Source organism: Ictidomys tridecemlineatus, chromosome 2, assembly GCF_052094955.1.
Source record: "Ictidomys tridecemlineatus isolate mIctTri1 chromosome 2, mIctTri1.hap1, whole genome shotgun sequence".
NCBI lineage: Eukaryota > Metazoa > Chordata > Mammalia > Rodentia > Sciuridae > Ictidomys > Ictidomys tridecemlineatus.
This window is the reverse complement of record NC_135478.1, coordinates 90994970-91134151: the sequence shown is the minus strand read 5'-3', so window position 1 is coordinate 91134151 and position 139182 is coordinate 90994970. Positions and strand designations below refer to the sequence as shown.

At 38.9% G+C, this 139182-nt stretch overlaps 6 protein-coding genes and 2 non-coding genes across 16 annotated transcripts; 4 read left to right on the top strand and 4 right to left on the bottom strand.

Annotated features, from left to right (window-relative positions):
* Window positions 1-9374: 9374 nt before the first annotated feature.
* Arpc3 (actin related protein 2/3 complex subunit 3) lies at window positions 9375-23035 on the bottom strand. Of its 3 annotated transcripts, XM_078039179.1 has the most exons (8): window positions 22877-23035; window positions 19955-20054; window positions 19059-19100; window positions 15392-15468; window positions 13230-13298; window positions 11939-12065; window positions 10405-10499; window positions 9375-9682 (listed from the first exon to the last, which is right to left on the bottom strand). In XM_078039179.1, the coding sequence occupies exons 1-8, from the start codon at window positions 22880-22882 to the stop codon at window positions 9620-9622; spliced, it is 579 nt and encodes a 192-aa protein (XP_077895305.1). In that variant the 5' UTR covers window positions 22883-23035; the 3' UTR covers window positions 9375-9619. The 3 variants fall into 3 exon arrangements, with proteins under 3 accessions (XP_077895305.1, XP_077895306.1, XP_077895307.1); XM_078039180.1 differs by lacking the exon at window positions 10405-10499; XM_078039181.1 differs by lacking the exon at window positions 19059-19100.
* Window positions 23036-25935: 2900 nt separating this feature from the next.
* Gpn3 (GPN-loop GTPase 3) lies at window positions 25936-37144 on the bottom strand. Of its 2 annotated transcripts, XM_005329611.5 has the most exons (8): window positions 36957-37144; window positions 34793-34901; window positions 31954-32121; window positions 30383-30507; window positions 28919-29034; window positions 28677-28773; window positions 28027-28155; window positions 25936-27315 (listed from the first exon to the last, which is right to left on the bottom strand). In XM_005329611.5, exons 1-8 carry the CDS (start codon window positions 37002-37004, stop codon window positions 27253-27255), a joined length of 855 nt encoding a protein of 284 aa, XP_005329668.1. In that variant the 5' UTR covers window positions 37005-37144; the 3' UTR covers window positions 25936-27252. The 2 variants fall into 2 exon arrangements, with proteins under 2 accessions (XP_005329668.1, XP_021584996.1); XM_021729321.3 differs by lacking the exon at window positions 31954-32121.
* LOC120892108 (U2 spliceosomal RNA) lies at window positions 29891-30083 on the top strand. Its single transcript, XR_005736768.1, has one exon. It is a non-coding gene; the product is annotated as a U2 spliceosomal RNA (small nuclear RNA).
* Window positions 37145-37194: 50 nt separating the features above from the next.
* On the top strand, window positions 37195-50113 carry Fam216a (family with sequence similarity 216 member A). 2 transcript variants are annotated; one of them, XM_021729322.3, is made up of 7 exons: window positions 37195-37809; window positions 39178-39215; window positions 44960-45081; window positions 47067-47196; window positions 47274-47451; window positions 48001-48083; window positions 49691-50113. In XM_021729322.3, the coding sequence occupies exons 1-7, from the start codon at window positions 37718-37720 to the stop codon at window positions 49807-49809; spliced, it is 762 nt and encodes a 253-aa protein (XP_021584997.1). In that variant the 5' UTR covers window positions 37195-37717; the 3' UTR covers window positions 49810-50113. The 2 variants fall into 2 exon arrangements, with proteins under 2 accessions (XP_021584997.1, XP_021584998.1); XM_021729323.3 differs by having other exon boundaries at window positions 37197-37809; window positions 39178-39209.
* On the top strand, window positions 40380-40486 carry LOC120892062 (U6 spliceosomal RNA). Its single transcript, XR_005736733.1, has one exon. It is a non-coding gene; the product is annotated as a U6 spliceosomal RNA (small nuclear RNA).
* Window positions 50114-51389: 1276 nt separating the features above from the next.
* On the bottom strand, window positions 51390-60574 carry Vps29 (VPS29 retromer complex component). Of its 4 annotated transcripts, none has more exons than XM_078039176.1 (6): window positions 60431-60509; window positions 58893-58989; window positions 58081-58158; window positions 54596-54787; window positions 52277-52512; window positions 51390-51879 (listed from the first exon to the last, which is right to left on the bottom strand). In XM_078039176.1, the coding sequence occupies exons 2-6, from the start codon at window positions 58914-58916 to the stop codon at window positions 51762-51764; spliced, it is 648 nt and encodes a 215-aa protein (XP_077895302.1). In that variant the 5' UTR covers window positions 58917-58989; window positions 60431-60509; the 3' UTR covers window positions 51390-51761. The 4 variants fall into 4 exon arrangements, with proteins under 4 accessions (XP_077895302.1, XP_077895303.1, XP_077895304.1 ...); XM_078039177.1 differs by having other exon boundaries at window positions 58081-58092; window positions 60431-60507; XM_078039178.1 differs by lacking the exon at window positions 60431-60509 and adding an exon at window positions 59861-59928.
* Window positions 60575-60640: 66 nt separating this feature from the next.
* On the top strand, window positions 60641-94482 carry Rad9b (RAD9 checkpoint clamp component B). The gene is made up of 11 exons (XM_040289482.2): window positions 60641-60773; window positions 63703-63773; window positions 65441-65590; window positions 65802-65916; window positions 72003-72102; window positions 75622-75728; window positions 82590-82696; window positions 82790-82854; window positions 83475-83597; window positions 85338-85581; window positions 90824-94482. Exons 1-11 carry the CDS (start codon window positions 60737-60739, stop codon window positions 90959-90961), a joined length of 1257 nt encoding a protein of 418 aa, XP_040145416.1. The 5' UTR covers window positions 60641-60736; the 3' UTR covers window positions 90962-94482.
* Pptc7 (protein phosphatase targeting COQ7) lies at window positions 92746-133433 on the bottom strand. 2 transcript variants are annotated; one of them, XM_013360465.4, is made up of 7 exons: window positions 132903-133042; window positions 119744-120012; window positions 109715-109894; window positions 103264-103462; window positions 99446-99569; window positions 97795-97924; window positions 92746-96541 (listed from the first exon to the last, which is right to left on the bottom strand). In XM_013360465.4, exons 2-7 carry the CDS (start codon window positions 119808-119810, stop codon window positions 96483-96485), a joined length of 759 nt encoding a protein of 252 aa, XP_013215919.1. In that variant the 5' UTR covers window positions 119811-120012; window positions 132903-133042; the 3' UTR covers window positions 92746-96482. The 2 variants fall into 2 exon arrangements, with proteins under 2 accessions (XP_013215919.1, XP_005329674.1); XM_005329617.5 differs by lacking the exon at window positions 119744-120012 and having other exon boundaries at window positions 132903-133433.
* Window positions 133434-139182: the final 5749 nt, after the last annotated feature.

The window sequence follows — 139182 nt, the reverse complement described above, 5'->3', positions numbered from 1 at the left end:
AGTGGTTCAGCACTTGCCTAAGCATGTACCAGGCCCTGGGTTCAATCCCCAGTACTAGATTTAACAGCTGGGACTCCAAGCCCAAGCACTTATTTCTAGAAATTTCTTGAACAATCTCAAGGTATTCCTGCTGTCCCAACAGAACTAATGCATAATTAATCATAGAACACTCACATTCAAGAGTTTGGGTGAATGGGAAAGACCCTGAGTTTGATCCCCAGCACCTCCCCCGCAAAAAAAGAGTTTGTATGCCAGATTACATGATCACTCCACCTATTCCCAGGCACTGTCATTTCCCAAGTTAGCTTGACTCAGAACCTCAACCCAGCCTTCCCCTGTTAAATCCAATGCAGTAGAATCTTTTAGATTGTCTCTCAAATCTCCCCCTTATTTTTACATTTTTAAATAACATCAACTAGATCCTTACACCTGGATCACTAATGAAGCTCATTTCTCCCTGATACCTCTGACTCCTACCTCTCTTACCTCCAACCTGTCAGGTACACTTCATGCACCTCCATTATATGAAAATCTTGATTTTTAGCCTGTTGCCCCCTGCTTGAAAATATAAATGTAATAACTCAGTGAACATTTGCTAGATACTGTAGTTACTATGTAAGAAGTACTCTTTCCTAGATCTTGAAAAACTCCATCCATTCAATATCTATGAGTGCCTACTGTATACACCTCACTGTCCAACCACTGGGGCTACCATGATCAAAACACACTACCATGTAAGCACTTTACCATGAGAGCTGCATCACCAGATCTCTATGTACAAATCTTAACCAGCAACACAAAACACCCAGGTAATTGCTCAGGGTACATTTCAAGGGTACATGTAATGAAATAACAATAGGTGTTTTTTTGGGTGGTGGAGGGATGTGAGATTAAACCCCCCAGGGCACTTTACCACTGCATTATATCTCCAACCCCCTTTTTTAAATTTAAAAAACAATTTATGTGGAGAAAAGATCTCACAAAGTTGCTGAAGCTGGCCTCAAATTTGCAATCTTCCTGCTTCTGCCTTCTAAATTGCTGGGATTATAGGCTGTGCTATCACACCCAACAAAGGGAATGGTTTTTCAAAAGCACCATGAAGGCAGAAATTGGAACAGTTACTTGTATGGCCACGTTCATTGCAGCACTGTTCAGAATGGCCTTAAAAGGTAGGAACAACCCAAGTGACCATCAACAGAAGAATGGACAGAACACCCAGGTAAAACACCCAGAAGAATGGACAAAACACCCAGGTAATGTGGTCTATTCAAATGATGGGATATTATTCAGCAATAAAACTGAATGATGTTCCACTGCATGTTTCAACATGGGTGAACCTCAAAAACATGTAAAGTGAAAGAAGCCAGACACAAAGGGCAAATATTATATGATAATACTTACATAAAACATCTAGAACAGGCAAATCCATAGAAAGAATGTAGACTAGAATTTACAGAGACCAGAGGGTTTAGAGGGGCTGGGGAGTCATTTTTGTATCAATACAGTTTCTGTTTGGGGTAAAGAAAACTTCTGAAAATAATGATGGTTGCATAATATATATATATATATATATATATATATATATTAATACCTTTATTTTATTTATTTTTATGTGGTGCTGAGGATCAAACCCAGTGCCTCACACGTGCAAGGCAAGCACTCTACCCCTCAGCCCCAGCCCCAGCCCGCATAATATTATCAATATAACTAATTCCAACTTAATTATATGAAAAAAAATTTAAACTAGGGAGTGAACTCAGGGATACTTTACCACTGAGCTACATCTCTAGTCCATTTTTGTTATTAACTTTTCATTTTGAGATAGTGTCTGACTAAGTTGCTTCGTGCCTCACTAAGTTGCCAAGGTTAGCCTCAAATTTGTGATGCTTCTGCTTCAGCTTCCCTGAGTTATTGGGAATACAGCCCTGTGCCACCATGACTGGCCTTGAGCTTGAGGTTTTTTTTTGGAGTAGGGTGGGGTGGGGTGGTGGGGTGGGTGCTGTCTCTGCCACACGAGGTTAAATAGGATTTTAAAATGTAGTGTTAGGATTGAAGGTAGAACTCAGTGGTAGACTGCTTGTTTAGCATGCATGAGGCCCTGGGTTCAATCCCAGCACTGCAGAATGAGAAGTCACGTGTTTTGCACAGATCACCTGTAAACTGAGCTGTAGAGTTAAAGCAAAGTGGAAGTCATGAAGGATGGTTCCTCTCAACATTAACACAGAGCAGATGCAGTCCTAAAATTATACTCTCCTAATGGAATGGTCTTCCAAACATCTATAAACAAAAAGGAAGGGAGAAATAAACCAAATGGCTTTTGGTTTAATGGTGTTACATCCCTTTTTGGACATAGTTTCCATTTTTTTTTTTTTATTAAAGTCTTTAACACTGGCCTCAACTTTTTTATTAAGGTCTTTAGCACTAATAATTTTAGGAACAAGTAAAATTCAGAGTAAGACTGCTCACATAAATCTTGTTCAAATATTTCATATACTGTAATCTTTCTACCCATGTGATGACAGTAATTAATGGTATATTAAAATGATGAATGCAGGATGCTTGAGAAAAGAGAATAAGGTGACTGACTTTACTGGACTGTTTGGCTAATTTTATTTTTTTTATAAAATTCTTTTCTACCGATCTAATTTTATTTAATTTATTTATTTATTTATGGGAACCAGGGATTCCATTCAGGGGCACTCAAGCACTGAGCCACATCCCCAGCCCTATTTTGTGTTTTATTTTGATACAGGGTTTTACTGAGTTGCTTAGTGCCTTGCTTTTGCTGAGGCTGGCTTTGAACTCTCTATCCTCCTGCCTCAGCCTCTCAAGCCGCTGAGATTACAGGCATGTGCCACCGTGCCCGGCTCAATCTCATTTAAAAAAGTAGTTCTTTGTTTTGTTTTGGATGGAGAGAATTGAACCCAGGGCCTCTAGCGAGCTAAGCAAGTGCTCTTACTACTAAGCTATACCCCCAATCCACCCTGCCAAAAGCAGCCTCTTCCCCTACTATCAAGAAAATTATTGAATCTTATTGAATTAGAGACATGTACACCTCAGAATATACAAATCTTGTTAATCTCTCCTCCTCCAAGATAATCATTGTTGAAAGTTTGGGGTATGTGCTCCCAGTATTTCCTGGAGTACAATTAAATAAACAAGAATGAGATCATACTTTAACATTGGCCTCAATTTTCTTTCTTTTTTTATACATTCATATATATTTTAGTTGTAGGTGGACACAACACCTTTATTTTATTTTTATGTGGTGCTGAGTATCCAACCCAGTGCCTCACACGTGCTAGGCGAGCGCTCTACCACTGAGCCACAACCCCAGCCCCTCAACTTTCTTTTACTCAGTGTTTCCTAAGACAATTTTCCATGACAAGACAGAAAAAGGCCATTATTATTTTTAGTGGCTGCATTATATTAAAATTTATGGAGGTACCAAAATTTATTCAATTTCCTATTGAGAGATGAGTGTGGATTATTTCCAGGTGTGCGTATGTTTTCTCAGCACTGAATAGAGATTAAATTGAGTTGCTGCATCGAAGAGAGTGAATATTTAAAAATCTGATAGAGACTAGAGTGTAGTTCAGTGGTAGACCTGGGTTAAATCCTAGCATATATAAAATTTTAAAAACTTTGATAGCTATTTCTAAATTGCTTTCCCTAAAAAAACTACACCTTGGGCTGGGGTTGTAGCTCAGTGGTAGAGCGCTTGCTTCTCACATGTGAGGCCCTGGGTTCGATCCTCAGCACCATATAAAAATAAATAAATAAAAAAATTGTGTCCATCTACAATTAAATAAAAAACTACACCTTGTAATAATCTTCTTTTAATGTCAGCATTACATTTTGATTAAAGCTGTATTTCTAAACCCATAATATTACACTTCATGTAAAATCTATTCCTAATCCTTTGCAAACTCATATTAAAAAAACAACACTCAATTCAGCCCCAGAGGGGTTGCAAGGATCCAGCTTCTGTTGCCTGTACGCCCCCTGCTGGCACTCACAGAACAGGATTGCAATAAGTGGTTTTTCTATCACACTCCAAAAAAAAAAAATTTGTAAAAACCAAATTTTATTTTTTTTATGTCAATTGCTTTTATAAAAAAAGTCTTAGATGTTGATGTACCTTTATTTTATTCATTTATTTATATGTGGTGCTGAGAATCGAACCCAGCGCCTCACACATGCTACAAAAGCACTTTACTACTAAGCCAAAACCCTGGCCTCCAAACTTTTATTCTTAAAATGAATCACTGAGCCTTTCTTTCCTTCTTTCTTTTTAACATGTTTCTGAGTCTGTAGCAGAAGTTTTGACGCAAACATCAAGAATCTGAATTTTGGGGGCAGGGGTTGTGGCTCAGAGGTAGAGCGCTCGCCTAGCACATGCAGGGCCCTGGGCTCCATCCTCAGCACCACATAAAAATAAATAAATAAAGATATTGTATCCAACTACAACTAAAAAATAAACATTTTTAAAAAAAGAATCTGAGTTTTAGTAAGAATTTTATTTGGGAGGAAACAAAACAAAAAACAACCAATAACAACCCAAGAACAACACTCTTTGGATTTAAGACTGACCTTTCATGGATCTGCCCAGTAAGAGTTCTGTTGCTCCTTCTTTTTTGGTACTGGGGATTCATGCATGCTGGGGGCTTAAGTTTCACCACCCCCAACCCCTGGTGTAAATTTTATGTATCTGTACTTTCAAGGTATGTGGAATGAGGTACTTAACTAAGTCTATAATTTAGGTCTTCAGTGAACAGATTCAAGAGCATTGAACTTGCATAATAAAATTACATATTTATCCATAAAACCAAAATGGAAATAGTCTAGTTTCTCAAGTAACAACACAAAGCTTCGTTTTGTTCTTGTTCTGCGTACTGGATTGAACCCTGGGGCACTACCTCTGATCCACATCCTCAGCCCCTTTTACAGGGTCTAAGTTGTTGCAGCTGGACTCAAACTTGTGCTCCTTCTGCCTCAGGCTCCTGAGTAGCTGGGGACACAGATGTGTGCCAGCTCGGTTAAAGTTCTGGTTTTAACAAAATTTAAACTTAGTTTTGTACATATATAGTTTGTTCCTAACAGCACAACACAAATAATTAAAGCAGCAAGTCGCCTAGTTTTCTTTTCCCCTTCCCATACTCCCTTGCTGTTAGAAGCCAAGGAGACACACGTCCAAGTCTCCAGGCAGGCTTTCTGGGAAGGGGGGAAAGGCAATCCTCTGCTGGGGTGCCCCTCTGGCTCTGTTCCCTGCATCCTGCAAAGACTGGAGTTACAAGAGCCACCTGGAAACTAAGGATAAGAGCCACATGTAAAGCAAAGTGGAGCAGGAAAATATGAGGAGCTGGGGTCCACTGACATCTTCAAGTGGCTCCATTCTGGGACTAAAGGAAACGGAGATTTGTAAAATCCTCAAAGAATAAGGGAGCTCAGGAATCTGACCTATTACAATCTAACTTATCTGTCAAAATCTCCCTGCCCTGGAAAGTAAGCCCACCAAAAGTAACTGACCAACTCCTCCCATGACCTGGACCTGCTAAACTCTGTAAACTCAGACCCTTATTGTGCCCCTCCGATGCTTGCATCACTGACACATTGAGATCTCCCTTTCTTATTCTTTTTGTATTCTCTTTCATTTGCTTTCAGGGACTACTTCCAGATTCAAAAGAGAGAAAAAAACCCCAAGGCATGGCCACCTGGATTTTCTGTACTTGTGGGCAAATATAATTCCAACATAGATACTAAAACAACTGCCACTTGAGCTAAATACTCAAAGGTATAACGTGGGTGGCAGTGCAATAACTTTATGCCCAAAAGACTCAACACACTTCCTGAACTATCTAATTTAAAACCTTGGGCTAGGGATGTGGTAGAGTGCTTGTCTTCCATGCATAAGGCCCTGGGTTAGATCCTCGGCACACATGCACACACACATGCACACACACAAAACACCTTCATATACCAGGAAATATTGGTCCCATGAATTTTTGGAAAAACTCAAATTTAACTACTCCTGTGAAAAATGAAAATCTTTTAAATGAATAAAACTGGCCAAATATAGAAGTGAATGTCACTAAAGAATAGACAATCTAGACTCCAGAATAAACCCATGTATTTATGATAACTGATTATTATTATTTGAGTAGTGGGGATTGAACCCATGAGTTCTGTACCGCTGAGCTATACATCCCCAGCCCTTTTTAATTTTTTTTTCATGGGGTCTTGCTAAATTGTTCAGATTGGTCTCCTGCACTCCAGCCTCAGCCTCTCAAGTAGCTGGGATTATGGGCACGCACCATTGTGCCTGTTTTAGTAATTTCTTCTTTTTTTTTTTTTGGCACTGGGGATTAAACTCAGGGTGCTTAATGACTGAACCATATTCCCAGCCCACATTTTGAAGAGAAGGTCTTGCTAAGTTGTTTAGGACCTCATTAGTTGCTGAGGCTGGCTTTGAACTTGAGATCCTCTTGCCTCAGGCTCCCAAGTTGGGCATGCACCATCATGCCCACCTTGGTAACTGATTTTTGACGTGGAAGCCAAGATAATTCAATAGGGAAATAATAGTCTTTTTGACAAATGGTGCTGGGTCAATTGGATAACCTCATGCAAAAAGATGAATATAGATCCTATCTTACTTCGTATACAAAAATTAACTCAAAATGGATAAAAGACCTAACTGTAAGAGTTGAAAGTATAAAATGCTTAGGAGAAAACATAAGGCTAAAAAAACATAATTTGACACGATCAGCTAAAGAAAAAAATAGACAAATTGGACTTTACCAAAATTATTATTTTTTTTTTGTACCAGGGATTGAACTCAGGGGCACTTGACCATTGAGTCACATCCCAAGTCCATTTTATTTAGAGACAGGGTCTCACCAAGTTGCTTAATGCCTCGCCTTGCTGAGGCTGGCTTTGAACTAGTGATCCTCCTGTCTCAGCCTCCCGAGCTGCTGGGATTACAGTGGCTCTACTGTGCCCAACCAAAATTTATGTGCTTTAAAGACACATCAAGGAAAAAAAAAAAAAAAGACCTCAGTGTTGAGGCAGGAGGATTTCAAGTTTGAGGCCAGCCTCAGCACCTCGAGGAGATGCTGTCTCAAAAAAAAAAAAGCCAGGAGCGGTGGCCTGGGAGGCTGAGGCAGGAGGATCTCGAGTTCAAAGCCAGCCTCAGCAAAAGCAAGCCATTAAGCAACTCAGTGAGACTCTGTCTCTAAATAAAATACAAAATAGGGCTGGGGATGTGGCACAGTAGTTGAGTGCCCCTGAGTTCAATCACTGGTATCCCCTCTACCCTCCAAAAAGGTAAAAAACATCCACACAAATTCTGAAAAAATTTTTTTTTTTAAAGAGAGAGTGAGAGAGGAGAGAGAGATAGAGAGAGATAATTTTTTAATATTTATTTTTTAGTTCTCAGCGGACACAACATCTTTGTTGGTATGTGGTGCTGAGGATCGAACCCGGGCCGCACGCATGCCAGGCGAGCGCGCTACCGCTTGAGCCACATCCCCGGCCCCATGAAAAATTTTTTACAAATTATATATCTGGGGCTGGGGATGTGGCTCAAGCGGTAGCGCGCTCACCTGGCATGCGTGCGGCCCGGGTTCGATCCTCAGCACCACATACCAACAAAAGATGTTGTGTCCGCCGAGAACTAAAAAATAAATATTAAAAATTCTCTCTCCTCTCACTCTCTCTTTAAAAAAAAAATTATATATCTGATAAAGGTCTACTGTTTTGAATATATAAAGAACTCCTAAATTATACAACAAAAATGCAAGTCAAGTGAAATGGATAAAGGATTTGAATAAAAATTTTTTCAGAGAAGATGCAAGTGACCAGTATTCACATGAAAAAATTTTCATTATTAATCATTAAATACAAATCAAACCACAATGAAGGGATTGGGGTTGTGGCTCAGCGGTAGAGTGCTTGCCTACCATGCGTGAGGCCCTGGGTTCAATCCCCAGCACCACATAAAAATAAGTAAAATAAAGGCATTGAGTCCAACTACAACTAAAAAATAAATAAATAAATAAAAACCACAATGAGGGACTGGGGTTGTAACTCAGTGGTAGAGCACTTGCCTAGCATGTGTGAGGCATTGGGTTCGATTCTCAGCACCACTTATAAATAAATGAATAAAATAAAGGTTTAACAATATCTAAAGACATATTAAAAAAAAACCAATGCGATTTTATTTCACATCCACTGGGGTAGGAAGGAACAAGTGTCAGTGAGGATGTGGGAAATGCAAAATAGCGCAGCTGCTATGGAAAAACGGTCTGGCAGTTCTTAAGAAAGTCAAACATAGTTATGACTCAGCAATTCCACTCCTAGGGCCATAATCAAAGAGAAATTAACATGTCCATATAAAAATTTGTACATGAATGTTTTGGCAGAAGTTATAAATAGCCAAAAAATGGATACAAAGCAACTGTTCAGGCACTGATGGATAAACACAATGTGTTCTATCCTCACAATGGAATATTACTGAGCCATAGAAAGGAATGGAATCCTATTATATTCTCAACATGGGTAAACTTTTAAGACATTATGCTAAGTTAAGGCAGGCAGATACAAAAGGGTAAATGTTTGATTCCTCTTACATGAGTGTTACCCTCAACAGGTAAATTCAGAGACCAAAAGTAAATCAGAGGTCATGAGAGGCCTAATGGTTATAGTTTCCATTTTATGCAATGAAAGTTTTGAAAATATCCTGTGCTAGTTGTACAACACTGTAGATGTAAGTAGTGACTCTATACATACTGTGTTATGTACATCTCTCTCATACACACACACAGAAAGGAAAAAAAAATGAAGCAAAAAGAAGTATTGATACATGATATAGCACAGGTTAACTTTGAAAACATGCTGTGAAAGAAACCAGACACAAAAGGTCATATATTGGGGCTGGGACTGGGGCTGAGTGGTAAAGCACTCACCTAGCATGTGTGAGGCACTGGGTTTAATCCTTAGCACCACATAAAAATAAATAAAATAAAGGCATTGTGTCCAACTATAACTAAAAAAAATTTAAAAGGCCACATATTGTATGACTCCATTTATATGAAACATTCAGAATAAGCAAATCTAGAGACTAAGTAGATTACTTCTGGTGGAGGGTAGGAAGAGTGGTTGGGCAGAAATGAGGGTGATGGATAAAAAGTACAGGTACATCTTTTTGGGGTGATGAAATGATCTGGAGTTAGTGGCAATGGGTGCAAAACTTTAGGTATATACTAAAAGCCTCTATATTGTATATACTTTAAAAGGGTGAAGAGTATGGAACATGAATTTTATCTCAAAAAATTTTTAATTGAATGTCAAAGATAAGCAATAAAGTTTTTCTGACGTGAAACGTTAGAAAGTTCTTTATTATTCATTCTTATTAAGCACCAGCTTAATACTGCATAAAATTTCAAGTTATCCTTCAACAACTCACCCCCAACCCCCAAATTCTTGATCAAGAGCTTTTCAAGTAGAGTCATGCTCTCTTCTTGCTTCTGTATAAAACTTTAAGAGATAAAGGCAAAGGGTCGAATACATCTTGCTGTGAAATGCTGCCCAAGGTGCTGGAGACTGGCTGCCCAGGTGCCCTTCATTGCCCAGGTCCTGAAAGACTCTTGTTCATGAACTGTCTCTTCACAAAGCAAGTCCACCACTAACAAGGGAAGACAAGACAGAATGGACACATGACAGTGCAATTTCAAGGTAAGTCAGAATTCAAATTAATTAAATAATAAAATTTAATATTGGTCCAGTATCTCTTACATTATAAATTCCTTAAAGGCACATGTAAACTTTTCTGGTCACTCAAAATATGATGAAGTATATCAATTTAATATCGTGGATTCTGCATCCAAGGATTCAACCAACCATGGATAGAAAATATTAGGGGAAAAAAACTATACCTATACTGAACACATTAGACTTTTTCCTTTGTCACTTTCCCTAAGCAACAGAGTATATCGGCTACTTATATAACATTTATATTTTATTAGGGATTATAAATAACCCAGAGATGATTTAAAGCATACAGGAGGAGTGCATAGATAATATGCAAATATTATGCTATTGTATACATAAGGGACCTGAACAGGCACAGATTGTGGTCCCTGAAGGTACTGAGAGGTGACTATATATCCAAGATATCAGACAAATCAAACCTGTTCTGTGGGTTTACAATGCCCCAATGTAAGAACACACAACTAGAATTTCCTTATTAGACGCAATTCATTGTTGTGATTTAGTCAACTATTATGTACCAAGTACATACTTCAGCAACACAAAAATTAAGTGTTCTTGCAATGGAAGTCTTTAGTGTGTTCAGCAGAGGTAAAAGGTGATTTACCAATGAAACAGGCAAAAAAAATAGGGTCCTACCTTGCTGGGTTTATCATTCTGAGGGTCAAAAACTTTCTCACAAAGTCTCAGTCCAGTCTCTTGCCTTAGCTGCTGTAGGTAGGCTCGCATGACTTCTAAAAAAGAATTTAAAACTGGACTGTAATTTTTGTGTGAGTGTGTGGTGCTGGGGATTGAACCAACAGCCATGTACATGCTAGGCAAATGCTCCACCACTAAGCTTCAGTCCCAGCCCTCAGAATTTAAAAAAGTATTTGAAAATATGCCCAAATGTATTGGCCACTGGTCTAGATATCAACTCTGGTAATATATTCTTTTCCTTCCCTTTTTTCTCCTTTCTCCCTCCCCCTTCCTTTCTTTCTATTACCAGGGACTGAACCCAGAGATGGTTTACCACTGAGCCACATCCCCAGCCCTTTTTTATATCTTATTTAGAGACAGGGTCTCACTGAGTTGCTTAGGGCCTCACCAAGTTACTGAGGCTGGCTTTGAACTCACAATCCTCCTGCCTCAGACTCCCAAGATGCTGGGACTACAGGTGTGCGCCACTGCACCCAGCAGCAATATATTTCTATATATTCAATATGAGATAAGAAAAATAAATGACAGTTCAAATGGCTTTGTAACTATATTAATTTTGGCTCAAAAGATTCTCTGTATGTCATATTTGTTGGCAAGAATTTTTTTGTGAAAGTTACTTATAAGATAATGTACTTATGCTGAGTTCAGTGGCACATGCCTGTAACCCCACTACTTAGGAAGCTGAGCCAGAAGGATTGCAAGTCTGAGGACAGCCTAGGCAACTTAGCAAGACCCTGTGTCAAAATAAAAAAGAGAAAAGGCTGGGGGTGTAGCTCAGTGATAAAGCACTGCTGGGTTCACTTTTAGTACTGTAAAAAATTAAATGAAAAAATAAATAAAAGATGGGCTAGGAGCCAGGCTTGGTGGCATACGCTTGTAATCCCAGTGGCTTGGGAGGCTGAGGCAGGAGGATCTCGAGTTCAAAGCCAGCCTTAGTAAAAGTGAGGTTGTTAAGTAACTCAGTGAGACCCTGTCTCTAAATAAAACACAAAATAGGGCCAGGGATGTGGCTCAGTGGTTGAGTGACCCCTGAGTTCAATTGCCAGTATCTTATTTTTTTTTTTATATTTATTTTTTTTAGTTTTAGGTGGACACAATATCTTTATTTTATTTTATGGGTGTTGAGGATCGAACCCAGTGCCTCACGCATACCAGGTAGGCATGCTACCACTTGAGCCACATCCCCAGCCGATTTTGCCAGTATCTTAAAAAAAAAAAAAAAAAAAAAAAAAAAAAAAAATGGCCTGGGGTTGTAGTTTAGTGGTACAGCACTTGCCTAGCACATGTGAGGCACTGGGTTCGATCCTCGACACCACATAAAAATAAATAAAATAAAGGTAGTATGTCCATCTGCAACTAAAATAAAAGATAATGTAAGTCCCAATGAGTTCACTCTTAATCTGTATACTGATAAAGGCAAGAGAAGGAGGAAGAAAAAATCTTCACATAGATAGGACAGAGATCCTGTTCTTACCGTCTTCCTGTTTATTCGCAGGTTTGGCATAAATTGCATTAAGTGGAAAACCAGGCTCTCCAGGAATGGGAAAATTAGTGATTCCCAGGGTATACATTTCTTTCTCACCTTGGCTTTTGGAATTGCACTAAAAACAATAACAAAATCACACACACATTTAAGAAGGAATAGGATAATAATGTCCAAACTATAATTTTTTTAGTTTAAGCAGCTAAGGGAGGGGCATAATGTTTTTTGTGTCTTTTGTAGTCTGGTAAATCCTGTGGGCCCCTTCTCAGAGAAATGTTTCAAATGAACAAAACAAAGTAACATAATTAACATAAGAGAAACCAATTATTATTATTATTATTATTATTATTATTAATTTGGTACCAAAGATGGAACCCAGAGGCATTTAACCACTGAATCACATCTCCAGCCCTTTTTATTTTTTATTTTGAGACAGAGTCTAAGTTGCTTAGTGCCTCACTAAACTGCTGAGGCTGGCCTTGAACTTGTGATCCTCCTGCCTCAGCCTCTTCAGCTGCTAGAATTAAAGGCTTGTGCCACTATGCCCAGCTTCAAGAGAAAACAATTATAATGAAACACAATAAAATACCTAAAAATCACTTTTTTTTTTTTTTTAAATTTTTGGTACCAGAGACTGAACTCAGGGGTACTCAACCACTGAGCCACATCCCCATCCCTATTTAGTGTTTCATTTAGAGACAGGTTCTTACTGGGTTGCTTAGCGCCTTGCCATTGCTGAGGCTGGCTTTGAACTCGAAATTCTCCCGTCTTAGCCTCTCCAGACGCTGGGATTATAAATGTGCACCACTGTGCCTGGCTAAAATCACACATTTTTAAAAAGTGCACAAAACAGTAAGAACTAATAGCTAAGATGAGTGAGATAAACTTTGAAATATCAATACCAATATAATATGAAAATATGAATTCTATAGAAGAAAAAGTCATAGGCATTGCTAATACTACTGTAGACAGCCTATGTTAATAACTAAAATAAATGCTAAATTTTAGTTATAGGAAAGAAAAATTAAAATTTTGCCACTTAACCCCTCAGACCTTTGGATTCTATCCTTGGACTCCAGGGTCAAGAACTCCTGAGCCAAGCGAAATTCTTTGTCAAGATTTTTGTCTTTCACATGCAAAGCCTTTTGAAATCACCACTATCTTTTTTTTTGGGGGGGGTATGATAGTCAACCACATTATGAATTCGAAGAACTACATTCAGATTTTCCTCTTAAATAAATGCTCTAAGTCAGAGGAAATATGATTATCCAAGTTTAATTACCTTTTGGAGTTTCTTTAGACACTCAGAAATGTAGAGGGTGATATATATCAAGGTCCTATCAGCTTCATTCTATGGGGGGAAAACAAAATCTTCATTAAAACAACAAAAAAACCATAACAACCATGTATATACAGCCTTTGCCTTTTGATTACCTACTGAAAATCCTGACAATATAGTTACCATAGCATCAAAAAGTGTCATTTTCCAAATACATGCATGGTCTTTCAAGCTCCCTTGGGCAGGAGCCACTGGCTTCCATCCTGAGCTGTGGGGCTACCCTTGTTTTTCTCAGCTGCTACAGCTGACGGCCTAGGTTCCTGAGGAGCTGTGCCAACAGCCCCTCACTCTGCGTAGGAAGGAGGATTAACAAAGCTGCCTGGAAAACCTGAGGCACACCATATGGCTGGCTAATTGTTTAAAAGCCTTTCACTTGAGGATTTCTGCTGAGGACAGAAACACTCATTACTCAGAAGAAGGAAGCAATTATTTCACATCTGACATGTTCTTGAAGAACTCCAGAAGCCTAACATCTTGTCCTAAATGAGAAGAAAATGTGAAGACAACAGCTATTGATCAAATGTGGCATGTACCGTAGGCCAAACTTCACAAAGATTTATTAAAACAACAACAAAACTAAAGCTATATATTTCCCTTTTTTTTAAGACCATATATTTGATGATGAAATATGCGAAATGTGGCAGAATTACAATATTTATTCACACCTCGTAAAAATACAATACTTAGACGTGCATTAGATATTGAAAATACATTGTCAATATCACAGGATGTTCAGACAATTTGTATGTAGATCAAGACCCCATAAAAGATTCCATATCCTGTTTGATTCCAAAAGTAAAAGTTTGGCAAGAGGTTAAAGTTACATATTTTAGGACACTACCAGGAAAATTCCTCACCATTTTTTGTAACTTGCTCAAGAACTGTCCCTGCCTCCGACTCTCGTTAATTGGGGATTAAACCCAGGGCCCCCTACCACTGAGCTACATCCTAGCCTTTTCTATTTCATTTTTGAGACAGGGTCTCTCTAACTTCCCCAGGCTGGCCTCAAATCTGTAATCCTCCTGCCTCAGTCACCTGAGTGTCTGGGATTACCATGTACCATCAAGCCCAGCTATATAATTTTTTAAAATTTCCCCTCTCCTTTTCTTCTACTCCTCTCTACTTTTTCCTTGACCATCCTCTTCATGGGAACTGAGAGCAGAAAAGGAGAGAAGAGGGGTCAGGAAAGCAGGCGAGGGTTATTCAAGTTTCTTTACTTCTCAATATCAAGTCTATGACACAAAAACCCAAGTTAAGCGTCCTTTATCAAAAATGTTTGGGCCCAGAAAAACGTTTCATATTCTGGAGTGTTTGGAATTTTGTAGTATTTGCAGACTTTACCAGTTGAGCATTCCTAATCTAAAAACCCCAAATCTGAAATGCTCAACCTGTATATAAAAAAATAATAGGCTGTGTCTAGTGGCACACGCTTGTAATCTCAAGTGACTAGGGAGGCCAGAAACTTAGTGAGGCCCTAAGCAACTTAATAAGACCCTGTCTCAAAAAAAAAAAAAAAAAAAAAAAAAAATTTAAAAATGGAGCTGGGGATGTAGCTCAATGGCAAAGCATCCCTGTGTTCAATCCCCAGTACCAAAAAAAAAAGCATTTAAGGCCTTTAGATTGTGGATGGGTCCTACACAAATATAGGGCTGGCACATAACAGATTCTTAATTAATGATGAATAAAAAAGATAAGTCCAGACCAGGGGTTGGGAAGTCTTTTCTGAAAAGGTCTGATAGTAAACATTTTTTGCATTTTGGCCTATGCAGATTTTGTCATAACTACTCAACTGCTATTGTGGTAGGAAAATAACCACAGACTGTATGCATACAAATGTACGCTGCTGTGTCCAATTAAATTTTATTTACCAAAAGAAGTTGTGTGTCACATTTGGTCCTAAGGTTATGGTTTGCCAACACCTGATACACACTTTGGGGAAAAAAAAGGAAACTAATATTTATACAGAGTCTACCATTAGGTACTATTCTGTAATTTTTAAATCACAATCTCATTTTATTTTATTTAGTCCTCACAGCAACCCTAACTGCAAGGTAGATATTATCCACATCAAAAAAGTGAGTTAAACTACAAGCACTGTAATTTACCTTAATTTCATAGTTCTTGAAGAAGACATTGGCCTTGAAGTAATAGATGGCTTCATCCACAATATCTGTATCTTTTGCTAATCAGGAAGGGAGGAAGGTAGAGAATATCAGCAGCCAAGTGCAAACCATAACACCTATAAAAAGCTATAAAGAAACCCTCACCACACTTAAGTCCCAAGTGTCCTGAAGTTGAACAAAATAAAATGAGGTTACTGAAATTGTCTTAAAAAACTTGTTCTAGAAAAACAAGTACAAAACTTTTTTGGGGGTCATTTTTGTAAAACTTATGTACACTCATTAGAAAAAGAATTCAATTAAGGGGCTGGGACTGTAACTCAGCGGTAGACCACTTGCCTAACAAATGTGGGGCCCTGGGTTCAATCCTCAGTACCACATATAAATAATGATGTCCAATTACAATTAAACAAGTATTTAAAAAATAATTCAATTAATACAAAAATATATTTTTAATTATCACCCCAAATCCCCGATACATAGAAACAACTACTATTAACATTTAGTGAACATCATTCAAAGCCTCTCTCAATGCATTTATAGAAAAAGACTGAGATATAGGTTAACTTTAACAAAGTGTTTTTTTTTTTTAAATAAAAGGTATTCAATATAATTTTTACATAGTGTAGTTTCAGAGGAAAAAACACTCAATTATTTCAAATTTGTTGGGATTCAGACATATATCTTTCTTTTTATAAAAACTATGACTTGGGGCTGGGGATGTGGCTCAAGCGGTAGCGAGCTCGCCTGGCATGCGAGCAGCCCGGGTTCAATCCTCAGCACCACATATAAACAAAGATGTTGTGTCTACCGAAAACTAAAAAAAATTAAAAAAATTCTCTCTCTCTTAAAAAAATAATAAAAAAAATAAAAAAATAAAAATAAAAACTATGACTTAGCTGGGCATGGTAGTGCATGCCTGTAATCCCAACTTCTCAGGAAGCTAAGGCAGAAGGATCACAATTGTGTTCAAGGCCCACCCTCAGCAATTTAGGAGTACCCAGTCCCAAATTAAGAAATAAAATTTAAAAAGGTCTGGGGATGTAGCTCAAGCCCCTGGGTTTAGTCCCCAGGAAGGCAAAACAAAACAAAACAAAACAAAACAAAAACCCAAAACCCCAAAATGATGACTTAAATGTACTTGGGGGCTAGGAGTTTTCAGTGGTAGAGCTCTTGCCTGGCATGCACAAGGCTCTGGGTTCAATCACTAGCCCTGGGCGGAGAAAAAGCTGTTGGACAAGGCTACAGACTGAAAAAAGACAGAAATACTGCTGTGACAGAGACAGATGTCATTACACAATTTCTCTGGCAGTTTTGGTTCTCCATTTTTTTTTTTTTTTAATTTTAAAAAGGTCAAAATACCAGGGTCTTGATATCCGGCAGCTGGTTTCAGTAATGCCAAGACACTTATTTATACTTCTTGTCCATGATTGTTATCCCTCACAAACAGAAATGCAAAGTAACCTCAAAGCTTTAATTCTCTGCAGTTCAGCTGTCTTTATCCCCGTTTATTCCTCTGTTGAAGAATTTCAATGGAATTCCAACTCTAGACTTATATTCCCTGCAATCTATTTTCTTAGGAAAAGGAATTTTCCTCAGAGAATGCAATCAGCTAGTTCTTCTAAACACAATGATAGGAGGTGGTGGAAGTGAAAATGATTCAGAATCTAGAAGAGTGCTTGGCATATAAAAGGCACTCCAAAGCTATCTGCTGAATATAAAGAAATCTGTGTATATGTGGGATGCTAGGGATTGAATACAGGGCCTTGCTAAATACATGCTCTAACACTGGGATAGGACCCCAGCCTCACAATTAATTAATGTTAAATTACTTAGCTCACAACACAGGCTTTCACTCTAATTTAGTATTAATCTAGTCCTTTTAGGAAGAGAAACAAGGTCACCCCTCAATTTATCTGGTTTCTTAGGGTCTCAATCTCCCTTGAGGGCCCAAGAATTGCAAAGGTGGTAGATTTATTCCATCCTTGTTCTACTGTACCTTCTGATATACTATATGGTATTTGTAACCATGTAGAAAGTGTTCTCAAGACATCTGGGCCAACATTGATTCTTATGCTTTCTTTGCAGTGTAATTTTTTTTATATTATTAGTCGTCTTCTTGTGTCTTTTTCCATCTGTTCTTTTTTTTCTCAGAATCAAATAAAAACCATGGTGACTCACCAAATTTATTAAGTTTACTTAGCTTTCAACTGGTGTTGAAAACAGAATTAAATTAAGAGGCGGTCAAGTCAAATAGTCTGGCAGAAGAATGAAGATGGGATCAGTACAAAACTTGTAGTTATAACTATGGTCTTGGAAACCATGAGTGGAACTCAATCCAGACCCTTGCTGGGTGTAGGGAAACCATGTCTAACATAATTCAAATTATATTGTTGGCAGAACATCTCAGAATGTGTCAGAAGAATCTGTGTCTGAAAACAGAATAAGGCTTTTTTTTTTTTAAATTTTTTTTTTAGTTGTAGATGAGCACAATACCTTTATTTATTTATTTATTTGTGTGTGCTAAGGATTGAATTCAGTGCCTCACATGTGCTAGTCAAGTGCTCCACTAGTGAGCTATAACCCCAGCCCCAGAATGAGGCTTTCTGAACAGCAGAAATGTTTCAAAAAGCAGAGTGACGTGGGATGGGGAATGTAGTTCAGGGGGTGAGTTTATGCTTAGCATTCACAAAGCACTGGGTTCAATCCCCAGTACCCAAAAACAAATTAAAAAACCAAACAGCTACCAAAGAAAGAAAATTTAAAAAAAAGCAAGAGTAGACACAATGAGGGCTTGTGGCTCAGTGGAAAAGCATTTGCCTTGCAAGTGTGAGGTACTGGGTTCCATCCTAGAACAACATAAAAACAAATACAGACACTAAGTCCATACACAACTAAAAACAATATTAAAACAAACAAACAAAAAAGAGTAGATACAATGGGCTGTGGCTCAGTGGAAAAGCATTTGCCTTGCAAGTGTGAGGTACTGGGTTCCATCCTAGAACAACATAAAAACAAATACAGACACTAAGTCCATACACAACTAAAAACAATATTAAGGGCTGGGGATGTGGCTCAAGCGATAGCGTGCTCGCCTGGTATGCGTGCGGCATGGGTTTGATCCTCAGCACCACATACCAACAAAGATGTTGTGTCTGCCGAGAACTAAAAAAAATAAATAAATAAATATTAAAAATTCTCTCTCTCTCTCTCTCTCTGTCCTCTCTCACTTTCTCTTTAAAAAAAAAAAAACGATATTAAAACAAACAAACAAAAAAGAGTAGATACAATGGGCTGTGGCTCAGTGGTAAAGCGCTCACCTGGCACGCATGAGGCACTGGGATCAATCTTCAGCACCACATAAAAATAAAATAAAGATATTGTGTCTGCATACAACTAAAAAAATACACTTAAAAAAAATAAAAGAGAGTAGGGGCTGGGGCTGTGGCTCAGTGGTAGAGCACTTGCCTAGAACGTGTGAGGTGCTAGGTGCAGTCCTCAGCACCACATAAAAATAAATAAAGATATTGTGTCCAATTACAACTAAAATAAATAACTAAATAAAAAAGAGTAGACACAGTAATGTTATGGAGCATATATAAGATTTTAGAGTAGCAGGCTGGGGATGTGGCTCAAGCGGTAGGGCACTCGCCTGGCATGTGTGCGGCCCAGGTTCGATCCTCAGCACCGAAAACTAAAAAATAAATATTAAAAAAAAAAAAAAAGATTTTAGAGTAGCAAGCAGATCAGAGGAGGGAGGAGAAGAAGGAAAGGGAATGTATTGGAGAATGTGATTGATCACTTATGTGCATGTACAAATATGGCATAATGAATTCCACTACTATGTATAATTACAATGCACCAATTGAAAAAAAGTAAAAAAAAAAGATATAAGAATGAGGTAGTGTTAAAAATGAAGATCCTGAAGAATGAACAAAGGAAAAATATTTAGATAGGGAAGAGGTTAAAATACTTTTTGTTGTTTGTTTTTCCCACTGTGATGGCAGAGAAAGGATGAGGACATGGCATTTAACACAGATAGCAGCATTAGATTAGTTTAAAAGGCTGATAGTGAGCCAGGTGCAGTGGCACACAGCTGTAATCCCATAGGCTCGAAAGGCTGAGGCAGGAGGATAGTGAGTTCAAAGCCAGCCTCAGCAATAGTGAGGCACTAAGCAATTCAGAGAGACCCTGTCTCTAAATAAAATACAAAATAGGGTGGGGATGTGGCTCAATGGTTGAGTGTTCTTGAATTCAATCCCCAGTTACCCTACCTCCTTCCCCAAATAAAAAGACTGACAGTGATTGCAGGAACAGTTTCCAAAATTAAGCACATTTTCTCTCAACAAAGTATTCCAGAGAAATTAGAATAACATAGTTTCCTATTAAATGCAACATACAACCTCAGTCTTGAAAAATACAACACCTACCAAGCAAACAGAAGGAAGAGAACAATCTGAGGTAGGACTAGGTTCTGAATTTCCCAGATTTAATGTCAGAAGTTTAGGCATTGCATAGCAAAATTTGAAAATAATGGTTTAGACTTACTCTCTCTAGGGGCAGGTCCTTTGAACTGACTTCTGATAGGCAACAGGGCCATGTTTCCAATGAGTTTGGTGTCGGGGTCCATGAGGGAAGAGTGGTAAGCCTGTAGTGGCAAGCCAGGTAAGAAAACAGAAACAGAATGATAGCAAATGTCACTGGGTTGACAAATACATTCTTCCAAAGGAAAAGAAGAAGAGATGGCAGCAGCAAAGTGCTGGAACTGGCTCTTACTGAAAACCAATTGTTAAATTCTGAGGAATTATGCAAGTAGTTATTAAACACAATCAAAAATTAAATTTGTAAATTTATAATTATATTGTAAAAACAAAAACAATAAGTATTCAACCACTTCCCAATTTTAAAAAATTACAGTTTACTATTGTCTATGTTCTCAGGGTTTTTTAGGCCTTTTCTATCTTTGTAGTAGAAATACTGTATGATAGGATGCTACTGTGTATGTCTTCCAATTTTGTATTCAGTGACATCACAGTGATAACTGCTGGAAATATTTTCATTAGAGAAAGAGGCAAATAGAATATATCAGGGTACCCACCCTCCAGTTAAACCAGGACCCAAGTACTACCTTTTCAGTTTTGCTACTTCCTGGCTTTATGATTTCAACAAAAACATCACTTTTCTTCCCTTAGCCTGTTTCCAAATTTGTAAAATGTGTATGATGAGTGATATGCACCACCTTTAGTGGGAGGTGTGATTTAAAGGAGAGGGAAAAAGAGTACCCGTGAGAGCAATTTTAATGCTGACTCCTACTTTTGCTTTTTAAAGAAGTCTGGCTTTTTAGAAGACAACATACCCATTCATAGATTCATTAATTCACCAAATGATTACCAAGCATCTTCTATGTGCAAGGGACAGTGATACAGTTGATATACTCGTTCTTAAAGAACTTTCAGGCTAATGGAGAAAGCAGATGCAAAATAAATAACACAGAGAAATCCAGGATGCTTTATGCATAACTGGAATGAGCCCAGAGCTTTACAGTTCTGGCTTAAAATCTTGCTTTACCACTAGTGTGAAAGTTATTTAATTTCTGTGGACCTCAGTCTCCTCTTCTGCAAAATAAACAATAATGGTATCTACTTCATAAGGTCACTTTGAGATTTATTATTTAAAAAATTTTATTGGTGCATTATAATTACACATAATAGAAGGGAGTCATTATGACATATTCATACAGGCACATGACATAATTTAGTCTATTTCATTCCCCAGTATTTCCTCTTTCCCCTTCTCTCCTCCCTTCCCCTTAACTTTGAGTCTGGCTTATTTTGCGTAATATAATGCTCTCAAGTTCCATCCATTTTCCTGCAAATTATATAACTTTTGTTCTTCTTTTTAAAAAATATTTATTTTTAGTTGTAGTTGGTCACAATACCTTTATTTTATTCATTTATTTTTATGTGGTGCTGAGGATGGAATCCAGTACCTTGCACGTGCTAGGCAAGTGCTCTACCACTGAGCCACAACCCCAGCCCCAACTTTGTTCTTTATGACTAAATAAAACTCCATCGTGTTCAATTAAGAATTAAATAGACGGGCTGGGGATGTGGCTCAAGCGGTAGCGCGCTCCCCTGGCATGCGTGCGGCCCGGGTTCAATCCTCAAAACAAAGATGTTGTGTCCGCCGAAAAAACTAAAAAATAAATATTAAAATTCTCTCTCTCTCCCTCTCTCTCTCTTAAAAAAAAAAAAGAATTAAATAGAAACCCAATTACTATATATAACCACTAAATAATAATAATAATAATAATAATAATAATAATAATAAAGCAAACAGAATACTTTATGAAGTGAGTAGCTCTGGTCCGGGAGTCAAATGATAATTATGGAATTTGTGAAATACATAGCTGTAAGTATGGCCTGCTCCATTTCATCACAGGTATGCTTTACATAAAGCAAGCCCTGCCGTCCCATTCACCAGTAACTGTCTTGTTATCCACCTATTTCTTCCATTGCATCTGTCACTATCTGAAACTCCGCTATTTGTTCACATTTTTTTTTATTGTCTGTCTCCCTATTAGACTATCAGCTCCTTAAAAGTGGAGATTTGTTGGCCTCACTCGCTGCTGTAGAAGTGTTCAGCCTGCAGCAGATGCTCAGTAATGTTTGTTGAATGTAATGCATGTCACTGAATCACCTTTTTCCTAATCTGCAAAACTGAAACCACAATGGCTACAAATCCCTCAGACCCGCAGGACAACCGGGCCATCATCAATTTTCACTCCTATCCCCATGCACACGAAAAAAGAAACACCTGGAAACCCAAGCCGACCCCGAGGCGAAGGATTTCTTAACCCAGCTGGATCGGAGGTGGCCGCCACGAGGAGGCGAAAGGTCAGTCCGGGAAGTGGGGTCTGACAGATGACAAGCAGCAGGCGGGACCCGCCCCCTAAGGCGGAGGAGGAACTGGCGCTGGCAGAAAAAAGAAGCTGGACTCTGGGCTTGAAAAATGAAGAATAGGGGCTGGGGACATAGCTCAGTTGCTTGCCTAACATGCATAAGGCCCTGGGTTCAATCTCCAGCACCACCACCAAAAAAAAAAAAAAAAAAAAAAAAAAAGAAGAAGAAGAATAAAAAGCGTAGTCTCTTTATCCGAGGCCGCAGTGAGTCTTCCGGTCCCAGCTGGCCTCAGGGGAGCAGAGGGGAGAGGGAAGGGAAGGGACCGGGACTGGAGAGAAGGGGCCGGGAAGGGCTCTGGCGGCCTCCTCCCTCGCCCGGCCACCGGGCCACACTGCCGCGCCCCACGACCCCCCACGCCGACACCCTCGGCCTCCCCAACACTAAAGAGACTGGTCCCGTTCCTCGCCTCTCCCCTTCTCAGGTCCCCGCTTTTCTCAGCACGCGCACGACTTCCCGCCGCTTTCCCCAACACCCACTGTGTCCCCACAACTCGGGCTCGAACCCTTACCGGCATCTTGGCGGCGCTGGGGTTTGGACTCAGAGGAGCAAGATCTAGTTAAACCGCTGCGCTTCCGGTCTGGGGACCAGGGCGGAGTAGGCGGAAGTGAGCCGGAAGGGGAGGGCAAGAGGAGGACCCGACGTTTCCGGCCTTGCCCTCACGCCGCCGACTGCTGCGGCTGCAAGGATCAGAAGGTGCGTCAGGGGGCGTCCGAGCCCTGGGCAGGGGCTCTGAGTACCGCGCATGTGTAAAGCGCATGCGGACCAGGGAGGTGTTTGAGGCTTACGGTATCCCAGTGACTAATCACCTTTGTTTTTCCTAAAAACTCACCTTTTCAGTAAAAATTAATTCCCTAATCACACCTTTAAATTCAACCCCACTCCAACCCCCTGCTTTAAGTGAGAAAACCTTTTCCCCACAGTTTTATGATTCTGCTTTTCCTTTTGATGTCGTCTGTTGCCCCACCCTTGTGAATGTTAAAAAGCCAGGGCTCTCGTCCGCTTTGTTCACTGGTATCCCCCGCGCCGGTGACAGTCACTGTACATTGTAAGCATCGGTGAATATTTGTTGAGTGAATGAACTCTACCGACTGCCTTCAAAAAAGGGAAGTTGGGGAGGGAAAGAGGAAGAGCTTGGCGACTGAAATGAAGCAAGCTAAATTATATCAGCACAAACCCCCACTATTATGTGTTAAGTATAATGCACTAATAAAAACTTTTTTTTTTTTGTACCAAGGATTGAACCTAGGAGTGCTTAATCCCTGAGCCACATCCCCATCCCGTTTTCATATTTTATTTAGAGACAGAGAAGTTGCTTAGGGCCTCGCTAGATTGCTGAGGCTTTGAACTCAGGATCCTCTTGCTTCAGCCTCCCAAGCCACTGGGATTACAGGTGTGCACCATCGCGCCTGGCTTAATAAAAACACTTTTAAAATGGGGAAATTGAAGAGCATAGCGAAGAAGGGATTTATGTGTAGTTTCTGCCATTCTTTGTGTAATGATTGAGAAGTGGACACTGGTTTTAAAGTCCCAGTTCCAACATGTACTAGCTAATTCTGGGCAAGTTAATTCACCTCTCTGTGAATTAACTTGAAAATAGAGACAGTATTTCTCATTGTTTTATGAGAATGAAATAACCTGAAAAATGCTTAGAATTTACATGCCTGGAGAATAGTGAAAGTTCATTATTAGAAAGCACCTCTTGTGAAAAGCAAAATTCATTGCTGTCTGGGAACCATTTTTTCTACCAGCCCCTAAGATTGAAATATTCTGTCTCTTATTCCCACATCTGATTTCTCATTTGGGTCTCTAGCCAAATAGTACTTTTTAGAAGTGTCCTATTAATCACTCATTTGTTACTTTCTCCACTCTCCCATCCCTTAGCAGTTTTCCTTTTTTCAGGTATAGTCTTGCTGGCCAGCACGGTAGACCCATTCAAGTTAGGCCTTGTCTGCCCTCAGCATTGCCATTTTATTCAGTGTCAGGAATCCACAGAACCTCATTAAATTTGTGCAGAGTCATATTATGCTCCCCTGAGACAGTAAAATCCCTGAGGCCTGGAAGGTCAGATTCTTTCAACCCCAATATTCAGAGAGGAACGCAACAGAATCTAGCCTCTCATTTTCTTCCCCATGGATATATTAGAATTTCCAGAAGCTAAACCAGGGAGGTATAGCAAGAAGAGGGCAAATATAAGGTTCTTTCTTCCCCTCCCAAGGGGCAAAGTTTCTAAGAATTAGTAGCCCTGAGAGATAAGAGTGTTTTCACCTTTCCACACTCCAGGGACTACAGCAAAGTCCCTAAGCCAACTGGCAAACTCCATGTTGCCCACTCATCATGTTCTTCACAAATTGGTCTTTTTTTTAAACTGGGGATCGAACCCAAGGATTTCTGCATGTGAGGTGCTTTGCCACTAAGCTACATACATCCCAGTCCTCAAGTTCATCTTTTGAAAATAACTCACATGGTCAGTCCATGGTTCAGACACCTATCTCCCTAGCTGGCCGCCAAGAGCAAACAAACACTGATACCTGTCTTCTCATTTTGGTTCTTTAATTAAAATGGATCAAATTTGGCACTGCAGGTATACTTTTGCTACCCAGAACAAAGAATGACAAAAATATAACCTGAGTTGCAAATCTTAATTTGAATTAGCTGGCAGATCAGTTGCCAAATGACTAATGGAACACTGGGCCTGTTGTTGATGAAATGAAAGAGATCCTGGCCTATACTAGGTGCTAAAGAAATATCTACTGGCCTATTTGCCATTCCCAGAGCCTGCACTCACACCTAATACAAATTAACTTAGAAATACTGAAAACACGGCTGGGGATGTAGCTCAGTTGGTAGAGTGCTAGCCTTGCATGCACTAAGGCCTTGGGTTCAATCGCCAGCACCACCAAAAAACAAAACAAAAAAAACAACTGAAAACAAATGAATGTGCCAAGAAGTTATGTCGTCTGCACTTTGGTGAATGCTTATTACTCAAGGAATGTATAAACTTTGAAGTGCTCAAAAACTATAAACTAAATTTCTAAAAACAATCCCTGCCTGCATTGACACTTGGGAAAATTCACTTATTTAAAAATTTGCTTGACTGTGAATTTCAAGTTCCACCTGGAAAACAAGAGTGTAATGAAAGGTTAGTGCTACCTTTCTGTTTCTTTCCTACATCCACATATATGCTTCAAAACACAGATACTTTTAAGTGAAAAAATCTTATTAAACGAAATATATATCCAAGAATTAATTAAGCTGAAACTGGGAATATATACAATTAGTGAAAGATTAGCATTTAGATTATATGTTGTTTCTGAACATAAGAATGAACACATAGTTAAGGAAAACATGACTGGTGATATACATGGAAAGCTGTAAAACTAAGCAGTGAGCAGGAATTTAAAATTAAGAGTACAATAAAATACTACTTAACAAACAGTAGATAGCTCAAAACTAAGAAGTTCAAAAACATAAGATAATGTTGAAGATGTAGAAATTATTCCCACTATTAAATTCTAAATGGTACAATAGTTAAAAAAATATTTTTTAGTTATACATGAACACAATATCTTTATTTTTTATTTTTTTAATGTGTGCTGAGAATCAAACCCAGTGCCTCACACATGCCAGGCAAGCGGTCTACCACTGAGCCCCTAAATGGTACAATATTTTGAGAAGCTGTTTGGCATTATATAAAGTTGAAGTCAATGATGAAGTTTATTCTCATGGCTGTCCCTTGGAGAAACTCATGTATATATGATACAGGAAATATATTTATTGCAGAATTGTTTTCAAATCAAAACAGCTTGAAATAAATGTATCAAAAATTATGATCTACTAACATAACAACATATTAACAGCAGTGAAGTGAAAGAGCTAAGTACATACCACATTTAATTTTTAATTATACAAAGAACACATATTCAATGTAGAAAAATAAGAACATACAGATAATCAATGGCATTATCTATACCCTATACCCTTGTGGATTTTTCCTTTGGATATACATATGTATATTTTGTTACAGTAATTCATGCCACTGAAGAAACCCCCCGTTAACAAAAATCCAAGCAAAAAATAAAGTTAGAATGTCCTTAATTATATATATCCCAGGTGCAAATTTATATATGTACAAATCTATGTGCATTCATTCCCCCACTCCTTTTTTTTTTTTTTTTTTGAGTGTTGGGGTTTGAACCCAGGGCTTTGTACATGCTAGGCAAATACTCCTCCACCGTGCTACATCCCCAACCCTCTTTACAATTCTGACATTTAAAATCTCAGTTGATGCTGGGCGTGGTGGCACATGCCTGTAATCCCAACAACTCATGATGGATGACAGGAAGATTGCAAGTTTGAATCCAGCCACAAGGCCAATCTCAGCAACTTAGTGAGAACTTGTCCCCCTCAAAATAAAAAGGGGTGGAGATGTAGCTCAGTGGCCAAGTGCCCCTGGGTTTAATATCCATTAGCAACAAAAACAAAAAAACCGCCAAACAACAACAAAAACTCAACTGATGCTGTTAGAATACCATTAAAACATTCTTTTTTTTTTTTTTTTGCAGTGATGGGGCTTACACTCAGGGCTTTGCTCATGTTACCACTAAGCTTCACTCCAGCCCTGAAAAGACTGGCCTTGAACTTTCCATTCTCCTGTCTCAGCCTTCCCAGCTATTGGGGTTAAAGGGTGTGTACCACTGTGTCTGGCAAGATTTCACTTTTAACTCAGGACTTGACTCAGGCATGCTCCTGATAAAGGGCCAAGTATTCTTTTTTTTTTCCTTCATTAAAAAACGCAGCTGTCTACTACTGCATCCTTTGAAGATTTGCATTCTCTGCTGATTTGGCCATAAGCTCTTCACATACAGTTACTTTTTAGTAAATTCTTCATTCATTCTGGCGTTCTTGAAAATATTCATCAAACAAAGAGGAAGACTCATCTTCATGTTCCTGACACAAAGGAAAAACAAAACAGAAAATACATTCATTTATTTCCTCTCACATGTGTTTACATATTATTCAGGTAATGCTCGATATGGAACTAAGAACCAGGAAGGACCAGTTCCAGGTGTTGCTCATAGGTAATCATCAATGGTTAAGAAAAGGCATAATTGATAGAATTTTCCCAGATATGTGGTAAGCTGATGTGCTTATATCTCATCAGAAGCATTTCTCACTTAAATTTATATTCACAATGATTCTCAGCTAATTTGCTGAGATAGTGTTCTGCTGACGACTATCATTAGTCTCTTCACTGATGTGTGAGAGCAGCCCAAGTTCAAATGGATTTCATCTCCTCTTTGTACATACCCCCAAGCTCTGAGTTCAAAGACTTAATTCAATAGCAATGCCTCAATAAAAAGCAGAATAAGGGCTGGGGTTGTGGCTCAGTGGTAAAGCGCCTGCCTAGCATGTGTGAGGTACTGGGTTCAATCCTCAGCACCACATAAAAATAAAGAAAGGTTTAAAAAAATAAATAAAAGGCAGAATAAAATTGACATCACTTGCTGAGCACAGATGTCAATTTTGGATATTATCCAGAAAAGCTCAGGCAACTGCTACCACTAAGACAAAACCCTAAGGAATTGCCTGGGTTATGTAAGGGGTCAATGAGTACTGGCAAATATTTTCACCAAAAAAAGAAAAAAAATCAGACATTACCTTGGGTTCTTTAAATTCTAAGTCTTCTCCATACTGAATGGCAAAATCAATATGCTGTAATACAATGTTCATGCTTTCTTCATCTGACTGATCATAAGGTAGAAATCGAACCATGCTGTAGTCATCAATCTACAAATAGGAGATTTCAAAAAAGGTTCATTCTGATGTTGGGCAAAACATGTAACTTTCAACTTAGATATGAGTTTTTATAACTATTTGTACTTCTGATTAAAAATATTTGTATTTCAGATATAGAGGAGGGACAGCCAGAGACAAGAGTAACAAATTGTTTATTGGTTCTCCTGAGCTCTGACCAGCGAGCACACACACTGGCTCATCACTTCATTGCATACTGTTTCAGGGGATTTATCTGAATTCAACACCCGCTGAAATGTCAAAAAGAGAACAAAGAGTTCTCAACTGCCAAATGGCTTGAAATAGTAGGCATATTTTATTAATTTATTGACCATTGATAGTAACTATTTCTAAATTAAACTGCTGACAGGCCTGCCCATACTTCCTCCCACCCTTCTTCTCTATGCAGGAAGTAGTGTTGGTCTGTGCTTCCCAGAAGGGAGGTCACTGACTAGATGTGGGCAAACACATGGAAAGGTGGAAGAAACCCAAAGCCCTACACTTCAAAAGCTTACCAGTCCACAAATTGCTTTCGTCAACTTTTTGAATTTTTTGCTTCTAAAATCACTTGTCGAATCTTTTAAGAAGGAGTACATGTCTGGGTCTAGAAACCTTTAAAAGGTGAGGAAGAAGTCTGATGAATAAAAGGAAGAATAAATCAGGAAACTAGAGACTGACAGAACCTCTCATTCCCATAAAACAGAAGGTCTGTCTCTTCAACTGAAATCTGATGGTAACAGAAGAACAATGAACTCACTTCTCAATTTCCTTTTTAGCTTTCTTACTCAGCAGATCCATTTTCGTCATGATGTTAACTTGTGGAATTTCTAGAGATATCATAGCACTCAGGGCTGCCAAGATGCCAGAAATAAACTGGAGGAGGAAACAGAAAAGGGAAGATGAATCAACTGTTCCCCAACAAGTCTCCAAATAGACAGGCTTCTACTCCTCCCTTCCAGGGAGAAAACTGGCCCTAGTAAAAGATGTGCTAATATTAAAGAGAAAGACCACTCAATCAGATGATTGAACCTCAGCTCCCAAAGGTGAGGATACTAAGGGAAGATGTGGCTTTAATCTACGGTGATCACATATCTCAATTTAGACAGTATTATCAACCTCCTTACTCATCTAATACTCAAGAGCTATTAATGATAAATAAATCTTGATTTAGTTCATAAACTGAACAAGAGATCCTCAGAAAATTTTAAAAAGGCTATTTTGTTGTTTCTTATTATTTTTTGTAGTTGTAAATAGACATCATGCCTTTATTGTATTTGTTTATTTTTATGTGGTGCTGAGGATTGAACCCAGTGCCTCACAAGTGCTAGGCAAGCGCCCTGCCTCTGAGTTACAGCCTCAGCCCCTATTTTATTATTTTTAAAAATACATTATCGGGCTGTGGTTGTGGCTCACTGGTAGAGCACTTGCCTAGCATGCATGAGGCACTGGGTTCAATTCTCAGCACCACATAAACGAATAAAATAAAGGTTCATCAACAACTAAAAAATAAAGTATTAAAAAAAAAGTACATGGGGCTGGGGATGTGGCTCAAGCGGTAGCGCGCTCGCCTGGCATGCGTGTGGCCTGGGTTCGACCCTCAGCACCACATACAAAACAAAGATGTTGTGTCCGCCGATAACTATAAAATAAATATTGAAATTCTCTCTCTCTCTCTCTCTCTCTCTCTCTCTCTCACTCTTTCTTTAAAAAAAAAAAAGTACATTATTTCATTGCTTCTTGATCTTCTGGCTAAGATCAAGTGTAATTAGTATAGTAGCTTTCTTTTTTAATCAGTTTACTATCTGACATGCTCTCTATCAGATAATACATAAAATGGATTTTTGGAGCAGGGAGATGGAATAGGAGCTTTCTCCATCCACTCCAGGCATCAACACAGTACGTCCAGAAATGGTGCACTCTACCCTATTCTTGCAGTTATTAAAAGCAGGTTGCTGTTGGTTTCTCTTAAAAACAACAACAACAAAAAACATTATTTAAAAAAATAACCCATCTGTCTCAATTTTCTTTAATAAACAGTTCCCTAAAATCTCTGAATCATCATTTACTATTTTTGAGTTTAAATATATCAGCATAATAATTTAACAAATATTAAGTGACTCTGAAATAGTCTGTGAAATATCCAGATCATACAATAATCAAAAGGGATAGTCATCGGTTTACATTCGTGATTGAAAAATTCTCAACAGATTTATCCTCAGACCTTGAATGACTCCACCATGAACTGAGAATCAACAAGAAAAACTCCACACACTCGGAATTCCCACTGCTCCAGTTGCTGGACCAGCTGTTTCATCACAGGCAGGTGAGTGTACAGCTCAATCTGACCTACAGGAAGAACACCATGAGAACAGTACAACTTACAGAAAGAACACCATGAGAACAGTACAACCTACAGAAAGAACACCATAAGAACAGTACAATCAGGAATAGGGTATTTCATTACAGAGAGAACATAAATTTTCCCCAAAGATGGGGAAGTCAGTTCTGAGTAACAATACATTCAATTTTTAAGAGGTCTTATAGTCTTTCAGAGTAGTCATCAAAACTTAAGATGAATTTTAGCAAATTTCAGACTACCCAGTTTTATGTAGAAAATAAAATTCTTCACACTTTGGTATGTGAGTACACATGAGATAGGTACTAGATAGAGATTGAACCCAGTGGCACACTACCACTAAACTACACCCCTAGCCCTTTTTTTTTGGAACTGGGGACTCAACTCAGGAGCACTCAGCCACTGAGCCACATCCTCAACTCTATTTTGTATTTTATTTAAAGACAGGATCTCACTGAGATACTTGGCACCTCGCTTTTGCTGAAGCTGGCTTTAAATTCAAAATCCTCCGGCGGCAGCCTCCCCAGCCACTGGGATTACAGGCCACAATGCCCAACTCAGCCCTTCTTATTTTGAAATAGGGTCTTATTAAATTGCCTAGGCTGGTCTCAATACTCCTGAGTAGCCGGGATTACAGGCATGCACCACCACACCCAGGCACACTTCAGTTTTTTTGCCAATCAAAAGTGAGTTCAATTCACAGTAGCTGAACCATGGAACCAACCTAGATGCCCTTCAACAGATGAATGGATAAAGAAAATGTGGTACATATATACAGTGGAATATTACTTAGTCATAAAGAATATGAAATTGCCCTAGGTTCAATCCTCAGCACCACATATAAATAAACAAAGATACTGTGTCCATCTACAACTAAAAAACTTTAAAAAATAATGAAACTAGGGCATTTGCTAGTAAATGGATGGAACTGGAGACTATTATGCTAAATGCAACAAGCCAATCCCAAAAAACCAAAGACTGAATGTTTTCTCTGATATGTGGATGCTGACTCACAATAGGTGGGGTGATTCTGGTTACACTGTCTTACACTCCACTGGACTGTGACTCCATGAGAGCAGAGCCCATGGCTCCCTTGCTGTCTATGACATTCCCTGCATACAAAGCAAGCACTTGATGAACTCGATGGATAATGACAGACAACAAGTAAGAGATTGGTAACTTATTTTTTGGTTTCTTTCTTTCTTTTTTTTTTAGTTGTAGATGGTCACAATATCTTTATTTATTTATTTTAATGTAGTGCTGAGGATCGAACCCAGTAGCTCACCTGTGGAGGCAAGTGCTTTACCACTGAGCTACAGCCCCAGCCCGAGCTTGGGTATAGTCTGTAGCTACAAATACTATACTATACTATACCTCTGCTGAGGTCACAATTATCACAGCCTCAAGAAAACAACACATTCAAATTGCTGACTTACCTGGGCAATCAAAAAGAATGTAGTCGTCCTCTACATGGCCCAGACAGTTCTCTAGCCAGTCAAAATTATTGGCAAAGTACTCCATGCAAAATACCAATCCTCCATTGGGACCAAACCTTAAAGAATCATCCTCCATCACATCATCCACCTCGATCAGTTCCCGGATGTCTAAAAAGGGCAGACAAGCCCTAAATCTAAGCATCCACTCAAAAATGATTGCCCACCACCATAATAATGATTAATTTTCAAAATCATACATATGAAGTTATTTATGTACATGGTTTTGTATTGCAGCAGTGTCCATCAATAGGGAACTGAGCAAATAAATTAAGGTATAGCTAGACATGGCACAGTGAAATATTATGCAGCTCTTTAAGTACTAATATAATCTCTTAGGTATGTTATTAAGTGAAAAATGCAAGGCACAGAACTCTGTGCAAGAATATCATCAATGCTGGGCGCGGTGGCACACGCCTGTAATCCCAGAGACTCGGGAGGCTGCGGTGGTAGGACTGTGACTTTAAAGATAGCCTCAGCAAAAGCGAGGTGCTAAGCAACTCAGTGAGACCCTGTCTCTAAATAAATGCAAAATAGGGCTGGGGATGTGGCTCAGTGTTTGAGTGCTACTGAGTTCAATCCCCAGTACCCCACCCCACCCAACCCCAAACAAACAAACAAAAAAAATCATCAAGCTGGGGATGTATACTTGTCATACCAGTGACTCAGGAGGCTGAGGAAGAAGAATTGCAAGTAAGGGGAGAGCCTTTGCAACTTAGTGAGACCTTGTCTCAAAATAAAAAATAAAAAGGGCTGGGGAATGTAGCTATAGTGGTAAAGTGCCCTTTTTTCAATCCCTAATACTGGGGGAAAAAAAAAAAAAGGAAAAAAATACATACATAGACTACTTATGGAAGGGTACAACCGAAACTGAAAATATTGGTTTTCTCCAGGGAGGGGGTTTTGGTTTCTGGGACAGAGCTGGGAGGGAGATATTTTCTTGTATGCTTATTCTTTTATACCTTTTGTATTTTGAATCATGTAAATATGTTATTACCTACTTCAAAAAAAAGTAAAACAAAAAAAGCCAACAGTCTCTTAACACGATGACCCTAGGCAAGCTACCCAACCTCCCTGAGCCTCATTTTCCTTTTGCTGAGATGGGAAATAGAGATAGGAATCACACATCCTGGGATAGAAGGATGAGAATTATATGAAATAAATCATCTACAGGAAGGGCTTAAAAATTCTGGTATATGTATGTTATCTTAAGTTTCAGAAATCAATATCCATAATTTCCTACCTCAGGTTTTTACTTATTTATGTGATCAAACCTATAATTTCTGTTCACAGTTCTCTGTGAACAGATATTTCATCCACAAACACAGTTTTTGTTTTGTTACTGAGGCTAAACCCAGAGGCACTTGCTTAACCACTGAGCCAGATCCTCAGCCCTTTTATGTATTTTACTAGAGACAAAGTCTCAATGAGTTGCTTAGGACCTCACTAAATTGCAATCCTCCTGCCTCAGTGTCCTGATCTGCTGGGAATATAAGTGTGTGCCACTGAGCCCAGCTCACAAGCACATTTATAGTGATAACACCTTCCTAACCGCTACTTCAGGAATAAACAGCCAACCCAAGACTGGACAATAAAACTGATCTTCTAGGAAGATAAACTAAGGAGATACTAGTCAGTCAGTAAAACACTTGGACCAGAGAGTGATGTGAACTTGGGGACCTCTTTGGGCAACATGCATCCTGATGCAGAGAAAGCTGGTCCATAAGGAAGAGAAAATATATCAGAAACAGCCAGAAAGCTGGCCTTGGTTGAGTTTTGGGTTCTAACTTGACATAAAATCTTATTCTTGGGTTTTGTGAGTGGCCCCCTAAGTCTCCTAACATATCTTTTTACTTAAGCTAGCTTGAGAGCTTAATCAAATCATCCCAAAGTAATGCAATGCCTTTTTCTCAAGGAAGAGGACTATCCCACATCCCTTTTCTCTTCAAACTGCCTTCCCCAACTGTACCTACAGCCACTCTCAAGGATCAAACATGTCATTATGAGAAATAAGAATGAAAAAGAATTTTAATTTTAGCTCCTTTTCACAGCAAAACCTCAATAAGTTGTCTCCTCTCAGAGTCTGCACAGGTCACCTGCATTTCACTTGAGACCAGTCCAGTCTGCTTTCATCCCTGTCACTTCACTGAAATAATTTATCGAAGTCACCAAAATCTGTGTTCCCAAATATAACAGCCATTGCTGTGTCCTCACCTTACACAACTTCTCAGCTGTACCTGACACTACCAACCACCATCTCTTGAAACATTCTCTCCTGGCTGTTATAAAATCATATTTCCCTCCTGCCTTACTGACATCAACTGCCTCTATTGGACCTCTGAAAAGACAATGTCAAGGCTGAGTGTTGGATCCTTGTCTCCCTCCCAACATGAGCTCATCCAGTCCTGGACTTTATGAATCCAAATGCTGTTTACCCAAATATCTGTACCTCCAGTATAAGTGAGAAGTTTTTATTTAAGGTTGACATCTTTATTTAAGCTAGCATGAGTTCCTTTTGTTGGCTACACAACCTAATAAGCTTTACTGTAGATTTACCATAACAGGTCTAGCCAAGCGGGGATAGAAGGGAAGAAGTAAGACAGAAGTCCACTTACTTTTAAGTCTTAACTAAGGACCAAAAAAAAGCTACCATCACACACATCACCATGAACACATGTTGCCAAATGACAGCCTCATGTTGTTCACTCGAAAGCAGTTTCTGTGCTAAGCAGCCAGCACCTTTACTGTTCCTGAAGAAAGGGAAGGCTGTGCTAGGACTTACCAGCCATCACAGGGTAGTTGAAGTGTTCTGCTGCTGGATCTAGGTTGACCACCTGGACAGACCGGTTGAGGGCTTCACAGTGTTGGACCATGGTGGCACAGTAGGTGCTCTGCAGTGTCACAGGATACAATGGGTTAGAGCAACAGGCAATGCAGCGATACCCTCCACACCCATAAAAGGTTTCTCCAGACTCTCTGGGGCAAGATCCACTAAGGCCAAATCTATGCTTTTGTCAACCCTGATTATAGCTAGAAACAAAAGAAAAGGCACTGGACTAGGAATCAGGACACCTGTGCGGGCTGCAGATCTAGACCTGGTCTTGATTCTCTGGTAACCCTGGGAAACACTTCACTCTGCCCCTCAATTTTCTCATCTCTTAAGATGTTTTCCATGATCACTAAGACTCCTTACTGATCTAACATGCAACAAGTAGATTTTTTTTTTTTTGGTGGTGGTGGTGCTGGGGATTGAACCCATGGCCCTGTGCATGCAAGGCAAGCATTCTACCAACTGAGCTATATCCCCAGCCCAACAAGTGGAATTTAAGGGAAGATTTCTGATTACATGGTGCAGCACCTAACACATAGTATCTCTTCTAGGACTTTACAGTCCAAATGAAGCTTTAGGGTAGGATGGTCAAGGATGATATCTCTGAGTAGGGGATATCTGAGCACAGAGGAATGAGCCTGCCAACCCAAGAGAACATTCCAAGAGGAGGGAACATCAAGATTTCAACGGCTCAGAACATGTTAATTAAAGCCTGAAGCCACACAACACCTCCAAGATTCTAGTGTTTTTCCCACTTATGTTATTTGATCGATACCATGTCTACTATATTTTAGTGCCCTTAACATTATTGCTTAAATCTGTTTACAAGGAAAAATTGTGCTATTATTATAAATGGAAACCAGTTATGATTATATTTATCATAAGGATGAAGGTATAAAATTACATACAACTTTTCTTCTGCCCTCCACGGTACTAGGGATTGACCCCAGAGCCTTGCATATGCTAGGCAAACAACCACTGGGCTACAGCCCCATCCCTTTTTATTTATTGAGACAGATTCTTACTGCTACAGGTTGGCCTGAAACCTGTAATCCTCCTGCCTGTCTCCTCAGTAGCTGAGATTTTCTTGGGCAAAGAACTTAACCTTTCTGTGTCTTCCTTTTCTCTTACCTGTAAAGTGGGCGGGGAAGGGGGGGTAGGGAGGGTTATAGGATCTATCTACCTGGTTCTTATTTTGACACAAGGAGTCCTCAAATTGCCCTGGCTGGCCTTGAGCTTGCCATCCCCATGTCTCAGCCTCCCAAGTAACTGAGATTACAAGCATGTACCCCCATGGCCCATTTACATACAACTTTTCAATGCTTACAATCTTAGCCAAATACTGTTTCCTAGTAAAAGCTATGAATCTAAAATCTGCCCTTTCCCCAAGACTGAGGGATTAGGGGTAGGGGCTGTAGATCGCTTACCTAGCACGTATAAGGCACTGGGTTCAATCCTCAGCACCACATAAAAATATAAATAAATCAATAAAATAAAGGTGTGTGACCATCTACAACTAAAAAAAAATACTATAAAAAAAGACTAAGGGATTAAGTGAAGCTACACTAGGGCCAAATGCAAATTCACCTCACTACAAAGTGAAGAACTGAAAGAATTGAAAAGGATACAACTTTCCCAGTATATGACCCGACGCTCCCTAATATGCAGTCCTCACACCACCTGATATCACCTATAATATCAAAAGTCCATGTTCCGACAGTAAAGACCCTGTTTTAACCTCGGTGGCTCTGAGAAAAGGCCAGATTCTGGAGTTTGACAGCACTGGATTTAAATTCTGGCCACAACTTACTAGCTGTGCGACCTTGGGCAAAGAACTTAACCTTTCTGTGTCTTCGTTTTCCCTTACCTGTAAAGTGGGCGGGGGGTAGGGAGGGTTATAGGATCTATCTCACCGGGTTTCCGTGAAAATAAACGAGGTGGCTAGTGCAAAAGTATCCAGTAAAGATTAACAACTACCATCTCTTCCCAAAAGGGACACTGAAGCAGAGAAGCGGGGCGCCCAGGGTCTCAGGGTCCCTAGGACGCACACCCGCCGACCGCTCCATCGCTTCCCGAATCCCTGGCCACCCACGAACGACGACTTCTTTCTCCTCACCTTCCCGCTGCCTGCGGGGCCCATGACCAGCTGCGCATACCGAGGCATGCCGGCTCTCGGGTTTCCCGGGACCCTCCGCCACACTCCCTTCAGCCTTCGCGCGACGCCCACTGAGTTCCGGGAACACGAAGCGCCAACCAATAGCAATCAACAGTCCGTTTACGCCTTTTGTTCGGCCACACTTCTGACTACGGAGAGTTCCGCGGACCAAATATCATGAGGAACGCGTCCTGAAGAAACGCGGCGAGGGCCTTGCGTATGCGCAGAAGCAGTGGGCAGAAATCGGCGGTTGGGAAACTTGCCAATCCTGGTTGCCTGGGGGATAACGGATAACGGATATCACTTAGCATCCCTCCGCCTGGTGCCGTGGTCCATGATTTTACTTACATGGTGACACCCAAGATTTGCAAATTTGCTGAGGGTCTGGAACGCTGACGTGGAGGACACCTTTTGTTTTAAGGAGCGCTTATGTTTCCTCCCTGTGACGCGTCCCTTCCATAAAAAGATGCTAACTTGCAGACGCTCGATCAACTAAAGGACTCCCGCCCCTCCCCCAGTTGAACTCCGGGGTTGTGGATCTGCCCTCCTCGCTCTCTCCCGACGCTACTCGGGCCGCGTCCGCACGGCGTCTGAGGGGCTAGAATTCGGCGTGGTCCTCTTTTTCACCCCCATATCTCCGAGCCTGACGCACGCGTGCAGACGGGAGAGGGGAGAGAGGGAAGCTGCTCCCGCACTTTGCTCGCGGTCGCGGCACCGCGGAGATGCCGGGCCGGGGTCTTGGGTCCGACTGGACCGAGTGCAGCAATTCCGCAAAGCCGCCCGCTGTGCCCGGGACCGGGGGTGGCGGCAGCGGGTGAGGCTGCGGGCCCCGAGGGTTGGGGGTTCGGCTCCGAGCGTCAGCCCCTGCAGGGGACGGGTGGGGGCTGGCAGCTCTGCTCGTGGACTGGTCCTCTGCGCAGTGAAGTGAGGGGAGGGGAGAAGCTTTGTTAAAGTGGCCAGGATGGAAAATAATGGTGGCTGATTCGCTGTTTAGGGGAGGGGCTTGGTGCAGTGACTGAACGCTGATCACTGCGACAGTCGCCTGCGTGCATCTTTCTGCCCCTAGAGGGCGCTGCAAAACTTGCTGGGAAAATTGCGGGGAACTGAGTAGGCAGTAAACGTCCGGAGGGCTTCCAAGTCAGTAAGCCAGTTCCTTGACATTAAGCACCATTCTGTTAGATGGGAGCTTGTAATAGCCAATGATGATGAAGATAGTTGAGATACTGAAGTCACTGCTGGAGGCTATCCTTATCCCATTCTTCCTTTGTTCCCTAAAAGCGAGAGCTGCTCGCGGTTTACAGTACAGTTCAGCCCATGGTCCAGGCTCCAGCTGCACCCTTAGCCAAGGGTTGCTGCTCCTCACCTGCGCGGCGCTGGGAATGGAATCCCAGGCCTCGTGCTTCCTGGGTAATCGCTCTGACTCTGAGCTATATCCACAGCTTTTTTATTGTTTCGAGACAGAGTCACGCTAATTTGTGCTGGTCTGGAATTTGCAGTCCTACCTCTGCCGCTGGCATAGCTAGGATTACAGGTGTGCACCACCGTGACTGGCATTATTATTATTATTATTTAAATATCTGGTGCTATTTAAAGACTTCTTAGAGATGGGATGAGGTCATGTGCTTTCCTCTTCTTCACAGTGCTTGGCTGAGTGCTGAATCCTAATTATGTTAGATCAGTAAACTCCTGGTCATTGAATAAATTGCAGGAAGTAGGAAGGGAGCAGGTTTTGTCTTAATTTGAGAAAAAGTCAAAAAGAATTCTTATGAAATCGGAAACATTACAGACTAATTTATCAGTTCCAGCACACCTTACTCTTCAAAGGACAGTCTTTTCAGTAACCAAATTACCTTATTAAAGAGCAAGGAAATGGGATGAATAACAGAAAAATACAAACTACTTAATTGAGCTCACTGTAGGAATTAGATTAAGAAACTATAAGAGACCAAATTTAGCTTAAAACAAGTCCTTTAAAGTACGGTAGAAATTTCTGATAATTCACTTTGGAAAAAGCTTGGAGCCATTAGGTTTTAAGCAGACTTGCAAGAGAAAATTTTGCAAGATAGTCTGAGGGAAACATGAAAAGCAAAAAGCATATATGTTAATATCCTTTTCATTTGAAATACATTCTTTAGTGCTTATAAAGCTAATATTACATATTATTTATATCCTTTTTTAACAGATCAGCTGGACTTTATTATCAGAATTCCAAAGGTACTGGTGAGTAGTGCATACAGAGCAGATGACACAAATAACAGGGTTCAGAGAAACCAGTTTGCCTGTAACTACTTAGGCAATGGATTTTTTAAAATAAGACTTTACTAGCATCTTTGGTAAACTGTCTTTAAGATTTTCAAGGCAATCCTTACCTGGGGTTCCCTCTTACCCCTTCAAGAGTTCTGTTTCAGTCATCTCACTTGAATAAATCCTACTCCTTTCATTCTTGAAAAAAAATTTTTTTAAAAGCTATCTGACATCAAATATTTTAAAAATTAACCATAAACTCTAAAAGGGCTGTGTTCAAAACTGATGGTTGCAGAGCACAGCCTGGGTTTTATACATGGATGGAAAGAAGAAGTTCTAAACTGAACAGCTTCAAAGTCCACAAAATATTTCTTGTCTGGGGATATTTTATTCATTTATTTAAATGTTGTGCTGAGAATTGAACCCAGGGCCTTGTTACACATGCTAGGCAAGTGCTTTACTATTGAGCCACAACTCCAGCCCCAATACAATATCTTTTTATTTATTTGTTTTTATGTGGTGCTGAGACTCCAACCCAGTGCCTCACACATGCCAGACAAGCACTCTACTGCTATGCTATAATCCCAGCCCCAGTTTTTAAATTTTTGATTTAAATTCAATGATGCATAAACCTGGATTCTTTTTGCTTTTCCTTGGTATAGTCCCTGTATAGTCCTTACAACTACCTAGGGAAAAAATTCATACCCATATATGTATATGTATATGTATATGTATATAATAATGTAAATATGTAACATGATTGTATATATATTTTACTTTGTAGGTTTCCCTCCACCAACTGGAAATTGAATTCAGGGGCACTCTACCACTGAGCTGCATCCTCAGCCCTTTATTTATTTATTTATTTAGTTAGTTAGTTAGTTTTGAGACAAGGTCTAACTAAGTTGTCCAGGCAGGCCTTGAATTTGTGAGCCTCCTACTTCAACCTCCAGAGTAGCTGGGATTATAGGTATATTCCACCGTGCCTAGCCTTATCAAAATTCTTACTGAATTATAGTAAAATGTAAAAAATAAACAAAAGTAATAAGATTAAAACAACCCAGATGTGAAGGGAAATAATTAAAAAAATTTAATTTATTGGTATATTTGATAGATTGACTATATTTAAAAAGCAGCTGGGTACCCTCTTCAGTAATACACATACAAGAACCGGAATGATACAGAGAAGATTAGCATGACCCCTGTGCAAGAATGACATGCAAATTCACAAAGCATTCCATATTTTAAAAAAATTAAACCATAAAAAATAATTTAAAAGAAATTAAAAGCATCCAGGTACAGTGGCATGTGATGTTATGACTGAGGAGGTTGAGGCAAGAGGATTGCAAGTTTGAGGACAACTGGGAAACTTAGGAAGACCCTGTCTCAATAAAAAATAAATAAAATGGGCTGGAGATGTAGCTCAGTAGTTGAGTGTCTCTGGGTTCAATCCCTGGTACAAAAAAAAAAAGCAAATTTCAAAACAAATATCAAAATAATAATGAAAGGTTTTTATAGTGTAGGATTTTTCTATTCAAATAAACAACAAATATATGCCTAGTGAAAACTCTGAAAAGGCAGGTTGTGGTGGCACAAGCCTGTGATCCCAGCAGCTCTAGAGGCTATGGCAGGAGAATTGCAAGTTAGAAGCTAGCCTCTGCAATTTAGCAAGACCCTAAGCAATTTAGTGAGTCTCTGTCTTAAAATAAAAAGGGCTAGAGAGGTTTCTTTATAATTCAGCCACATACCCAGCCATTTTTATTTTGGGACAGGGTCACACTAATTTCCCAAGCTGGCCTCAAATTTGTGATCCTCCTGATTCAGCCTCCCAAGTCACTGGGATTACAGGTGTGTGCCATCATGCCTCGCTACAGATGTTATTTTAATCTGATTTACCACAACTAAAATTTGGTAGTCTTCAAAGCAATGAGTAAAATCCATCTTTCTTTCTCTTTTTTATCTTGTAATGCTTAGGATCTCAACCCTGCTCATGCCACTGAGTCACAACCGAGGCCCTAAAGCCCATTTTTTTTAACAATTTATTTACTACTAACACTTTAATATTTACCTTAGGAATAAATTACATTTCTGAAATTTTGACTTTGAGACTTACAGAAAATTTGTGAGAATAATACATGAAAGTTTAGGATCTTCATTCAGATTCCCCCAAAGTTAACTCTATCTAGTTTTTGTTTGTTTGTTTGTTTTTATTTTTAGTTGTAGATACCTACAACTAAATAAATAAAATAATAAATAAATAAAATACCTTTATTTTATTAATTTTTTTAAATTTATTTTTTTGTAGTTGTACACAATACTTTTATTTTTATATGGTGCTGAGGATCGAACCCAGGCCCTTGCACATGAGAGGCAAACACTCTACCGCTGAGCCATAACCCCAGCCCCAATTTTATTAATTTTTTTTTGTAGTGTTGAGGATCAAACCCAGTACCTCACATATGCTAGGCAAACACTCTACAACTGAGCCACAACCCCAGGCTTCGATCTTGGGTTTTTTTTTTTTGGTACCAGGGATTGAACTTAGGGGCACATAACCACTGAGCCACATCCCCAGCCCCATTTTTTTTTTTTATTTAGAGACAGGGTCTCACTGAGTTGCTTAGCACCTCACTTTTGCTGAGGCTGACTTTGAACTCGAAATTGTCCTGCCTGAGCCTGCTGAGCTACTGGGATTACAGGTGTGCATCACCATGCCTAGTATCATATACAAGGTCTTGCTGAGTTACTTATGGCCTCACTAAGTTGCTGAGGTTGGCTTTGAACTCAAGATCTTCCTGCCTCAGTCTCCCAAACTGCTGGGATTACAGGCATTACTATGCCCAGCCGAATTGTATTTCTTGACATTCACATTTGTGAAGAACACAGGCCATTTCTTTTGTAGACTATCCCTCAACTTGAGTTTGTTTGATCTTTCCTCCTGAGGAGATTTAGCTTTTCACATTTCTCACAGGAATACAGCAGAATGATGCCGAGTTCACCTTGGTTCATTACATTAGGAGACACTTGCTGTGGGTTAATCTTTTTTTTGTTGTTGTTGTTATAGGGATAGAACTCAGGGACACTCAACCACTGAGTTTTTGTATTTGTTTTTGTATTGTATTTCAAAACAGGGTTGCACTGAGTTGTCCAGCACTTTGCCCTTGCTGAGGCTGGCTTTGAACTCAGATCCTCCTACCGAAGCCTCCTGAGCTACTGGATTACAGGTGTGCGCCATCACACCCAGCACTAAATTCATTATTATTATGATGGCTTGAAACAAATGATGTTTCTAATTCTACTACTTATTCTACATTTTTTTTGAGAGAGAGAGAGAGAGAGAGAGAGAGAGAGAATTTTTTAATATTTATATTTATTTTATATTTATTTTTTTAATATTTATTTTCTAATTATTGTCGGACGAGCACGCTACCGCCTGAGCCACATCCCCAGCCCCTCATTCTACATTTTTTCAATTGATTTCCTGTTATAAGGAATAGTTTTCCTTTCTCTACCAACTGTTTATGTATTTATTGAATCATTTATTTATGAATTTATTTATTGGGCTGGGGATGTGGCTCAAGCAGTGGCGCGCTCGCCTGGCATGCGTGCAGCCCGGGTTCGATCCTCAGCACCACATACAAACAAAGATGTTGTGTCTGCCGAAAACTGGAAAATAAATATTAAACTTCTCTCTCTTAAAAAATGAATTTATTTATGTATTTATTTATGAATGTATGGATTCTTATTTTATTCAATAGGTTAAATCCTTCACTGTCATTGTTTTTCTGCTCAGATTATTTGAGATTTAACCAGTGTAAACCCTTTAGAAATGGCTTTTATGCTGTTTTAAATTGTCTCTATTATCCTTTGAGCACTTTGTTATCCCCTTTTCCTCTCTGTGGTGCTGGGATCAAATCCAGGGCTTTGTGCATGCTAGGCAAACACTTCATCACTGAACTAAAATTCCAACCCTCCCATTTTACTTTTTGCTATAAAATAGTGTACTGTTGTGTCAGCCATTTCTCCAAGGAGCCCGTGGGAGCAGAATGGTCCCCAAGTCCCCACCCTAACTTGTTAGAGTTACATGGCACACATATATATCTATTTCTGTATTTTTACTTAATAGTTCATTCTGTGCCCTCCTCTTTCCTTATTCATGGGTAACTTTTTCTCCAACAGTATGAAACCTGGCTACCATTAACTATGATATAATTATTCGTTAGTCCTAAAATACATAAGAAGTAGCTTCAGAATTGTTAATCTACACCTCTACAAAAAAAGAAGCCTAGTAATTAAAGATTAGTATTTGCTTAGAGTACTTTTAGTTTGAGGGCATACAGTCCAAGCAATGTATTCAGAAACTGTTGGGTTAGGTAACAATTTATTTACTTATTTGCGCAGGAAATAAACTTAACATTTTAATTGTTTTAGGTGTATAGTTCACTGGCATTAAATTGTTGTGCAGCCATCTTCCTAAATTAAAATTTCACATATCAAATTATGGTAAATCCCTATTTCTCCTTTTTTCCAGCCCCTGATACCCATCATTTCTTTTTTTTTTTTTTAATAATTTTTAGTTGTAGGTGGACACAATACCTTTATTTTATTTTTATGTGGTGCTGAGGATTGAACCCAGTGCCTCATGCATGCTAGGTGAGTGCTCTTCCACTGAGCCACGACCCCAGCCAGACGCCCATCATTTCTATGAATTTGTCTTTTCTAGGTATCTCATATATGTGAAATCATATAGTATTAATCTTATGACTGGCTTATTTCGCTTAATGTTCCGAGGGTACCATACAGTAGCATGTCAGAATTCCCTTTTTTAAAAAAATATATATTTATTTATTTATGTATCGTTAGTTTTAGGTGGATACATTAGTTTGTTTTGGCTGCCTAATATTTCACTGGATGGATATACTATATTTTGTTTATCCGTTAATCCATTGATGGACTCAGGTTTCTTCCCTCTCTTGGCTGCTATGAACATGAGTGTGTCCAAATATGTTTATGTCCTTGCTTTCTTTTGGAATTGCTAGATCAAAAGTGGAATTGCTCAATCACATGGCAATTCAATTTATTTTCCAGTTTCTACACCATTTTACATTCCCACCAATGATGCACAAGGTTATTGATTTCTTCCTATCCTAATCAACACTTGCTGTTTTGTATTTGTTTTTTTGTGTGTGTGTGTGCGCGCGCGCGCGCGCACGCACCAGGATTGAAACCAGGAGTGCTTAACCACTGAGCTACATCCCCAGCTCGTTTTATTTTTTGAGACAGAGTCTCACTAAGTTGCTTAGGGCCTCCATAAGTTGCTGAGGCTGGCCTTGAACTGGTGACCCTCCTTTGTCAACCTCCTGAGTCACTGGGATCATAGGTATGTGCCACTGTTCCCTGTGGTTTGTTATGTTTTTTGATGATAATTATCCTAATGGGTATGAAATCATATTTCACTGTTTTTGATTTGTGTTTCCCAAATGATTAGGGATAATGAGTATATTTTAATGTGTTTATTGGATATTAGTGTCTATTTTTTGGAGACATGTCCATTCAAGATGTTTGTGTTCTAAAACCAAATCGCATATCATAGTATTAAAAATTACCTGATATAAAATACTCACATTACTACTCCATAATAATACATGTAAATAACTAGATATTATTAAATTTGTTGAATTGATTTTTGCTTCTGAAATTCATAATATCCTTGTTTACAGTTAGAATCAAAGATGGACATAGAGTGAACTCTCACATAGCCAAGCTGCAAGAGTTATGGAAAACGCCTCAAATTCAAACAATTCACATCCCTAAATCAATGAAGGATGCATCTTTTTTAAAGGTAAATTTTGAGGGAAATTTATTTATTGTGATGCTGAGGATCAACTAGAGGGTTTTGCACATGCTAGGCAAGCACTCTACCACTGAGCTATACTCAGTCCCAGAAAAATACTATTTGAAGTCAGAGCTAAACTTTTTCTTTCCTCACTACTGGTGATTGAAATGCAAGATTTGCTCATACTAGGTAAGCACTTTACCACTAGCTACATGCCTAGCCCCAGAGTTGAACTTTTATCAAAAATACTACTTACCAAGAGGTTAAGGCATTACACATTACAAAGTTTACCCAGCATATTGTCTGGGAATCAATAAATATCTCTTGGGTAAACTCATGAATGAATGTAAGGATAGATTTCCTATCATAAGATCTAATGTGGGTTGGGGTTGTGGCTCAGTGGTACCAGCATGCATGAGGCACTGGGTTTGATCTTTAGCACCATATAAAAATAAAATAAAGATATTGTGTCCACCTAAAAGAAAAAATAAATATTAATAAAAAATTTATCATGTATAACTAATTAAAACAAAAAAATTAAAAGATTTAATGCATCTTTATTAGGAAGCTCAAACACAAAGATACTCAAGGAAAGTTCCATTCTACTGGCTGCATTCCTGTAATCCCAGTGTCTTAGGAGGCTGAGGCTGGAGGATTACAAATTTGAGACCAGCCTCAGCAACTTAGTGAAGCCCTGTCTCAAAATTTAAAAAATAAATAACAAATGACTGGGGATGTAGCTCAGTGACACAGCACCTCTGGGTTCAATCCCTAGTACTACCCCCTGCCCCCCCCAAAAAGTCATTCTAGAGTTAAAAGTTGAAAACCTAACCTTATAAAGATTTAACTCAAGAACTACAAAATTAGAAGCAGCAGGTAAAGGAAATGGCATTAAGGGTTTTACAATTATTTACTTGTGCGCTCACTAGTAAGACCAGTTCTAGAAGCTGGGTGTGGTGGTGCACCTGTATTCCTAGTTACTTGGAAGGCTGATCTTTTGAACTTAGGAGTTCAAGGTTAGCCTGGGCTACATAGCTAGACTCCATTAAAAGAGAAATTATAAAGTAAATTCTGTGTGTGTATATATATACATATAGTAGACTGTTGAATCGAGCATGTACTTCAAAATCAGAAGTATACTCGTTCAGAATTACTTAACTGGAGATTTTAACTGTCCCTCAGTATGTCCAATACTGATAGTTATTCTGGTACTGGAAAAAAGACTTTAGTTAAAAATAAGTAGAATCATTGGGTTAATTTTAGGTATTATGTTATACTTCAAAAATCATATTGAGATGGGCTAGCATTGTGGTTCAGTGGTAGAGTGCTCGCCTGGCATGCACAAGGCACTGGGTTTGATCCTCAGCACCACATAAATGTAAAATAAAGATGTTGTGTCCACCTAAAACTAAAAAATGAATATTTAAAAAAATATCGAGAAGGTAAAATGCAGTATATACAAAGTAAAAATTGCTGGCAGAACAGCAGATTCACTCCCTTATTCCTCTAGGGCAGGGGATACTCAAAACTCAAAGGACATCTGGATTACTTGAGTGGAATGTCAAAATTACTTGCATTCTTTATTCATGTGTGTGTGTGTGTGTGTGTGTGTGTGTGTGTGTGTTGCTGGGGTTTGAACCCAGGGCAGCAAGAACTCTACCAACTGAGCTAATCCCCAGCTCACTTGCACTTTTTTTTTAATTTTTAAAATTGTCAATGGACCTTTATTTTACTTATTTATATGTGGTGCTGAGAATCAAACCCAGCCTCACTCATGCCAGGCAAGTACTCTACCCCGGAAATAGGACCCCAGCCCCCACTTGCACTCTTTAAATGGCCATTTCTTTTTCTTTTGGCCACATTAACATAGTTTAATTTGTTTAAGTCAAATGTACAAATGGCACAGCTCTCCTAAACATCCACTCTTTCACATAAGGGAGACTGTCAACTTCTGTTCTATAATGCTGATCATAAATCTTTTATTCTTTTAGCATCCAGACCTCACCATAGGCCAGAAGCGTTATCTGTGCAGCATTGCTAAGATCTATAATGTAAACTACCTGAGGACCTTGATGAAGAGGCAGTACATGTATGTGATTCAGCGCAGCTTACAAAAGCCAGGCAGGTACACCTCCAGTTGGTGTCTCACTAGTTCAAGAAGTGAGAGGGCCATCTAACTGTGGTGATTTATATGACAGGTGTCCTCACTCATCATAAGAGCCGCCTCTGCTCTCCTTACTCACAGAAACAGCATTACTCCTGCACTATATGGCGACACCAACTGGAGAGGGAGGAGTCTTCTAACATTGCAGCCATATCTGCACCTGAAATGATCATACATCATTCCCTTTGGCGACCAGTGAGAAACAAAGAAGGGTCTGTTTCTTGAGGTTTAAGTGGGAGAGAATGTGCCCAAATTTATCTGAAGGGTAGCTCACTAGTTTGTGTTCCCTAGTATGTTCACTTTACTAAACTCAGACTAGGTGGACAGAAAGCACAAAAGGATCTTTCTCTTTACTGAGTTGATTGAAATAGCCACTTTTTTAAGAACATGTTTTGTGGAATTGTAAAAAACTTGATCAGACAGATCATTTCAATATGTTTCCATTCAAATTTAAAAAAATACAAATACTTGCAAAAGGAGAGTTATGGTTGCTTCTGCACTGGAGAGTATTTCAAAACAAAAAACAAAAAACAAAAAAAAAAAAAAAGGAGGAAAAAAGAGATTAGAAAGCCCCAATATTCAAACTGCACTTCTATAATTAACTTTGCATTTCAGGATTAATAAATCACAGGAGTATTTAGGGACTTAAGCGGTCTCTGGTAATTCTAGTAGCTAAAAAAAATAATTTGTGTAGATTTCCATGTGCATTAAGCAGCTGTTCACTTTGTTGGCTCCAATTCAGATACTTTCTTTTATTATAGGTTAAAAACTGGGTATGCATCTAAAATAAAATGTAAGTCACTGAAGATTTTTAGAAGACCTGGCAGACTATTCATGCAACCAGGTAAATTTGGAATTTAAAAATTATGCATTTTTTAAGATCTTAGGTTTAAAAATATTAAACTAAATGTAGTTTCACTTTTATTATGAAGACATTACAAGTTTTAGAATGTGATCTCTGCCTTAATTGTTCCAAATAAAAAACTAAACATGAGGGGGCTGAGACTGTAACTCTGGTAGAGCGTTCACCTAGCATGTGTGAGGCACTAGGTTTGATCCTCAGCACCACATAAAGATAAATAAAGGTATTGTGTCCATCTTCAACTAAAAAAAAAATATTTTAAAAAGCCCTAAACATGAAATAGTTTATGCTCTCAATTAAAAGAATACACAGCTCAAGGGAATGAGATTCAAATTATTTCTTTTTCTTCTTTTGGGGATGCTGGGAATCAAACATAGGGCTCACACATGCTGGGCTACTTCCCCAGCCCACAGTATTTCTAATTCTCAATATATTTACAATATCAAGGTCCAAAACTCAACAGAGAATGAATTTGTCAGAACCCTGATCCAAAAATATCTTTTTGAGCCATCACACTTCTTTAATAAGATAGTGCCGTTTTTGTTTTTTAGTTGTAGACTGTCCCAATACCCTCATTTTATCCACTTATTTCCATGTAGTGCCAAGGATCAAACCCAATGCCTCACACGTGCTAGGCAAGTAATCCACCACTGAGTCACAATCCTGGCCCAGATAGTGCCATTTTTACATGGATAGCATATTTTCTATAGCACTTAGTAATTTACAAAGGGCTATATCATTCATACTATCTTGTCTGATATTCAACAAACCAGTGAAAGCATGCCAAGCAGGTGATATTATCAATGTTTTATAGATGCAACTCAGTCAAATCCAGACTTTAAAAGAATCTGCATAAAGGATCTTTCTACCACAAGTATAGAACACTGCAGAATTAAAAAGGAAAAACTGGAAGACAAATTGAGTGATCAGAAATTCTCAAAATTATAATGGAGTTATAAGTGGAAATGAAATAATTCTCTAGTTAGTGCCATACTGGCTAGGAAGTAGGGAAGTAAAGCCTTCTGAATTGATATTCCATTGCTGTACACAGCATCAACCCAGCTCTGCTGTAAAAACCATACTATACCTACCCAAGAAATTAGAGAAAGGGGAAAAAGTAAGTCTGGTTCCAAAAAGAACAGTTAGGGAAACCCTGGGGAGGGGAAAAGGCACTGTGGCCCCCCCCAGAGAAAGAACCAAAGGAAAATGGAAAGACACTGAAGATATAACTGACCACTTTTTCTCCCTGACCAAAAGATTCTGAAAACCAATGGGAGAGGGCTTGGATTGTAGCTCCACGGTAGAGTACTTGCCTAGCATGTGTGAGGCACTGGATTCAATTATGGACACTGCATATAAAGAGAGGAGAGGAGAGGGAGAGGAGGAGAGAAGAAAGAAAGAAAACCAATGGGAATACTTAGTAACAAAGAATTTGTTATACAGTAACTTGTTTAGAATATAGTACTGTGTATCTTATTTTTAAGAGTAAGAGGACTAAGGTAATTATCTCTGCTAAAAGTTAATTAATGAGCTAGGTCATTTTGAAAATGTTTCAAAGCAGACATTATAAATTCTTATTATTCCTTCAGTTTCTTCAAATGATTCTGAATCATACATGAATGAAGAAAAAAAGGAAGAAGATTTACTAAATAAGTGTATGCAATCAATGTCAATTGAAGAAAGGGGAGAACATCTGATGTTAACTTGACAGTCATGTATTGTGGACTGAATTCAGACACGACATAACATCAAGATATTGTGTCCCAAAGGGGAAGGCAAGGGACTGTGAATTGTGTCCTTTATGTTTAGGATGGTGTTATTCACCATTAAGTCATGAATTTTAGTTTGTTCAAAAACTTTACAACAATATGATTGGTCTGATATAGTTCTATGTACCATTGATATTAGTGTAATAAAATTTACATGTAATATATGCTTGTATTTCTAGCTAGGTACAATTAAAATTTTTCTTGTCACTTAAAAATGAATTATTTTTCTTTAAACCTGACAAATGCATTATGAATGTAATTCCTTTCTCTACTTATGCTAAATTCTAAAATAATATTCTAATATCCTTCAAGTTTGGAATAAAGAAAACTCCAAAATACTCAGATGTATAATAGCATTTGAAAGACTATCATTAGGGCTGGGGATGTGGCTCAAGTGGTAGTGCGCTTGCCTGGCATGCCTGTGGCCTGGGTTTGATCCTCAGCACCACATACAAATAAAGATGTTGGGTCCGCCGAAACCTAAAAATAAATAAATAAATAAATATTTAAAAATTCTCTCTCTTAAAAAAAAAGAAAAAAGGGAAAAAAACTATCATTACTTGCAAAGTAGGTACTCAATAAATAGTTGCTATTTGATACAAGTTAAAAATGTACAGATTTGCCTTATCTTATAAAAATTAGGCTCTCAAACTAGATTCAGCTGGGAATAGTTGCACTTTTTTTTTTTTTTTTTGAGAGAGAGAGAGAGAGAATCTCAGTATTTATTTTTAAATTTTTGGCGGACACAACATCTTTCTTTGTATGTGGTGCTGAGGATCGAACCCGGGCTGCAGGCATGTCAGGCGAGCGTGCTACCGCTTGAGCCACATCCCCAGCCCAATAGTTGCACTATTGACAGGATTCTTTACATTTGCACTTTAGTGAGCTTCCCAGAGAAACTTGAGTGGTTCTTACCAAAAAAAAAAAAAAAAAAAAAAAAATTCTGGGGTTGTGGCTCAGTGATAGAGCACTTGCCTAGCACGTGTGAAGCCCTGCATTCAATCCTCAGTACCACACACAAAAAATAAATCAATAAGGGCTGGGGTTGTGGCTCAATGGTAGAATGCTTGCCTAGCATGCATGAGGCACTAGGGTCGATCCCCAGCACCACATAAACAAATAAACAAAATAAGGTATTGTGTCCATCTACAACTAAAAATCATATTTAAAAGAAAACTGTGAAAAAAGAAAAATTTCAAAAATTACACCTTAAAAAAATCAATCAATAAAATAAGGGTACTATGTCCAAATACAATTAAAAAATATACTTTAAAAATGTTGTTAAATCTTAAAAAATGGGAGTAGCAACAGTTTAAAAGAATCACTGCTGATTTAATCAATCAATATGAGACATTATGTAGAAAATAAAATGTGAGGTCAATTTTATGACAGAATGTTGTAAGAGAAGAGTGCTCTGAGAGGTCATCTCAACTACCCCTTTAATACTTAAATTTTGCGGTTTCATTTGGTCTTTCATTTTTATGTTTTTTAAAAAATTAAACACAGATTATCAAAAAAGTATAAATGAAAGGTAAACATTTATTACTAGAGAAGAGAAAAATGTATACAGAAAGTCTAAATTCTTTCTCTTCATGCACTACCTTTGCAATAAAGTCCAAATACTAACTTTGAAGATATTGTCAAGGATAAATTTTTCTAAACACATGACTATCTACTGTGTCGTGGACTTTTTTTTTCATAGAAACTATATACTGCAAATATATTCTTATAGTTTACAAGAAGCTCAGAGCACTTATGTATAAACAAAGAAGACATTTCTTACTGCAAAATATTACTGAAGTTAATACAACTGTGTGGCTCTTAAGCATTTAATTACTTAAACAAAGGAATGAAAAAAAAAAAACCCACAAAATCATGAACAGGCATGGCTTTAAGATTTTTTGTATTCAATTCGTTCTACTTTCACATCATCTCCAATTAGCTGATAGACGTAAGTGACCACTGTAGATGCCTGGATATCCATCAACACAAATGAAGGAATAATATTTCTGAAAGAAAAAAAAAAGTTAGTATTCTGTACTAAAGAGAAACAGCACTATAAATCTCAATTTAAGATAACAATTTGAGGAGCTGGGGTGGTGGCTCAGTGGTAGAGCACTTGCCTAGCAAGTGTGAAACACTGGGTTCAATTCTCAGCACCACATATAAACAAAATAAAAATAGAAGTTCTATCAATAACTAAAAAAATAAAATTAAAAAAGAAAAGATAACAATTTGAACTAAAAAATCTGATTATTACTTACATACTCAAAAGAATAATTACCAAAAGAAGACTGCTAAAAAGTACACAGTTATTTAAAAGATTACATGTCTTTTATGAAATGTCAAACACACAATCATTAACTTTACTAAAGCCCCCAAATTTCTAAATTGTATACTACTTACGTTTCTAAGGCATTATAAGCGCCAGTGGCAGAACCTGGGTTAATGTAGAATTTATTTTCATGCTCAAATGCTTCAAATTTGTGTGTGTGCCCTGAGATAAGAATGTCCACATCAAACTGTCTCTGCAACAGGGCTAAGCTGGCCATATCTCCCCACGGAATAACTTGATGTCCATGGATCAGACCAATTTTGAACTGTCCCACAGTCACAACTTTCTGTTCTGGATAATTCAGATTCTAATATAAGAAAGAGATAAAGAAAACATGAATTTTATTTTTTGGTACTGGGGATAGAATCCAGGGGTATTCCACCACTGAGCTACATCCCCAGTCTTTTTATATATTTATTTTTTGCTACTGGGGATTGAACTCAGGGGCACTCGACCACTAAGCCACAGCCCTAGTTTGTATTTTATTTAGAGACAAGGTCTCTCTGAGTTGATTAGCACCTCACAGTTGCTAAGGCTGGCTCTGAACTTGATATCCTTCTGGCTCAGTCTCCCGAGCTGCTGGGATTCAGGCATGCACCACCATGCCCAGCCTCTTTTTTTTATTTATTTATTTATTTATTTATTTATTTATTTATTTATTTATTTATTTATTTATTTATTTATTTAGGCAGGGTCTTGCTAAGTTACTGAGGCTGGCCTTGAACTTATGATCTTCCTACTTCAGCCTCCTGAGTCACTGGGATTACAGGTGTATGCCTAGCAAAAACATGTATTTTAGAAATGTTTTTTAAAAAATCACTGTATAAATATTCAACCTTTTAAGGATGAGGAAACTGAGGCACAAATAGGTCAAAATAATTTGCCCAACGTTACATGCCAGTGAGTGACTAAGATCCAAATTCTAGTAGCACAGCTCCAGGGTTTGTGGATCTAGCAAATTAGAGGAAAAAAAAAAAAAGATTGAATTCTTGCTAATTAGACTTCTTTAAAATAACAGATGGAAACCCTGTATTTAATTAACCAGACCTGTATTCTAATTATGAATAAGAAGTTTGCCCCTGTCCTTGTTATTACTCTGGTCTTTGACTTTTATACCACCTATAGTTTATCCAAACTAAAACCACTAAAAAAAAAAAAAAAAGTTAAAAAAAAAAATAGACCATACTATGTCCATTTGGTTTGGTATAAAAGAACCTTGTTAGAGAGTACCAACCAAGTTAGATAATTTATGAAAAAGCTTACATTCCCAGAAGTGCAAAATAAAATTTTTATCCCAGAATCAGGTTTGTCTTTAAGTTACATTGGTAAGGGCCTAAAAATTATCTATTCTAATCATATTTACTAAAAGTCAAAAAGGAGAAGTAATTTGTGAAAAATCTCATTAATTATTGGGCAAAATCGAAACTCTAGAACGTTAGATTTATTAAGGTATAATTTACATACAGTAAAATAATCCTCTTTGGTGTATAATTTAATTTTTTTCAACTTAATGGGTTTTGATAAATGCATACAGCTGTGTAAGTACTGCCACATTCAAAATATAGAATATTTCTCTCATTCCATTTTAATTCTCTTATGCTTTATAGCCAATCCCTGTCAATAGAGTAGTGATGGGGTCTTATTTTACTTAAAAAGGATCACACTGGGTGCTTCTTAGAGAATAAACAGGAGGAAAGAAGGGTAGAGTGAAGAAAGTGGAACACAGGAAAGTGATGTGTTAGCTTGATAGGTCAGTAAAGGTGGTGATGGTGGTGGGGAGAAGTTCATAGCAACAACAAAAAAGAAACCAAATGATGGCACTACAAAAATAGTAACAAGGCCACTTTACTCAGCATCAATTTATTTAGTAGGAATAATTATTTAATGTGTTTGTGGGGTAGTTTACATCTGTGTAATATGGGTTGAGCATCCCTAATCTGAAAATCCAAAATCTGAAATGCTCCAAAATCTGAATCTTTTTGAGTGACCCACACAATGACACAGATAGAAAATTCCACACCTCATGCCACATGTTAGGCTTTCCTGAAAATGCAGGCACACTGAAAACATTGTATAAATTACCTTCAGGCTATGTGTTTAAAGTGTGTATGAATGAAACATAGTGAATTTCATTTCTAGACTTGGTTCATATCCCCAAAGTAAGTGTATAGAAATATTCCAAAATTCAAAACAAACCTGAAATCCAAAATAATTCTGGTCCTAAGCATCTCAGATAAATGATAATTGTAATTTTACAGTTGGAAATTTTTAAAAAGAGAGATAAGAGAAAAAGACCTTAGCAATACAGATACCCTAGTCTAAAGGAAAAAGCTTATATAAGTAAAAATTAAGAAGGGGAAATATCTGAGAAGGAAAGGCAAATACATCACCTCATCAAAGTCTCCTCTCACAATGTGAACATCACCAGCCAGAGTCTTGAGATAGTCATAACTCTCCTTGGTGCAAAGGTTTCCAGTGCAGAGAATGTGCTGAATCTTTCCTGGTACCAGGAGTTTTTTGAATTTAGCAGGTAAACTGTTGCAACGATGTGGGATGTGCAGATCTCCTAATACCAACACCAACTTTAAAAGTGTCAAGATGAGATAAAGCATATTAAACATGATGTCAAAAAATGACATTCTTGGGCTGGGGCCAGTGGCAGAGCACTTGCTAGCACATGAGAGTCACTGGGTTTGATCCTTAGCACCACACAAAAAAAAATAATAATAAACAAAAATAAACGCATGCTATCCACGTACAACTACAAAAAAAATTTTTTTTAAATTTCTCCATAACTCCCCTTTTAAATTAAATTTATCAGAAATTCCAGAACCTGATAGAAGTTGTTCATATAGTTTCTATCATGACTATTCAAATCAAAACACATAATAATAAATCAATCTTTTTTTTGTGTGTGTGTGTGGTGCTAGGGATTGAACCCAGGGCCTTATGTATTCAAGGCAAGCACTCTACCAACTGAGCTATATTCCTAGCCCCTAAATCAATAATTATATTTTGGTCATAAACAATTAAGTATACACAATACAGATAATCATTCTACCTATCAAGAATAAAATCAAGCATTCCAAAGTGACTTATTTAGAGATCTATAAATTATTCTGAATTAAACAAAACCACAAAATGAAACGTATAATACTGAACCCTATAGAACTGGGCATTTTGAAGGCTTATAGGGCAATTCATATTTCTGTAGTTGTAACGTAAAATTTATATCTTAATTCCAGAAGCATTATTAAAGGGGATTATTAAAAATTTAATGAGAGAGAAGTTAATTCTGTAATTGATGCATATACTAGGTTGTCAGTTTGGAGAATAGAAGCCAAAATTTACCATTTTTGTTACTTCCAACTATTAGCTATGCATTACAGAGGTACAAAAACAGCCTATGATTCAGAGTTACAATAAAGATGTGCTTATGAATTATAACCTTTTTTGATATTTTCACTTTCCTTCATTAGAAACTCTGTCATGTTTTTATTTCCTAGATTAAATTACCTATGTACTGTCAGTATAATTCCCAAACTTAAAAAAAAATTCACAATCTTTATTGTGCATTAGAGGATTAAAACAAAAAAGAAAAGTCAGTTAAATAAGTGATGAATTTAGCAGGAGGTAGTTTAGAGTTGCAACATAGTCTCAGAGGACAAAATCATATTTTGCTCTGAAATATAAAAGAATAAAAACCCCCACTTCTGTAAAATTTCAAGATTTGACAAATAACATTATATAATTTAGTCATTTAACAGAATATTGTTAAAAAAGATAATTTAAAAATAATTTCTGTCCTCAGCCAGGCATATTGGCACATGTCTGTAATCTAGCTATTTGAGAGGTTGAGAATTGAGGCAAGAGGAATCCAAGTTCGAGGCCAGTTTTGGCAATTTAGTGAGACCCTGTCTCAAAATTTTAAAAAAGGCTGGGGATGTAGCTCAGTGTAGAGTGCCCCTCAGAGAAACCCCCAGTTTAAAAAAAAAGTAATAATGGGGCTGGGGATGTGGCTCAAGCGGTAGCGCGCTCGCCTGGCATGCGTGCGGCCCGGGTTCGATCCTCAGCACCACATACCAACAAAGATGTTGTGTCCGCCGAGAACTAAAAAATAAATATTAAAAATTCTCTCTCTCTCTCTCTCTCTCTCCCCTCTCTCACTCTCTCTTTAAAAAAAAAAAAAAAAAAAAAAAAAAAAAAAGTAATAATAATATAATAAAAAAAATCTGCCCTCAAAAAGACAACATAATCAATTTCTTAATGTTTTTAGTTTAAGCACCTTCATTTCATACAGGATGTTTTCCCTTATAGACATCCTATCCATAAAGGTACATGCTTTTTCTCTGCCCTTTTTTCTCCATATTTTTTAAAAAATTTTTGTAGTTGTAGATGGACAGACTGCCTTTATTTTTTATTTGTATGTGGTGCTAAGGATTGAACCCAGTGCCTTGCACATACTAGGCAAGTGCTCCGACACTGAGCTATAACCTCAGCCCCCTTTCCCCATATTTTTAAATCGGTGCATTATAATTATATGCAATAGTGGGATTCTTTGTTACATATGTGTTTGCACATGATATAACAATTTGGTCAACATCCTTAACTAAGGCATGACTATTCCTCAATATTATCAAAGAAAATATTAAATACCTAATGTGATAAAATAATTTTGCTCCCACAGACTTTATAAACTGAAATTAATCAAAAAACAAAATGTGTAAATTAAAATGATTTCTAAAGCAAGTTTGATTCATCTGGCAACAAAAATAAAAATGACTGCAAAGGAAAGGAACTGTTATCAGGACCCAAAGTAACTGAAGTAACATGAGGTTACAAAATTAGCACATTTTAAGAGAAACTGTTAAATAAGTTTCTTCTTTATAGCTTATAAATATCATTTTATAGTTTATAAATATAGTTTCAGTAGATATTTGTGCAATGACCTGTTTCAATGGAGTGCTTAGTGGACATAAACTCTGTAGAACTAAAAAACTCTACAAAGTAGTTTCCACCCTCATTGGTAATCAATATAAAAACACCTTGATACAGACCAATCTTCATTCTGTTTTTTAATATTTATTTTTTAGTTATAGGTGGACACAATATCTTTTATTTTTATGTAGTGCTGAGGAGCGAACCTAGTATCTCACACATGGTAGGCAAGTGCTCTACCTCTGAGCCACAAACACCAACCCCTAGAACAATCTTCATTCTAAAGTGGAATCCTTTCAGATATGGATTGAAGTACATAGTTAATGTGGAAGCTGGCATATAAGAAAAAGATAAAAAATAGATTTTTATATTTAAAAATGAACAAATTCATAACAGTGTATATGTCTATTAGAGGTTGAACATGTTTGGGACTAATAATGAATGAACCATTCAATCAGAATGCACTAGAAAGAAAATTAGTCATGATACTTTATGACCGATGAACTAAATTCTTCAAAGCACTCTGCATTATCCTCACATATATCCAAGACTATTAATAGTCTAAAGCTACAACTGTATGAAGACCACACTGAAATTTTTTCAAATTAATTAAGGATTCTTATTAGGGCAGAATCCTCTGGTTTTCTGCTGGTGACAAAGTTATAAGGGAAAGAGTATCATATAGTATATGTTCAGGAGTGTCTTTGCCAATATTCCACACTTTGACAAATTAGGTTAGATACAGATTATAGAGTCTTTTAAGACAGCAAAAGATCCTGGATATGGCAGTCTTGTTAAATTCATATAAAGAAACAACCCAAACAAAGCATGGGAATTTGGTTACTTCCTATTTGACAGATCTCAAAAGGGTGAGAAACTCAGTCAGTAACAGCCACCCAACCACCATTGTTAGTAGGAGCTAAGAGAAGAAACTTACTCTGTGCCCAGCCTTAGTGGAATGAAGAAGTTGATTGCAGACAGGGGGATGGGGGGGAAAAAAAAGGATGAAACATGACTAGTGTTAAAAGAAAGCAACAAAAGGAAACAAATCAAAAAAAGAACAACAACAAAAAATCCCACACCAAATGAATATGCAAAAAATTGTTAATGATTTCTAATTGTTAAGAAAGAAAATGTTAAAAATCAGCTGTGCTCAAAATAATAACCAAAGAACCATTTGCTGTACTTTAAAACATGACATGAATGCTCACTTTTTAATAAAATTGCCTTATAAGTTTTTTTACTTTTCTATTTGATCTTGTTCTCCATGTTGACTCCCATCTCTTTTGTTTCTCTTCTGTTTAAAATTTTAGAATAAAGTTTTTAATTTTTAGAAAACAATTTGGAAATTCATTGGCAATAGCCTAAAGGTTAATCTCTTCTGGATTCTTGGGCTCTAATTATCCTTCAGGTATATTGGCTTTAATTCTCTTATGTTCAAAGTTCTAATAGTGAAAAACTATGCTGCAGCTGTTTTTTTCATAGAGGATGTATACAATACCATAAATATATATCAAGTGACAAAAATGTCAACAAAGATAATAAAGACAGACACATTAATCCAGTTAAAATTGGACCTTCCTGGTATCTAAATTTGCTGCCCACAGACTCTGGGCACTGTACAGTGTTAAATGTCTCTAAAATTCTTTGCCAAATAAAATGTTTTTACTCATAAAAGAATTAGCTGATGATAAATTTTGTTCAGTTCTTTTTCATATGAAAAGTCCATCTACCCCCAAAAGTGTTCACCTTTCTAAACAACTTCTGAAACATGAATTTGGAATCATGGCTGGAAAGTATTTCTTCTCCCTTGGATAAATGTCTCAACAGTACTGTAAATTGGAGTCTGTTTAGAAGCAAAAAGTCAAAAGTGGGATTAAAGCCTTTGTTAATAACAATAATAATATTATTACATATTTTTGGTACTGGAGGTTGAACCCAGAGCTCCCTACGAGTGAGCTACACCTCCAGCCCTTTTTATTTTTTTATATTGAGACAGGGTCTATCTAAATTGCCAAGGCTGCCTCAAATTTGCCATCAAACCCCTGGGATTACAGGCATGCACCACCACACCAGGCCAGGATTAAAGCCTTTAAAGAAACAATTATACAATTCAAATTTTAGACTGTCACCTTATAAAACACCTTTTGAAAGGTACTATTTGTTATAGAATAGTAACAGTATTAAAAATGTAATGATCAGAGAGAAGTTCCTCCAGTTAAACTCCACCAACACAAACATCAAGAATATCAGAGTTCCTCTGCCGACAGTTGACATTTTAGAGAGCCAAAGACACCTTAGAAAATCTGATTACAATTATGAATCCTCTACAGCAGCAGCTCCCCAGTTTTTATGTAGTTTGGTGTTTTGTTTGTTTTTTCGTTGTAGATGGACATGATATATTTTTATAATGTGGTTCTGAGGATCGAACCCAGTGCCTCACACGTGCTAGGAAAGTGGAATTAAAGTGGGAAAGTGCTCTACCAATGAGCCACAGCCGAGCCACAGCCCAGCCCCTGTAGTTGGGTTTTAAGGTTAGCAACCTGTGGGGGTGATGGAAGACAGCCTGAAGCTGGATGGGGAATCATGGGGAAATACGATGCAGGAATGCGGTAAAGCTCCCTAAAATACCCCTTGGCGCCAACTCTGGCTCTCTCTCCCACCCCAAAAGCACATGTCCACAAAATTTTCCAAATAATTTCATGGAATTCACACACCCATCAAGGAATCCTGCTCTAGAGAGTCGCCCCAGGCACTGCCTTCGGAGAGCAAGGGCAGCTGCGTGTCATTCCAGGGGCAAAGAGATCGGCTCTCGCTCCCTTTGCCTAGATGGCAAACTTGAACGGCCAGTGAGTTCTGCGGAGACTTCCCGTTAGGCACTGAGGTCAGCTTTCGCCACACAGGGTGGCGGCCAGCACACCCCAACCAGCTGGAAAGGAGCAGGGCACGCCTGGGAGCGGAGGGGGCCGCTGGAGGTGCCGCCCCAAGGCCCTCCCCACTCCAGCGTGCCGAACTCGTGACAGAGCAGGCAGCTGAGGCCCTGTCCACCCGCAGACATCCTCTGGCTCCTGGGGCCCAGGGGCGAGGCCAGCACCGCCCGCACCCAGAGGTGGCCGCTCCCTTCCTTTCCTAGCCCTCCTCCTGGGCCTTCCCCAGGCCGGCGCCTCGGCCGCGCTCGCCAACGCCTCCGGGATGGCCCAAGCCCTCGCCCTGAAATCCCCCACGGCTCCCAACGATGCAGTAACCCCGCCGATAGCCAGGCCCGGGTCACCAGCGGCGGTCCTCACCATCCTGTCACCGGGCTCCGCTCAGTCACCAGAACAGCAGCCACCCTCTTCCTCAGGTTCCTCGGTGACCCGCCCACTTTCCTCTCAACCAATGAAAAGCGAGGTCGACTGGAGACGGCCCTACGGGGACCCGCACAGTCCTTTTACCGCCGGAATGCGAACCTGTGTTTTGAGAATTAGTGGAGGCGGAGTGAGAGTGGGAGGAATTGAGGCTGCGTAGCTTCGAAAAACGCGGACAACATCCGGGCATTTGGGGCCAGCAAGCTAACCTACGCCTTACAACCCTGCCTTTCAGCAACCGCAGCCATGCTGAAGTGCGGGATGAATGGCAGTCAGGTGAAAGGTGGAACAGCCTTTTTTGCCTCCCTATGTAGAAGAGGAAAAGTCTAAAAAGCCAATGACGTGTCTTCAACTGTCGCCTCATTCTTTCCCTTTGCCTTTGTGCGCCAGCGCTGAAGTCGCGTCCTGACCACTGCCTGTCCCCACGAGGGCCCTGGGGGCTTCTGACGGCAGGATGAAGGCCCCTCTCCTTTGAGGCGTAGTGTTCAGTACTGCGCAGCGTTTGGGGAGGAGTGGGGAGAAAAATAATGTGTGGACAAAGTATTTTAGTGCCCAGAAAAAAAAAATAAGCCTGCTTTTTTGCACAGATTCAATCTTTTTTTGGTACTGGGATTTTTTTTTTTTTTTTTAAGAGAGAGAGAATTTTTAAATATTTATTTATTAGTTTTCGGGGGACACAACATCTTTGTTTGTATGTGGTGCTGAGGATCCAATCCAGGCTGCACGCATGCCAGGCGAGCTTGAGCCACATCCCCAGCCCCTGGTACTGGGGATTGAACTCAGCACTGGACCACGGAGCCACATCCCCATCCCTTTTATTTTTTTTATTAGAGACAGGATCTCACTGAGTTGCTTAGCACCTTGCTGTTGCTAAGGCTGGTTTTGAACTTGTGATCCTCCTGCCTCAGCCTTCCAAATCGCTGGGATTACCACGCCCAGCAGATTGTATGATTTTAAAACCACTAAATCACCTTGAGTCTGTTTCCTCATCTGTAAAATGGGAACCTTAGCAGCACTTTAGAAAAGCACTTTCATGAATAGGGTTTGTTGTAGGCATGAAATGGAAATTAATATAAACAAAAGGGAATGTATGGAACTGCTCTTCATTGTATATGGCCCTTTAAAAATGGAAGTTAATACAGAAAGCATTTAGAAAAGCAGTGGCTTTCTATAAATTGTAGCCTGAAAATGGTCATTGAAAACTATCTTGTATTGTGCCTGGCTTCATTTGTGTTGAAGACAAATATAGGAAAATAATAATGAGCAGGAAAGGAAGTACAAGTTCCCCCATTGTTACTTGTTCCCAGAGTACTAGGAAATTGTCTTTAGCAGTGTGCACCGTCTTTTTCAATAGGTAATTTTTAAAAATATTTTTTAGTTGTCAGGAATCTTTATATGTGGTGCTGAGAATCAAACTCAGTGCCTCACACATGCTAGGCAAGCGCTCTGTCACTGAGCCACAACCCCAGCCCCATCAGTAGCCAATTTTCTGTGATTATTTAATTTTGCTTTCCTTCCTAGACTGTAAATGTGATGAGGGCAGGAACTATACTTGTCTTGTTCATTACTGTATCCCAGCGCATTGGGCTGTATTTGGAGTCTAGTAGGTGATCAATACATATTCATTGGGTGAATGAAAGGTCTGCATCAGGCAATCCAGGAAGCAAATGTGAAGAGACACATGTCTCTTTTAAAATTATTTATTTATTTAGGTCATCCCATCTTTCCTAGTTTGCACACTTGTGATTCTTTAGCATTGCAATTTGAATTCTGGGATTGTTATTTCTTTTTTATGTTCTTCATTAGATTGATAGGTCCATCCATTTATATTACAGCATAGTTTCCTCTATTTGCATAGTTTTTACTTATTCATAATTTATAAGAACATTAATGGTATTAACCCAAGCCAGACCAATATTTCATCCAGCCCTAGCCTCTCTAACAGGACATGTAAGTGTGTTTGATGGGAAAGTCTGACATCTTCTATGGTAAAATCTGGTATTTCCCCATGCTAACCTCAGGCAGAGATGAATACTCTTAATTTCCTCTCTCGTAATGCATTTAAAAAAAATTAGTTGTAGTTAGACACGATACCTTTATTTTATTTATTTATTCATTTTTTATGCGGTGCTGAGTATCAAACCCAGCACCTCGCATATACTAGGTGAGCACTCTACTGCTGAGCCACAACCCCAGCCTCTCTGGTGATGCTTTTTGACATGACCAGCTGTGGAGTTATTAAAACATTTAAAATCATCCTCTCCATGCCCTTTTTCCATATATTTTTTCAAATAGATTTATTTAAACTAAGTTGAAAAAATGCAATAGTATGGAAATTTCCTTGCCACAACAGCTCCACACAATACTGCAGACATATAGAAGAAAGAATGTCATTGAATTTTATACACTCATTCTGCAAATTTATTGAGCTCCTACTATGTGATGGCATTTTGCCAAAGGCATTATACTGTATTTCTTAAAGCAATGTGTCATTAGTCTAGAAAATGTTATATGGATCAGTTGAACAATTTGTCTGTCATTAAAGAATTTGTCCCTAGATATTTGTATAAAACATGCAAAAACCAAAAGTCAAAACATCCTATTTTGATTAAGGAAATTGTTCCAATATATGCAGGAGAAGGAATTCAAAAGCATTATTTCCAGGTCAATCATACCACAAAAATTCAGCCAAAGATGAATCCAACATATTGCAATAAACCCCTTTTGAGATCTTGCACTTTGATTTGCATTTGTTCTGATAGGACTTGACATGAAACAGAAGTTGAGATCATTATGGCTAACTTGAATTTATTGGAAACCAAGGAAAAGCTGAATGTTATTACCGTCTATACAGTCCATGAATTAGAATGAATGGTAGAACCAGGCTGAACTATGTGTTGCAAAATAGGCAACAAAGTGTGGGTAGAATCGTTGCCATCTATTTCCATATTACCAATAGTTGGTTGATGCGTATTATCTACAAAACCAAAAGCCTCTATTTCTCTCTCTAGGAATTAGACCCACAGGGCAGGGAAGAATTGTTCAACTGAAGAATCTGTTAAAGAATTTGACCTGCAGGAACAAATTGTTCAGTAGATTCCACTGATCTTTATGAATTTATCTTGAGTCCTCTGCTTGATGAAGTAGCCCTGTGGTTTGTTTTTGTTATTAGAAAGAAGAAATGTAAACAGTGCTTTTCTTTTTCTCCATAGTGTTTGGGAAAGCAATCCAGGCTTTATCCCGAGTGAGTGATGAGCTGTGGCTAGACCCCTCTGAAAAAGGTGTAAGTGTTACCAAAGTAAAGCTCATCCCACATACAAACCAATGTCCCAGAAACGAGTTGGGGAGAAAGAAAGGCTTTATTTAATGTCCAAGAATGGGGCAAGAGGGCGCTCTGTTGGCACATCAACTTCTCAACTCCAGGGGCTTCAGTGGTTTGGGATATAGGACAGGAATAATGAGGGAGAGAGATAGGCTAATAAAAGGAAGAAAATTCATATCTTTTCTGGGAACAGGTAGAAATCTTCCAGGAACTTGGGGTGCCACCTCTTTTTACTTCAGTTATGTCTGGTGTTTCTGGTGATGGTTTCTTTAGCCTTGAAGTGGGAGAAAAGAGGCTAAACAAGTCTAGTTAACCCTGCGTCATAGTTTTGGGCAAAACATTTCTCAAGTGAACAACATGTCTACATGCAGAGCTGAGTGAAAACCTGATCCAAGGTTAAGGCAGCAAAGGAGAAAGTCACAATTTGGAGGCAGAGAGGCCAGAGTCTTTTCATCCTATTCCAGTCACCCATTGGACATAAGCACACCCAAGTGAAGAGTCAATGTTTTCAGCAAAAGTGGCCTTCAAGTCCCCGAAAAGTAACCCATACAACCTATCATCATAACTCACATGTCAGAGATGATATCTACCCCAAAGCTAATGGAGGCTAATTATTTATTAGCTTTGAGGAGGCTAATAATTTATTTCCATCTCTGTGATCTCCAAAATCAGTGATTTTTTTAAAAAGTCAACTAAGAGCAAGAGAATCTGGAGGGTTTATTTAGGTTTTTCTCTGGTAAAATAAATAAGAATGTGAAGTAATAGATCATGCAGTAATACAGAAATGTTTAAAGATCCTAGTCCAGATTGAATGGGACCAGGAAATTCAGAAATTACAGTTATCCCTTTCATTGTTCACCTTTATTTTATATATCTCAGTCTACTTAGAGCACAGGAAACTTGAAATCATGCAGAAAAACATAATTTATTCAAGTCAGAAGTGATACACTGGTGATCAAGAGACTAGATGTGGCCTGTAGAAATATTCTGTGAGACCTACACTGTTGTTTGTTTTTTCATGGAGGGGCTGGAGATGTAGTTCAGTGGTAGAATGTATGTTTTTCATGCACAAGGCACTGGGTTCAATTCCAGCATACTCCCTCAAAAATTGAAATAATTTCTAACATTTAAAAATTGTGAGAGTCCACATAAAAATCTGAATTTCCTGCTTCTCTTAAAAATGTAAAAGACCCAAGACTGGGATTGTAATGCAAACAGATAAATAAAATTAAAAGACCTGACAATTTTGGGCTTACAATCACAAATGGAATTAGTTAACCAGAACTAAGTAATGGTTTTTCTCCCTTAGATGAGGTATGAGACCACCAATTTACTATAACTCCTTTTTATATCACCTTATGCCACTTTATCCATTAAAGTTAAAGCCCCTGTGGGCATTTTCAATTCCCCGTGGGCATTTTCATTTTCAATTTAATATAGATACATACACATATGTATGTATATATGCAAATTCAATATACACTGAATGGTGTAGTCCATAGTTAACATTTCATGGTGTTATAATTGAACTTATTTAACCAGGATATTAAACATAATTGAATTTAAGTATTCAACTATCACTTAAAGAAAGTTGGTTTTCTCCTAAATAGCTCTCTTATTTTTCCCAGCTTGCTCTAAGATCAATGAATTCTTCTCGATCGGCATATGGATGTGTCCTATTCTCTCCTGTATTTTTTCAACATTATCAATGGTCAACCTCAATGAAAATGAATGATAATGACAGAGCATTGAATTTAAATTGCAAATTGGGAATGAAGGTAAATATAAGTAGTCTTGGGTTTCTCTTGCATTGGAAAAATATTTATTATATAGGATATAACATATATTCTATACTTGGTAATTCAGATGGCATGCAGGACAATTCTGCTTATTTATGAATATTACATACATCCTTGTTAGTTTTAAAGAAACAGATAAAACAACCATATTAGGTATGTTCTTAATATGTATAATATGTTTGTGTTACAGTCAATTCTACCCATCTTTAGATGTCTGACTTCTCTCGAAAGAAATGTAGAAAAGTGCAAAATATTCACCAGCTCTGATGAATGCAAAATAGTTATTCAGTTCTTCTGCAGGCATGGTAGGTGTTCAAAGTGGTTTAAATTTTTGTGTTTTCTTCTTTTTGTGTGTGTGTGTGTGTGTGTGTGGTGCTGGGGATTGAATCCACAGCTTTGTGCATGTGAGGCAAGCACTCTACCAACTGAGCTATATCCCCAGCCCATGTTTGCTTCTTAATATGATTCTTGTTTAGAGTATTCAGACTCTCAAGATGTCACATAAACATTGTTGCTTAGGATTTGTGTAGTTATGTGGTAGGGCAGTTGTATTATCTTAACTGTCTCTGTAGGAGTATTGTAAGATGATTGGTATTAATTATTTCCTTCTTATGACTTGTGAATGGCACAAGCTTTACCTACATACAAACTGCTATTTTAAAATGCTTATTTGAATTTAAATTGGTTACTCTAAAATTGACTGATTACTCTATGGTATTAGTCACAAATGCTCCTAGGTAAGAACAGAAAAAAAAAATGCCTGCTGATATTGAAAGTGTCTAGGAGTAGAATATTATCAAGCTGGGGCTGAGGGAGGCCCAAAGTCACAGAACTAATAAATCACAGAGCCTGGATTTGAATCCTGCCCACTTTGGGAGCCAAAGCTTGCATTTATTCTCTCTGTTACACCAACCTTTCACATTTCCTGACCTCAGGCTTATAAGCAAGATATTAAAATGTTGTACTGACAGGACTTTTGCATTCTTTTTAAATTTTTTTTAGTTGTTGATAGACCTTTATTTTATTTGTTTATATGTGGTGCTGAGGATAGAACCCAGTGCCTCACACATGCCAGACAAGTGTGCTATCACTGAACCCAGCCTCAGCCAAGGACTTTTGCATTCTTAACATGTATGGCATACTGATTCAGAATATGGACTCTGAATGCCACAAAGCCTAGGGTGAAATCTGGTTCTGTCCCCTCTGTGGTAAGACCTACAGCAAATTATTTTATATTTTGTGCCACTTTTTCTCAGTATGTAAAATGGAGCCATAATATATGTTAGTATCAGCCTTCTATGATTTTTATAAGGATTCAAAGCTTAGTAAAGCATTCTTTTATTTATAAGAGAGCCTGTATATTCTGTAAGGGATAGCGTTAGTTATATTTATTAGGATCACTGCTATTTTCTTTTAAGTTAACAGGAAGAATTTTATGTTTTAAAAACATATCTGATGGTGCACACATTCAAGGCCAACCTGGGTAATTTAATGAAACCCTGCCTCAAATTTTAAAAACTTTAAAATATTTATATTTTTGTTATAGATGGACACAATAACTTTATTTTATTTATTTTTATGTGGTGCTGAGAATCAAACCCAGTGCCTCATGGGTGTGAGGCAAGCATTCCATCGCTGAGCTACAACCCCAGCCCCCAACACCCCACAAGAAATTTTTTTAAAAAAAAAGGTGTTGGGGATGTAGCTCAGAGACAAAACACACAGGTTCAATCCCCAGTACTGCACACACACACATCTCAACTTGTGATATTAGTCCAAATCTTTTTTTGTAATAGAATGACCTTAAGGAAGGTATCTTACTGTTACATTTTTCTTTTTTTTTAATATTTATTTTTTAATTGTAGTTGGACACAATACCTTTATTTTATTTATTGATATTTATGTGGTGCTGAGGATGCCAGGGCCTCAAACGTGCTAAGTAACTGCTGAGCCATAACCCCAGCCCCTTTACTGTTACATTTTTCTTAAGTTTTTCTTATGCTTATCATAACATATTTAAATTTCATTGTACATTTATAATCCTTATTTTTTCCTTAGAAATACCAATGGTTTGATATTATTTTCCCTTCTCTGAACTTTAGTTCATCTGATAGCAGAATCATGCAAAGAGTATGATTACAACACAGAGCATGTCTTAATATCCCAAAGATGTGGGTATGAATTCATTCCACTTCATCTTAGCTTCTTGCAGCACATGAACTCTCCAAACTTTTGTTTTCTTCTCTGGAGAATGGCGATCATCTTGCCTACCCTCACATTACAGGTCGCACTGAGGCTGAGGTAAACTTGCTTATGTGAAGCACAGAGCTGGATTAAGTAGTTGTAGTCTCCAGAATTGTATTGCTCAGCAAATTATGCTTGCAACTTTACATCAATAACCTGCAGCTTTACATCAATAACCTGGTGAATCTAACCATAAACAACATTCAGAACAGTGATTTTCTACATTGTTTAGCATCTGCTAATAAATCAAAGGATGACTTCTATCACCAGTCCTTCATATTTCCTTTTGCCCTGGCCCCAGAGTTGCTAAGAAAAAGTCAGTAGGTTGTCCCTAAAGAACATGCTGTATACAAACACCCTGCTGGTAATTCTGTCCTGGCTCTAGGAGCTAGATCTCCAGTAGAGAGGGGCTTCCAAAAGAGAGTGTACTTTTTTTTTTTTTTGAGGGAAAATAAAATCTGATTCATGCATGTATATTACTGAAGTGAAGTACAAAGGGCTGGACTCAAAGTCTTAAGCTTTCCTCAAAGAGTATTCTCCAAGTGTACTAATGACTCAAAATGATTTTAAAGAAAAAAAAAACATTTGAATAACTTACTAGATTTGAAGGTGTACCAGATTGCCTCTGAAATTCCAAACTCCACAAATATAACATCTCTATCATAATGGTTGGTCCTTAGCTGTACTGCTTCAGGTTCAGAGAGTTGTCTGGATCCATTGAGAGAAGTTCTAAGTTGAGCTTATGGAGTAGCAAGAACTCCAGCATAGGATCAAGTACCCATGGACAGGAGCACTGGTCTTTAGAGTGGTCCAAATTATCTGTAACTTGTCTGAGTTCATGGCCTAATAATGAGCTTATGTCAGAATTTAAGACAAATACATTACTAAATCTTCTCTTTAGTTTAGCTGTTGTTTGTTTGATTGTTGTTTTTAAAGAGATGGGGACTTACAATGTTGCTCAAACTCCTGTTCTTAAGCAATCCTCCTGCCTTAGTCTTCCAAGTAGACAGAGACAGGTGCATGCCACAGTGCCTGGCTTTTTTTTTTAATAGTAAGATGGTGTGTGTGTGTGTGTGTGTGTGTGTGTGTGTGTGTGTGTGAGAGAGAGAGAGAGAGAGAGAGAGAGAGAGGAGGGGGGGAACATATTGGGGATTGAATCAATACCACACATGCTAGGTAAGTACTCTACCATTAAGCTATGTTCCCATCCCTTTTGTTTTTTATTTTGAGACAGGGTCACACCAAATTCCGAGGCTGACTTGAACTGAGATCCTCCTGCCACAACCTCCACTAGCCCCTGCCAGTAGCTGGCATTGCCTGGCTTAATAGTTAAGACTTTCTTCTTTTTTTTTCTTTTTTTTTTTTTTTTTTGGATTGAACTCAGGGGCACTAAACCACTAAGCCCCATCTCCAGCCCTTTTTCTTTAATGTGGTGCTGAGGATTGAACCCAGTGCCTCACATGTGCCAGGCAGGTGCTTCATCACTAAGCCACAATCTTAGCCCCTAATAGTAAGACTTTCTTGATGAAGGAAGTAAATTCTGGTGAAAACTCCTCACCTTATTATAGTACAGTACTTTGTGGTGTACTAAAGTTAATAAGTGACCCAGAGAGAAAACAAATTTTAAAATTTTTATCTAATTTGCATTCTATGAAAGAGAATTAGTATTAGACTAAAAGAACTAGTGAAGTGAAGCCAAATTGTTTCTAAAAGGACATAGTGGAATATTCTTTGGGTGAGAGGCAAGGGGGAAAGATTTTCTGGCTAATGATGTCCCATTGGCAAGTTTCCAGTAGGTGGCAGTGGAAGGTCATTCTGAAAGACGAAGCACTGTGAGCCAAGGTGTAGGTTGAGAGCATTCAGGGCCTTTCATAAGGAAAAGGAAAAGGAAAAGGAAGGAAGTAGAGGAAAAGGGAGGCTCAGGGATAGTGGAAAAAGACACTCCTCAGCCTGAGCCCTCACCAGTGTTCACTTGATCCAAATGCTATGTGGGTAAGAAGGTGCTTTGATACGCATGGGCTATTTCTCAAGACTACCTAAGACACAGTGATGGAAGTGGCTTCTGTGGGGGCTAAGGCAGGAACCAGGGGAGGGCGACTTCCTTTTCACTTGCTGTTCTTTGTTATCTTTGAATTTGATTCTACATGTACCTATTATCATCTTGCCATAAGTGACAAGAAAATATTTTAAAAAACAGGTAAGAGATGTCAGTTTTTGAGCTTTGTGCCTTCCTAAAAAAGCCACCCTTTAATATAGGTCAGATTATATCATTCAAACTCAAAATTCTCAAATAGCTCCCGATTTTGCTCAGAGCAAAAGCAAAGATCTTAGAATTGACTCGTAAGTTTGTCCAGGATCCAAAAGCCGTGGTGTACTTCTTTCCAGGGGTGCATGTCCTCCTCCATAGCCTATCATTTTACACATTTATGTTCTTATTGTCAGTCTCCCTTACTAGAATGTAAACTGTGAGGACAAAGACTTTTGTCTGATTTTTTCTCTGATATTTCCAGCTTCTAAAAATCATCCCTATGTGGTATATTACAAAAAAAAAAAAATCCCAAATTATTTGTAGTCTCTTCTTCAAAAGCTGGGGCATGTTTCCCCACTTTGAATCTTGGCTGACTGGAAACTTGCTTTGATACTAGAAGAACTCATTAGAAGTGATTTTGTTTGAGTCCAAGCCGGGACTTCAAGAGGCCTGTCAGCTTCCACCACTGAGAACCTTTCCATCAGCATGAGAACAAGTGTGGTGTGGCCTTCTAGAGCACTCCTGGCTAGGTGGGGAGAGGCCTCAGCTGTCCCAACTCTCCCACTTGTTCCTGCTGAGGCCCAGATAGGGAACAAGGCCATCCTACATGATCCAACCACAGCTAAGCCCAGCCTAGGCCAGAAAAGCCCTCAGCTAAATTGTGGGAAGTAACAAGTGCTGGTTATTTTAAGCTACTAAATTTTGGAGTGATTTCTTCTCATGTGGTCCGAGCTGGTTAATACAGCCAGATACACACTCAGTAATATTAAGTTAATAAATATTATTTTGTTATGAATTCAGCAAAATAAAAAAGAACAATAAAACACCAAACATATAAGTTGAGAAATGTTTCTAGTGAGTCCTTTGATTCTCACTGCAACATTATTTTATTATTATTATTTGGTACTGAGGTGCTCCACCACTGAGCTACAAACTTGTCCTTTTTATTTTTTATTATGAGACAGGGTCTCCCTAAGTTGCTGAGGCCTCAGCTTACTAAGTCACTAGTATTACAGGCATGTGCCACTATACCCAGCTTCAGTGTAACATTATTATGCTATAAAATTATAGCCCCCTGGATTTTATTGCATGGGTTCTGTATGCAAACCCCCTGGATTTTATTGCATGGGTTCTGTATGCAAATAGATTCATAGTTTTAATTGTAATTGTTAAAATTGTATCACCTTGAAAAGTCACGTAACCTCACTGAGATGCAGTTTCCTCTTCTGAGATTAAGCCTCTACACTATAGGGATATTTCGAGGATCACAGAGGATGTATGTGAAATGTGTGCTTCCTAGCATATTCATTTGAGGGTCAGACTCATTCTGGAGGAGCATCCCTAACCCAAAAAATCTGAAATCTGAAGGGTGCTGAGGTCTGAAATCCAGTTTTCAGATTAGGGTTGTTTAACCTATAAAGTCTATGCAAATATTTCAAAATCCCCAAAACTCCCAAATCTGAAACACTTTGGGTCTCAGCATTTGGAATAAGGGATACTCAATTTATGTTGCTACCTCTCTTTTTCCTCCAAAAGGAAAATAATTCACAGACCAGATGTGGAGGTCTAACTGCCAAAAGTCCTGTCTGAAAAATTAATCTGGATAAGAGAAGCTGAAAGAGATGTGGTCTATAGTGGCCGGTGACTGTTTTACAAATTAAGGAACTGTCTTTCAGAGGATTTGGGGTTCTTCACTGCCTCCCTGGTCCTCGGTGTCATGTTGCCTGGAGTCCACTAGGGAGCGGTAACAGATCTCATTGAGGAACAGTGCTGCTCCGAACTTCGAGCACCTGCCATATAGCAAATGTTACTTTATTTGTGCTGTCAAAATTAAAGATACAAAAAAATCTGTTTTTCTTGTGCTTAAAATGATTAAGAGTTTGCTTTGTTATTTTTAAGGTATTAAAAGAACTCATAATGTGTGTTTTCAAGAAAGCCAGCCTTTGCAAGTTATTTTTGAGAAGAATATGTGTACTAATACACTGATGATTCAGCCAAGGTAATGAGTTTTATGTTGTTTACTTTTCTTTTTCTGAATATAGTATGGCCACAGGATGAAAAAATAATGCCCTACTTACAGGTTTTTTTTTAAAGCTAAAACTTGACTTAGAAAAATCACTTTACAGGGTCAAAAGGAAATTTGATATAATAGATGATAACTGCCTGATGATAGCAGCAATAATTTAGTGGCCACGAAAGTTCTAAAAATATCCTATCATGATTTTTTACATCAAGTTCTATCAAAGGAGAAGAATATATATTATCTCATAATACTTACATTTATATGGTACCTATCTAAATCTTAGAACATACAGCAGCAGGAAACTTTTTAAACACTTTAAATGCAGACTGATTTTATCCCTAAGTGCTTTTTTTCTCTAGATAATGAGTGAAGTATTTTGTCAGTGAAATTACACCCAGTTTTTGCTGTGAGCCAAAGTTTATTTCATCCTTATTCGTGTGTGTGTGTGTGTGTGTGTGTGTGTGTTCGCACATGCACTCACGTGTGTATGTGTTACTAAGGATTAAATTCAGGGGTGCTCTAAAACTGAGTTATATCCCCATCCCTTTTATTTTTTTAAGACAGGGTCTCATTAAGTTGCTGAGTCTGGCCTCAAACCTGTGATCCTCCTGCCTTAGCCTCCCAAATTGCTGGGATTGCAGGCATTCACTACTAAGCCTGACTTCTTATTGTTTTGGGTTTTTTAAAAATTTTTTTCTGATTAGTTATACATTACAGTAGAATGCATTTTGACACATCATAAATAAATAGAGTGTAACTTCTCATTTGTCTGATTGTACATGATGTAGAGTTACACAGGTTCTTTATTTTTTAAATTACAAAAGTTTACACCTATTCCTTTTAATACATCCAAATATATAGAAATGTGCAAAGGAAATAATGAAAGTATTCTCTGCCACCTCCTGTCCCACTTGGCAGTCAGGTCCCCTTTATTAACAATTTTGTATTTCTCCCTATTGTTATAAATCTCTATTTCCTTAATATCACCTACTACACATATATAGTTGTTTGTTTGTTTGTTTGTTTGTTTGTTTTAAGAAAATGTTCTACTCTCTATATTGTTTGGCCACTTGTTCCCCTACCCACAGTGGTAGAGATGGAACCTGTGGCCTTGTGCATGCTAGGCAAGCATTCCACCATTCACCCACATCCCCCGTCCATGACTTGCTTTTTTTTCTTTTTCTTCCACAACTTACTTTTTAAATCTTAGTATATAATTGTGAGCATATTTCTATATCAGTTCACTTAAATCAATCTTATTCTTTTGAATGATTACATAATTTTTCATTATATATCTGAGCCATGATTTGCTTACTCTAACCTCTTGATGAAAATTTAGGTTGTTCCAACTTTCTGCTGTCATAAATAATTCTGCTAGCAGGACACAAGATAGTGTATTCATCATTTCCCCAAAACTTAGTGCCTTCAAAGTCAGACATTTTTTAATTCTATAGTAACAAATGTGGCTTAGCAGGGTGTTACAGGCTCAAGGTCTCTCATGAGGCTGAAGTCAAGACATTGCAAGGGCTACAGTCTCATCTAAAGGCTCAGTTTGGGGAATTCACTTCCAAGCTCATTGCCAGGGCTGTTGCGAAGACATGTGGTTATTGGTAGGCCTGGGATCCTTGCCATATGTGCCTGTCTATAGCTGCCTAAGTGTCTTCACAAATGATAACTGCTCTGAGCAAGTGAGAACACAGACAGTACTGGCAAGACAGAGGCCAAGGTCTTTTGATCCTGTAATTTCACAATTTTTGTTTGCCATCTCATCACTTCTTCCATTTTCTCTGTGTTAGAAATGAATGTAGGTGCTGGGGTTGTGACTCAGCGGTAGAGCGCTCATCTAGCACATGTGAGGCTCTGAGTTTGATCCTAAGCACCACATAAAAATAAATAAAATAAAGTTATGTGTCCAACTACAACTAAAAAATAATAATAATAATAAAAAAAGAAATCTACCCCATGTTATTTAAGGGAAAGAGGTTAAGGGCGTGAACATCAGGAGCTGGCGATCATTGGGGCCATGTTATAGGCTACCTAACCCAGAGTCCTAGAAATGGAATTACTGGGTCAAAGGCTTATACAAATTTTAAATTTGCATAGATACTATTAAATTGCCATGTGAAGTTTGGGTCAGTCTTCATTCCTACCAAAATATAGGAGAATTCTTCTAAGTAGATGATATAATAAATCTTTAAAATGTCTGCAAATCTAATAGGTAAAAAAATGGTATTATTAGATATTCTTTATGGTTGTGTATTCCTTATTAGTAGTGAGCTTGGGCATTTAAAAAATGTATTTATTAGCATTTGGTTCTTGTATGAAGATAGTTGGCTTCTTAGCGGCTAGGGGTGTAGCTCAGTAGTAGAGCACTTTGCCTAGCACTTGCACAAAGCCCTTGGTTCATTCCCAGAACTGGTGGGGGGAAGGAGAGGAGGAAGAGAAGGAGTTGTATAACACCCCTCACCACCTCTCCCTCAACAATGAAAAAGTTCTCAAATGAACTTGGTTGGTGTTCCTGACATTTAGACATCAGTAAACACTGCTAAGCTAATGTCTAACATCAGGTTGACACCAAGATTGCATAAATTCTAAGAATTTCACTTTTATCTAACAACACTTCAATTTCAAAAGGAGAGAAGAACTTGTAATGCAATCTTTGAAAAAACAACCCAACTAAAAAATGGGCAAAGGATTTTAATAGACATTTCCTCAAAGAGGACATTCAAATGGCCAATACACAGGTAAAACAGATAAAAAGTCATTAGGAAAATGCAAATCAGACTTTAAATCTGTGTGTTGTGTTATCTGTGAGTTATAGCTCAGGAAGGCTGTATTGAGCACTTGGGATATCCAGAGAGCCTTGAAAGCAACAGACAAGAGGTTGTCCAGGAAAATAACAAAGTAAAAGAAAATACAGGCAGCAGGCTGCTTATCAAACTCCACCCCCTTAACTGGGCCTCCAGCATAGTTCACCCCAGCTGTATTTAAACAGCTTCATTTTCGACTGTCTCCCTTTTCAGTCTGATCTCAGATCAACTAAACAAATGGACTTCTATATGTATATACACACACACATAATATATGTAATGTGGTGTTTTTGTTCATGCTGCAGCTGTCAGATGTATTTTGCTATTCTCTTGGACTTCAAATGAAATTATAATTTAAAGATATACTAGACAGGGGCTGGGGATGTGGCTCAAGCTGTAGCGCACTCGCCTGGCATGCGTAAGGCCCGGGTTCGATCCTCAGCACCACATACCAACAAAGATGTTGTGTCCGCCAACTAAAAAATAAATATTAAAAATTAAAAAAAAAAGATATACTAGACATACGACAGTTGACATATAAGAAAGAAAACAGGCCTTTTGGGTACATTTTCTTAAGCGCAGGCCAATTATTAATTTCCAGATTAAAGATTCAAGTCCCAATTAACAAGGATGTCTTTTTGTTTGTTTTCCAAGTGATGTTAAAACATTTCATTACATTTTGTAGACTGCTTGCTGAGGCGATTGTTCTTTTTACATCAAGTCAAGAGGAGGTCACCCTTGCTGTTACTCCACTGAATTTTTGCCTCAAGAGTTCTAGTGAGGATTCCATGGGTAAGGATAATATCTGTTGCCTTGCTTTGATGGATTCTCCTTCCTGGCTATCTTCATTGCTAGCCTTGCAGGGCATATTAATAGCATAATATATGTATCTAAAAAGCAGTAAGATGTAGAAAGATCATAATTTTTTAAGAGACCCAGGACATTTAACATAATACTGATTAAAATATTTGGTTTTGAAATTCAGGTTATTTTAAAATGAAGAGAATGGTTACTGAGGGAAATATATTTTCAGTTAAGATTTTAAGGTCTATTTCTTATCTTCTATCACCCTGTGTGTTTAACATAAAGAAAAGCAAAGAGGTCAGCAATCCATAGATGATTTGTTGTTGTTGTTACTGGGGATTGAATTCGGGGGCACTCGACCACTAAGCTACATTCCTAAACCTATTTTGTATTTTTTAAATTTAGAGATAGGGTCTCACTGAGTTGCTTAGCGCCTTGCTTTTGCTGGAGCTGGCTTTGAACTCCCGATCCTCTTGCCTCAGCCTCCCGAGCCGCGGGGATTACAGGCATGTGCCATCGCGCCCAGGCTCTTGGAGATGATCCTGACTAAGCAAGAAGAGACAGTAACTTTTAATTAGAAATGTTAATTACTCCATTTAGCAAATACACGGGGCAAAAATGTGTGACCACTCCTCAATTCAGCTGTTCCTAGCATTTCCTGGCGGCGTGGGGCGCCTTGCCTGGAGATGCGGCCGCGCTCCGGCCTCGAGTCTTCAACGCTGGGGCGCCCGCCTGCGGTGGGGTTTTGACCGTGAGTGAAAACCCGCGGGGTCTTGGGAACTTTTTGACCCTAGATCTTTTGTTTTCGGTGAAGTGAAGGGAGGAACGGTATCATTTTAAGGGGAAAAGCCAGCAGAACCAGGCTTCCATGGGGTCGGTGTGTGCCAGGGTGGGTCCTAGAGCTGCCGCTGCGAATTCATTTGATCTTCCCAACAACTCTAATGTGGCGCCGTGGCCGTGGCCGATCAGCCCCCTGGAAATGGAAATCACCAAGAGGCACCCGGCACCACGTGAGCGAGGCTTTGGAGCCCTAGCGCCGGGGAGACGTGTGCTAGTAGGGTGCGCGGGCGGCGTTTGGGGGAGACATCGGCGATTTCCGCGCCCCACGGCGCCGCCCAGGGTTCAGGGTTTGTGCCCACTTCTCTGGGCTTTGCCCTCGGCGCCGGGTCTGCGGTTCGACCTGGCTACTTGCTCACGTGTGCCAGGACTGTTTGCAGAGACGGTGAAGGGCTCAAGACTGCCACCCCAGGAAGGCCAAAGCTGTCAGAGCCGGGCATTCTGCGCAGGTGGCAGTCAGGGAGGGGCCCCTGGAAGCTTTAAAGAAAGCAGGTGGCATAACTGGGGCAAACCAGCTTATTGTTAAAGGTGAAAAACATGATCGGCAACTTAGGCCTTTCTTGTTCTATCTCAGTACTCTTTATTGAAGTTGAAGCCCAGAGGAACTGTGGGACCTGCCTGGTGGTGCATGCGGTGGTAGTGGCCTGTGGTCCACAAATAGACAGGCTTCGGAGAGCAGGCTCTCCCCCACTGTCTCAAACGCCTCCCTCAGGTCCCCCAGATTCTGATTTTAGCAGTTGGGAGTACATGAAGTAGAAAACCTGTACTGGGCTAGTACCATCTCTGAATAGATGGCCATTTAGTAACCAGTGAGCGCTGTCCCTCATAAGCAGCTTTCTAATGAGTACTTATGGTACATCTCATTGTGTAATCTTATGGAACCTCCTCTATTCTGAAACACTGGGTGTGTGGGAGCCTTCCTGATTGAGATGAATGCATATTTAAGAGACCCTTTTAAAAATACATATAATTAACCTTTATTCTTACTATGTATATAATTCATGTTCATTGAAGAAGAAAAAAAAAAGCACAAATAAAACAAGTCACCTGAAGTCCTGCTATCCAGAGATAGTTTGGTGTATCTTCTCTATTTCAGTTAGAACAGCAGAAGATTCAATGAAGGTACTAAGAAACTATTAAAGTCATGTTATGTGTGTGTGAATTTTATTCATCTCAGATCACTTTAGGTAAGAACTCTGATATTTTTACATAAGCAGTTTATGTGAAATGTTCTTGTAATAGTCTCTAAATTGTGGAAGTCAGGAATGCAAGAGGAATATAAAAATATACTGAATTTCTCTTTTGAACAAAGGTACTTATAAACAGTACACAGATATTGTCAGGCGTGGGAGGGGGAGGGGAAGGAAATGGGATGGGATTTGAGAAACAAACAAACAAATCCCTTTTCCCTCTAAATTCATTCTTCTTCCTCTTCCTTCTCCTCCTTCCCCTCCTCCTCCTCCTTTTTTTCCTTCAGTACTAGGGATTGAGCCCAGATGTGCTCTACCACTGACCTACATTCTCAGCCCTTTTTTACTTTTATTTTTTGGTACTGGGGATTTAACCCAGGGGCGTTTAATCACATCCAGCCCTTTTATTTTATTTAAATTTAGAAACAGGTCTCACTAAGTTGCTTATGGCCTTGCTGGCTTGCTGAGGCTGGCTTTGAATGCATTCTCCTGCTGCTCCCAAGCTGCTGGGATTGCAGGCATGTGCCAACACACTTGGCTCAGTCCTTTTTATTTTTTATTTTATTTTGAGATGGGGTCCTGCTAAGTTGTTAGGCTTTCCTTAAACTTCTGATCCTTGATCCTCCTGTCTCAGACTGTCAAGTTGCTAAGATTATAGGTAGTTCCCCCAAATTCATCATGAATAATTTTAAAAAGATAATATTATTGAGATATAACTTATATACCATATGAGTGATTCATTTAAAGAATAAATTCATTTTTTATTCTATGTGGATTTGTTCTCATTTCCTCCCAGCCCCAGCCCTAAGTGACAACTAATCTACTTTCTGTATCTATAGATTGCCTATCCTGGAACATTTTGTATGAAATATGGAATCATACAACATGTGGCCTTTTGAGTCTGCCTTCTTTTATTTAGCACAATGTTTTCAAGAATGTTCCATGTTATAGTGTTTATCAGTACTTTGTTTTAAATTGCTGAATAATATTCTTTTCTATGGTTATGCCACATTTGATTTACTCATTCACCATTTGGTGGGCATTGTTTTAGTCAGCTTATTCTTTGCTGACAAGAAAAGACCTGACAAGAATGTAGAGAAATGTTTATTTGGCACATGGTATCAGAGGTCTCAGTCCATAGATCACCTACCCCAGAGTTCTGGGCCCAAGATGAGGCAAAACATCATGGCATAGAGGAGGAAAACAGCTCAGAACATGGCCACAAGGAAGCAGAAGGAGAGCTCCACTCACTAAGGGAAAATAAAAACCCCAAAGATGCACCCCCAGTGACCTGCTTATTTCAGCCACACCCTACCTGCCTATGGTTACCGCCCAGTTAATCCATATCAGTGGACGATGCCCTGATTAGGTCAAGACTCTCATAACTTAATCATCTCACCTATGAACTTTCTTTTATTGTCTCACACATGAGCTTTTGGGAGACGCCTCATAGCTAAACCATGACAGACATTTTGATTGTTTCATATGAATAAGGCTCTTAGGAATAGAGCTAACATGAACATTAATCTACAAGATTTTTTGTGATTATGTGTTTTCATTTATCTGGGCATATAGTTAGGAGTTAAATTGCTGAGTCTTACAGTAATATCATATTTAATATTTTGAAAACCTGCCATATTGTTTTTCAATGACGAGTGTCCCATTGTACATCCCACCAGCCACATGTGGGGTCTGATTTCTCATATCCTTGACAGTACTTGTTATTGTCTGTCTTTTGGATTACAGCCAGCCTAGTGGGTGTGAGGTAGTGCCTCATTCTGGGTTTGATTTGCATTTCTCTAATGACTAATGATGTCGAGTATCTTTTCATGTATTTATTGGTCATTTCTTCTTTGGAAAAAAGTCTGTTCAAATCCCTTGTTCATTTTTTTTTTTACTTGGATTGTCTTTTGATTATTCTTTATGCTAGCTCATTATATACAGATTTGCAAATATTTCCTCCAATTTTGTAGGTTGTTTTTTTACTTTCCTTCTTTCCTTCTTTTTTGTTTTTTGTACCAAGGATTGAACTTGGGCACTTGGCCACTGAACCACATCCCCAGCCCTGTTTTGTATTTTATTTAGAGATAGGGTCTCAATGAATTGCTTGGCGCCTCACCATTGCTGAGGCTGGCTTTGAATTCGAAGTCCTCCTGTCTTAGCCTCTCAAGTTGCTGGGATTACAGGTATGCACCATTGTTCCTGGCTGTTTTTTACTTTCTTGATGGAATATTTTGAAGCACAAGAGTCTTAATTTTTTTTTTTTTTTTTTGTGGTGCTGGGGATTGAACCCAGTGTTTGCAAGGCAAACACTCTACCAACTGACCTATATCCCCAGCCCAAAAGTATTAAAACTTTTTTAAACATTATCTATCACTTTTTTTAATTGTTGATAGATCTTTATTTTATTAATTTGTTTATAGGTGGTGCTGAAGATCGAACCCAGTGCCTCACACATGCCAGACAAGAGTGCTACTGCTGAGCCACAGCCCAGCCCTCTATCATTTTTTTTTTAAGTTGTTGATGGACCTTTATTTTATTTATTTGTATGGGGTGCTGAGAATCGAATCCATGCATGCTAGGCAAGTGCTCTGTCACTGAGCCACAACCGCAGCCTCCCTCTATCACTTTAAAAAAAAATTTTTTTTTAGTAGTTGATGGACCTTCATTTATTCATTTATTTATATGTGGTGCTAAGAATTAAACCCAGTGCCTCACACAGGTGAGGCAAGTGCTTTACCACTGAGTCACAACCCTAGCCCAAAAGTCCTAAATTTTAAAAAAATTTTTTAGTTATAGGTGGACACAATATTTTATCTTTATGTGGTACTGAGGATCTAATCCAGTGCCTCATGCATGTGAGGTGGGCACTTTCCCTCTGAGCCACAAATTCAGCCCCACAAAAGTCTTAAATTTTTGTTGGAGCCAACTCATCTATTTTCTTTCGTTGCATGATTTTTTGTACATCATTCAATTTTGGGGGTGGGTTAGCAGGGATTGAACCCAGGGGCATTCAACCACTGAGCCACATCCCCAGCCCTGTTTTGTATTTTATTTCGAGACAGGGTCTCACTGAATTGCTTAGTGCCTCGTGGTTGCTGAGGCTAGCTTTGAACTTGTGATCCTCCTGCCTCAGCCTCCTGAGCTGCTGGGATTACAGACATGTACTACCATGCTCAGCCATCATTCAATTTTTAAATCATAGAAGAATATGTAATAGAGGAAATAATACATAAATCCTTGATTATCTTGAAATGTACATGTAAATTCCAAACATCAGGGTGTGCTATGATAGTACGTTGTTGAACTAAGTCAAATCATCTTTTTTTGAATAGATGACATAAGATATGTCTGGAAGCTGGGCTCGGTGGTGCACTCCTGTAAACCTATTTTTTACTTTCTTGATGGAATTGGAGACTGAGGCAGGAGGATTGAGATTTCAAAGCCAGCTTCAGCAACTCAGCAAGGCCCTAGGCAATTCGGCAAGACCCTGTCTCTAAATACAGAAAGGACTGAGGATGTGGCTTAGTGGTTAAGCGCCTCTGGGTTCAATCCCCTGTACCAAAAAAAAAAAAGAAGATATGGCCAGACACTATGGCACATGCCTGTAATCCCAGAAACTTGGGAAGTTGAGGCAAGAGGATCACAAGTTTGAGGCCAGCCTCAGCAGCTTAACAAGGCCCTAAGCAATTCAGAAAAGGGCTGTGGACTTAGCTCAATGGTAAATCCCTCCTTGGTTTCAGTTCTCAGTACAAAAAAAAAAAAAAAAAGTAAGTGTGAAGTTTGTTTCTGTTTAAAGGAACATAAAATTTAAAAATTGTAGGGTATGTTATTTAGAATTATCTTTAAATATGAGTGGCAGAAAATAAAATAATAGTGGTTGATAATGATTATTCCATGTTCATCAAAGCACCAGGCTTTTTTTATATTGTTCCTTTGCCATCTTTAGGACTATGAGCTCTGCCTCATGGTCCACATGAATATTCATAAGAGCATTACTCATAATAGCCATAGAATGGAAGCCAAATGTTTTCAACTCATGAATGAATAAAGAAACTGTGATATCTCCATACAATTGAACATCATTTATCCATAAAAAGGAATGAAGTCTGGGTGGAGGCTACAGTGTGGATGAATCTTGAGAACATTGTGCTGAGTGAAAGAAACCAGATACCAAAGGCCACATATTAAATGAGTCCACATATAGGAAATATCCAGAATAGCTAAATCCAGAGAACAGATAATAGGTTAATGGTTGCCAGTGGCTGGGAGGAGAATGGGGAACGAGGGCTATCCCATGGTGGCTGGGGGTGGAATCATCTGAAGATGTGAAGAAGGCGCACTCACATGGCTTCTGGTGGATGCTGGGAGCTCAGCGGGGCCCGTGACCATGCACCCTGGATTTCATATGGCTGGGGGTGGAATCATCTGAAGATGTGAAGAAGGCGCACTCACATGGCTTCTGGTGGATGCTGGGAGCTCAGCAGGGCCCGTGACCATGCACCCTGGATTTCATATGGCCTGGTACCTGAGTTACAAGAGTCAGTATTGCACAGACAGGAAGAGGAGACTGCCAGTCTCTTAAGGTCTGGACACAGAAACCAGTGCAGGTCTCTTTGCCATATCCTTTTGGTCAAAGCACTCCGGATCCTACCCTGATTCAAGGGGAAGGGATGTAGACATAGAACCCACTTCTCAAGGAATGTCAAAGAATTTGTGACTATTTTTTAACCTAGCCTTTATATTTTATTTTCACATTAAAATTTAATAAATGCCTCTGGGACTCATTTTATTCTTTATTTTTTTCTATGACATTAAACAGATTTGACAAATTCTGTGTACAGTGAGATGTCTTTTGGCCCAGATGAGTTTGACTTCTTTCAGATTGGGTTGGATACAGAAATAACATTTTGCTTCAAAGAATTGAAGGTAAACAAATATTTGTGTCAAATTCAAATTCAGGTTTTTACTGGTATTTTTCATAAAGATTTAAAGTTTTTTTTTTTTAATTTTCTTCCTCAGGGAATGCTGACGTTTTCAGAAGCTATCCATGTTCCTATATCCATTCATTTTGATTTTCCTGGAAAGTAGGTCCTTGGGAACTTTTCTGAGTTTCACTCTTTTGTGATAATAAAATCCTTTGAATCATGGTGAAATTAATTCATACCCCAGGAATTCCTTAACTTTACTAGCTTCATGTATCAAAGTAAAGTTTTGAAAGATGCCAAATGGCATTTTTAAATTGGAACTTGATTGAGAAAGATACATGTTTTTGCAGAGTGAAACATTTATAAATTTGACATGCTGCTGAATAAATTGCCTAATTAGAAAACCCTATATGGCTTAAGCAAGTTAAAATCCCTAGGAAACTATGAGACTTTATCTATTTCAGAGCAAAAACTTGTGGGACTGGGGCTGGAACCCAAGGTCTCACACATTAGGCCAGTGCTGGACCACTGAGCTACATCCCCAACCCCTCCAAACTAAAATTTTAAATGGGATTGGGTTGAGGTGTATTTATGAAATTGAATTTAATGATTTCTAAGGGATCTTTCAGCTCTTAGGACTGTGGTTATTTGAGATTATTAAAGATTCCCACATGAAAGATAGGTACTATTTCTTTTTATTCCATAATTATCATCTTTAATGCATTCTTAATGACCACCAGAAAATAAATGTTATTTTTGCTCTGCCTCTGCCCTTTTAGACCAATGGCTTTGAGTATTGATGACATGCTACTGGAAGCTAACTTTATTTTGGCTACCTTGGCTGATGACCCAAGTCGGGCATCTTCGCCACAATCACTGTGTCTCTCGCAGACACAAAAAAGGTAAATCTATGTTTTAAATTTGTTATTGGTTGGGGAAAGCCATGCCATCTTTTTCTGAAATAATTCAGTGGCATTCACTTAGGAAACAACTGGGGAGTAAAACATTAGGTCAGAAATTTTGTCCCAATCTAGAAGAGCTAGAGTAACACCAAATCCTAATGTTGAAACTTCACCAATGTTGTATCAGATATTTGTTTTTTTCTCTTCTGATCAGAACTTATCAGGGCTATCTGATTTATCTTTGTTATCATTCAAAACTCATTTTCAATTTTCAGTGTCAAATTTTTCAGGAAAGTATGTTATTCATTACATAAAACTCTTCTTTCTCAGATACAGGGATAACCATTTATCTTTTTTCTATTTTTCTTTTCCTTAATAACATTTTGGTGGGAGGCATAATTTGTTGTAAAGTCACACAAAGTTATAGTAGAAATTTTGGAAAATACATAAAAGTACAAAGAAGAAAATAGGGTTTGGGGTTGTGGCTCAGCGGTGGAGCGCTCACCTGGGATGTCTGAGGCCCTGGGTTTGAACCTCAGCACCACATAAAATAAATAAATAGATAAAATAAAGGTATTGTGTCCAACTACAACTGAAAAATAAATATTAAAAAAAGAAGAAGAAAATAGAATTCACTCATAATTGCCCCACTCAGAAATAGCTACTATTAACATTTTAGCTCACTGAATTTTCTTTCAGATTCCCCCCGCCCCCATATACTTGTATTTTAAAACAAGATTGGGCTGGGCACATAGTGAGTTCCTGTAATCTCAGAAACTAGGGACATGAAGGCAGGTGGATCAGAAGTTTCAGCAGCTTTGACAACTTTATGAGGATTAAACAACTTAAAGAATTAAAAATTAAAAAGGGCTGAGCACGTACGTGGCTCAGTGGTAAAGCACTCCTGGGTTCAATCCCTGGTACCAAAAATAAAAAAGGAGAAAAAAGGAGTGAGATCATGTAATGTGTTGTTTTGTATTCTGGTTTTTCTCCATAAAATATATTGTGAATATGTGTGTTCCAGCATCATTGATTATGACTTGAAAATATAGGTTTTATTTATATTTTTAAGTTTGCATCTGCACTGAACATGTACAGCTTTTTTTTTTTTTTTTTAGTTGTAGATGGACAACATACCTTTATTTTATTTATTTATTTTTATGTGGTGCTGAGGATAGAACCCATAGCCTCACTGTGCTGGGCAAGCACTTGACCACTGAGCCACAACCCCATGCTCAAAACATAGGTTTTCATGACCTCATGATGTTTCATTCTACATATTTCTAATAATTTATTTTTTTCTAACTTGATCCTGTTAACATATAATATGAAGTCAAAGGAGTTTCTAAATGATTATATACATAAATGTAGGTTTCAACAATTAATTCTGTATTATTACATCCTCTAAATCAGCACTATCATTGTCATTCACATTGCTCCATTAGTTATATAAAAGATATATTTCCCCAGTGAGTGAGGAGGCTGAGACAGGAGGATTGCAAATTCAAAGCCATCCTCAGCAATTTAGCAAGGACCTAAGCAACTTAGTGAGACCCTGTCTCTAAATATAAAAAATAAAAAGGGCTGGGGATGTGGCTCAGTGGTTAAGTACTCCTGGTACTTAAATACCCCTGATTAAGTATCCCTGGTACTCCTCAAAAAAAAAATACATAAATATACACATACATACATATATATATTTCAAAGAAACAGCTCGTTTAATCCCTGTTAACATCTCAGGTCAGATATGATACGGTCAAATTCGAAGGCTGATAAAAGTGGAACCAGCCAGACTCCAGAGTATATCTCAAGAAAATCAGCACCCAAGAGGCTTTATCCTAGGGAAGCTGCCACCAAAAACTCTGCAGGGGAAAACTGTGGCAGCCCTCAAAGGAAGAAAGCAAGTGGAGACAACATCTTTGAAGTACCTGAAAGCATTGTGAGCGACACAGAGGAAGGGCCAGGCTCTCCATATCTCAGGAAGGTAAGAAGAAAAAGGCAGACGGACAGACACTCAGTCAAGAAGTGTCAGTACCAGTCTCCCTCGGCACCCTGTGCCCCAACCCACCTCAGCCTCTTGTGAATTATTTCTTTTTTTTTCTTTTTTTTTTTTGTGTGTGTGGCACTGGAGATTGAACCCAAGGCCTCATGCATCCTAGGCAAGCTCTGTACCCTTGAGCTACCCCCGACCCCTGTGTTGTTTTATTATTTTTTGTTAGAGGAGGTGTCTCTGATGAGAAAAATCTGATTTATAAACTGTCAATACAAATAGTTACATTTCTCAGTAATTTCTAACAAAGCATATTCTAAGTAGAGATGTGGGCATTTGTTTTCAAGAATAAATTAGGATCATCTATAGTATGCTCTATTTTAATTTCAACAACATGCTAAAGTCATAGAAGTAATTTTTTTGGTCACACTGACTGTGCTTACTTTTTCACAGGCAACAACACAAAATCATTTTCCTGGGACTTCAGGACCCTGAAATTCACCAAAATTGCCAGTTTCCTCAGTAGGGACAGTGATGTTTAGAATTGCAAGCTCTGTGACACTCATTTCAGCTCTCTTAAATTCTCCTACTTTTAAGGAGAGTTGCTGGCCTCCACATGGCAAGGAGGAGGCAGCGCTGTGCTCCACCTGGCCTGCTGAGGGCCTGGCCGCCCCGGGGCCCTTTCCCCTCCACCCTGGTTTTGCACGGTGTGCTGGGACATTTGCTTCAAACCTTAGGTGGACAATGAGGGGTTCAGAGCCCTGGCTCTAGAGTTCAAGTTCCTGCATTCAAATTTCTCTTGCCACTCATCAGCTGTACAACTTGGGCAGTTACTGATATTTGCCTCAATTTCTTTGTCAGAAAAATGGAGATACTTATATCCGTTAAATGGATCTGTGAAAAACGCACTCACAGACATACCTGGTGTGTCAGTGCTCTGCAAATGTTCGTTACTACTCTCTCGCATTCTCCTGCTTTTAGGCTCTTGGTCATTCCACTTCCTGTCACATTGCAGTGGAACTCCTTGGAATGGCATTCAGGGACTTTCCCTGGGGAACTTAATGTACACAGTCTTCACCTGGCTTCCCATTCTCCTCCCCGCCTCAAACGGAGCATATGTGTGCGCTGGGGCAGCAGATAGGCTATTTCTCTAGCAATCCGGTATCTGGCTGAGCAAGCTGTGTGGACAGTGGCCTCAGGATTAACCTCTGCTTGGCTCTGCCATGTACACTGAAAACAGGTTTGTGAACCTGACAAGGCCAGAGCCATGTGATGCCTATATTTCCATCACTATGTGGCCCACCCTACTACTTGGCTTATTTAACATTTTATTTTAAAGTAATTTCAGACCTTTGGAAAGTTGCAAAAATAGCATAAGAATTTCTATATGCCCTCCTCCCCCACCCCCCCACTGGGGATTGAATTTATGGGCGCTTAATCACAGAGCCACATCTCCAGCCCCTTTTTATTTTTTATTTCTAGATGAGGTCTTAGTTGCTCAGAGCTTCTCTAAGTTGCTGGGGCTGGCTCCTGCCACCATACCTGGCTTTGTATTAAGTTCATCAGGGGTTGTAATCTATCTCTGGACTTTTTGTTCTGCTAATCTTGGCCTCTGCATGTGTCAGGGCAACACTGCAATATGACAGCTTCCAGGTGTGATTTCATATCCCTTTGTGGATTATGTCAGTTTTTTCCTGTTTTCAATTTTTTTTTGTTTGTTTTGTTAATACTTATTTTTTAGTTTTAGGTGGATACAATATCTTTATTTTTATGTGGTGCTGAGGATCAAACCCAGTGCCTCACATGTGCTAGGTAAGCACTCTGTCACTTGAGCCCCAGCCCCAGCCTCTCAATTTGTTTTTAATTTAAGCTTTGATATCAATTTACCATATCCATAAAAAAGGGTATTTTTTTTTTTTTTTTTTTAGTATTCTTTTATGTCTTAATTTACTCTGCTAGGTAGACTGTGAGTTCATCAAGGGCAGACCTGAGTCTACTCATTTCTCTCTTTCTAGTGCATTGCCAGTAGTGTGGACACCTTCAACCCTGGTTTGGGATATCCTAAGAAAGTTTTTAAAACCCCTCTGGTGGTTTCACAAAATTCCAGATGGTTCACTGTGTGTGTGTGTGTGTGTGTGTGTGTGTGTGTGCCTGCACATGCATACACATATATGCTAGGTGTGCTACTTTGGAAAAGGGGATTTTCAAAATTAGCTATAACAGAGTTCTATATCCTAAATAATGACCAGTGGCTTCTTCAATGTAGGGAGTTATATACAGTTCTCAGGGGCAGTAATATAGGGAACACACACACACACACACACACACACACACACACACAACATTTAGACATATTTTTAATTCATTTCTTGCCCAGTTCACATGGGATTTGAGGCTACTGTCTGGCTGCATGGATGCTGTCAAGTTTTCTCACTGAAAGACATGGGGAAGTCTCCATTATCCAGCCATGTGAGATTTAAAGGCCAAAGAGAAGAGAGAGAGAAAATAGCACTTACCCTAAGCCAATGGCAAATTGAGGCAGCTCTCAAAAACCAAAGTCCACTTAAGCTTCCCGGTCTCATGGGGTACCATGAACGTCCCTGAGGGATATGTGCATACGATGATACATATTCAACAGTCCTTGGTCAAGGCTAGACCCATAAAAGGGAACTGAGATTGTGTCTGCAGTTATGGCGAAAGTCAGTGTGTTAGTTTCCTATGCTCCTTCCACAGATTTATTGAACCCAGGGCCTTGTGCATTCGAGGCAAGCACCCTACTAGCTGAGGTGTATCCCCAGCCCTGAATTTCCACAAATTTTGTGCCATGAAAACAACACAAACGTATCATCCTACAGTTCTGAAGGTCCAAGTCTAAAATGGCTCACTGGCTAAGGTCAAGGTGTCAGCAGAACTGACGTTCAGGAGAATTGGGAGTCTGCTTCTTACCTTTTCCAGCTTCTAGAGGCCACTGTACTCTTCTCTTATGGTCCCCTTCCATCTTTCTGGCCAGCGCTGGCTCGTATGTCTTTTCCTATTGCTCACTTGAACCCTCTCCATCCTCTTTCCACCCTTAAGGATCTTTGTGCTCACCTTGGGCGCCCCAGCTGGTTCAGCCAGCTGTTTGCAACCCTGGCTCCATCTGTGACCTTTGTTCCCCTTGGCCACGTGACATAACACCTTTACAGGTTTGTGGGCTTATAAGGTCCACAGGGGCACTGTGTGGTCTACCATGCCACCAGCCCTGCCAAGCTGCTTTTTTTTTTTTTTTAATCCAAAGTGTCCTTTGTTTATTGTAATCACTCATTATTAAGGTGTATTTGTGATTGAATTTCAAAGTATAAGCCATTTGTACACATTGTACATTTGCTTATAGGGCAGGTGGGCTTAGCTGATATTTTAATAGTAAGTACAGTCTGAAAAGTATCAGGCTGCAGCAGTACAAACAGGATCCTAATTAATTGGCTCCTGGTTGGACTCTGTCACAGACATCAGTCCATACTGACCCTTATTAAGCTGGAGTTTTCTATGTGGAATGAGGAGCCCACACTGCTGTCAGAACTGCCACTTTACAGAGCATCCCCATCTTCTGATACAAAATTGAAGATGACCCAAGAACGGGGCTTATTCATTCATTCATGCTGCTCCCATGGACTTCCACCAGTGTTTCCTGCAGGCGGGTGTCCTGGAGAGCACGTGAGGGAAACTGGTCAGCAAAATAAATAAGGTTCCCAAACTTTTAGAGACTAAAGAGGGTATAAGGCATAGGGACTAAATTCAGATATAAAAGTCGTGCGACTAAAAATAGGGAAGTTTTTAAAAGCTGTGATAAGTTCAATGAAAAGTTCAGGGTGCTTTGAGATTTAAGGTGCTAAACAGCCTACTCCAGGAGGCCAGGGGGGGTCTTCAGTTTGAAACTTGTGCTTAAGCTGAGCTGGAAGGGATAAGGAAGTGAGTTTGGGGGGGCAGGTGCAAAGGCCCTGCAGTTTGAGGGGCATTCTGGTTTTAAGAAACTGACTCCTGAGTTCTGCAGCTGCCAGAGGTAGGCAATGCATTGCTCAAGGGGAAGCTACATGAGGGCCAGCTTATGCTGGAAGAGTCCTGTGGACTGTGTGTAAACAGCCTTATAAAGTACCTTGGTATTTGAAGTCTTTGAAGGGATTTAACAGTTGATGGTGTTGAATGTTTACAAGAGAACTTTAGCCATGTGAAAAATGGGGTGTGGTAAGGCAAGAAAGTTCTCTGTTACAGCCTCTGAGTTAGTCACTCCTTAAATGAGGAGTGGAAGGAGTGGCTAGGTGAGACAGCTAACTTAGGAGGTAACACTCTTGACATGGGTTGGTTAGAAGGGGTAAAGAAAAAGGGAGAGACCGGGGTGACTTAGGTTTTGAGGACCTGGTTCAAGGCTTGAGTATGGCAACTGGTGACACCAAGCAGGCACTTGGATGACTGAAGTTCAATCTTGGAGACTTCCTGGCACACAGATGGTAATTTCAAGAGGACAGCTCACATTTAAGGTGGTGGTTCTTAACCAGGGGCGGCCTCCTCCCCCAGAAGATCTGGGGTAAAGTCTGGGGCCATTTGGATGATACAAGTTGGGAAGGGGGTGCTACAGGCATCTAGTGGGGAAAGGCTAGCAGTACTGCCCAGCATCTCCCAATACAGAACAGCCCACAACAGTCATCAGGTCCCAAATGCCAGTTGTGCTAAGTTTGAAAGTGAGCCCTGGTTCAAGGTTGGGTAGAAGAGGGTGAGCCTGCTGAGTGGCCCCCAGGGTAGGGTAGGGACTGCACTGGAAGGCAGTGTGAGGGATGATCTGAGTGGATGAAGGCAAAAAACAGCCTCCAACTTTAAGGATGTGGCCATTTTCATTGATCACATCTGAAGCTTGTGAAGTGGTGGGGTCAGAAGCTTTTTAGACAGGGCTAAAGAGCAGGAAAATGAGAAGAGATAGCTCAGTTCACACAGCCAGCATAGGGTCTGGCTCAGCCTGGAGTTCTGATGGCTTCAGGGGAAGTCAGCAGCAGAACTCTGACCCAGCTGAAGGTCATCTTGGGCTCTGAAGTTAGGGAAGGGTCTGTTTTAGAACTAGTTGGGCCAATAATGACATCCATGAGCCATCACCAAGACAGGAGGACCACACTGGCAGCGTTCTGCAAGGGCTGTCACCTTGAGCATTAATTGGGCAAACTTTCACTTTGGAATAAACTGCAGGTTTTTTTTTTTTTCTTCTCTCTAGTTTTCTTGCATGTTCTTTGGAGCCGTTTCTTCTGACCAGCAAGAACACTTCAACCGCCCTTTGGACAGTCTGGCAATAGCAAGTGACAGTGACGAGGATGTGATTAATGGCACTGTTCCCACATCTAAAGCTCAGTGATAGCTTGGCCTTAAGCCCCAGTCTTCATGCCTAGTGTACAACAGATATGGAAGTGCATCAAGACGTCTTGAAACAGTTTTGTGACTAGTAGTCCAGTATTTTGTATTTGTGAACATTTTGGAGTTTGGGACTCTCAGAAACTGCAAAAGGTTATGCAGGTTTTTCAAGTAACATCACTTTTGTCCATTGGGAAAAAAATTCTGATTTTTGAAGTAGTCCTTAGAAAAAAATAATCATTCCCTCACTTTGGAGTCTTTTTGTATTTTGTAAGATTTGATTTCATAGCCTTCAATTAGAACAGATTTTCAGGGATGATTTTTTATTTGCAATGTGATACAGGAAAAGAATTTAATGGAAATGATATCAAACTTTTTTTATTATTGTTGTTGTGGTGGTGGTGCTGTTGAGTATTGAACCCAGGGCCTGGTGCATGCAAGGCAAGCACTCTATTAACTGGCTACACCCCCAGCCCTTGATGTCAAACATTTCTGTATTATCTAAAATAGTGTAGCAACCTCCACACAAGAGAGCCTGGGTTTGGAATGGAATGTGGGATACAAATGTCTGTTCTTTGTCCCTTTAAGAATTAGCTTCTTACCTGCATAAACAAAACTAAAAATTTGGAACAAAAACACTGTTATGTAATACCTTATGGTGAGAGCCTCTCCCTCCCCCAGACTTGTTTGCAGTTCTATAACCCCAGGAACCAGCCTTCTGTAACATCTTATTGCTAAGTCTTTGGGAAACCATCAAACAATAAGGAAGTGTTAACTGGCAAGCAATTGTTCTTCAGATTTTGTGAGGAATTTGAAAAGGTGGCTGAGTGGATTAGTATGCTTCAGAACTGTGAACAGAGTTCTAAATGAAACCAGAATGAATTTGGCTCTTGTAACTTAGTAATGAGTCATAGCTACCCACAATAACCTAATAAAAATTCAAGTTCATCCCAAGATGTTTCTCAGTGAATGAAAATGGGCTTTCACCAAGCTTTTTGTGGAAAGTGGCAATGCCCACATATTTTCAACTACATTTTCAAAGTAGGCTGAATTTATGTCTCTTATGCTTATACCAATGATTAACACTGAATTCATATTCGTAACAAATGCAGACCTCTATAAAGAACTTTTACACACAAAAGTAACCCTGTAGATCTCCTTGCTGAGGATGAAGTTTCTGATTTCTTCATTGAAATAGGCATCAGTCTCAGGCTAGGGTTGTGGCTCAGAGGTAGAGAATTTGCCTAGCACATGTGAGGGCCTGGGTTCGATCCTCAGCACCGCATATAATTAAATAAAGGTATTGTGTCTAACTACAACTAAAAAATAAATATATGTATTTTTAAAAAATAGACACCAATCTCAGCAGCAGCCTTGATGCAGCATGGCCTGCAGAAGAATTATGCTGCTCCACTGTACACTCTTTGGGTTTTAGAATTTTGATAGTGTGCCAAGAATACACACACCAGGTTTTTTTTTTTTTGTTTTTGTTTTGGGTAATTTCACTCTGTAACATTTAGGAGGTGCAAAGCCTCAGCAGAGAAAACCTCTGTATTCACATTCAGTTATGAGTCCATTTTGATGAGTTTAGAGGGAGCTAACGGATGTAGTAAAGCAGTGGATGAGAATGAGCTATGGCAATTAAAGTATTGTGAAGGACAGAAATGCACAGCCACAAAGTGCAGATTCACTGAAGGCTGACTAAGAGGCCTGGAAATGGAGAGCTTGGACAATGTTAAGGGCTGGTGCCTTGTTTAGTTACCATTCAAACCAAAAGAAGTACACAGGTTAGTATAAATACTATATTTATTAAATATTTTTACAGTTTATTTAAATGTATTTACAGAACTATTCCTGCATAAGTTATATTTCAGACATCCAATTCAGGTAATTGCCTCTTGGGTAAGACAAAGAATGATAGTCTCAACAGAAAAAAAGCAGCTTATTAGTATACACATATTCAAATTTGCTTCATTATTTAGCCATCTTTGCCACAAACTACCTGCTAACAGTTAAATTCTGACGTGGACATTTTTAGTTGAGAAGTTCAATTTAATTTAATTTTAACAAATAAATAGAATCCAAATATTTTCTGCTTTGTATTTTGCTTTATAAGCAGATTTTGTTTTTTCTGGTATTGTAAAATTTGTTAAATATAAAAATGTGATTCAGTTTCCAACTGAATTTTGTAGCTTCTATCAAAGATAGCTCGTATTAAGGTGACAAGGAACCATGAACTTATCCAGAGGTACAAACATTCACAGTTCTCGCCAATCTTACTGACCATCTCCAGAACACTCAAAACTGACTCAGTAAATTCTTACAATTCCTGCCTTGTTACATGATGTAGTAGGTTGGTGGTACTGAAGGTGGTTTTCATCTTCGGGTTACTCTCTATCCAGAACAAACGCAGCTGACAGGAGAGGACACTCCCATCTGCAAAGCTCAAAATTGTGTTTTTTCTACTCTAGACACAGCCCAAACCCCAGACATGCATACCTGGAATGGATTTCTTTAGGAGTTAGTACCCATCAACCATGTGAGTATAATAATTTGGGACAATTTGTTTTTTCCCCCCCTCATTTCTTCTTCCAGTTTTTAAGAGCCTATGGACTCTTATCTACTTTATCTCCATTTGGTTAAAAAAAAGTTTGTTTTTTGTGCGCAGGCAGCTTAAGTTCATAGGAAGAAACAAGGTTCTGATATGTTGAGTGCACATTTTAAAACAGAACAAAATAAAAATTTCAAGCATGTGATAAAAATATTGATTTTTATAATACAGTATTGCTTTATAAATATAGATGGAAAAGCTATAAACTTTACTGGTCTTTGGTGCATCCAGAGAGGGATAAATAATTTGCCATTTGTAAATTAGAAATCCAAATTTTCTCTTTTGTTATAAAGTCCACTACATGAGGCAAATTGTGTGTGTGTGTATGTGTGTGTGTTTACACTGCTTGATTTAAAATACAGTTCACACACACACACACATCAGGTTCAGAATTAGACCCAACAAGTGGTATAGCTCAGCCACACCCCTGGAAGTTTGGGTGTAAGACTTGGAGAATTCTATTCTGGGTCCCACACAGCCTCTGACCAGTGAGAGGAGGAGAGTTACTTGCTAAGCAGCACTCGCCCTGACCCCTAGCAGTCATAAAATGCAGTGCATAACACAAAAAGGACAGGGGAAAGAAGAAAACAGGGTATTTTATGTACTAAACTACAAGCCAGGTCCAAAGTCAATTCCACCATGAAACTCAATTCTTGCCCCATTATTTTCAGCGTCACTGGAACAACCACACTGACAGTTTCTAACAATCATTTCTCAAAAAAAGTAAGTTGATTAAACGAGTTGTATAAAACACCACCAATCTAGCTTTACAAAGATTGTTTGATGGGTTAAATGAGAGCAGAGAAAAGCCAATAACCTGATCGTTACTGCTCCTACCAGGAAGTAAATGGAGGCATTGGAAAATTGATGCAAAATGATATCCAGATTATAAGGCTACATACTTCTGACCAAAAGTAATTACAAACCCAAACAAAAGAGTTGAAGTCATCAATCCTAGTATGAATGTATTCCTTTTAACCAACCCCTTCAGGATGCAACTTTCTTTACTTTTAAAAATACCCAGAGACTGCAAAGAGTTTGTGCAAAATAAATACCCCGCTTGCCACATATGCGTCCATATTCTAGCAGAGCATGATAGTTTCTCCTTATTTAAACAGTCTCCCTCCACATCCCACCCGCCCTCTATCTTCTCTACCAAAGAATTCTGTTTTGTCAAGTTAGGGTAGTTAAGGCATTCTGACACTTAATTAAAGGTGATTCAAAATAGGTATCTAACATTATGCCAATTAAGGAATAGTAGATAAATTATTGAACGGCTTACAAATGAATAACTCATTCTTATTATAAATGAAATGCCTGTTACAAGCATGATGCATTGAAATATAGTAATGACATGTACATGGTACATGTTAAACAATTTTAAATAAAACAAAAGCTTGACAGTTACTCAAATATACAGTACAAATTCACAAAACAAAATCTTTTAAAACAAGTTGAGGTAACCTCAAACGTAAGTTTTAATGCAATAAACCAGGGAGTCAGTATCTCCTCTCGAGAAAAAACTTTCTGTGTTCTCCTCAAGTAGATTCTCGTCAGGTTTAATTGCATTCTCATCTATACACCAATGTTACCTGACGTATATATAAAACATGGCTTTAATTTAAGGATTTCTAAGTATATATATTTTTCTACCACCAAGTTAATGAAGGAAAAAACTGACTCAAAAATATATATCTTTACAGCAGTCAACTTGTACATAAACCTTAAAAATAAGTTTGAGCCTGCAGGTAATGGGAAACCAAATTCAGGGTAGTTTTTATAAGGAAATTATACACTGCAAAATGGCTATTCGGAAACTGTAAACATTAAGCTTGATTCAGAAACCCCTACATTTCTGTTTGGAGCAATTGCAAAAGTCAGATCATCACTAGGAGTTTTCCCTGTGGGCTCTGTGCTGCTGCCACTGCACACGTGCTCTTGCCTGGTGGACGCAGTGATTCGGTGCATGCTCTGCAAAAGCAAGGCTCCTAGGAGAAGGTCTGAGGGCTCCATGGGCAGCATGACTGTGAGCCAGCAAAAACCCAGCTACAGCTGTCCATTCTCAACCTGTCAGCCTGGGGCCCAGAGAGCCCACCCAGGGCACCTTGCAGACAGCGGGGGGAATTCCAGCCATAGCACTAAGTTTCTAGGCTTTAAGGACTTTTGCAATCTTGAGTAGTATTTCCATTAAAAAATTTTGGTAAGGATACCCCCTTCCCCCGATATCAGGCAACCAGCCTGTGATTTGGACTAATCAATAAACTGCCAAAACTTTAATCACGGGAATACAATTAAGCATCTTTTAAAAGCACAAAATATTTGCATCCACAGAACTAAAATAATTACTTTTTTCTTCCAATGTGTAACAAAAAAGCTTCTGGGATCAAGATCTTATAACCCAGAGCATATTTATGAGCTCCTGGAAAATAGGAGTTTATAATGAAAACATAAAGCCACACCCGATCACCATAACCAAGATGGTGCCAGTGGAAAATATGTGACATTTCTTTTGATGAATAATGTATGTTTTCTAGCAGACGTATCATAATTTATGACTTGCCAGACTTAAAATCCCTGTAACACACTGTAATTTTGAATTCTCTTTACCAACATTACCCATTCTCAATACTTCAACTGCTTTTGAAAAGTAATAGCCTTTGAAAACCTCCACGAGAATGAAGGCTGATCTTCAAATCTTGCTTCTCTTCAACTGTTGCCAGCAGACATGAGCTAGTGAATGACAGTAGTGGTTCTCAACAAAGATCTCAATGGGTCTCAAAAAGACAGGCAAAAGGCTTACATCACTGGCCATTGAGATCAGTGGCAAAGAAATGTGGTCCTGCCAGCAGGATCAGCACACATGGCAGGGAAATTGGGACAAAAAAGGAAAGGCAGGAGTCGACAGCTCGGTGAGTCAGTCTGTATACTCAGCCACTATGGAAAGAAGGACGGTGATGTCATCTGGCTTTCCACCTAAAACAAGAATGAAAATTGATCAGTACACATTTTAAAAGGAAAAAAATCACTCAAAACTGTGGTCTTAAGTAAGTACTAGTGCTGGGTGTGGTGGCGCACACTTATAATTCCTCGAGCTTCGGAGGCGGAGGCAGAAGGATCATGAGTTCAAAGCCAGCCTCAGCAACTTAGTGAGACCCTAAGCAACTCAATTTAGTAAAACCCTATCTCCAAATAAAATACAAAAAAGGGCTGGGAATGTGGTTCAGTGGTCAAGGGCCCCTGGGTTCAATCCCTAGTCAAATGCTTGCACATCAGGCCTGTTTGGCTTATTAATAAGCCCTCACAGAAAAAAGAAAAAAGATTTGATAAAGAGAAACAGTTAAACAGAAAACACTCAAGAAATTTCACATAATTTAACTGAAGCTTAAAAAAAAAAATCTCCCCTGCTCTTTTACAACAGGAGCTCTATGAAAAGGGCCACCACATCTTCTGTTTACATCATCACAGTAAAGACAAAATCTGTTACAGTAACTTCAGCCTGACAAGAAAGTTACATGCTTCTACCACAACCCTAATTTGGACAAACATACCCAATGTTTTTAAACTAGGAATAGCCTTGTACTCTAATCTGCCAAACTGCTATGGCGTGTGTGTGTGTGTGTGTGTGTGTGTGTGTTTTCTCCTATTTTAACATTTCCTGGAGGGCTAAGAAATGTTCTACATGTCATAATATTACATCAGCAAGAGCCTGACCAATTCCACTAGCTCTGATATGCTAGCACCAACATGTCATCCCAGCTCCAAAACTGGCCTGCTCCCAAAGTCACAGCATGCAGTAGATAGAAGGACTCTTCAGTCAAGGGCAGTTTCACATTGCTTCCCTTTTCAAAATCCGCTCTGGCAATTTGGCAGGCAAATACTGTCAACGCGTCCCACAGAGCCAGAGGAAGGGAGAAGAGAAATGTCAGACACGTGAAGGGCAGAATGTTAAACGTTTGGAATGCACAGGCTCTCCAGGCAGAGCTCAGAGGCCTCTAGGGCTCAGTTCCAAGCAGTGCAGTGGTGGCAATAAAGGGCTTCAGGTTCCATTGGCTGCTGTAGCCGATAAAGTTCAGCTCTGAAGGGCACCCAGTGGGAGGACACAGGATGTACATTTGCTTGTGCTCAAAGGCACAGGCTCAAAGCTAGGAGAGGACACTGACACAGTCTCACCCACAGCCAGAAAGCTCCCACAGTTAGTCCTTATGACATTCCCAAAGAATGCTTACCTCTCACATTCAATCCGTTGTCACATGCAAACTGTGCGAAAGGTGACATGTAATTTGGATCATAGGCCAGCTCGTGAGCTTGCTCAGCAATGCTCCTTGCTGTCTGTTGTATACTCTCATAATTTGAGTTCTGATATGAAAGGATAAGAGAGTTATTTTTAACCATAACACCTCACATGACTTCTGCATGCAAGTATGCTTCTTGCAGATATCACTTTTTAAAGACAGTAACATTTATCTAATTTTCTACCATGTAAGTTTTATTCTGGTCAGAGAAGACAGTGAATGTGACGCTCTGATTAACATGCTGAGCCCATTGGTACTTCCTGCACACCTCTAACAAAGTCCTTTGCTGGGATGGTCTCTGGCCCTCAAGTTTAGGTTTCCATTTTTGCTTCCCCATTTGAAAATTGTAAGGTATTTTTGTTAAAATGGGATGGACTGAAAAGTGGATCCTGATAGCATTTTCATGATGACTTCAAAAGTCTCCCTGCTTAGGAATGCATCCTGGCCAACTATAGTTTGCTCTCCAAATAAGTCACCAGTTGTACTACTGAAAATATCTTCAGGGTTTTATATCATGACGAAAGACTCTTGCCTTGCTGTTTAACCTTAAGCCATACCCTTGTCTTTGCTGTTTTCAACTTCCTCATCTGCAAAATTGCGATGGGAAAACAAGGTCCATTTCATCTGTAACATTCAAAGGGCTAAAGCATTTCAGTCTAACAAATAATAGGTCTCTGCTTTAATGTCATCTCCTCCAAGAGGATTTCCCTGACCAATTTATCAGAAGTAGTAACCCCTCCATTCCCTCCTCCTGTTGTGCATCATTACTATTTATCACCAACATTCCCTTCTTTGTATTATCTGCTCTCCCCTACTAGAACCTAAGCTTTAGCATGATTTCTGTTCACAGAGCACAGTGCCCATGACAGGTAAGCACCTAACAGTTACTGCACACACAAACATGGTATGATGCTAAGGATTCCCTTCACCTGGTCTGGGTTAATTGTCCCAGTAACCCTGTAGACAGGACCTTTATTACTCTCCATTTTATAGGTGAGGAAACTATTGCTTAATAATTGAAGAAGTCTACTCAAAGTCACAATAGTTATAGGTAAGAGCTTAGAAAAGACTAATTTTTCCCAGAGTTTTTACAAAGCTAGGAGAATAGGGACAGCCTGTTTTCACTTCCTGCCCTCTGTATGGGAGAAGCCTGAATTGTTCACCACTGCTGAAAGCTCAGGTCACATCAAGGCTCCTAGCTGCCTGCTTTCCTTGGCTGGTTTGGGATGGCTATTTCCTGTCTTTCCCAGTCTCAACACCTGCTGGGTGTATTATAAGAATAAAGAGAGAAAAAAACAACCAGTAGTCAACACCATTAAAATCAAACAGGAAATGTCCTCATCTGGACTTTTCCTACTTTAACCACTCCACTAAATGCTTGGGTAAGAAGCCTCTTATTCCCTTAAGTTCTCTTGTAAATATTTCCATTTAAATTTTTATAATTGTTTGGAATATTAGAAATATTATTTTCCTCAAGTTCACAAAATAGTCCTTTCCAAAACTACTGAGACAACATAAATGACTCAATAAAACTCAGCTATCCAGAGAGGGCCACTTTCCAGAGGCTAACCTTTGAGTTAATTACCTTTAACTTTTTTAGCTCTTGAAGGATCATATAATCAGGCATATTGTCAAAGAGTCCATCTGTCGCCGTCAGGATAATGTCTCCTAACTGGACGTCGAAAGATGTGCTATCAGCAGCATCCGGGCTGTAGCAAGGACAGGGTAGGGTAAAGTTAAGGAAGCCTTTTAGAGATGATATAATTCAAAGGATCCTACAGGCATCATTTATAATGCGATGAGGCTTTTAAAATGGAGTTAATTAAAAAAAAAAAAGTCATTCTGAAATTCCTAACTTTAATAAGAAAAATTAATGGGAAAACAAACTCTGATGTAAGTTTCCAAAGTTTAACCCAGTTAGTCCCATTGTTCCAGACGTGGTATACCTAAAAAACTTAGTTGAGCAACAAATATACCATTTATGGTAACTTTGAAATAATTATGTTTGTAGAACCAAAAACTGGGGACTTAATGGGTTAACTGAAACCAACAGAAAAACTGAGTCTGCTGATTAGTTGCACATGGATTAAGAGGAGGATGCCTTTTCTTCTGAGTCAGACCTAACACACTCTATGACCTTGGGGAAGTGACTCTTCACTTCCTACTTCTTCAGTACCAAATTCCATCCTCTCTTACTCACTTGCACTTGTCAGTTCCCCTGTACACACTCTCAGGATGCTGCATTAGTCAGGGTGGGATGCTGGGCACCCAGGGAGAAGAGCGTGCCTATCTCTAAGAATTCCAGACACCTGCAATGGTTCTGGCACAGTAAGGACTGTATGTCTCCCAGTGGTCACAAAGTGCTCTGGTATTTATGAGTACGACTGGCATGTACATCTTCAAGAAACATCTGTTAAATGACCGAATGATTAGAGAAACAAAGTATGTCAAATTGAGGAAAAAAAAACTCTTCAAGATGTTGTTAAAGAAAGAAAGCATGGCATAGACAGTGTGTAGCATATGCAACTGGTTCTGTAACAAAAAGAAAAAAAAAGGGAGGAGACCCACAGATGTAGAGACTCCAAAATACAGAGAAACAATGTGAAGACAGTCAAAGAAACAGTGGCTGCTTCTACAGAATGTGTGGCTGGGGACAGACAGAAGGAAGTTATTCACTAAAATTTTTGTGCACAGCTTTTAAAAAACAGATGGGAAGCCAGACACAGTGGTGCACGCTTGTCATCCCAGTGACTCAGAAGGCTGAGGCCTTAAACAACTTAAGAGATGTCCTGTCTCAAAAAATAAAAGAGCTGGGTAGGTAGCTCAGTGGTAAAGTGCCCCAGTCAATCCCTAGTAACAAACAAAGTAAGGAATAACACACACACACACACACACACACACACACACACACGAGATCTTTCTCATCACAATGTGTGATGAAAACAGACATAAGAATGGGAGAGAAGGGGGCTGGGAATATAGCTCAGTTGGTAGAGTGCTTGCCTCGCATGTATAAGGCCCTGGGTTCAATCCCCAGCACCACCAAAAAAGAAAAAAGAAGCCAATGGGAAATGTAAATCAGCCCTTTTCATCTCATTCACAGAAGCATTTTCAATAAAAGTTAAAAAAAAAAAAAAAAAAAAAAAGAATGGGAGAGAAGCTGGTCACGGTGGTGCACACCTGTAATCCCAGCAACTCAGGAGGCTGAGACAGGTTCAAAGCCAGCCTCAGCAATATCGAGGTACCAAGCACCTCAGTGATGTGGGGATGTGGCTCAGTGGATGAGTGCCCAAGTTCAATCTCTGGTCCAAAAAAAAAAAAAAAAGGGAGAGAACTCCAGGTGGGCCTTTGAGGCTGATTCTCACCCTCTTCTCCACCTTTCCACTTCAGGGCTTCCAAGGAGAGGGAAAGATGAGATGTTTAATAATCTGCCTTAACCTGTAATTAGGGAATAGACACCAAGAAAAAAAACTCAAAGGCCCTGATCCAGATGGGAGTGCCAGAACCAATGCACCTGAGCTTGAACAGAAAAACCCCTATACTTACATAAATGATGTTACAGAATATGTAAAGACATAAAAATCAGTGCACACCTAGGGATTTACACAGAGTGCACTCAAAACATTTTTGGTCCATTCTTTGCTTGACTGAGGAAAGAAGTGGCACATCTAAAGTTCTGCAATGTGCTTTTGTAGGGAAAACTTACACATTTATGTAATAAATATTCTGTAAAAACAGTCACTAAAGGAAAACCTCTAAGTTAAGACTAAAATACTATTTTATGAAAAAGAGTGCCCAATAACTAAAGAGATACAGGCAGTAGATAGGAAACACACACACTTGTAAAACTACTGGAAACCAGGTTGATTCCTATGCAAGACACTCATCTGCTCAGTCTTTGAAAACCAATCAGGTTCTAGAAGTGTAGATTAATGACCAGGTTGGCACTGATGCTCTATTTTATGCTGAGGTTTTTCTTTCCCCAGGAGTGGCCTTTGCTATTCTGCCTGTGAGAGACTTGCTCCCATTGGACAGTCTGTCCTCGGCTAATACTCCCACCCATGAGCTTGGTGTTCCGCCAGCTGCAGTTCTGCCCATTTTGATTGAACATACTGTGCCGCTGGGAACTTTTGACTGCACTGAAACATGAGCTGCAATCACATGCTAGCAGGCTATCTCTGGGCTCCAGGGGAAGCCACCTTCACCTTGCTGGCAAGCCGGCAGAGTGCGGCTCTAACCAGGGTGTCCCAAGGATAGCATGTGTGATCCAGCAGGGCTGCTCCAGCACTCAAAAGCCAGAACAAGCAGCAGCAAATAAAGGAGAGTTAAAGTGCCATTCTCCAAAAACTATTAGCTGAACTTGGCATCTACTGAGGCACTGGAGGCTCTGAGGTCTCCCCACTCCAATAAAACTAATATCACTGTGTATTACAGACAATTGAAGAATATTCTTCTAATTATGGTAATCTGCCGAAATCTGAAGGTAAAAAGTACTTCCCATTCTCTAGAAGTCTGCAACAGATATTTTAAATGGGCAACATCAAATACCTAATTATATAATGTGTTCTTTTCATATTTGAAGATGGCAGAAATAATCATTTTATCTTAATTTGGACTTAAGATCTGGTTAAATAAGAGCTAGTGAAAAAAAAAATTAAAAAAAGGCACTTGGTAGAATGGTTCTATGTTTACAAAAGGTTCATTACCTCTTTATGAAGTGCCAGTGTTTGTGCCAGATCCTACAAGTTTGTTAACACAGTGAAACCTGAGACTGTCTTAACCTTACTTCAACCTACGAAAAGATGTGAAAGTTGACTCAAAAAAAATTCTAACTGTATAGGAAGGTATTAACAATTTAAACATGAACAGAGAGAAGATGTCAGAAAGGAAAAGAGAACACCTCAATGACATTATCATAGACAACATGCAAAACAAGACCACTTCTGACTGTTTCCTGCAGTTCTACTGGATGCATATAAGAAGGCCTCAGAATGAGGAAGTTATTCTGACAGATACAACATTATGTCTGTCTATAAGCTTCCCTAACAATATACGCAAAACCTTGTACAGGCAGTGGCATGCATGAACAATGACTAATGACTCATTTTTCTAACACAAATTAACAGACAAACTGCATGTACTAATGCATGTTGGTATTAAAAATTGATAGCTGAAATACTTCATAGTCTTGTCAAATTATTGACTATCGGAATTTAAATTGACTATTGTAATTAGTTCAAACAAAATACCTTTCAAAGTCCAACTAGAAGGTCCTCATTATGAAAGCATTCTGAGGCTTCTTTTTCATAGGAAAATGCCTGTTTCCTACTGTATACGAGGTGTGGGAGGAAACCTGTGGGTGAGAAATATCCTATTCAAATGTAACGGGTGAGGGGAGATTACCTGTCACTTAACACGACTCCCTCGGCTTCTGGGGGAGCAATTGAGAGCTGGAACGGAGTGTTGAAGTAATGCTGCTGCTCATCTGATCGGTGCACAACTTCACCGCCCCTGACAACCAGAAAGCCTGAGTCACCCAGGTTCGCTGTGTGTAAGCGGTGGCTAGTTCTGTCCAGCACCACGATGCAGGCAGTGCTGCTACCTGGAAACAAAATGGATAGCATTTATTTTCTTTCCCTAGGGTCTCTACATACACATTTTTATCACAGAACTCCAAAGAATAACATGTCATAATTTGAATGTCTTGCCTAAATAGGATTTTCTTTTTCTTTCTTTCTATAGTGTGGAGAACTTAATCTAGGGCCTCATACATGATAGCCAAATGCTCTATTCCTGAGCTATGCCGCTAGCCCAGGATTTGTTTTAGTTATGCTCTCCACCCCCACAAATGTCAACTAATAATCTGATCAGGGTCAATGTGGTGGGAAAAGAATGGATTATAGGATGGGAGTTTAGCTCGGTGGCAGAGTGCTTGCTTAGCATGCATCAGGCCCTGGGTTCCACACCACCACAACCACCACAACAAAAAAGAACAGAATCCATTATACACAGTAGATGGGTCACTGAGGATCTTCATTCTTCCTTTCGCAGAGATCGGCAAAGAAAAAAATGACTGGTATTTAATCACATTATTTCATTTCACTAGTGCTATCTATAATCTATGCCAAATGCTCAAATGGATGTTGTTATTAAGTTTTAATATTCAAATGCCAGAATCAAAATGTTACACTTTCCCAACACTTCTCATGAGTCACTCAGGAAGCCTTCTTCACAAAATGCACTAACATTTAAGACAGGGCACATAACAATTTTAAACCAGATTTCCATCTGTTGCAGTCATGAAGAACTTTTATTGAAAACTAATAACACACTATAAAGTAACAAGACCAATTTTCAGAGGTAAGCTTGTAGAATCAACCTGTTCACTTTACAGAGACTAGCGTTTGATGGGAAGAGGCCACATTCCAAGCAGTTCCCACAGAGCTCTGTTTACCTCTGTTGCACACAGAGGCTTATCCCTCCTCAGACCAAAAGGCTGGCGGTACAACTAGAAAGGACCACTTTCAATTACTACAAGTTAAACCTAGACCTATCTCTACCAGAAAAACAAGCAGTTCACCAAAAAATAAATGTAAATGGTCTGTAACATTTGAAAAAATGATCAGCTCATCAGTACATTAGCTTAATAAGAGTTAAAAGAAGGTATTGCATAGTACTGGCCCAAGTGCAGGGAACATGATCACTCTTATTCTGTGACGGTAAAGAATAAAATTAAACCACCTTTCTGCGGGCAATATAGCCCTGAAAAATGTACGTTTGGGCTGGGACTGTGGCTCAGTGGTAGAGCACCTGCCTTGCATGTGTGTGGCATTGATTCAATCCTCGGCACCACATATAAATAAAGATATTGTGTCCATCTACAACTAAAAAAAAATATGTTTAAAAAAATGTACATGTTCTGGGATGGGGATATATGTAGCTCAACTGGTAGAGAGCTTGCCTTGCACGAACAAGGCCCTGGGTTTGATCCCTAGCACTATCACACACACACAAAGTATATGTTCTTTGATTGAGCAATTTCATCTGTGAGAATTTATCCCAAGAAAATAGTAGGAGATACAAGTAAGTACAAAAAACAATGTTTAGGATCAGAAAGAATTAGAGGAGCACATGGCACATGTAATCCCAGCTACTTAGGAGGCCGAGGCAGGAATATTTCAAGTTTGAGGCCATTCTTTTTTTTTTTTTTTTTTTGAGAGTTTTGTTTTTATTTCACCTTAGAAAATTCATGTTTACAAGTCCTGGCTTGGGTTAGAAACATCCTAACCACCATCCTGTTGAATCAGGATGGTGGTTAGGATGTTTAAAAAATTGAGGCCATTCTTGAAAATTTAGCAAGAAAATAAAAAAAGAAAATTTAGCAAGACCCTGTCTTGTATGTGTGTATGGGAGGAGGAGGCAGACGGGGGACAACGACTAAGAAATAACTGGAATAACCTAAATCTAAATATCTAAAATTAACAGACTGCTTAAGTTACAGTACACTCACATAATGCAAGGCTATATGCCATCATGTAATACTTAGAGGAACATAGATTCTAGATTCAGCCGGGCCTGCACCTGAATCCTAGCTCTGCCACTTACTAGTTATGTGACCTGGAGCAAATTACTTAACTTTTCCATGCTTTAATATCCTCATTTACAAAAATATGAATGACAGTAACTACCTTATAGAGTTGTCTCAAAGGATTAAAATTAGTTAAGTCATGTCAACACTTAAAACAGAAACCTATTTGATAACCATTAAAATTGTTAAAGAAATATACATGGAAAGGAGGGGCTGGGTTGTAGCTCAATGGTAGAGTGCTTGCTTAGCACGCATGAGACACTGGATTCCATCCTCAGCATCACATAAAAATAAATAAAGATATTGTGTCCATCTACAACTAAAAATATTTTTAAAATATAAATGTGGAAAGGAAAGATTAGGTAAGTTAGGTAAAATAAGTAGATTATAAACTAGTATTAAAGTTTCCTTTAAAAAAAGGGAAATTTAAAGAACTCCATCAAAGAGTGAAACTTACTATAAGTAAATTAAAAACGAAATGCAGCAGTAGGCAAAGTCTAAACTACTAAAATCACAGTTAAAGAGCAAAACAAAGCAAACAGGCTGTGGAACCAGCTGTGTGAAATCCCAGTGTGCCATCATCTTCTAGCTTCGTGCCCATGGGCAAGCCACCTGTTCTCTGTAGGCTTGTTTCTTCCTAACCGAATGGGGAACAAAGTTCCTTTGTACCTACCTCATGGGGCTTTGTAAGCATAAAGTAAACTCAATTGCATTTACCATTATTCTTTGCATAAATGTGAAGAAAAAGATTTGAGCATAATCATTATAATCTTAAATTTTCTTAGTGGTATTATGGATATCTAATTTTTGTTAATAATGTCTTAAATGAAAATATATAACAACGTAAACAACTTAAATATAAGCATGCTTCTCATCCTAATGTTCAGAAATTCTATTTCCTTGTTATTTATAGTACATGTGTTGGAACTAAACTGACATTACTGTTAGACCACAAGTCCCTATCCCTTAAATGTCAAAGAAAAAAAAATGGGTGTTGTAACTAATTAAAAGTATTGTCAAAACCTACTCCGCAGCTTATAGTAGAGCAAGATCACGGATTTGTTTTCCTTCCTAAGGTTGATTAACAAAAACTATTTATCAGTAATAGAATGCCACAAAAAAGATCTTCCGAAGGTTGATGGAATTAGATCCTAAGAATGAAAAATGACGGATGAGTAGCATAGTCTTGGAAATTTTACTGCAGGAAGGACTGATGTTGACTCACTATTACTGACAAAAATAGGCTTTTTGCTACCCCCATGGCAGTAGTCCTAGAGGTTAAAATCAGTCCTCCTGAGCAATGGAGCTTTATAGTATTTGAAGCAACAGCAACAAACCCAAACTCAGTCTTGCAGGTTTGCAGTGTATACTTCTCCTTTTCCTCCTCAAATTGGTGGTGTGTGCTCAGGCCTCAACAACCTAATATTGGGAGAAGAGCTTATCTTCTTATGTGTTTGGAGAGAAACAAGCAAGGAAAAAAATGCAAAAAAAGAAGGAGCTGAGAATGAGTGCTGGATGTTCATACAATTGACCCACAGACAGGCACTCAGGCAAATCCCTCAGGCTAAAATAGAAATATGTTTTATCACTCAGCCCTTATTTTGTAATCTACTACTAAGCCTTTGTGCAGCAGAGAAAGGGATAACCTTATTAGGACTGACCCCTCAAATTCTTCAGATACATTGGCTTCTTGAAATCTCTGCATATGTACTTAAGTTTTCTGAGGAAGTACAACCAACAGCCTGTGATGCCAACCCAGCCCCAAAGCAGCTAGAAATTCAGATAAATAAGTGATCAGCCACTGGCTTGCTCTTTATGTTGGGTTTATTTTGTAGGCTTTTAAGCAATTGCTGGATTTAAAAAAAAAATTACTTAATCTTGTAATTGTCACTATTTAGAAGTACCTCTGAGTTTTAACAAAGCTCAGCAGCTGGTCTTTGCCAAAATTTGCTTGAGTTTAGTTACAAATAGCCCAGAGATGGGGGGGGGGGACGATGACAACGACGACGACAAAAATGACAACAAAGGGCTATTTCAATGCATCTTTTAGGAGAAAAAAATAATCACAATATTCAATGTAGGTAAACTACTTAAAGAATGTCCTTAAAATTTATTTTACTATTATCTCCATGTTATATGAAGGTAAACAGGAAGGGAAGCAGGGGTAGGAAAAAAGACCTGCAAAATCTCAAAGCTTTTTTGGGGGGGAGCGGGTGGGTATCAGGGATTGACCTCAGGGGTACTTGACCACTGAGCCACATCCCCAGCCCTTCTTTGTATTTTATTTAGAGACAGGGTCTCATTGAGTTGCTTAGTGCCTTGTTGTTGCTAAAGCTGGCTTTGAACTCGTGATTCTCCTACCTCAGCCTCTGGAGCTGCTGGGATTACAGATGTATGCCACAGTGCTCCAAAGCTTCAAGTTTCAAGCTTCTTCTTCTTCTTCTTTTTTTTAAAAAAAGAGCAGGTGCCCAGGGCTTCATGGTTTTTTTTTTTTTCTTAGTTGTTAATGGACCTTTATTTTTATTTATTTATTTACATGCGGTGCTGAGGCTTGAACCCAGTGCCTCATACATGCTAGGCAAGTGCTCTACCACTGAAACACAACCCCAGTCTGCCCCAAAGCTTTTAAAGTAAAAAAAAAAAAAAAAGAAAAAAGAAAAAGAAGATAGGGGCTGGGGCAAACAAGATAGCTCAGTGGCAGAGCACTTGCCTAGCATGTGTGAGGCACTGGGTTTGATCCTTAGCACCAAATAAAAAGAAACAAAGGCATTCTGTCCATCTACAATTATATTAAAAAATTTTAAACAAAAAAATAAAAAACAAAACAAGATAGATGTTTTGTAGTTGGCTGTCACGAATCAAAGTGAAGGATGGGGGTGGGGTGGGAAGGTGCCAGCAGAGGCACTCATAGAAACATAGGAGTCAGCAGCCCCCTGGAATTTCTGTCTGGGCGCGCTCTCTCTCTCCATTTAAACTTTGAAGGCAATGGGTAACAGTTAAATGCTTTGCTCAAAGTCATATAGCAAATTGACAAAGAAATACTGGAAATAAATCTACAATGTTTTGCTGTGCCAAGCATTTTCCAGATTGCATGTTCAAAACAAGAGATATTAAGAAAAGCAGTATATATTGAAACTGCAAGACATGATTTCTCTTCAGTTAGAAGGAAAACAAGCTATTTAAGCATAGCATGGAGAACACTGAAGATGGCAGAGTGATTAAAAGGAACCCTCCCTAAAAAGGATTTAAACTGAAGGCAAATTCTATAACATGACCATCTTCAGAAACACTGAACAGAGCCTGATTTTAAGTGTGGATGGTGACTGGGTGGGAGGTCTTCTAATAACCACAAAGTGCTGGCAATTAACAGAAACTTAATAACACCCTTTCTGAGAGCATGCTCCAAAGGCTAAGTTCCCAGGAAACCATTTAACAAACAAATGCAGAAAGCTGTCCAAAAGATGCTACATTAGCATACTAGAAAAATAAACGAGAGGTGTCTGTTTTTAAGTTTCCTAATATAAGGTTAACAGGGATCTAATTTGTGCCAAACTATTTCATGGACTAATCAAGTGTTAGTAGCCTGGAGGTTCTACAACTTCCACTCCCCACAGGCAATCACCTGAACTTTGCAGGTCAGATCCTAGACCCTTTCTTCCTCCCTAGGACAGAATTATATTTTAAATTTTATAATCTCTTGCTTTTCTTTCTTCTTTTACCTTATTTTAGAATCCATGAACAATACAGTTCTAACTTTTTGTGTTTCTGTACATGGAATAGAACTGTCAGGTGGTAATTTGCAAAGTCCTCTTTAACCTTCACAATGTGTTTCTGAGTACTGCAAGCAGCTTTAAGTTGTTCCTTTTCACAATGCATCTTTCTACTACTGATGCATTTTTAGGCTGTTTCCAATTTTCTGCTATTAACAACAATGCTACTAGAACATTCCTGTATCTAGCTCTTGGAATACAGTTGCACAGGAGTTTCTCACATCTATCATAAATACCTAAAAGAATTGCTGAGGCATACTGTATATTCATGATTAATTTTATTTGACAATACCAAATTGTTTTCCAATGTTGATAAACCTTTTTACACTCCCTTCAAGCAGTATTCTGAATTTTGGTTAATCCAAAGATTCTTTATCAAACTCTGCCTAGTAGGAAAAGCCTTAGAACGAAGTTAGTCTGGTAAATCACTCTCTTGATTTTACTTTTAACCATATAATGACTCTTTAAAGAGGTAACACAAAGGGTATCTACTTACCAAGCAAAGGTACTTTATTTTGCAGCAGCTCACAGTAGCTTGTGGTGAGAATTCCAATGGGATTACTTGGTACAAACCTTCCTTCTTTTACCAAACGTTCACATGTTCGCATTAAAGTCCCTGAGAACTGAGATGGGTCAACTCCATAGTCTCTCCATCCTCCTACACCATCTGCGACCCCTAAAATAAATTACATTTAAAGAATATCATCACCAATTTCTCACTCCATCTTCTCCTAACAATTAATTTTACTATGCACTAGTACATGCTTACTCCAAATTCAGAATAAAGTGCTCAAGTTTAACGTTTTTATATACTAATATTCCTAAATCACATTCTCTGTTTAATATTTGGTCTTTCATATATTGATGAATAGACTTTTGAGTTACCACAGGGTGGCAATGCCTACCTGGCAGGAATTCAATTTCAGCAGGATTACCTTGAGTTGTAAGTACTGTTGATTTTATAAGAACAAAAACTGATATTTTTAAAAGTGCTGACGCTAGTGATAATACAATTGAATCAGATCTAGCAATCACTAAGAATACCAAAAGCAGGGTTTGGGTACAGCTCAGTGGTACAGCATTCAATTAATCTCTAGCACCAAAGACAAAAAACCACAAACAACAATTTAAAAAAACATACACACTCAAAAAGCAGGAGACTTTTAATGCCAGACAGTGGTCAATAACTGTGAAATTTAAAAAAAGAAAGAAGAAAACAAAACCAAGTTTTACACCCTTTCTTCCTTTTTCAGAGACACCACTAACGCCGGAAGGAAGGAAGGAAGGAAGGAAGGAAGGAAGGAAGGAAGGAAGGAAGGAAGGAAGGAAGGAAGAAAGGAAGGAAGGAAGGAAGGAAGGAAGGAAAACCGAATTCTACACCCTTTCTTCCTCCTTCAGAGACACAACTATGCTGTCCCACACAACAGCCATTACCATTTCAAGTGCCTGTGGAACACTTGAAATGTATCTGGTCCACACTCAAATGTGCTTTTGAAAACTTAAGATGAAAAAATAAGAGTGAGGGGGAAGGGAAGAAAAAAAAAAAGCGAGAGATAAGTGTCACAGTAGAATAGGTAGAGAGAGGTGAGGGGGGGAGGGGAGGGGAGGATAGGGAGGGCAGCAGAATACAACTGACACTAGGATTGCTGTATGTATACACATGGATGTATAACCAATGTGATCCTGCAATCTGTACACGTGGAAAAATAAGAATTCATACCCTATTGGAGTCAAATGTATGGATGGTCAAGATCATTGTATTGTCTTGAGCAACTAATTAAAAAAAAAAAGAGTGAAATCTCTCATTAATTTTATACAAAATAATATTTTAGATATAAAGCACTAAAGATATATTATTAGTGCTGGGATTGTGGCTCAGTGGTAGAGCTCTTGCCTAGCATGTGTGAGGCACTGGATTCAATTCTCAGCACCATATACCAATAAATAAATAAAGATTTAAAAAAAGAATATATTATTAAAACTCCACCTATTTTTATTTAATGTAAATACAAAGCCATTTAAAGTTACATATGTAACTACTGGACAGCACTAGTGCAGAGAATTCCACAGGTCCACAGAGATGTTGATGAATTCTGAGTCTGCTTAAGAGTCCTTAATCAAGAGGAAACCAGTGTTCAAGGACATCAATAAAACATCAAAGTTGGTATCATATAATCTCCTCTTCAACCCCTTGCAAAACACTAAGCTAGTTATTCTTCTCGACATTAAAATCAATTCTTGCCTACTAAATTCAAGGGAACTGAGAGAATACGTCAAACATACATATTATTAAGGCTTTAAGTGTTTTTTTTTTTTCTGGAAGGATCTGTAAGAAATATTAATAACAGTTGTTTTGGAAATAAGGAAGTGAACGCAATCAATGAGCAAAAGGAAAATATCTGTCTATTTCATAGCATCTGGTATTGTTTGAATTTTATTTTTACCATGAGCACCTATGATTTTCTTTTTTAAAACTTAAAAAAGAATTAAAATTTTCTTGTGCTCTATTACTATGTTACACCCTCCACAGGAATTTATTTATTATTTATTTATTTTTAAAATATTTTTTTTAGTTGTAGATGGACACAATACCTTTGTTTATTATTATTATTTTTTAATGTGATGCCAGGGTTGAATCTAGTGCCTCACACATGCTCAGTAAGCGCTCTATCACTGAGCCACAACCCTGGCCCCTCTCCACAGGAATTTAAAACATTTTTAAGACTTCGTGAGCACAAAACTCCTTAACCATAAAAACATTTTTTGTACATGCAACCTTCATATACTTTTTTTTTTTTTTTTAATGGGAGTGGGAGTACTTGGGATTGAACTCAGGGGTACTTGACCATTGAGCCACATCCCCAGCCTTTTTGTATTTTATTTAGAGACAGGGTCTTACTGAGTTGCTTAGCGCCTCATTGTTGCTGAGGCTGACTTTGAACTCGAGATTCTCCTGCCTCAGCCTCCAGAGACATTGGGATTACAGGAGTGCGCCATGGTGCCTGGCTTCACATACATTTTTAAAGAGTGCATTTGGTACAAAAATTGCTTAATATGAGGGCTGGGGATGTGGTTCAAGCAGTGGCACTCGCCTGGCATGGGCGGGGCGCTGGGTTCGATCCTCAGCACCACATAGAGATAAAAAGTGGAGATGTTGTGTCCACCAAAAACTGAAAAATAAATAAATTCTCTCTCTCTCTTTAAAAAAAAAAAAGTTGCTTAACATGAAACACAAAGCTAATTTTTCTGGTGATAGCAATTATCAAACAAAAAATGGAACACATCCTGAAAAAGAGGAACCAGAACTGGAAGATGAAAAATAGGGTGGCAAAGAACTTATTACCAACCTTCCCCACCTTATGTGGCCAACCAGTAAGCGAAATTTCACTTTGGGGCAATTCCAAACTAGCTGATTAAATGACATGAAGCCTAGGATTTGTTTCAAATAACTCCACAGGGCTGTGGGTGATGGAGGAGTAGATGAGACAAGCCTGGCCATGAATGGATCATTGTTGGAGCTGGATGAGAGATACACTCATCTCTCTACTTTGATATATATTTAAAATTTTCCACAATATGAAATTTAAATAATAACAATGATAATAAAGTTTAAAAAAGAAAAATCCTTCTGAGTGCTGTGTGGAGTAAGAACAGAAGGAGGAGGGCCTTAAGAGGGACCGTAAGCAATCAGTTTCCACCTGACTCCTGGACAGAGAAAGGCTTGCAGACATTTGGGATCCAAGAAACGCACAGTGGACTAGGGACTAGAAGAAGTAAGGGAAAGAACAGCATCAGGGATGTCTAGAAATCTACATCACCAGGAAAATATATCATATTTTACTTTGTTTTTCAAGTACTTGTATGGAGATTTGGGCCAACTAGAAAAGATCTTGAGGTAGTATACTAGAAAGTTCTTTTGAGGAATTTTTGCTTTACTGGGGATAAGATTTCACCACAATTTAAAATACAATAATTTATGTTAAAATAAGGAATACAATTATAGTCCTTGTAACATCATCTGATGAATCATTCTTTTCTGACTACTGCCTGCTCAAGGGAATAATTTCTTCTTACGCAGTCTCTAGTCCAACAGTCACAATTAACTTTAAATACAATTTGATTTCATCTACAAATGCCCTTCACAAGAAAACCATTAAAATCTGAGATAGCATTTAGAGTCAATCTTGGCACTCGCTAAATAATCTGTCAGCAGGTTGAGTCTGACCTGACACAGCCCTAATCAGATTTCTCCCAGAATAGAGCACAACCTTTCAGGCACCTGTTTGCTTTTTACACAGGCAAAGGATCCCAGGCAAAAAGTCACTGGTTAACTCTCTTTAGGAGAACAGAAACTCAAAAAGTATATAAACTTTCCAAAAAAGATACAGGAGAGGGGCTGAGGTTGTGGTTCAGTGGTAGAGCACTCATCTAGCATGTGCAAAGCCCTGGGTTCAATTGTCAGCACCACATAAAAATGAATAAATAAAATAAAGGGATTGTGTCCAACTACAACTTAAAAAATTAAAAAAATTATATATGTATATATGGGGAAAAAAGCCTTAGTATACATCTGCAATTTACGTAAAAAGAACAAGTAATATAATGGAAAGAGTCCTATTCAGGATCAGAATCTGGTAAAAGCCAGAATAACCTACAGCACACGTACATTTGAAATCTAGTTTTATCCGTATTTGGCAATTAGTTCTATCCAGAAATTAACATGTCCTCTGTTGCATAAGCAAAAGTTCTAGTCCACAAAGAGCAAGAACATTTTTAAACAGTAGAAATGATCAGACGTAAAGGAAATTTCATTCACAATACACTTCAAAGGCGATATAAATAACTGTTGATAGACTGCTTAAGATCCCAAAGATGTTAGCACAGCACCTGTCCAACAGCAAAAGAATATCACTAAGAGCAAACAGACCTAGCTTGCCTGAGCTGCTCCCCTCCTAGTGGGGTGCTTGACTACTTGCACAGGAATCAAACTAATGGCTCCCACAAATGCTGCCACGGAGTGTCAAGAATAAGTGGTGAAAACTGGGGGTATAATTCAGTTAGTAGACTGCCTGCCTTGTATGCACAAGGCCCTGGGTTCTAATCTCCAGCACCCCCCCCACACACACACAAAGTGGTGAGGGCCATCAGGACACCATGAGAAGTGGCATTCAGCAGGCCCTGGAGGGTTGGTCAGATTTCCACAGGCAGGGAGGATAATGAGAAGCAAAGAATGGCAGGTAACTAGGTGTGGCTGGGGTATGAGTAAGCCAGTAGGCACTGAAAAATGCAGGGCAGCGGCTGATGTTGGAGAGAGCCTAGAATGTCAGTCCAAAAACCTCAGAGTTTATGCTATAGACCTGTACTGTTGAACAGGGAGCTGCTAGCTATTTGAATGTGAAGCATGTCTGGTGTGGACTGAGATATGCTTGCTGTTAGGTATAAAATGCACTCTGGATTCCAAAAACTTAGTACCACCAACAAAAAATTGGACAATATCTTACTATGTTGAGTATAAAACAAATATAATAAAATTTACTGCATCAGTTTCATGTTACTTTTAAAATGTAACTTCTAGGAAACTTAAGATGACCTATGTAATTTGTGGTACATTCCTATTGTGGACAATAGAAAGTCATCAAGGTTTCTGGGTAGAATGATATAAACCAATTGATATTTCAGAAGAATAATCCTGGTAGCAAGTCTAAAGGATGAGCTGGGAGAAGAGAGAGGTTCAAATGTCAGGTATCAACTGTAAGATTTTTTGGGTTGAAGGTAATCAAAAAAGCAAAATAGAAAATGGGCTGGGGTTGTGGCTTAGTGGCAGAGAGCTTGCCTTGCTCATGTGAGGCATTGGGTTCGAACCTCAGCACCACCATAAAAATAAACAAATAATGATATTTTTATAAAAGAATAAACAAATGACTAGAAATACAAAGAAAATAATAAATTTAAAAAGATAACTGTTCAATATGTCCTATACCAATAGGTTTCTGGATTTGGGAAAGCTGGATGAGTATTGGTTAGATTTGGAAACACCTTTAGAAGACTGAGTTGCAGGTGCCAGCGGGATATTTTTGTGGAAGTGTTCTTTATAAAGTCAGAAACTTCTGAGTCTGCAGCTGGCAAAGCAAGTCGGGGCCAAACATCTCTGGATCTGAGAAATGATACCATACTGGTGGATGAAATACTCATGGAGGATATAGAGAGTAATTAAGGTTGGGTGCCCAAGTATGCTTGCACTGACTTTATCTTAGAAATGAGAATTCCTGGCCAAATAACTCATTTGTGAATTTTATCTTGCTCTAGGCATCAAATTATAACTGTAGATATGATAAACTGATCAATTTTAAAGAACAGCCAAGTATCCAGTTTGTCAGAATGTCATAATCTCTACAGAGGTAGAGAAGCTGAAAAAGCAGGCTTAATTAATAACTAAAAAGGCCTTGAATGTCAAGATAAAGAGATTGCAATGAATGTAGAAACTACTTCCTTTGGGCTGGGGTTGTGGCTCAGTGGTAAAGTGCTCACCTAGATGCATAGGTTCCATCCTCAGCACCACATAAATGTAAAATAAAGATATTGTGACCACCTAAAACTTAAGAATAAATATTTTAAAAAACTACTTCCTTTAATTCACTGTAATTATCTTATGTCTCCATTAATAACATTCTGTGAGCACACATCTAGCTTAACTGTTTCCTTTGACCCAAAATCCAATTACAACTATTATTAGATTAAGATCATGGTTACATATCCAAAATAGCTGAGTGAAAGGCTAAGAAGAGACTTAAGGCACAGAAAATTTCTTTAGTTCTATCATTTAAGTGGAAATGTAGTTTTTTTGAAGTAGGAAATGATCAAATAGCAAATACTTACGATATTTACGAGTTTTTTAGAGAGAATGTGATTTTTGTCATAGACTGCTTTCTAAAAGTGAAGAGTTGAGAGAAAAGACTAATGCTGGTATGTTTCCTATCACTTAAATGTTATCTTTTTGAAAAGAAAATTCTAAGTAAAAACAAATTGTTATTTTTCTAATTATCAATGTTCTTGTTTTGCCATAGGTATAACCATCTGAAAACAAAGTTTTAGGGGTGGGGTGTAGATCAGTGATAGAGTGCAAGCCTAGCATGCACCACCACTGGATTGGCTCCCTAGTACTCCAAACTAACAACCAATCAATCAAAGTTTTGCTGTACTTTAAAAATCCTTAGCTTTTTATTAGTTTCATAATTTTACTTAATAGCTTTGTTCTAGGAAAATTGAAGAAAAAAAGGTTTGGTAAGCAAACTCAAATCATAGAATTTTAAAAATCCCATCTTCCCAGTTACATGTGGCCACTGACCTGTGTAGCTGCAAAAGGCTCACCTTGAGAAAGACTTCTAAACTAAGCACTGTCCTCCATTAACAGCTGTCAGTATGATGTTGCCGTCCTTCTTGAGCCCTGTCTACTACACTCATCTCCAGATGGACATACAATAACTTACAAAACATTTTTTAAAAGAAAGTGGTGCTCAGAGAATACTAAAATTTAATTTTAATATAAATATCAATGAAGAAAACTTAGTTTTCTGTTTTTTTTTGTGTGTGGTGCTAGGGATTGAACCCAGGGCCATGTGCATGTGAGGCAAGCACTCTACCTCTATGTCTGCAGCCCGGTAGCAATTTTATTACATAAAAACATTTTTAGCACATAGCATCTGAGGTAGTATCTCTCTATTCCTTACATCTTGAAGTGTTTTACATGGAGCTTCACACTCCAAAGAAACAAGCTGGTTCTACAGGGATTGTTTTTCAGTAGGTAAAACACATCTTATCTGCTAAGATGAATACTTGATAATGAATTGAAACTTCAAAGGAGAAACTGACTGAGGATCTGGCTAGATCACGAGAGTTTAGAAATAGCAGAGTCACTCTGCAGCAAGGTTCTAATGAGAAACTAGTTACATTCTAAGACTCTTCTTCAAATACTACCATCTAGCATTCTCAGACTGAGCCTTAACTGTCTAAAGGGATCACAACATGCATGAAGCATTAAAAACTGGAGAAAAATGACACCTGAGGATAAATTCAATTTGCTACCAAATGGAATAGATCGCCTTTATATTAGTATTTTTTTTAAGCCTCAACTATTGGGATACTTAAGAATGCTCCTTTGTGATTCAGGACTGTGAAATGTATCTGCAAATGATTATCCCAGGGAACAAAAAGCAGGATATTAAAAAACGTATATTCAATAGTCAAGTTATTTAGAAGTACAATGTGCTTTGACTAACAGTGCTTTCAGTTTTGTGGAGATGAAATTATATAGATTATTCTGTTCTGCCTGCTGTAGTAAGCAAGACATGTTTACCCCAAAGCAAGCGTACTGCATTAATCACTATGAAACCTGCATCTTTTGATTCACCAGAGACTGAGCCTATGTCAAGACCTTTAAATCTCTAAGCAGAACAATTAACTCAAATGAATCTAAAAGGATGGAAAGGAAGAAAGGCTCAATCATATAATAAAATGTGTTAAAATGAAACCTAAGAAATGGAACTCCCCAGGACAATTGATGAAAAATAACATATTAGAGTGGAAACAAGTGATCAATTTTATGTTTTAGAATCCTAAACAAAATAGCTGACTATTCTTTACTAGTTAGTAAATGTGAAATTACTTAACAATTAATCAAATTAAAGTGTACACACACACATACTGACACACCCCTCTCTATTATCCAGAACACTGATTAATTTGAGAAAATAATTTCTGGACTGAGCAGTTTGTTTGCCCTAAACAGCAGTGAAAAAGGTTTAGAAAACAGGGGCAAAGAAACTTAAAATTAATTTTAAAAAGTTCTTCCTCTAACTTTACCTCTTCTCTTTAAATACCACAGCCTTAATGTGAAATTATCTACTGTGGCTTGGGGAACTTGTAATTTATAGACTTGGCACATCATCACTGGCCTTCTCTCCATAAACTGCAGAGTTGAAGATTAAGTCACTGAAAAGGTCACTTCATTCCTATCTGGCCTGCAACAGTATCTTCCTCACATGATAAATGCTGTTAGCAATGCTTTCTGGATAGGAATAAGCAACAAACCATTTAGGAAGGGGGCAGGGTGTCATGTTGCATTTTAAGTTATAAAGTTATTATAATAAATGACAATACACGAGTTACCAAATTAAGGGCCTCCATTAAAGCTGTGGCTTCTGTTAGTTTTTAGGCATTAGGGAATGATATACAAAACCAAATAATTTAACATTTAAGGAAATAAAAAGCAATGAATGGCAAGGTATACACTGGCTCTTTAAGCTGAGAGAAAAGTTCTCTCTTTATAATTAGATCTTTCTAGATCTAATCTTTCTGGTCCTTAAGATTAACCTAATATTAGTAACAATTAAGCTGTATAACCTTTTTCGTTTTAAAGACGAGGTTCTGCTGTCATCCAAACCCCCTAGGCTCAAGCTACCCTCCTGTCTCAGCCTCTGGAGTAACTGGGACTGTAGGTGTGCAGAACCACATCCAACCTCTAAATTGTACATCCCGACCTAACATCGAAGAGGCTACTATTTACCCTGTTTTTCTTCACCCCTGTATAAAAATAAGGGCCTTGAATGAAATACCACACTCTAAGAGTCACATGTAGCCCTGGCACATGTTCTCTGCCCACCCCAAAAGAACATAATTTCTTCAGATAAACCTGCCAAGTGGAGGACTATCTCTTAATTTCTGAACACTAATCCTATTTTTACTCTACATTTTCAATTAAGTAACAATCATTGAGTGGTAGGACAAAGAGTAGTCTTTTACTTTTTATGTCTCATACTTTCCAATTTTTCACAATGAGTATATGTTACTTTTATGGGAGGGATAACAAGAACTAATTAAATCTACATTCTATCTTTACATTCAATATTAAAGTTATCCAACCATGTTGAGAGACACTGTAGTGAAAGACATAAAGGGATTTACATGTGCTACGAGTTCTGTTCATGGGAACATAAAATCAAGGGATTATGACTGTGTTAGTGGGGGTTTAGAGAAATTTAAGATCCATGACTATAATAAAACAAAATAAATATGAACCAATAAAAACAAAAGCAAGGAGAATCAGATCATATCTAGATGAAGGAATTAGAAAAGGATTCATGAAGAAGCAAAGGATCTGAAATGAGCCTTGAAGGATGAAAATGAGTCTGGAAGACGTTAAAGAGGAGGCATTTTGAGTATTTCCCTATGATTTAAACTAAGGATAAAGCACAAGTCAAAAAGGTTGGGTGAGAGCTCTGCTCTAAGCAGAGAAACCTGGCCTCCAGGTAAATGCTTATTAAATCCATGCCAGAAACCTCTCACCATTAATCAGCTAAACAATTCACAGCATGAGTTAGGGCATTTGGGAGGTCCCTTGGAAGGAAAGGCAGGCCTGAGGCCACAAAAGTCAACAACGCTTTTACTTGTCTTAATTAAGGGTCTCTGCTCCACTATTAGCTTAGGTATAGCTCATAACTAAATAGTATTTAGACTCAGCAAAAAACACCTTTGTAAAAGAAAGTCTGAAGATTGCTTCTGACTTGAAAGGCAGTGTGTACACAGGTCAAGGACATAGGCTCTGGAGACAGATCTGAGCTCCAGCTCCAGCTCCAGCTCCAGCTCCAGGATGAGGTGCACACTAGGGCGTCCTTGGACAGCTCTCTGAGCTTCAGTATCTTCGCTTGCAAATGAGAATCTTATTCTTCACAGGGCCGGTGTGAGGAACAGCATAATGTGTTCCAAGTGTCTGCCACAATGCTCAGCTCAGCAGACATTCTGTAAATGAGAGTTATGCCTATCAGTGAGGAAGTCCAACTAGCAGCACACAGATTAGGCTAGCCTGTAGCAATCAGAAAAAAGGAGTCTTTGACCCATGTCTGTATGCTGCCAGCTCTACAAACACTGGTCTGTGGTCACAACCAAAAGACAATGACCACTCACAGAAATGTATAAAAGATGAGTGGTACATTCAGCTTTTCCAGTTACACATATACCACTATGCAATATTCCATTAACATTTAAAAGTAACATTTTCAAGTTCTAAACAATAAACATGTATCTCCAAAAAAAAATGCAAGGAAAAAAGATTCATCTATACCTTGCACTTTTTCCTCCTAGAAGTGACTCTGAAGTAATCTTAATTACCAAACATCTCTACAGTGCATACCACCTACTATGTGTCAGAATTCAAACTTAGAAAGTCCTCATTTAAAATGGAAATCTTAAGGGGCTGAGGAGATAGCTTAGTGGTAAAACACATGCCTAGCATGCATAAGGCCTTGGGTTCAATCCCCAACACCACATAAAAAATAAAGAACAGGGCTGGGGATGTGGCTCAAGTAGTAGCGCACTCGCCTGGCATGCGTGCGGCCCAGGTTTGATCCTCAGCACCACATACCAACAAAGATGTTGTGTCCACCGAAAACTAAAAAATAAATATTAAAAAATTCAAAAAAATAAAAATAAAAAAATAAAGAACAGAGGCAGGGATTATAGCTCAGTGGTGGAGCACTTGCCTAACACATGGGAGGCACTGGGTTCCATCCTCAGCACCAAATAAAAATAAATAAAATAAAGGTATAAAAAAAGCCAACAAGAAAATTTAATTTAAAAAAAGAGAAATAAATAAATCTGAATGGTGCACACCTGTAACCCCAGCAGTTCAGGAAGATGAGGAAGAAGGATTGAGAGTTCAAAGCCAACAAGCAAAGCCCTGTCAGTAAATAAAATATAAAAAGGTCTGGGGATGTGGCTCAGTCGTTAAGCACCCCTGGGTTTAATCCCTGGTACCACAAAAAAAAAAAAAAAAGAAAAGAAAAGAGAAAATCTAGTTAAACATAAAGTGGACTATTTTCTTTTGTCACTACAATAATCCAAGTGCCTCAAATGACTGTTTCATCCCCAGCAGTTCTCAACCCTTGCCACACCTAGAGATGATGTGTGGAGGCCCAGGCTTAGCCTTATAGGGTAAGTTCAGTGTGGGCTAGGTGTTTGGGAACAGGTGACTCTAACAAGCCTCACTGACCCAGCACTTAGAACTCAATCCAGGTTATGGGGTGTATTCAAGCACCCCATAAGCCTGATGATTCTGCCTCTAAAATGCCTTTTGCACCAAACCTGTCTTCAATTTTCAAACTTGAACCTTTTCTTGCATTTCCTGGATTGCAACCACCCATATTTCCAGGACAGAAGCCTTAAAGAATCTGCCAGGTGCAAACCAACTTCAACCTCCTTTTCATCCTTTATGTCCTATTACCACCAAGTCCTATTGATTGTTTGCAATATGTTTGGAGCCCAATGACTTTCCACTGGCCAACTAAAACCCTTTCTAGCTCAGATTATTTCAGTAGCTCCCTAATTGGTCTTTCCTTCTGTTCTCCCATTACACCTTTTTAAAATATATATATATTTATTTTTTAGTTTTAGGTGGACACAATATCATTATTTTACATTTATGTGGTGCTGAGGATAGAAGCCAGTGCCTCATGCATGCATGCTAGGCGAGCTCTTTACCACTGAGCCACAACCCTGGCCCCTCCCATTACACCTTTTATATCAACTTATCTTTTTGCAACATGGCTATGTCCATGTTACTCCTCTAAAAACCTGGCATGTACATGCTATCCTTATTTGCTTGAATGTGTTTAAAACATTCTTTCAACAAAAACATAAGAAACTAGTATTACTAGTTACCTCCTAGATGAGGGACTTTGTAGCTAGGAGACAAGAGTGAGGAGGAGACTTTACTTTGTACCATTTTGATAACCATGCTGAATCATTTGAATGTGCTGCTTCTTCAAAAATAACCAAACCAGGGCTGGGGCTGGGGCTCAGCGGCACAGAGCTCGCCTAACATGCATGAGGCACTGGGTTCCATCCTCAGCACCACATAAAAATAAACAAAACAAAGGCATTCTGCCCATCTACAACTACAAAAATAAATAAATAAATACAAAATAACCCAACTCAACAAAAGCAAAAATATCTTTTATAGCTTCCTACCAAAAAAAAAAAAAAAAACCAATATTCCTTAACATAGCAATTATGGCCTTCAACAATTTGGTCTCAGTCTATTTTTTTTTTTTGAGAGAGAGAGAATTTTTTAATATTTATTTTTTAGTTTTCGGTGGACACAACATTTTTGTATGTGGTGCTGAGGATTGAACCCGGGCCGCATGCAAGTGCGCTACGGCTTGAGCCACATCCCCAGCCCAAGTCTCAGTCTATTTTCTAACAGCAATTGTCAATAGCCTTCCTTATCCCAGCTTCAGCAGTCAAGACAGCTGTAGTTTGGAGCTCAGCACTCAGTCTCAATCTGAGACAATCTGGAGAGTCTCACCATTCTTCTCATTTACCTCAACTTACAAAAAAGCCCATCTCTCTAGACCTGACTCTGTGCTTCACACACCTAATGTATGTTCTTTTATACTGTCCTGTCCATCTATTTGCCTTCCCCTATAGACTATGAAACTTGAGGGTTGAAATCTTTTTCTTTTTTTTTTTCCATCTTAGTCTTTTCACAGCACCTGTTCAAGGTCTAACAGGAAGAAACCAATAAACCATGAATTCAGTTGATTGCAAAGAAAAGTTATAATACCTACACTTTGTGAGCTGGGGTTGTGGCTCAGCAGTAGAATGCTCGCCTAGCACGTGCGAGACCTTGGGTTCAATTTTCAGCATCACGTAAAATAAATAAATTAAATAAAGGTATTATATCCAACTACACCTAAAAAGTAAATATTAAAAAAAAAAAAAAGAATACCTACACTTTGTTATGTGAATACCTATGCACTGGCATACAAACTGTCACCTAAAAACTCCAAAGAAAAGGAACCCAGCCTCAAATTCTGGTATTACACAAGGTATTTTGTCCTGGGTGGAGTTCAATGCGAGATCCTTCATACATGAACTGTGAAAAGAGAAGGCTGTCAAACAGAACGCTGAAGAGAGGTTTGGAGATAACCCCACTCTCTGCTTTCTTTGCTACTGAATGAACCCAGGGCATTAGCCAAATTCTTTAAGCTTTAGTTTCCTCCTCTGTGAAATGAGGGACAAGAGAACAAATTCTCTCTTGAATTTCTTTGTCTAGGTCTAGATTCTGGGACTCCAAATCACACTGAGAGAAAAAGGAGCCTGTTTTAGAAACTCCTGATAAAATAAAGGTTAACAAATACAACTATATATTTCATACAAAATAATTGAGCTGGGATTGTGGCTCAGCAGTAGAGCGCTCACCTCACACAAGCCAGACCCTGGGTTTGATCCTCAGCACCACGTAAAAATAAATAAGTGAAATAAAGGTATTGAGTCCAACTACAACTAAAAAATAAATATTTAAAAAAAATATATTATTGCATGAGCTAGTTTGAAGCAAAGGCTTCATTTCAGACTTTCCAATTTATCCCTTGCCCTTATTATACTGCAACATGTACATATTTTCTGAGAAACTTTGATAATGACTCATAAAGCAGAAACACTGTTCCTTATTCTTTTACTTCAGTTACAAAACCTGACTAAAGTGTTGAAAAAGTTTATCTCCCTTAAGCCACTAAGAGTCAAGTCAACTATTTTTCAATTTAAAATCCTGATAGAAATGGTTTTAAAAACAATGCATGAAGGCTGGGGTTGTGGCTCAGTGGTAGAGCACTTGCCTAGCATGTGTGAGGCACTGGTTCAATCCTCAGCACCACATTAAAAAGAAAATAGACAAATAAATAAAATAAAGTTATTTTTTAAAAAGTGGAAACTTGGGCTAGGATTGTGGCTCAGCAGTAGAGCGCTCGCCTAGCACAGGTGCGACCTGGGTTCGATTCACAGCACCACATAAAAATAAAGGCATTGTGTTGCGTTCATCTACAATAAAACAAAAAAAGATTCTTTCTTAAAAAAAAAAAAAAAAAAAGCACTTTATTACCAACTAGTGGTCAATCTAAAGGTCACGAACAGTCTTCCAGCTGTTATGCAAATAGCTCAAACCTGTTTTCCTATCCAACACTGCTATTCAAACAATGAAGTTAAAACTGAAGCATTTTTGTTTACTTCATTCAGTGCAGCCTTTTGCATCAACCTCAAATGACAGTACAAGTCAAAAAACTACCAATTCAAAAACTTGCTAGACAACGGTATTCTTTAAAGATCAAAATGTACAGTCACAGCAGTTCATAAGGAGATAAATTCTCTTTCTTTTCAGTCTGTTAATGAGTAAAAGAAAAATCAGTGGAAAAATGTGGAGGAATTGGCCTGAGTAAAAACAGTACTGGGTCCTTCAACAGAAAGCACTCTTTGTAGGAAGTCACTTTTGTAGTCCCTGGCAAAGTTTTTGCAGTCATTTAGTAGTTCTTGGGATTCATACCAACAATTCAGTCAATTCTAGAACTGTTTAAAAAAATAAACTATTCACACCTCAAAATAACTGTTTAAGAACCTGGAAATTTTGTAAAAATTAAATGTGACAAACTCAAGATGTACAATAGGCTTACTGATGAAAGAAAGCAACTGAATATCTAATAAATAGCATAAAATAGTCTAAGCTGGAGGGGAATATTTACATCAAAGGCTTCACAAATGCTCATTGCCTTTGACCCAGAACTCCTCTTCAAGGAATATACTCTAAGGAAATATTCAGATTTAAAGAGATGTTATTTATAACAGAAAATTGGAAACAATCTAAACAACTAAAAATAAAAATAGAGGATTGATTTAATAAATTATAGACTATACATGCAGGAAAAAATGACCCAAATATGTTTATCAGCACAGAAATACTGCCAACTTATATTTCAAAAAGCACGACAGGGCAGAATACATGTTAACCCAATCTTGTTTAATAGTGTACAGACGTATAATTACACACACAAAAGCTGGAAGGAGTCACACTGATTATAGCTGAGTTATGAGTTATAGGTATTTTATATGGTACTTTTCTGAACAGGTGTTACTTTTATAAGCACAAAAAAGAACTGTTCATTTGAAAGCACTAGACATGCAAGAGGATCAACTAGGATCAAGTCCAAACTATGGACATGTACCAATCTTACTGACCAGTTAACTTTATAGATGCAGAAACATTCAGATTAAAGATAAGAGCAGCTACTTCAAAGAGTTATAAAGACTTAAGAGCTGGGGTCGTGGCTGACTGGTTGAGTGCTTGCTTACCTCACATGTGTGAGGCACTGGGTTCAATTCTCAGCACCACGTATAAATAAATAAAATAAAGGTCCATCAAACAACTAAAAACAAAATTTAAAAAAAGATTTTAAAATGTACAACATAAAATATAAAGCACTACATAATGTGGTGGTTGACATGTGTTTTGAGAAATTTAATAGCTGGCTTAGAAGAAACAGCATGAAATACTTTCACTCTTTTAAAGTACCTATTCCCTCTCCTCAATCCTGTTTGAGATCTTATTCAAAAGTACTTAGCATTTTTTCACCTTTTTGAAATTTTTAAACTGAATTTAAAAAGCTGTTTCAAATGCCAACTCAAGTTTAAATGTTCATTATCAGTCTAATACCCTCTGCAGGAGGTTGGGCTTTTTCAGAAAGTCTGAATTTATGTTGTGACTTTGTGAAACATCTATGAGGAAACAAATAATTTTAGGTTTCAGGGAAAGAGAAAACACTCAAATAAAAGATAGATCCATAAATTTTACTACTAATAAAAAAAAAATTAGGATCTTTTTTCTTCATATAAAAAGATCAAAAGGTATCAGCTAATTTTGAAAGGCAAACTCACAAGTCACACTATTTTCAACTGACTAAAGTTAAATTTCATTAGAAATAAAATACTGATAACTTATTTTTCCAAAGCAGTTTCCTGAAAATTCTGAATGTCAAGCCCTAGGTAAGGTCTCTCTAAAAGGCATGGAGATCTATATAAAATGAATTTGACATTTAGCTTGAACTTGACATAAGTTTTTGATCTACTCAAAGGACATGATTGTAGGTTATATGCTGACCTGGTGTAGTGTTTCTGGAGTACAAACTCCACTTGGACACTGTTAAAACCATTCAGGCTATGGACTGCCTGGTTTCATAAAGCCATGCTAAAGTTCAGGGAACTGCCTCCTACCACCCAACACTCCTCCCCCGCAAATCCTCCACAACCAGCTTCTATATGTATTTTACCTTCTCCAGCAATTTAAAATCTCTTTACAAAAGTGTATCATCTAAAAATTATAAACAGTTATGCTTTTAAAATCCAATTACTTGCTTTACAAAAAGATTAATCCAGCTGGATGCACGAGATGCACACTTGTAATCCCAGCAGGGGAGGCTGAGGCAAGAGGATCAAAAGTGCAAAGTTAGGGCTGGAGTTATGACTCAGTGGTAGAGTGCTCAGCTAGCACGTGTGAGGCCCTGGGTTCCATCCTCAGCATCACATAAAAATAAGTAAATAAAATAAAGGTATGTGTCTATCTATCTACAACTAAAAAAAAAAAAAAAAAAAAAATTTAAAAGAAAGTGCAAAGCTAGCCTCAGTAACTTGGTGAGGTCCTGAGCAGCTCAGCAAGACCCTCTCAAAATAAAAAATAAGAAAGAGTTGGGGATGTGACTTAGTAGTTAAGCGTCCCCTGGTTCAATCCCTGGTATCCCCAACCCTAAAATGAAGATTCATCCAGAATCCTCTAGAGGATTCAGATTAAACAAAGATAAGAGAGAAGCAGTAAAAATTAAGAAAATTTTAACTAAAGCAAACAATCTCTAGATTGCACATTTGTGAAGTAGCTCTAAACAAATAAGAAATAACAAATAAGAAAATTTAAAAATAAAATTTAAATTTAAAAATTTAACAAATAAGAAAATTTAAAATACTTATAAGTATTTAAAAAATACAATATACCCATATAGCAAAATTGAGACAAATATCAAGGAGCAGGAGTTTATTTATTTTGGTACTGAGAATTGAACCCAGGGCATCATGCATGTTAGGCAAGCATTCTACCACTGAGCTATATACCTTGCCCAAGAAGCAGGAGTTTGAAAAGCAAACAGCAAACTTCTCTATCCATGAATCCCATAATCTTATTACAGAATAAAAGAACATTCAGAAGTCAGAAAACAACTAGTCAGTGGCTTCCTAGACCCTGTTCTTCTTTTAGTACTACATGGTTCTTTTATTAAACCCAGAATTCCACAATTTTCTCTTGAAAACACATAGATTCTTATAAAATCAGGAATATTAAAAGCACCAACTTATCTCAGAAATTAAATATTTGATGACTGCAATTTTTTAAAAATTTCCCTTATATAAAAAAATATTATACATTAAAACAATATGTCTTGCAAAGTTAAACAGAGTTACCATATGACCCAAGAATTTCACTACTAGGTATATACTTGAGAAAGTTAAAAACTTGTCCACGCAAAAGCTTATACATGTGTGTAGAGCACTATTTACAACAACCAAAATATGAAAACCACCCAGGGGCTATCAATGAATGAATGGATCAACAAACTGTAGTATATTCACTTAATGCAATGTTATTCAGTCATTTGGGGGGAAACAAAAAGTTTTGACACATGCTCCAATATGAACCTTGAAAACATCATGCTAAGTGAAAGAAAACAGTCACAAAGTGTCACATATTGTGTGATTCCATTTATATGAAATGTCCAGCATTGGCAAATCCAGAGACAGAATCTACTTTGTGTTACCAAGGATTGGGAGACAGAGGACTGGGGAATGACTACTAATGGGTAGTGGATTTCTTCTGGGGATATGACAAAGTTCTGGAATAGTGATAGTGGCTGTACACTGTAGTGAGTGTAAAACTACTGAAATGTATACTTTAAAGGCCTAAATGTTATGGCATGTGAATTATACAGCCTAATTTTTTTTAAACTTCCAACAGGTAGATCAAACTGAAATTAAGACTTTAAGAAAAATATGACTATGAGAATGGTTTCCTAACATGATTTGAAGTATCATTGAATTCCAAAGCCATCTTCAAAGACAAATTAGTGTGTACACACTCTCCCAAAATGATTACTTTTATAAAAAGACAACTTACTTTCAGATACAGAGGTTCTATTAAGTATATTAAAATTATCACAGTTGTCTATAAAACCAAATTCTACTTCATCCTTCCATATCCTAAATGTAATTTAGATCTGTTTACTGCTTAATCTCACATAATCTTTATACCTTAAGATTATTTTTAAGACTGGCAAGATTCAAAAAAACATTTCAAAATCCTGGCCACAGTCAGACTGGAAGGCTGGAATATGAAATTGTTTTATTTTCATGTTTAAGTTCCAAGTTAAATCAAGCTTAAACAAACATCCCACAGTTTTGTAAGAATTGCTTTATAACTCAATATTCAGAGGTCAGATTTTACATGGCACAGACCATGCTGCCATTTAAAATAAGTGGTTTCTGTAAACTGTGGTTTAGCACGCAGAGGAGTTTTGGTTGCATTCTGGTATGAGTCAAGAGTGAATAAAGAAGTTACACACACACATTTACTTAAGCGGGAAAAGTAGTACTTAGAGACAGACTGGTTCAGAATTCACATATTTCATCAAGAAAACTTGACCAGTGGCATAACAGAACAAGAACTGGGATGAAAAGAATAAGGTGCTATCATGGTTCTGTCAATAACTAGTGGATAGAGTACCTTTAAAGTAATTTGACCTGTTTTCTCATTCATAATATGAAAAAACTGGATTCCAAGGTTTCGAAATCTTGCGATTCTCCAGTCTTAGATTCAATTGTTAAGTAGCTTAGTGCTGTGGGAAGCCCAGAGATTACACTAGGCAGCTCTCATATTTTTGTGTACCTAGGAAGCCATGCCATATAGAATAAGAAAACTTAGGACTTCCCATAGGAAAGAAGGAACAAGAAAAGTGTACACAGCTCTTGCTGGTACTGATTTACTCCTGTTGGACCTAATAAAGAGAGTACCTTTGCCAGTTTTCCAGGGGATAGGAGTGGTCCTTATGTCTCACCACACCCACCATAGTTAGTTTTTCCTAAAAGAAATCCAGTGGGGACTACAAAAATGGTTGTGAAGCACCAATACTTTTAGTCACTGCATGACTAATAGGACAAATCTATTTTAAATTAAAGAAACAAAACAGCATTTTCTTCCTCACACAGAAATAACTTTCATTCCAACAGTAAAGGAGTCCTAAATGACCACAATGAATAATTTGAGCTGCAAATACTTAGTCAGTCCAAAGAAAATAAATTATCTATAGGACTTGAAAGGTTTAAAAGCACTGAAGTTCAACATAAATCTATTATTATTCAAGATAGCCTTTAATACCATTCTGTTTATAACTTCAACTTCTAGAGTAGATAGCAGTATTAAAGTCTCACTGAGGTCGGTGACTACACAAGCCCATAATCCCAACCACTCAGGTGGTTGAGGCAGGAAGATTCAAAGTTCCAGGCTAGCCAGGGCAATTAGTGAGACTCTCTCGAAATAAAATAAAAAGGGCTGGGGGAGTAGCTCAGTGGTAAAGCACTTGCCTAACATGTGCAAGGTTCTAGGTTTAATCCCTAGTACCACAGAAAAAAATTTTCTTAAATAATATTGAATTCACTATCATATGAACTGGTTCATGGCAGTCAAGGATCAAATGAGGTCAACTTAGGAAGCTGTTTCAGATGACTCCCAAGACAGCTTTTCAGAAGAGCTCCTACACAACAGGACGGTCCTGGAGAACCTGCCCCTTATTTGTTCCCCTCCCCTCCCTATTTGCACTTGTGTGTATGCACAATCTTTGTCAAATCTGGGTGATGTCCACTGCTCAATCACATTAAATAACCATCTGTTTGAGTGTGCTTAGTGACATTCCATTCAGGAAAGGTACAGAGCTGGGGATCTCAATCTGATACCCATGCATGGACCTGTAGGCAATGCATGAACAGATTACATGCACTTACTGAAGTTGCTAAAAGTCTATGCAGACTTTTGTCTGGGCACATTTTCTGGGAAGGGAAGATCAAAGATCTTCTGAGGCTGTAAATCAAGGAAACTTAAGAACTACCAACTTACTGCTAAAAACAAAATGGAATAAATCTACCAAGAGCGTTTATGTGAATGAGATAGGAAGTAATACATATTATTAGAGCTGCAAAATTATAAAGGGTGCCATCTTTTCAAAACAAAGGAAAATATGATCTTTTGGTCAGAAGCTGTTATTCTACAGGGGCAGGTATAGTCCACTCCCTTCATCCTCTAGTCTAGATAAGGAAAATGAGACTAGAAAGGCTCCACCCAAGACCACAAATCACAGAGTTACTAAGTGGCAAAGCTGAACCTCAAACTAGGCCTGGCTCCTGCCAGAATGCTAGAGCATGAAATTAAGTTTATACTGTTTTAGAATGGGTTTGACCAAAATTTCCCATATCCTTATAAATATGCCTCTCCACTAAAAAGGCTACATTCTAAAATTTTTAAATCAAACTTAGGCATAGGAATTTGATACACTTAAATACAGTAAATAAAGTAATCTCTCTTTCTCTTGGGGGAATACATTTCAAGATATCCAGTGGAGTCAAGAAACCACAGATGTACCAAACCCTGTGTATACTATATTTTCCCTCAGACATACCTACCTATGACAGTTTAATTTATAAACTAGGCATAGTAAGGGATCAACAATACCTAATAATAAAATAGAACAGTTAAAACAATATACTGTAATCAAAGTTATGTGACTAGGTCCCTCCCTCTGTTATCTGATAACCAAGATGGCTACTTAGTGACCAACAGGTGGGTAGTGTATACATTGTGAATACAATCAATGAGAAAATCCTTGGGTAGAATGTACAAGATTTCATCCTGCTACTCAGAATGGCATGTGCTTGAAAACTTACCAACTGTTTATTTCTGGAATTTTCCATTTGATATTTTTGGACCTCAGTTAACTGAAACCATAGAAAGTGAAACCATGCATAAGGGGGGCTACTGTACCCTTAAATCATTAATGAAACCACATACCTTTTGCAAAAGCCTATTTGACAAGTAGATTTATAAGGTGAACCTTAATGTCTCATTATCTCCTCATTGTCCTGTTGTACTATTGACTGCAACTTTACACTTTTTTTTTTTCTTTTTTGCAGTGCTGGGGAAATCCAATGGAGGGTCTCATGCTTGTTTGGCAAGCGCTCTACTATTAAGCTATACCTCCAGTGCAGCTTCAACTTGAAAAGCAGCACAGGTAAGCTAGGGATATGGCTCAGTGGTAGAGTACTTCCCTACATGTGCAAGGTCCTGGGTTCAATCCCCAGCAACAAGCTAAAAAAAGGAAAATAAATAAATAAGTAAAGCAGCACAGGTTACAAACTCATTGCATAAAGCACTTCTAAGTGTAATAGGGAAAGACAGTTTTTGATAGTCTTTGAAAAAAAAATATACTGAATTCCTCATGCTGCCTCCAAGAGTGGATCTGTATAATTTCAATCTGTGAGAACCCTGACCCTAAAGAGTTTTCTTCTCAAAGGTTAACATTGATAGTGTTGCCTAAATGCTAAATGATTTTATTAACCCAGGTAATTCATAAATTAAACTGGAAACCTTTCCAGTCTCCTGTTCACAAACACTAGAACCAAAGTTACTAGGCAGTCATTCTGAGATTGGATTAAAAATGATTGCTGTCATAAAAAACTCACAGAACCATTTGTTCCAATGCCAAACCTTGCCTTAACATATGAACATACTTTAGAGTAACCAAAAACTCAATCTCACTTGAGAAGCAAAATGAAAGTGACATCTGAACCTAAATCCAATGACAGCATGTCCTTCAATTTCAAAGGAAGTACTTTATTCTCTAAAAGAGCTTTAATGACACACAATTCTGTGAAATACACAAAATCTCCAAAGACAGACATTACAGTAGTTTTTGATTGCTTATGAATTCTACTTAGCCCTTTCTGCAAGCTTTCCCTAACCTCCTACTCCCCAAAGGTGGAACTAACTGCAACAGGCCTTAGGAAGCACCTGTGGCCTGAAAAGGCTGTGACCAATTCTCAAAGCCTTCTTGGCTGCAGGTTCAACTAATCTATTTTGGGTCAAGGAGACTCTCTGCCACCCCAATGACCTCAAGTGGACAAGATCAGTTTGGGAGAACGCACTAAGAGAATTTTTTTTTTTTTTCACCAGGCCAGCAGCCCCGCTACTGGATGGAGATTTGGTCCAGCACGATTCAGACGATGGAAGAATGCGGCTGGGCTGTCTGGGACTCCCGACACTCTGCTCGGGATCCCGCAGCTTGTGGCCAGGCCGTGGTGTTAGAAGCACGCGAAGCAGGGATCCTCAGGGCACGCAGAGGGAAGGAACCAGAGCGAGGATAGGAACCTGCAGGTGTCGCCCAGGGAGAGGACGAGGTCGCCCAGGGCAGACACAGCCAAGTGACTAAAGAGTGCGGCTCTGGACTGGAACAGACTGGTCACATTCTCAGGCGGTGACCTTGAGCACCTGGCTCGACCGCTCTGCGCCTCAGTTTCCTCATCTCTAATATGGGGGGTGGGGTTTCAAACGGAAAACGCGCCTCGGAGCGCTTGGCACGGCGCCTGGCTGCTAGTAAGCGCTCCCTGCACGCGAGCTCCGCTGGCTCCTCTCTCTGCCCGGAGGAACTGGGGAAGCCCCGCGCAGGGGAGTCCCCGGGAGGCGGATCCCGGGCCGGGGCGGCGAGAACCCCCGCCGGACTCACCAAGCACATCGGCGGAGCGGTGCCGGGCCACGAAGCACGCGTCGTCCCCGTAGCACGCGCCCTTCTTGAGGAGGCCCTTACGGAAGTCCTTGCCGAAGCCGCAGCCCGCCGTCACCAGCCCGTAGTCGCCGCCGCCGCCGCCGCCGGCCCTGGGGTCGGTCTGCGAGAGGCCGCCGAGCACGGCGCGGGCCACCAGCCGCCCGTACGAGAGGACCGAGAACATCGCCGCCGCCGCCCCCCCGAGGAGGCGGGGGGTCGGGGGAACAGGAGGACGCGGAGGCCCGGAGCCGGCTCTCTCCTCAGCTGCAGTCGCACCGCCGCCGGGGCGCTCCTCAGAGCGGCGCGCAGTAGCCGCCGCCGCCCCTGCCCGCCGCGCAGGGCCTCGCACACGCTCCGCTGCGCGCACCGGAGCCAGAGCGAGGTCAGAGCCAGCAGCTTCTCCGCCTCAGCCCAAGTGGGGTCCCGGCTGCAGCCGCCGCTGCCGCCGCCATCTTCCGCTCCACTAGCGTGTTCCGGGCCGCGCCGGCAGCTCCGCCCCCTCCACGGCCCCGCCTCCAGCCACGCCCCCGATTCGCGGTCCAGGTCCAAACCCCGCCCCCTCGGGCTCGCTGCCCTATGCAGTCACCCAGGTCGAGCGTGCGCAGAGGGTGTGGACACAATGTCTCCTGGGAGTTGTAGTTGCTTTGGACTTGGCTGCATAGGGTCCAGGACCTAGGACAATTCCCCAGATGTGGGACTTGGGTTAAGTTATTGAGAATTATAGGTGGGCTACTTTGGCCTTTTCTCCCGTTTTAACAGTATTTAACAGTATTTCTAACAGTATTTCTCCCGTTTAACAGTATCTTTTAAAGGCTATTTAAAAAATAACAGCAGCATCCCTTTCAACAAAAACCTGAAGGAAACCAGAATTGGAGTCACATTTTTTATCTTGTAGAATACATAATGAAAAACAAGAGGGGCTGGGAATGTGGCTCAGGCGGTAGCGCGCTCGTCTGGTATGCGTGCGGCCCGGGTTCGATCTTCAGCACCACATACCAACAAAAATGTTGTGTCCGCCGAGAACTAAGAAATAAATATTAAAAATTCTCTCTCTCTCTCTCTCTCTCTCTCTCTCTCTCTCTCTCTCCTCTCTCACTCTCTCTTTAAAAAAAAAGAAAAAAAAAGAAAAACAAGAGATATACAGACCTACTGATGCTTCCACAATTAATATGATCTAAGAGGTTTAGACTGACAGTCTGTTTTCAAAGGAGAGACCTTTTTTTTTTTTTTTGCATAGTGGGTCCCACCCCCCCTTTAGGAAGAACAGTGTGTTAAATATCCCTATCAGGGTAGCCAGGCAGAAGCACTGCCACTGTGGACATGTCATCTGTAAACATTTCAAACTTTGCAGATGGTTCTGCCTAACTGGGAGTAAAAATTCCAGGCTCCAAATTTCTTTACCCCAGATATTAATTTTCTTGACATTCTCTCTGGCCAAGCAGGTATTTTCCCAGCTCTGGTCTAGGGAGAAGAGGGAGAGCCAAAGCCTGGAGAAATGGGCCCTCTTGCCTCTCTCCTGCCACAGCTGCCACCTCTTCTCATAAGAGGGCAGCCATTACCAAGAAAGGCAACTCTCCTTTCTTTTTAAGCTCTCAGCTCAGCTGTAACAAAGATATCTTGTAGCCTCCCCCAGATATTGACTATTGTAAATGACTCTCTTCTGAAGTAATTTAGTTGAGTAACAGTTAAATCTAAAGGGAAGTTTGTAATCTAACGGGAAGATACAATCCATTTGTAGTGAACATGAATGTATTAGCACCCAGGTTAGGCACCATGCCCTGCAGGGGTAGTAATGTAATTCAGCCCCTGCATATCTTTACCACCACATTTCAGGCCAAGTCCTTTTAGCTAACTGGCCTCCAGCCATGCTCACAGCTACTTTCCCCTTACTCTTCCTTCTACCTTTAAGGAGTAATTCCATTATCTGAGGGCCCTGTACTTTTCCTTGCTGTATTCCCAGAACATCTGGGCACACAGTAAATACTTCCTTCAATAAATGAAAAAAAGAAAAAAAAATAGTTCACTATAATCTAAGTTCCCCCAAGGGCAAGGATCATTTGCCATTGTAGTATTAGAATCTAATGCAATGCCTGGCACATAATGGGAAAATTTGTAATGCTTACTGAATAAAAGAAGGAATAAGGAATGCAACCATATGATAAAAGGAAGTTTGTTGAATAACAGAATGATTGAATAAAAGAAAATTGAACTTTGGGGCAAATTATCTAATTTGAAATAATTTTTAGTTTAATTCAAATATAAATATATATCACCCAGGAACATTGGTCCTTTTCCAGTTGCTTTTGACAGGAATGCAGTTACTTTAGGGATTCCCATCTAGTTCTTTAAATTATTCCTTTTTATACTTTTTAAATATACCTACAGTCCTGCCAACCATCCACTCAACACACATTATTCTGTTATCCTAATTACTGTCATCATTAAACACTTTTGCAGCTCACAGGGTGCCAAGTACTCTATATGTTCTTGTCCTCAAAAAATTGAACAGAGTTAATCACTCCACACAGTGAGTGGGATTTTGTTAAACGTATAGAGCAAAAAAAAAAGTTAATTTACCAGGGCTGGGGATGTGGCTCAAGCGGTAGCGCGCTCGCCTGGCATGCGTGTGGCCCGGGTTCAATCCTCAGCACCACATACAAAGATGTTGTGTCTGCCAAAAACTAAAAAATAAATAAATATTAAAAATTCTCTCTCTCTCTAAAAAAAAATATTTAAAAAAAGTTAATTTACCAGATAAAAGGCATACCAATTCCAATAATGTAATCACACCTTGCAATTTTTTATGGCACAAGAATTGGAGAGTGCCCAAAACAGCTGAGGGGGGGTGGTCGGGCACCTCTTGGATTTCTCTGCTGAGGTATTTCTGTCTCTGCCAGCTGCACTAAAGGTTGTCCTTTGAAGCATGCACACCACCAAAAAGTCCCAGCAGGCCTGTCAGGTAATTCTACCCCAAGGACAATTTTTTTTTTAAATAATAGGTCAACCCCTATTCCTTGCCTTGTCAAACTCCTCCAGACCTTTAGTTTTCAGGGCATATATTACCCAATTTCCATGTCAGTCACAAGAACCGGTCGGATTGGATGAGTAGGAACATAAGATGTGACTGTAAACCGGTAACCTCGGCTCTGATGGGGCTGCTGTTTTCAGTCAAGTGATCTGAGTGCCTTGAGTTTCCCGCAAATGAGATTCTTGCTAATGGGTTGCTCACCGAAGCACATGGCAAACGGAATCCTCTCTGAAAGTTTCCTTGCTCTTTTTTGGAAAGGAGAGGAGACAGGGCGTCAGGTTCTCCTGAATCATTGATTACAGGGTCAGCTCTGAAGTTTCAACAGGGTGGGGCGGCAGGAGAGGGGACTTTAAAAAAAAATACCTCTTCTGCCCTCGCCTGGGAGCACGATCCATGTTTGACATTTTGCTGGACTTCAGAAGCCCTGAGTTTTCTTCCTTAACGGAGTTACATTCCTAGCACTTCAAGGATTCCTGGGAGGTCAGCTGCCACTCTCAGAGGAGAGCAAGTGCAAAAAATACCATCTGTGCTCCCAGGGCACCTCTATGGCATTAGGAAAGAGGTTCGCACTGGGGTCACCACAACCTCAGTTCCTAAAAAAGAAAAAAAAAAATCATGAATTTTCTGCCACATCAATACACTGATCTCTTCTGAGTTTTTTGCTAACCTAATCAAAAGGATTCATCTATGAAAAGGCTTCTCAACTTTGACACTATTGACATTTGGGGCAGAATAAGTCTTTGTTGTGGGGAGGCATCCTGTGCCCTTGGAGGGGGCTTAGCAGCATCCCTGCCCTGTTCCCACTAGACGCCAGTAGCACCCTCCTCTCCCATACTCACCCCCCTGGAACAACCGTAACTGTCTTCAAATGTTGCCAGATTCCTGAGAGACAAAGTTGCCCCTGGTTCAGAACCATCGTGTTATGGCAATGCTAGGTAAGTGGAAAAATACTTCTGAATCTCTTGCTATGTTTTAGGCATTTGGCTAAGGATAAAATAACCATTGGTGACTCTGTGGCAGCTATAGTGTAGTTGGGATAGTAGGAGGGTTCAAATTAAGTAAATGTAGAGAAAAAAAATAAGTGCCACCAGTGGAAATAAAGGAGGTATTTGGGAAGGAGAAATTTGGTCAATGGTGGGTAGAGAACACTGGGGGCACTTCATCAAGAGACTTTAATGGACACCTAGAGATCTCAGACAGGGGCCTAAGCATTCTAGAAGGAAACAATGAAAATTCAAAAATGTAGAGTGGGATCGGAGAAGGGCAGGCAGTTCAATGCAGCTCCATCCTAGGATCAGAAAGAGGAATAATGGAAAATGGAAGTAGGAGGTTAGGATTTATTTAGTCTTAAAAAGGGATGAAGTACTAATACATGTGATAACATGGACGAACCTCAAAGTCAACATGCTAAGTGAAAGAAGCCAGATACCAAAGGCCGATATCATATGGTTGCATTTCATGAAATGTCCAAAATAGGCACATCCAAACAGGCGGAGAGCAGATTAATGTTTGCCAGGGGCCATGGGGAGTGACCACTAACAGGTACAGGGTTTCTTTTTGCAGTGATGAACATGTTCTGGAATTAAATAGTGGTAATGGTTGCATAACCTTGTCAATATAGCAGTAACCATAGAACTGTATACTTTTAAAGGGTAAATATAATGGTATATGAATTCTATCTTAATTAAAAAGACACAGTAGAGGATCTTATACATCAAGCTGAGGGTGTTTAATGCTGGAGACTCCAATGGGTCACCAAATGCTTTTATTATGCCAGATAACAGCAGTGATGATAAGGGTAATGAGAGATCAGTAGTGTCACAGGCTGAGGGCTTCTCTGTGCTTTGCCGACACGATCTTTTCTGATTACCTACTGAAATCACCTCCACAGTCCTGTCTGCATTTTTCTTCATAACATAACATTTTCTTATTTTCTCTGATGCTGACTAAAATGTAAGTTTCATGAGATCAGGGACTATTGTCCATTTTATTCATTATACTACTTTACCTCTGAAAGGGAATATAACTATTCCAAAAAGAAGAAATGGCAATTCTCACTGTCCAGAACAGTGCCTGGCATATAACAGGTACTAAATAAGCAATGCTATTGGATAAAAGAACCTTAGTGATCACACCAAACAAGCAACTTATTTACAGCCAAGGGGGAGGAAGTGCATCCCATAGGAAGCCAGGGCTGGGCTCAACTGCAGGTGTTCCTGAGCCTTGTAATGGCACCCTGCAAAACCCTTTGGAAGAACTAGACGTAGGTGATTCTTTCATCTTGTGTGATGTTCATATTTTCTCCACCCAGAATTCATTCCCCTGAATCTCTGATTATAATATTTTGATTTTCCTTGAAGACATAATCTACCCTTCCCAAAAACACAAGGTTTGGGTGGAACTGGGCTAAGGCACCAAGAGTGGACCCTTGACCCAGGCCTGGTCAATTGCATCTGATTCTCCTGGTCATAGTGATTGGCACAGAGAGAAAGCACATGACCCAAGACAGACCAATAAAACCCAAGTATGAGATTTTTTTTTTCTCTATCTCTGAAGTAGATTCTCAGCCAGTGGCCTCAGCCTCCCAAGTCTCTGGGATTACAGACGGGTGCCACTGCCGGCTATGAGATTTTGCTGAAAGTATTAGGAAGGAGAAATTCTCACTAGGGTTCCTAAAATTGGTAGAATGCAAGCTTGGGATCCCTGCTGGTGGTCTTTGCTATTTCTTGGGAAGAATCTACCAGAAAACAAAGTCAATATGGAGAGCAGCAGAGTCTAGAGATGGTAAGACGTAGAGGCCTGGTGACACTGTTCTAACCCCTATATTCAGCTTTGCCTGAGCAAAGATCAGTCCCTGAATCATATGAGTTCCCTATTGTGCTTAAGCCTCTTCTGTTTTGGCTTGCAAAGCTATGAATCCTGACAAACACATCATGTGACCCAGGTACCATGGCTACCATTATTGAACCAAGAATAAGTTCCCAAACCAAAGGCAACTATTAGAAGGGAGCTTATTCTCTTCTAATTTACATAGAGGAGAAGGAACTTTCACTTTTCAACAGAAAAACCACTGAAGGGAATTTCTGACCTCTTTCTTTTGTCTCTCCATAAAATGAGGAGTGATTGTCTGGCTGGTGGGCTTGGGAGAAGATGCTCAGCCTGATGTCTCTCCCTTTCTTCTTTTTCTTTTTGCTTGAGCCTGACCCTTGGACA

What these genes read in the sequence shown, in the direction of transcription:
- Gpn3 (XM_005329611.5), bottom strand. Translation starts at nt 37,004, where the DNA reads ATGCCTCGGTATGCGCAGCTGGTCATGGGCCCCGCAGGCAGCGGGAAG. An exon ending in CATTCTTTTTGATTGCCCAG is followed by an intron (nt 30,508 to 31,953) that starts GTAAGTCAGCAA and finishes TTCTTCCTGTAG; the next exon opens with GTCAGATTGAGCTGTACACT. An exon ending in TCATGGTGGAGTCATTCAAG is followed by an intron (nt 29,035 to 30,382) that starts GTCTGAGGATAA and finishes TTCCTCCTCCAG; the next exon opens with TTTATTTCTGGCATCTTGGC.
- Fam216a (XM_021729322.3), top strand. Translation starts at nt 37,718, where the DNA reads ATGCCGGGCCGGGGTCTTGGGTCCGACTGGACCGAGTGCAGCAATTCC. An exon ending in ACCGGGGGTGGCGGCAGCGG is followed by an intron (nt 37,810 to 39,177) that starts GTGAGGCTGCGG and finishes CTTTTTTAACAG; the next exon opens with ATCAGCTGGACTTTATTATC. An exon ending in CCAGTGAGAAACAAAGAAGG is followed by an intron (nt 47,452 to 48,000) that starts GTCTGTTTCTTG and finishes CTTTTATTATAG; the next exon opens with GTTAAAAACTGGGTATGCAT.
- Rad9b (XM_040289482.2), top strand. Translation starts at nt 60,737, where the DNA reads ATGCTGAAGTGCGGGATGAATGGCAGTCAGGTGAAAG. An exon ending in CTCTCGCAGACACAAAAAAG is followed by an intron (nt 83,598 to 85,337) that starts GTAAATCTATGT and finishes TTAACATCTCAG; the next exon opens with GTCAGATATGATACGGTCAA. An exon ending in GCTCTCCATATCTCAGGAAG is followed by an intron (nt 85,582 to 90,823) that starts GTAAGAAGAAAA and finishes TCTTCTCTCTAG; the next exon opens with TTTTCTTGCATGTTCTTTGG.
- Pptc7 (XM_005329617.5), bottom strand. Translation starts at nt 133,125, where the DNA reads ATGTTCTCGGTCCTCTCGTACGGGCGGCTGGTGGCCCGCGCCGTGCTC. An exon ending in AAATAAAGTACCTTTGCTTG is followed by an intron (nt 103,463 to 109,714) that starts GTAAGTAGATAC and finishes TTTTGTTTCCAG; the next exon opens with GTAGCAGCACTGCCTGCATC. An exon ending in AAGAGCTAAAAAAGTTAAAG is followed by an intron (nt 97,925 to 99,445) that starts GTAATTAACTCA and finishes CTTTCATATCAG; the next exon opens with AACTCAAATTATGAGAGTAT.
- Arpc3 (XM_078039179.1), bottom strand. An exon ending in AGGACCTGCCCCTAGAGAGA is followed by an intron (nt 19,101 to 19,954) that starts GTAAGTCTAAAC and finishes TTTATTTTTTAG; the next exon opens with TTTTCGGTGCTGAGGATCGA. An exon ending in TCAAGAACTATGAAATTAAG is followed by an intron (nt 13,299 to 15,391) that starts GTAAATTACAGT and finishes TTCCCCCCATAG; the next exon opens with AATGAAGCTGATAGGACCTT.
- Vps29 (XM_078039176.1), bottom strand. Translation starts at nt 58,916, where the DNA reads ATGTTTCAGAAGTTGTTTAGAAAG. An exon ending in TTCAGAAGTTGTTTAGAAAG is followed by an intron (nt 58,159 to 58,892) that starts GTGAACACTTTT and finishes TTTTAACACTAG; the next exon opens with TCATGTTTCATCCTTTTTTT. An exon ending in TGAGAGGAGACTTTGATGAG is followed by an intron (nt 52,513 to 54,595) that starts GTGATGTATTTG and finishes TTCTTATATTAG; the next exon opens with AATCTGAATTATCCAGAACA.